This window comes from Odontesthes bonariensis, chromosome 7, assembly GCF_027942865.1.
Source record: "Odontesthes bonariensis isolate fOdoBon6 chromosome 7, fOdoBon6.hap1, whole genome shotgun sequence".
NCBI classification, from domain to species: domain Eukaryota; kingdom Metazoa; phylum Chordata; class Actinopteri; order Atheriniformes; family Atherinopsidae; genus Odontesthes; species Odontesthes bonariensis.
The window spans coordinates 24,397,155-24,541,333 of NC_134512.1; the positions used below are offsets into that span (position 1 = coordinate 24,397,155).

The window sequence follows — 144,179 nt, forward strand, 5'->3', positions numbered from 1 at the left end:
CTACTACACACACGACATTCTCATAACATTTAGTATTACAGCATTACATGGTGCAAGACGCTACCGCAGGCTGTGCCAGCCCTGCCCAATGTGAAACACCGCTCTAAAATATTGTATTCCAAAATCTAGCGACCGGATAAAGAAAGACCCTGGTGCAATACGCTACCTAAGGCATTACCAGTCCAGCTAGACTCCAGTTACCTCCTTAAGTTTAAAAGAACAAAATCTAGCGACCGGATAAAGAAAGACCCTGGTGCAATACGCTACCTAAGGCATTATCAGTCCAGCTAGACTCCAGTTACTTCCTAAAGTTTAAAAGAACAAAATCTAGCGACCGGATAAAGAAAGACCCTGGTGCAAGACGCTACCTAAGGCATTACCAGTCCAGCTAGACTCCAGTTACCTCCTAAAGTTTAAAAGAACAAAATCTAGCGACCGGATAAAGAAAGACCCTGGTGCAAGACGCTACCTAAGGCATTACCAGTCCAGCTAGACTCCAGTTACCTCCTAAAGTTTAAAAGAACAAAATCTAGCGACCGGATAAAGAAAGACCCTGGTGCAAGACGCTACCTAAGGCATTACCAGTCCAGCTAGACTCAAATATTACCTCCTAAAGTTTAAGAAAACAAAATGTAGCGACCGGGTAAAGAAAGAATGACAACTTTAGTCTTAGTCGCTGCTCTCATCCCATCTCGCCCTCTTAACATCCCAGCCTTGACTCTGTGGGAAGCTGAGGCCAGAGGTTGAGGGAGGTGGCTTTGGAGAGAACTGCTCCTCTCCAAAGCTCTACTCACAACTCTTCCTCGGCCTCTTGGCATCGGGCTGCGATTCTTCGCTTTCCTCCCTGCTCCTCTTTCTGGAGGTGCCAGGGCGAGAAGCGGAACAATCGGAGTCCTCTGCATCGCTTTCATCCAGATCAGACCAACAAACTTCTCCCTCAGAGGGCGAGTACACTGAGCCCTCACTAGAACAGCTATCTGTAACAGAGTCCTCTGTAGCGCTTTCCTCTAGATCAGACCAACAAACTTCTCCCTCAGAGGGCGAGTATACTGAGCCCTCACTAGAACAGCTATCTGTAACAGAGTCCTCTACATCGCTTTCCTCTAGATCAGACCAACAAACTTCTCCCTCAGAGGGCGAGTACACTGACCCCTCACTAGAACAGCTATCTGTAACAGAGTCCTCTACATCGCTTTCCTCTAGATCAGACCAACAAACTTCTCCCTCAGAGGGCGAGTACACTGACCCCTCACTAGAACAGCTATCTGTAACAGAGTCCTCTGTAGCGCCTTCCTCTAGATCAGACCAACAAACTTCTCCCTCAGAGGGCGAGTACACTGAGCCCTCACTAGAACAGCTATCTGTAACAGAGTCCTCTACATCGCTTTCCTCTAGATCAGACCAACAAACTTCTCCCTCAGAGGGCGAGTACACTGACCCCTCACTAGAACAGCTATCTGTAACAGAGTCCTCTACATCGCTTTCCTCTAGATCAGACCAACAAACTTCTCCCTCAGAGGGCGAGTACACTGACCCCTCACTAGAACAGCTATCTGTAACAGAGTCCTCTACATCGCTTTCCTCTAGATCAGACCAACAAACTTCTCCCTCAGAGGGCGAGTACACTGACCCCTCACTAGAACAGCTATCTGTAACAGAGTCCTCTACATCGCTTTCCTCCAGACCACACCTACAAACTTCTCCCTCAGAGGACGAGTACACTGAGCCCTCACTAGAACAGCTATCTGTAACAGAGTCCTCTACATCGCTTTCCTCCAGATCACACCTACAAACTTCTCCCTCAGAGGACGAGTACACTGAGCCCTCACTAGAACAGCTATCTGTAACAGAGTCCTCTACATCGCTTTCCTCCAGATCACACCTACAAACTTCTCCCTCAGAGGACGAGTACACTGAGCCCTCACTAGAACAGCTATCTGTAACAGAGTCCTCTACATCATGAACAATACCCCAAGTCTCAAAGTAATCGGCTACCAACCAAGAAGGGACGTCAGGGAAGTCATCATCATGATAAACTACACCAACAGGACCTCTCAGCACATTCTCATCATCTGAGGAGAAATAGATAGCGATACTGTTACCGTCATCTTCATCGATGATGCGGGGCAGCTCGGGGAATCCCTCAGCTGCAGGACGCTCTCCGATGTCGCCAAGACCTGCGAGAAAGAAAGTTGAATTGCAAACATTTTAGTACTTCTCTTTAAAGGATGTGCTGACACACCACATGTAAATAGTGGTTTATCAGAAGTGTGTGTGTGCGTATGTTTATGTGGTTGAAGCAGATTAAATTGAGAACTGCATCTCTAGGATATATACGCTTAAAGGGGAACTTCGGGGCATTTGAAGCGTGTTTCCATTGCTAGAGGTTGTCAAATAATGATAGTATGACACAGAGAGGTGCGTATCTGCGCTCCCTGTGTGAAGATCGCTCTGTCCGCACAGCATGTCATGCGAGGCTAATACGTGGTGGCTAAGGGGCAAGCGCTAACCCTTCCACGTAAAACAACAACTTGCACACTGCAGAAACGTCACACCACTTTATAACCCATCCGACAATAAAGTCACAAGCCTTACCATCAAAACCATATGCATGGTTCTCACATTACTGGCATGGGGACGTTACAAAACAACTTTATAAACAGCATGTCACTCACCGGCTGGTTGTAGGCTCGCGCATGTGAAAGCCCAAAAGAGTCGATGGACGATAATCCCATATACAAAACAATTATCTTCTCTAGAAAAACTGCGTTCAAGTATTTAAAACATTACAAGAATATTACTGGGCAAGTATTGTTGTAATGTTTTAAATACTTGAACGCAGTTTTTCTAGAGAAGATAATTGTTTTGTATATGGGATTATCGTCCATCGACTCTTTTGGGCTTTCACATGCGCGAGCCTACAACCAGCCGGTGAGTTACATGCTGTTTATAAAGTTGTTTTGTAACGTCCCCATGCCAGTAATGTGAGAACCATGCATATGGTTTTGATGGTAAGGCTTGTGACTTTATTGTCGGATGGGTTATAAAGTGGTGTGACGTTTCTGCAGTGTGCAAGTTGTTGTTTTACGTGGAAGGGTTAGCGCTTGCCCCTTAGCCACCACGTATTAGCCTCGCATGACATGCTGTGCGGACAGAGCGATCTCCACACAGGGAGCGCAGATACGCACCTCTCTGTGTCATACTATCATTATTTGACAACCTCTAGCAATGGAAACACGCTTCAAATGCCCCGGAGTTCCCCTTTAAACAAAACAAAACAAAACAAACAAAAAAAAAAAAACCCCAACAACGCAGATTCTTAGGATTTGAAACGTTTTTCTAGCACAAACACGAAACATGGATTCAGCGAAGAAAAAAACCCCACACATAAACAAGTACACCAGCCAGTGACCTTCACATTCTGACAGGCAACAATTCATGCAGGAACCTCACATAAGACTCGACTTTGCAACCGGTTTGATAAACACCACCCACACACACACACCCCCACACACACACACACAGCTTGCACCATCACCTCAGAGTTAAAACACTTAAATTTGCCTTACCATAGAAGTAAAACTAATTTGGGTCAACACAAACAGTATACATAGTGCATAAATATAGGGGACTTCATTTTGAACAACCCAAAGCATTTTTTTTTTTTAAAAACAACACAACGCCCAGGTGAAACAAGTTCAAAGGAAGGCAGAATTAAAAAAAAAAAAAAAAAAAAAAAAAAAACACACGGCAACGGGTGAATGTACAAAAATAAAATGACTTTCATCAGTACAAAAATGAGTAGAGGAGGCACAAAAAGCTGTTTGCTCACTTATAACAGATCCAATTATTGTGTATTTTGATAAAAAACAGACCACAAAGTGAAATTTCATATATCACGTAAACTCAGCTGGTTGACGCCGGGACGTTCTGACGTCTGTTCAGAAAGCTTCTTTTAATAGTTCCATAGTTTCCATAGTGACCAACGACAACAAAAAAATGCATTCAGAGCATTTTACAAAAAAAACCTAAGTCGCCATTTTGTTTTCTAAACTTTCGAGACAAAATTGGACAAAACAGATGCTTTCGACCAAAAAATAACATTCTTTTTAAATCACTAAACCGCCATTAGACTATAACATTCTTCACTTTTCCCGGGAATTCAAATAAACGCGGACCAACTTTATGCTACATCCAGAAACTTTACAGTGTAAACCCATGATGTTGCCAAACTCTGTCGAATTTCTGTCTCGTCAACCTTTATATCCACCAAAGTGATGGCTCCTATAAGTGCCATAACAGACAATATTCCTATTTTGGGGGAATTAGTTATTTCTAATGAAATAAATCATTCATATGAAGGAAAAACATTCATTTTATTTTGCTTACCAGTTGGACTTCCGACCAAGTGTTCCTCTCCGTGTGCTGGCATCATTTCTGGTTGAGTTTTTCTTCTTCCTTCGGTGATTCTCTACTTTTGCAGCAATAAAAGGCTGAGCAGGTTTTTTACCAAAGCTTTGTGGATGTTCAGTCCAAGTTCAGGTAAAAAGGAAGGAAGGAAAGAACGCAGCGGCCTTTTATAGGGGATCGAACGCATTTCGTTCTGTTTCCATGACTTTTCCTGACGAAGGCACGCAAGTAGGCTAGTGTGCGTGAGACACGTTTTCATGATAACTTGCCAATTTATTTGCGCTTAAAAAGTGATATCAAAATCGTTCAGGAAATATTAACTTGCAGCAGCTGATGTCTCCACACATAGAGAGACGCCATGACATGCCATGCCACATCATGTTGGGCCAAAGAACAGCCGATATAAGTATCATAACTATAAACCATAACCTGATAAACTCAACTAACAAGCTCTCGATGTTTCAGTCGTCTAAAAGCCTGACATCTGGCAGCAAACAGCGCATCTCTCTGCAGGGCTGGACTGACAGTCTGGCATACCGGGCCTCGAGGGCCGGTGATGTCGTTTTTTTTACATTTTTTTTTTTATTAATGTAAATAAAAAAGTGACCGGCGGGCGGCCCACGATTTCATGTTGACGGGGCTAGTCCAATGAAATCTCTCAGCACCTCTTTGGCCCGCCCCTCGCCTCCCCTCACCCTTGACACAGGTCATCAATCCTACCATTTGATCTGAACGGACTAGGAGAGAACAGTCAAAAACCCAAATGGAGAAACAACAGAAACGAAAGGGTGGTGCACAGAAGCTGCGAGATAAAAGGCTAAAAAGCCTACAAGCAGCAAAATGTGCGAAGCTTATGCTTGGTCGTCTTACAGCAGCGATCCATGCTAGTCGACGACGCTTTGTTATCTCGGACACTTGGTCTCCGTTGGTGTGCCACCAAGCAGGAAACCGGTAAAAAGATAAACCATTTACGATTTCCCCCCCATTCCTGTCACGGCTTACGCTATTGCACCCCACGACACAGCAACGTGCGACCATAGTGGCAAAGACAATAAGTAAAATAGATAAACCAACGAAGAAAGTTCCGAGACCAGGGGGGAGTACGTCTGCGCGCAGTGGAAAACAATGTAAACAAAACAGTTCTGAGCCTCCAGTATGGCCGCCGCTCACGTAGTGACGTCACGTGCCCGAGCCCTATTGCAGCTATGACCAAACGCATTTTACGCACAGGAGAAGCGGTGGGTCGGGTCTGTGTTTACTTCCGGACTCCGATTTAGACTTCGCTCAGAAAGGAGACCCTGAGTAGGGGGCTGAATATTGGTAGGGACGTGACCCTAGCGTCCCTACCCAAAATTATGCCCTTGAACACCAGTTAGATGAGATTCTTAATTTCACATCTCATTCTCATTTCCTGGTCTTTTATTGAACATTACAGCACATTATAAAAAAAGTCACGGAAAAGCATCAGATAACAACGTCTGCTGCACAACCAACAGGGTTTTTGGATTTAAACTCCTGACAACATTTCCTTGTTTGTTAAAAACAAAAAGCAGCAAAAACCACATTTTAATGTTCTCTGTGCTGTGTCTCTCATCTTACAGGCTGTTATATGCTTACACTGTCAGAGTTAAATTGATTTTCAATACTGAACTTTTATAAGATGTATTTATATATACATGACTGGATCATTTATGTGGTGTGTAGGTTTATTATTAATCACAATCATGTAGATTTATTAAAGACATATTTGTAACTGCTCAGGTTTTGTTCTTTAACAATGAAACTTTTAGAAACTACTGATAGTTATGATGTGGTTGTTACACTGTGATGTAAGTTGTAGTGAACCAGTGTGTGGGTGACTCTCATTATTTCTTGTTTCTATGAAGTGTGTGTTTAATTGTCTGCGTGTGAGTGTCACTGTAAACACCAACTGAAGCAGGAGTGACCACAGAGATTATATGCTCATAAAGCTATGTGTCTCACAGGCTTGTTTGATAAAATAACTGATCTACTGCAGTCATTACTGTTCTAAAGTCTGCTGGGAGGCAGAAGGTTATGTATCACTCTCCATATGACAGCAGGGTGAACAGGCTGTGCCTCAGGTGGGCTTTGTCTCTGAGTATGTTTGGGCTGTGAGCAGACACACCACCTCACCAACTCCACTGGTGCTGAACCAGCTTGTGCTCTAAAAACATTCATGCAGAGCTGCTGCAGCTTCATCCGTCCACACTTCAACAGTTTTTACTGATGGTTTGATCCTGAAAACAAAACAGCAGGAAAATCAGGGAGTTGCTATCTGATAGATCAAAATAAGGATGTACCATCTCACTGATTTGTCATGTGACTGCTGCAACGTCAGCAGTGTCTGGAACATCAAAACTGCTCAAGTTACAGTTTTAAAGCTTTACAGGTGTGAAGTGGAATTAACCAGTTGGACTGACTTTGAAGATGGGTATCTTAACACTATTGTGTTAACAATATCACCCTTACTGTCACAGCTGTAACAAATTCAGTATTCTGTTGGAAGTTTCAGATGTGTCTGCAGTGGTAGCAGAAATGATGTGTAAATGATGAGTAACTTTAACTAAAAGCTCACGGCAGCGTCGGCAGTGATGAGAAGCGCATTTTTCAGCCCATATCTCTAACTTCCAGAGACCCATTGTGTTTTAGAGGGGACCACTATTATTCAGTTGCTTCTGCACTGGGACAATGAGCATAAACATCCAGGTAAATCAGGAGAACCTTTAAAACCCTTTCAGATATTTTTTCTCTCTTTTTTAAATGTTTTTTTTTATTATTATTACTATTATAACAAATATTCAGAAATGAAGATGGGTGGTTTAAGGAGTTTTAAACAACATCCTCCTCAGTACTTTGCATTTTTGCAGATAAATTCATTAGACTGAGCCAGCCCTCTGGCAAAAAAACCTGAAATATTTCCACATGATGCAGCTGAAAGAGCTGTGATGTCATGTCATTGTTAAGGAAACCTGAAGAAAAACCTGTTAAATTACAGGCTCTTGGATGACACAATTTAATTTGGTGCACTTTAGTAGAAAAAAAAGCTTCTTCTGAGTTTTAAAGGCATTCTACCAACAGGATGATATCTGCTGTAAACTGCCTCCCATGTTTGTTCTGTCATATTTGTGGAATGAGGCTATTAGTCAAAGAAAGACTAAACCAAATGTTATAGCTGATCATTTAGAATTCAGATTAGTAAAATATTCCTTATGTGTCTGACACAGACTGCAGAAAGCTTTGTAGGGTCTGCTTTTAAGAGTGTTGCATCAGAAGACGGTCGTTCTCTAAGGCAAAGTTATTGTTTGGTGTTTCATTCAACAGAGGAGAGGGTAAGTGTAAAAACAGTTCATCTTTACTGATTCCAGCACCAAAGCAGCATGTAAAATGTAAATGCCAACATTTTTTTAAACACATAATTTACGAATAATGTCTTTAAAGAACAACACTGTCCCACTGGTTGTCTTTCAGTCCCAATTGTCTGCGTCTGGACTGTGTTATTTCTGCAGGTGTAGGTGAGCAGATCTTCTTCTCTGTGTGTCTGTGAGGAGCTTCACACACGGAGACGGCTTCATCTGTACGGCTCGGTGTGGGATGCTTTTCATCGTTTCAGCTGGGGCCGATCCATAGTCCGGTGTCTGGGAGCAGATTTGGTGCTGGAGTGTGTTCAGGGAACGGCTGTGCTGCTGGAGCTTCCTGGGAATGGTCCGTGTCCACTGTCAGGTGCTACAAGGGAGACAGAAAGAAAGTCCTGATTTAAGCTTAAGCATAACTTTGTGACAATTTGTCATCTTTTGTTTTTAAAATAGCAGCTTGTTTCTTTTCTTTTTTCTATAATATCAGCTAATATCCTCTAACTGCAGTATATAATGTGCCTTTTAACTGATCACAACTTTGTGACACTAAAAAGGACCTACCCCAAGTCCTCCTTTATTGCTTTTTTTAAACATCAGCTTCTCTCATCCGGCTGGGAGCTCCTCGTCGTCACGGAAACCCTGGGTGCATAACGGCAATGTCGGGTCCACGGTCTCTCTCCTTCGGACCTGCGCTGGAGTCTTCTCTCATCCATGATCACCTCGGTAAAACACAGCAGGAAAAGGAAGGAGAAACTGCACAAGTACGCAACATGTGTGAGCTAGCACACAGTGATTTCTGTAGATTTTGTTCATTAGTCAGACGGAATCATGCACTCACCTGTTTTGCACAATATGTTACCTGCGGTAGCTCAGGTGTTCCAGTTTGTCCTCCGTTGGTGTCAGAGTTGTTGTTTCTTTGCCATCCGCTGGTCCTTCCATCAGCAGGAAGCCCACAGAGGCTCAGGCCAGCGTGACATGTGTTCACACAAAAGAGGAACATCAGAGGTGGACGCTTTATTAATCCTGCGAGGGGGAATCCTTTAACTTCCCCTCGCAGGATTAATAAAGTACTTTGATTTGAATCAGGCCTGGATCAGAAGGAGGGACCCCCTCCTGAAACGTAGCCTGTGAAGACAGTTCCACCTTCCTGTACTTATATGACTGTGACATGACAGAGGTAGCAGTGAAGAGAATGCTTACTATTATATCTAGTTTGCAAATGAATTACAAAGCCGAGTCCTGCAGATAAACCGGTTTGTAACACTCCACAACACACTCGCTCACAGTCCTATCTTTTGCCTGAAAAAATTCCAAAGGTGAGTTCAGTGCGTCCCCCTCTTTCTCTCTGACATGCAGCAACCACTCAGTCAAAGCGAAAACTACCAGGTGAGCACGACACCGTTACGCACTATGATGATTCCACCTTATAACAGAACACAAGTTTTATAAACCATACGTAATCTTTTACCTCCGTCAATATTTCCACTCGGCCCCCGAAGCGTTGTCTGACTCTAACCCAACATCAACACCAGAGTTTGGGTGCCTTGCCCAAGGACACTTCGACATCTGAACTTGAGGATGTGGGGATCAAACTACCAACCCTTCGATTAGTGGATGACCCGCTCTTTCTCCTGACACACTGCCACCCCGTCTCTCACTCTCTCGCTAGCTGTCATTTATCTCTTTGAGGTCTCACCCGACAGGTGAACGTAACATTTGATAACCGATCCACGGGTCAAATAAATCTAAAGCTATCAGTAAATGGTCAATATGTATCAGAAATTCTACATTTTTGAATAAATACACATTAGGTTAGCCCCCGAATAACAACCTACACATGATATTTCTTATCAGTTTTGGGTCTTCTTCTTTTGTCTGCACCTGTCCTTTTGTGCTTTGCTACTCTGTCCATTCATCTTCCTGCCATGTTACTTATTTGGAACGCCACTCTTTGACTCTCTCCTGTGGTTTTTATATATTCCTGGACGTCTTCATTAGCTCAGACCAGTTATAGTTAAAGCTCACTTTGTTTGCCATGCCTGCCTTCTGTGCCCTGCATTTGAGTCCTCTTCCTACTACACACACGACATTCTCATAACATTTAGTATTACAGCATTACATGGTGCAAGACGCTACCGCAGGCTGTGCCAGCCCTGCCCAATGTGAAACACCGCTCTAAAATATTGTATTCCAAAATCTAGCGACCGGATAAAGAAAGACCCTGGTGCAATACGCTACCTAAGGCATTACCAGTCCAGCTAGACTCCAGTTACCTCCTAAAGTTTAAAAGAACAAAATCTAGCGACCGGATAAAGAAAGACCCTGGTGCAATACGCTACCTAAGGCATTACCAGTCCAGCTAGACTCAAATATTACCTCCTAAAGTTTAAGAAAACAAAATGTAGCGACCGGGTAAAGAAAGAATGACAACTTTAGTCTTAGTCGCTGCTCTCATCCCATCTCGCCCTCTTAACATCCCAGCCTTGACTCTGTGGGAAGCTGAGGCCAGAGGTTGAGGGAGGTGGCTTTGGAGAGAACTGCTCCTCTCCAAAGCTCTACTCACAACTCTTCCTCGGCCTCTTGGCATCGGGCTGCGATTCTTCGCTTTCCTCCCTGCTCCTCTTTCTGGAGGTGCCAGGGCGAGAAGCGGAACAATCGGAGTCCTCTGCATCGCTTTCATCCAGATCAGACCAACAAACTTCTCCCTCAGAGGGTGAGTACACTGAGCCCTCACTAGAACAGCTATCTGTAACAGAGTCCTCTGTAGCGCTTCCATCCAGATCAGACCAACAAACTTCTCCCTCAGAGGGCGAGTACACTGAGCCCTCACTAGAACAGCTATCTGTAACAGAGTCCTCTACATCGCTTTCCTCTAGATCAGACCAACAAACTTCTCCCTCAGAGGGCGAGTACACTGACCCCTCACTAGAACAGCTATCTGTAACAGAGTCCTCTGTAACGCTTTCCTCTAGATCAGACCAACAAACTTCTCCCTCAGAGGGCGAGTACACTGAGCCCTCACTAGAACAGCTATCTGTAACAGAGTCCTCTACATCGCTTTCCTCTAGATCAGACCAACAAACTTCTCCCTCAGAGGGCGAGTACACTGAGCCCTCACTAGAACAGCTATCTGTAACAGAGTCCTCTACATCGCTTTCCTCTAGATCAGACCAACAAACTTCTCCCTCAGAGGGCGAGTACACTGACCCCTCACTAGAACAGCTATCTGTAACAGAGTCCTCTGTAGCGCTTTCCTCTAGATCAGACCAACAAACTTCTCCCTCAGAGGGCGAGTACACTGAGCCCTCACTAGAACAGCTATCTGTAACAGAGTCCTCTACATCGCTTTCCTCCAGATCACACCTACAAACTTCTCCCTCAGAGGACGAGTACACTGAGCCCTCACTAGAACAGCTATCTTTAACAGAGTCCTCTACATCGCTTTCCTCCAGACCACACCTACAAACTTCTCCCTCACTAGAACAGCTATCTGTAACAGAGTCCTCTACATCATGAACAATACCCCAAGTCTCAAAGTAATCGGCTACCAACCAAGAAGGGACGTCAGGGAAGTCATCATCATGATAAACTACACCAACAGGACCTCTCAGCACATTCTCATCATCTGAGGAGAAATAGATAGCGATACTGTTACCGTCATCCTCATCGATGATGCGGGGCAGCTCGGGGAATCCCTCAGCTGCAGGACGCTCTCCGATGTCGCCAAGACCTGCGAGAAAGAAAGTTGAATTGCAAACATTTTAGTACTTCTCTTTAAAGGATGTGCTGACACACCACATGTAAATAGTGGTTTATCAGAAGTGTGCGTGTGCGTATGTTTATGTGGTTGAAGCAGATTAAATTGAGAACTGCATCTCTAGGATATATACGCTTAAAGGGGAACTTCGGGGCATTTGAAGCGTGTTTCCATTGCTAGAGGTTGTCAAATAATGATAGTATGACACAGAGAGGTGCGTATCTGCGCTCCCTGTGTGAAGATCGCTCTGTCCGCACAGCATGTCATGCGAGGCTAATACGTGGTGGCTAAGGGGCAAGCGCTAACCCTTCCACGTAAAACAACAACTTGCACACTGCAGAAACGTCACACCACTTTATAACCCATCCGACAATAAAGTCACAAGCCTTACCATCAAAACCATATGCATGGTTCTCACATTACTGGCATGGGGACGTTACAAAACAACTTTATAAACAGCATGGAACTCACCGGCTGGTTGTAGGCTCGCGCATGTGAAAGCCCAAAAGAGTCGATGGACGATAATCCCATATACAAAACAATTATCTTCTCTAGAAAAACTGCGTTCAAGTATTTAAAACATTACAAGAATATTACTGGGCAAGTATTGTTGTAATGTTTTAAATACTTGAACGCAGTTTTTCTAGAGAATATAATTGTTTTGTATATGGGATTATCGTCCATCGACTCTTTTGGGCTTTCACATGCGCGAGCCTACAACTACCCGGTGAGTTACATGCTGTTTATAAAGTTGTTTTGTAACGTCCCCATGCCAGTAATGTGAGAACCATGCATATGGTTTTGATGGTAAGGCTTGTGACTTTATTGTCGGATGGGTTATAAAGTGGTGTGACGTTTCTGCAGTGTGCAAGTTGTTGTTTTACGTGGAAGGGTTAGCGCTTGCCCCTTAGCCACCACGTATTAGCCTCGCATGACATGCTGTGCGGACAGAGCGATCTCCACACAGGGAGCGCAGATACGCACCTCTCTGTGTCATACTATCATTATTTGACAACCTCTAGCAATGAAAACACGCTTCAAATGCCCCGGAGTTCCCCTTTAAACAAAACAAAACAAAAAAAAACAAAAAAAAACAAAAAAAACCCAACAACGCAGATTCTTAGGATTTGAAACGTTTTTCTAGCACAAACACGAAACATGGATTCAGCGAAGAAAAAAACCCCACACATAAACAAGTACATTCTGACAGGCAACAATTCATGCAGGAACCTCACATAAGACTCGACTTTGCAACCGGTTTGATAAACACCACACACACACACACACACACACACACACACACACACACACACACACACACACACACACACACACACAGCTTGCACCATCACCTCAGAGTTAAAACACTTAAATTTGCCTTACCATAGAAGTAAAACTAATTTGGGTCAACACAAACAGTATACATAGTTCATAAATATAGGGGACTTCATTTTGAACAACCCAAAGCATTTTTTTTTTAAAAAAACAACACAACGCCCAGGTGAAACAAGTTCAAAGGAAGGCAGAATTAAAAAAAAAAAAAAAAAAAAAAAAAAAACACGGCAACGGGTGAATGTACAAAAATAAAATGACTTTCATCAGTACAAAAATGAGTAGAGGAGGCACAAAAAGCTGTTTGCTCACTTATAACAGATCCAATTATTGTGTATTTTGATAAAAAACAGACCACAAAGTGAAATTTCATATATCACGTAAACTCAGCTGGTTGACGCCGGGACGTTCTGACCTCTGTTCAGAAAGCTTATTTTAATAGTTCCATAGTTTCCATAGTGACCAACGACAACAAAAAAATGCATTCAGAGCATTTTACAAAAAAAACCTAAGTCGCCATTTTGTTTTCTAAACTTTCGAGACAAAATTGGACAAAACAGATACTTTCGACCAAAAAATAACATTCTTTTTAAATCACTAAACCGCCATTAGACTATAACATTCTTCACTTTTCCCGGGAATTCAAATAAACGCGGACCAACTTTATGCTACATCCAGAAACTTTACAGTGTAAACCCATGATGTTGCCAAACTCTGTCGAATTTCTGTCTCGTCAACCTTTATATCCACCAAAGTGATGGCTCCTATAAGTGCCATAACAGACAATATTCCTATTTTGGGGGAATTAGTTATTTCTAATGAAATAAATCATTCATATGAAGGAAAAACATTCATTTTATTTTGCTTACCAGTTGGACTTCCGACCAAGTGTTCCTCTCCGTGTGCTGGCATCATTTCTGGTTGAGTTTTTCTTCTTCCTTCGGTGATTCTCTACTTTTGCAGCAATAAAAGGCTGAGCAGGTTTTTTACCAAAGCTTTGTGGATGTTCAGTCCAAGTTCAGGTAAAAAGGAAGGAAGGAAAGAACGCAGCGGCCTTTTATAGGGGATCGAACGCATTTCGTTCTGTTTCCATGACTTTTCCTGACGAAGGCACGCAAGTAGGCTAGTGTGCGTGAGACACGTTTTCATGATAACTTGCCAATTTATTTGCGCTTAAAAAGTGATATCAAAATCGTTCAGGAGATATTAACTTGCAGCAGCTGATGTCTCCACACATAGAGAGACGCCATGACATGCCATGCCACATCATGTTGGGCCAAAGAACAGCCGATATAAGTATCATAACTATAAACCATAACCTGATAAACTCAACTAACAAGCTCTCAATGTTTCAGTCGTCTAAAAGCCTGACATCTGGCAGCAAACAGCAAACAGCGCATCTCTCTGCAGGGCTGGACTGACAGTCTGGCATACCGGGCCTCGAGGGCCGGTGATGTCGTTTTTTTACATTTTTTTTTTATTAATGTAAATAAAAAAAGTGACCGGCGGGCGGCCCACGATTTCATGTTGACGGGGCTAGTCCAATGAAATCTCTCAGCACCTCTTTGGCCCGCCCCTCGCCTCCCCTCACCCTTGACACAGGTCATCAATCCTACCATTTGATCTGAACGGACTAGGAGAGAACAGTCAAAAACCCAAATGGAGAAACAACAGAAACGAAAGGGTGGTGCACAGAAGCTGCGAGATAAAAGGCTAAAAAGCCTACAAGCAGCAAAATGTGCGAAGCTTACTGACATGTTTGCAAGTGCTTCCACCACGACCACAGCACCGGGTGCAGGGCCATCCAGTGCAGGGCCAGGGCCGTCAACCTCAGCAGCAGCCCCCAGTGCACGAGTGTAGGACTGTAGGCCAAACACAGAGGAAGAAGCTGCGGAGGAGGTGGAGGAGACAGACGTGAACCAGGGACAGATTGAGGAGGTCAGAATAGCCAGTCCGGTAAGCAGTAGGCTAATGTTAGGCGAAATGTTAGCAGAATGACGACATGTTTTTTTAATGGGAGGACTGAGGGCTCTCCGTGTGCGTGGAGACTTAAATGAGATATTTATAGATAAAGGACAGGTAGGCTACATCTTCACTACATCAGTATGGGGGGAATTGATCATGCTGAAATTATTACTTATTTTATCCAGTCAGGCTGAAACACGAATAAATTGCCTGTTTTTTTGCACAACCTTGTTGGTTAGGAGGTGGTCACCGACTGTGGTGTGTGTGTGTGTGCGCGCGCGCGTGTGTCTGCGCGTGCTTGTTTCTGTCACAGAGATCATTCAGTCTTTATTTTCAACTAAAGCTATGAGTAGATTTATTTTATTTGAAGGTGTAAAAGTGACATGCGCCTGTCATTAGCATTACAGTACTTAAACCATCATTAATGTAGGCAAGGCTATAACGTATCTAGTGCCCTTCCATTTTGTAGGCTTATGTAAAGTTGACTGGTGTGCAGATATTGCAAATACCCAATGACATCAGTCATAGATATCAAGTGTGTCATTAATGTTTATGACACTCTCATGTAGACACCAAAGTGTTCAGTGTTATTTTAGCTTGTGATAACTATATTGTTTGCAGGTGTTACAGGTTACAGTTGCCCATGTAATATTAGTGAAACATTGCTTTGCTGAAATGGATTGGTAGGTAACCGGAGAAATACGAAATTAATATTCCTGCCTCGGTCATTTTCGGTCATTTTCAACCCTCCGCTACATCAAACACAGACTGAGGAGTTGCCTTTCTGCCAGCAAACTGGAAGTCTTTATGTTGATGGCCACCGAGAAAGATGTTCTTGTGTCCCTTGATACTGACACAGTGATTGACAGAGTGGCAGAGAAGAGCGATTTAATGAAAAAACTGCTTTTGTAAGGTGAGGAGATTTATTTAAATGAATACATTTGTGTTAGGATTTAATTGCATTTTTCACAGAAAGTGATGAGATTTCTTGTGTGATCGTATAAATATTCATGGTGGGCCGCCATGGCCAAAAAGTGCCCGGGCCATTTTTCGGTCCCAGTCCAGCCCTGACCAAAGTGATGGCTATAGCAGCTTGAAGTCTGAATTTAGCACAATGGACTGAGTGCTAGCTGTCAGCTGTTCCCTCATTATATAAATTAATCCCTCAATATAAAATTAGTCAAAGTCAAAGTGAACTTCATTGTCAATCCAACTATGCAATCAGTGCAAGTAATTACATAGAGGATCGAAATTGTGTTTCCCCATACTCCAATGTGCAGCAACATTATAACACACACAAAATACGCAACATACAATACAAGACTGTGACGATACAGACAACATATTTAACAAAAACGCACATCGCTATCGGGAGCTGGAGTAGCCGCTGCCTTACGTGGCGCCGCTAAGCTAAGAAGAAAGTTTTAAAGCTAGGAAGAAAGTGTTAAACTGTTTAAGCTAAGCACCTCTTTAGTCATTTATGGTAACCATCGAACAAAAAAAATGCTGCCTTCACGATTGCTACAATATGTACAGAAGTGGTTCCTTGGGCCCTCGATCTATGTTCCACATGTCATTCTATTTAATCTGTCTGTTTACACATCTCCAGTTTAAGCCCTCATCGAGACATGAATCTAATCCCTTGTGAAGCACATCCATAGTTGAAATGATTGTTTTAGAGACTTTTCTTGTCTTAAGAGGACACATTTGTCATCGTCTAAACATGAAAATCTTGGATTAGTTTAAGTGTTGCTTTTCACCACTTTTCAGATGATGCAATTGTCAGTGATTTGCAGAAAGATAACTGTGAACTAAGAACTGTTTAGAAAAACACACCAATGGATTAACCATATGCTAACTGATCTTTTTTGCTGTGTCACTGAGGGGCAAAGAAGCTGTCTATTCCTCAGATGGAGTTTTTGCATCCATGTATTGCCAAGTAAGCCATCACAATCACATCTTGAGGCAGTTATTAGATTCCATATTACCCTTGCAGCATGTCTTTGGACTGTGGAAGGAAAAAGCCAGATCACAAACTCTTTAAGCTTGTGTAAAAAGTGTAAAATGCACCTCTGAGTTGTCTTCTCAAGCCAGTTGAATCCAGACTTTAGTAGCCCTCAATTAACTCTCCTGTATTAATTAGTCTCTTTGTTCCCCTCCTCTTGCACAGAAGTGTGCACACTGATAGGACTGCTGTCGACATCCTTCAAAATAATGAGTGCATTTAAATAAAGATTCTCCATAAGAAAAATATGGCAATCATCAGCATGGCAAGTGGAGGCTGGAGAGTTTAAAAGCCTGTCATTGGCCATTGTATTGCTCTACTGAAGTGGCTTTGTCTGTGTTTGAGTGGCCCCATCACGAGACAGACTACTGTGAGTGTCCCTCTTGTCACGCTGATAGGAGTTGGACAAATGTGTGTCTGATTACGCATGTCTGTGTGTGAGAGAAAGAGACAGACTGCGGGCATATCTGAGTGTGTTTCAAGCGCATTCACACATACGCAAAAACTCATATATGGTCTGTAATCCAGACGAGTAGACATGTTCAACACAATGGAAGGTAGATGGAGGGCTAGACGGAGCTTTCATGGGGACTAGGACAACTTTCTTGCGGCCCGAACATGATCACACCCCTATGCAAAGACAGAATGATTAATAATCACAGGAGAAGTCTCACTGATAGAGTGTGAAACCAAATATTTAAGAGTCTAGGAATTTCCCACCTCTCTCTTGTCCAGAGATTGTATCTTGTTTGATAGAGGAGGGCTAGTCTGCACGTCTCTTGAGTACAAGAAACCAGAACCTATTATTTTGTCAGAGAAAAGTAGATTCTGAGTGCAGAGGAGCTTTAGAGGAGTGATTGATGAGAGTTAACCCTGTCAATGCAGGGTTATGGATCAGTGCAAAACAGCACATAAATGACTTCCAAATGGTTTCAGCTACCACTGTTAGATCAGACTGATACACTGTTTCTTTCTGATCTTTTGGCATGAATGTGAGGATCAATCACTTTAATTTTTTTCTATTTCCATTGCAACAGGGCCATCATGATCTAATAGTAAGAGAAGTCACTTAATTATTTCAGTGTGACCCCAAAGGAGCTTTTGTTTTCTCTCGTTGATAAATGTAAAGTTTCAAAGGTGATAAAACTATGTCAACTTGTTTTTTTTTTAGCTTTTAAGCACACAAAACATGAATGTTATAGTGTAATTCTACTTTGTAAAGTTCCGGCTTTGAAGAGTGGTCTTGTGAGACTGATCCGGATGTTTCTGTGGGGGAGATCTTTTTATCTGGCTTCTTTTTTTTTTTTGCGTCTTCAAACTACTCTGATGCTCTGGTTCGAACTGAAACAAGCTGCAGCTGGAAAACAATTGGGTTTGGAAAAATTAATATCATCTGTCTGAGCTACCTTGACAAGAAATCCCCTCATGACCGCAAACATCTTTTTCATTAGCTTTTGGAAAGTTTTCCGCAGAACACATCCAGAATGTCCCATCTTTTTCACACAGCATTAAACATCCAAACATGCTGCAACCACAAGAATTTGGAATTTGCCTACATGGCCTGATGTCTGCTGTATGTCATCACATGATACTTACTGTATATACAGTACCCCCTTTTAAGCATGAAATGCAAAAACAAAAGAGACTTTATATTGGTTTAGTACTCTGTCCCGTTGAGCCACAACAGTGTGTAAAAATATCCCGAAAGCTCACTTGGTTGAAGCGTTAAGCTGTTAGAAATAATTAGCCCCCTCCCCGCCCTTCTTTCTTGTTATGGAGAGACCTGCCTGCTTGTTTCTCACACAATAGACCAGCCACAGCTCAACTATAGCTGTGTCTGGCCTTTGCCTCAATCAGTCTAACTATGCTGACATGGGGTAACATTTTCCAGGCAGCTTAACAGCCAAAAGTTTTACAATGGGAAAGTATTTTCTACAACGAAAACACTGCCACCGGTCATAACATGCGCATTTCCTAAATGACTGTCAGCAGGCATTTATGACCACTTCACTGTGAGTAAAGCTTTGTTATTCCACCAGACATAGAGCTTGAGCCACAATAAGGGCTTTAAATTATGGCGAATGAAAATAAAAAAAAAATAGAAAAATAAAAAAACCCTGGTCGCACTGCTTTAATAAAGACGCCTGAGCCGATCTCCTTCAGTAAGTGTGTTCTGTTCTCTGTGAGCCTCAAAGTGGGGTTCACAGCAGAGTCTCACATTCATGGATCAAACAGTGTTAGTCCATTTTTCACCACACCACATGTGCACATGGGCTATTGGCACATACTTGCAGACCCCAGGGGTCTAACACTAACCACCCACCCCTCCTTCATACCATCTCCAGTTGGACCGTGCCCGTATCTGACAGCATACCACCCGGCTCTGTGCAGTGAATAGGTGGTCAGCTTTGGACCGAGGCTGCAGTCCCCCACACATCGCATGCAGCTGTTATAAAATGGACACAGTAGATGTGTAACACAATACCTAAAAATGACCTCATTCAGTCTGAGCCAGTTAAAGTCAAAGCTGACACTATTTCCTTCAAAGGTTCTAGCTGCCAGGCAGACAGTGCAGTCTATAATGCCCAATAAGGCAAAGTGCCAACAGTTTCTATACCCAGAGTACTGAAATCCAGTTGGCAGCAGAGAGGGATGCTAAATCATGTGTGGTTTCAATAGATTTGATGCAGACATTGTACATCAAAAGATGAAACTGATACGCTTCAAGGCCAGCTGTTCCACTATAGGATATGTGTGTGCGTGTGTGTGAACGTGCATGCGAGGTCTGGTAGGGAGTTATGTGTGTATGTGGGAGGTATACAAGAATTTAAGCATGTTTAAACAACCTCCTCCTACTAAAACAGCTTTCACTGGGAAAGTCTCTTCAAGGACAAGCTGAGTGTGGAAACTGGATTTCTGTGCTCACTACTGTTTTCAGAGAAGTATCACGATGCACAGATGCACACACATAAGGACACACAAGTTTGCAGTTGATACAGGCACAAAATGGCACGTATGAAGTGTTTGTAGAGTAAATCAGGCATTCCTGATTCTGAAAAACGTCCTTATTGATCCCTGCCTTTGCTCCTTTGCTTACAATTAACTTTGCAAGAGTTGGCAGAGACTAAACGAAGATGCTTTATGCTTTAGCACCATCTACAGGACAAGTGTTTTACAGAAAGTTTACCATATTTCCACGACAGTCCAGATCCACTGAAAGAGGGGCAAATGCTAAAGTGTAATATTGTGAAATTGAAATACAATTACAATTAAAAAAACAATATTTCTTCAATGATATATGCTCTTTTTTACAAAAGACGTTTGCAGTGCCCATGCAGCACAAGCATAAGCGTAAATACTAAATCTACAACTGAAGTTAAATAAGTAAAATAAATACACAAATAGAATAAAAAGGAAACTTGGGGTCCCCTTGATCTGAAAATATGTAATTCAAAAAACATTCTTCACAACTCTCAGCTCAGAATATTGTTTCCCAGCTTCGTCATCCTTAAGATTAAGATCTGATTTATTGGTCATGCATACATGCATACACGTGAAATTTGTCCTCTGCTTTTAACCCATCCAGGTTGGCACCTGTTGACACACACATGTAGGGATGGGAATCGAGAACCGGTTCTTTATGAGAACCGGTTCCCAGTGTTTCAATTCCTTGGAATCGTTTGGCAATTTTGCAAACGATTCCTTTATCGATTCCAGTGGGCGCGAATGACGTCACCACGCAACGTTGTGTGGCGAGTCCAGCGCAGCCAGCAGTCAACAGTAAACATGTCGCCCAAGTGGTACAAACGCTCGAAAGTTTGATTACACATCCCTAAAATAGACGACAACAGGGCAACTTGCAAAGTGAATATTTCACCAAAGGGAGGAAATACTACCAACATGCAAAACTATGAGAGAGACAAATAAATAAATAAATAATGAGAGACAGAGCCTGACTGGCTCAAAGCCAGAGGCTGGTGGTACTACCCTCAGTTTACGTCTACGTCTACGTGGACCTCTCCGTTGTTGGGTTTGTAAGGTCATGACTCGTGTTACTTCTAAACTAAACAAAGTTGATGCTAATCGACCGGTTTGTTGTCCTTTTTCTCCAAATGAGAATCGATAAGGTAACCGATAAAGAACCGAATCGTAAAAAGCTTATCAATTCCCATCCCTACACACATGCACAGGGTCACACACTCAGAGACAGATGCCAACCTGGAGCAGTGGGCAGCCATTCAGCGCCCAGGGAGCATGGTGCCTTGCTCAAAGGCACCTCAGCCGTGACAAGGAGGTAGAACTGACAACCCTCCAGCTGTCAGTTCCACCAATTTTTTTTTGAGGGGTGAGAGTGGGAATTGAACCTGCCAACCTTCCAGTTATTGGATGACTGACTCTAACCACTGAGCCACGGCCGCCCAAAACCTCCCAACTTCAAGTTCAAATCATGTTGTATTCTGTACCGTGGTAGTTCATCAGAAATATGGAAGGAAACAGCTAATAATGCTATACCAGTAGTTTCTTTGATGTTTTATATCAAGACTAGGACATCCATCATTATTTACATTTTTTTACGCCCAGTTTGAAGTTGGAAATTCAGATTTTCCAATTGGCCATCATTAGAAACAAACAAACTTGCATGCAAACCAGAAAACACACACACACACACACACACATGAATGGAGCGACGGTGAATGTAATGGAGGAATTGCTACGTCGGTTTTGAATTGATTATCAAGCTGACTGCCAGCTTACATGCTAGTTCATATAAATGTTCTTAGTTGTAGTTCTGGTTTTACAGCTTTACGGCTCAAAACTTAAACTCTAAAGTCCAGTGTAGATGTAGGCTTGAAATATAGAACTTCCTAACAACTTAATATCAAAATTCAATCAAATGCCACACCTAACCAAAATTCACAATAATCCTATCAACAATAACAAACAAATGTATTCAGCTAGTATATTAAAGGATAAGACCGTTTTTTTGACATTGGGCCCTTGATTTCACATTATAACATGATGTTCTACTCACCCCTGCTTGTTGTTGGTCATTTGGAGCTGTTCCGAAGATATTCGAGAGGCGTCTGGCTGCTCTCTTGAGATATTCGGCCATGAAACGGTTTCCTATGGGCAAGCTTATACAGGCACAAACTATGCTGTTTATAATTTATTAATTACTCTACACTAGCACTAATAACGTGGAGGTGCGTCGCTTACTTAAAAAAATCCGGGTTACTAATTTTGAATTTTAGCCGAATGAATAAATAGGCAGCAGGTCTGTGGGCTGTGTGTGGCAGTAGCACCATGATGACGTCAGTAACACCCACTTTACGACAAAAAAATCAAAATGACAGTAACCCGGATTTTTTTAAGTAAGCGACGCACCTCCACGTTATCAGTGCTAATGTACAGTAATTAATAAATTATAAACAGCATAGTTTGTGCCTGTATAAGCTTGCCCATAGGAAACCGTTTCATGGCCGAATATCTCAAGAGAGCAGCCAGACGCCTCTCGAATATCTTCGGAACAGCTCCAAATGTTCAACAACAAGCAGGGGTGAGTAGAACATCATGCTATAATGTGAAATCAAGGGCCCAATGTCAAAAAACCGGTCTTATCCTTTAAGCACTGATTTAGGTGTCTGATACCAGATGTCACTTCGTGTATTAGGCAGTAGAGGGCACTGTTCACTTGTAATGTGGGACAATAACTATTCAGTAGGTCACTGGGTGAAAGCTGTTGAGCCTTTAAAACGTGTTTTACTGATTCACTGAAGTTTAATTGTGTTATGAAAGGTTTCACTAACTGTTTTTTTGAATATCCTTCAGTGGCAGATAATGTGACATTTAGAATGGCTGTTCCAATGCGTCCCTACACACATGATTTTTTCCTGGATGCGTGCCCTTTGGACCAGGTTGCAGCTGCAGACTGCACTGGAATGTCTGCGCTCTTACCTCAAAGCAGACTGTGCTTCATGGTAAAACATCAATCATTAGTGTCTTTTATGAGGACGCTCGGCGCAGGTTTGTGTTTTTCGACGAGGTCATTAAAGTCGCCTGGTTTCTGCTCACAACAAGCTGTTTTCTAACTTGTTCCAAGCTTGCAGAGACGAGAGGGATCTCACCACAGCTTCTTTTTTTTTCCTCACTGGAGAAGTGCTTTGGAGGGGCGTTGTTGTGCTTCGGGACTCGTTCAAATCCTTAAGATTAGATTTTAGGAACCAAAGTGGCTTTTTTTTTTTTTGGCAAGAAATGAAAGCATCTCTTGAGGGACCACAGTATCTGTTTTCATTTAATGTCCGAGCTATCTCTCCGCAATGAGCCCCGGAGAATTAAGTGGTTTGTATATAAACAATTTTCCTTTCTCTCAAGTACCTGTTCTTTGAATGCCAAGCAGGTCTGGTGACATTATAATTCCACTCTCCTTCTCTTTGTCAGGTTTGCAGAGCTTCCAGGGTGCTTACCTCTCTCTGATTTGACGCTGCTACGGTTTGATGAGTCACCGGGTACTTGACAGCCTCAGCTGTTTTCAGAACTAAATAACTCAAGTGCATTAGTGAGAAATGGTTTTAAAGGGTATTTGCCATGTTTATGTGACTTTTAAGTGGAACTGAACTCTTGAAAGTCATGTTGTGGAAATCAGGTCTGCGCCACTAAGTGAATCCACATGGAGAGCACCCAGCCAGCGCTGAGCTGCTGACCTTGTCAGTAAAACTGGCCCAGTGATGGAGGGAACCTCTGCTATGGGAACGAGAAAGTCTTTTTTTTTTTTTTGTCCACAATCTGCAGTCCTTCAAAAAAAAATGGGCCTGTTGCGCCTTCGCTTGAGTCTCAGGCCTTCAGCGCAGAGAATGCATGTTTAGTTTGACACCAGATATTCTGCTGAGCTTCGGTCTGACACCCACTTCTGATTATGATTTGGTGACATCATCATTACTTTGAAAGCCGACCGCGGCCCATAACGCGCGCGTTCCACATCTGGGAGGTGAAGCTCCGCCGACTCCCGGGCACACGTGCTGTCGGTGTTACGGCTGAACACATCTTGCGTCCAGCTGTGCGAGTCATGAAATGGGCAATATTTGCGTGTTTTTTCCTTCTATTTATTCCAACCTTGTCATTTTATTTTTTTGGTGGAAAAACTGCATTTTCCCCTACATCCTGGAGCGTTTCTAAGAAGCAGGCCCAATTGCAGAAAGTGTCAGCATTCATGGAAAAAAGCTAAATGTGTCGTTGAAATAACAAAAAAATCTGCTTATGATTTTGCTGAAAAGCACGTTTTATTCTTACTTTACTTTACAGCATTAGTATAATAACAAGACATACAGTGACTGTACGATTAGTAACCATAGCACCAGAACTGTTCATTCCTTACAGGCTGCATACATACACACTGCACATACATATATATATATTGTAATGACTGTATGCACACAAGTCTTTAAAACCTCTTTGGATAAAGCATGGCAAACAAGCACACTCTTTCTCTACTCAGTACCAAAGTCCATTCAATATTTAGCAGGTAACAATTCAAGTATGAATATTAAAAATACACGTCATAAGTTACAAATCTTTACGGTTATTTTTTAAAAAGAAATGAAAAAGAAGACAGGATTACATTTCTACACAATTAATGGCACATAGTGCATCAAGTATTCTTTAAATTTCTGATACAGACCTCATAGCACAAACTGGCCATCGTAAAAAAAAAAAGAAGAAAGATAGCCAAATAATTTTCTAGCTGCTCATCGACTCTTATCAGTTTCAGCTTTTTGTTTTTTTAAATCAAAAGAAGCTGCATTGTACGAGAAGGGGGGGTGGGGGGTACAAGAAAACAATCTGCATCTATTTCCTAACTTTGGTTAAAGCTTAACCAGCATGTTATGATGCTCGATGGTTGTGGTAGTGGTCATGGTGAGAGTGGATGAGTAACTGCTCGAGGAAGAGAATTCCTCACGTCGCGGTTTATCTGACATATCTGCCCGTCGTGCCGTGACGTTTTCAGCTACTTTCATTAAAGGGCTGTGGCCTTCCTCACATGCAGGTCGCACATCCTCTTAGGAAACATTTAAGCTCAACTGTGTCAGACGGATGCGGCGCTCCTCCACTGTCACTCTTACTCCAGAAAGCAGTGTTTTTCCTTCTTCAGATTAGAGGTAATTCATAGTAGCTCAAAAGCACCATTCACAAGACCCACGCTTAAGGTTAGTGGTTATCCAACACAAATAGTAGACGACTACCTTTTTTTTCTTGTTTTTCTCCTTTTCCTTTTTTTTTTTCCATTAAAGCAAGCAGACACCGGACAAAACGATAGCTCTCCTGCTGGTAGTAGTCATTGCATCATTATAAACACAACATATCTAGAAGTAAAGAATAAATATGGTAGAACATAAATATATTACAACCCATATCTCAACAGAGTATATGGGTGTTTGTGAGAGGTAGGGGTTGCAGGTACCTACAGCAGGCCCGGTGGAGGGCGCGAGGCGAGACCTCACGCCTGATACTGCGCAGCGGTGTAACAGATGAGAACTTAACTGTGTGTGGTGATTAAAGAGAAAATCAAAAAAGAAAGAAAATCATAATACTTTTGACAGCGCAGTCCCACACTGGGAAACGTGCAGCTGCTTCCTCACAGCACAAGTGTTTATCCAGACAGTCGGGGTGTCAGTGTCACTGTCTATGTGGGGTTCAGTAGTTTGTTATTCTGGAGAGCTCTAACACCTGACGGGCGGGCGGGCTGTTGGAATGGACAAGCAAAACAAAAAATTGTCTCTAGCAGTTTAAAAAGCTCCACATGTCCTCCTAAAGTGTGACCTCTGACCCGAGGCGAGCCTGGAAGGATGTCAGTACTTAATTGCGTACCATTTGGACATCTTAAAAGCCAAACAAATAGTCTGGCATCTTGAGAAATGCACTTCCTCTCCAGTCAGAGAGTTAGATGAGGATATCGGTTCTACTGAAAGCAACGAGTGGGCCGTTGTTAGAAGATCTTTTGCAAGTGTAACGCAACAAAACAACGACCCCCCGCAGACTGTTTCAGTGTAGGAGGTAATTGTTTCATGCCTGCACTTTTTTTTACTTATTTACCTTTTAACTGTATCGCTGATTGCAGCTGAATGAGTGGCAAACTAAAATTGTGAAATTGTTGTAACCAGACAGATGTCACAGTTTAAGTTGTTTTTAAGATGAGAATATGTCATGCTTTCCCTCTTGGCTATTACTGAAAAGAACAAAGAAAAAAACATTTTGAGTTCCAAACTACAAAGTCACTGCGAAAGATGTTGACAAGCAAATACAGCCGGCTCCTCTTCAGGGTTAGCGGTGTGACGGTGGCCCTGTAGTGCTGCACCGTGTGTGGTGCTCTGTCTGCTTTAGCTGCCATTTGGGAACCGGTGACGTCACTGTGGGGTGTTAGATGCTCCACCGCCGCACTCACAGCAAGATCTAACAAATCACTCTTATTGCGTGTTACTAGGCTACTGTCCTCAAGATAGATTCGGGGGGTTTGGTCTCGGCTTGGCTCTCAGTGCACTTGAAGGAGTAGGCCGTTGTGAGCCTGGGGAATGCACTTCCCACAGAAACCGCCACAGCGACCGTAGATTCTTGTTCCGTCCTACAGATAGAGACAAATGAGACGGGGGGGGGGGGGGAAAGTGGGCAAAGGGCAGCTTTCTTGTGCAGAGAATGAAACGCTTCATAAATGTCAGCGGGGATTCCTCTTCAGTGAATCAGACAAGGAGCACAACATAGCAATTCAGACGACATATTGGAATCTCGTTCCAACACTCCGAGATTCAACATTAGCCATAATTACACAGCAGTGAAAAAAGGCAACAGCGAAACCCATTTAGAGCCACATAGCGTGAGCTCAGCCAAGGCGATCGTGATATGAATCTTACCTCAGATCTGTGGACTTTAACGGAAACATAGTTGCCCTGAGATGTCCATTTGGTGGTCTGAGCCACTTTGAGACCAGTGCCAATCAGATTGATGCTGAACTGGCCCTGAAAACACGTGTGGGGTTATTAAAAAAAAAAAGAAAATCTAGAACTTTGCCATAATTGCAGAGATATACAACACACACACACACACACATACATACAGATGACATTAAAAGGCTGTACTTGACCAACCTGTGGACACTTGGCTGCACTATAACAATCTCCTGCCGTAGCAAAGGGGACAGGCCGGCCAAGAAGAGTCTGGGAAAACTGGAGGTCTGTGACTGGTAAACAGCAAAGATACAAATCTGGAGTCACACTGTGCAATGACAGAAGTAAACAGAATGGAAGCATCTGCTCAAAGTAACCACTTAGATAGCTGATGTCACTTTTCCAGATGTATTTGCTCCTTTTGTGAGGATGATTCCACTGAACGGTTCTCGCAGTAAAACTGGAGTGTTAAAATCTAACACCAGCAGCATTATTCAAATATAATTCTTTGACTCTATTAGGGTTTGCTTTTCAAATGCCCAGCTATTATTGGTTTCTTTTTTTTTAATTCATCTTTTAGGGTGCATGTCAAAGGTCTCCTCAGTGACAAAGTCCACACCGAAGGGAGTTTCTGTCCTGCAGAAAACGCTGCTCCTGAACTGCACAAAGCATTTCATTCGTTGTCCTGGACTACATCAGCATATAAAACATAATCATGATGTCCACTTGTCGCTACCTGCAACTTCCTGGCACTCACCCTACAATGTTTTTTTTTTTTTTAAACCATTTAGCTGTCCAATCACGACAGATTTTGCCTTGAAGAGACGGCAGCTTAAACAGGAAGTGACGCAGCATTGCACAGTTTTTTCAATGTTGACGCGTGTAAACCTACTCCAGTAAACCCTAGAAATGAAATGATGACATTGTAAGTTAGTATCACAGACTGAATGTTTTGAGAATCGCAGGAGATTTACAGTATAATACTTACACTCCCTCTGAACCCCAGTTTTGTACTGGCAGGTAAAAAAATCCAGAGTAACACAAATATGCAAATCAAGCATGTGTCCCACATTTTCATCTCCATCTGAAACTATTTGCCCTCAATCTTTTAGTCTCATTTGTTATTTTGTGATTTTACTGTGACCGGTGCTTTTTCCTGACATCCATTTATACCGCCCGTATGAGGACAAAGTTGCAAAGATGTGCAAGGCGCTCTGGATTAGCGCTTCTTCATAACTTTCCCTTCATCTTGAACTCATTAGCCTCTCTCAGATCTATTTGAGCCACCTGAAAGCCAAATGAGTGCCGTGCAGCGGGAGTGTGGGAACCTGTGCTATCAGGACCCAGACGAGAGGAAGGGATGGGACAGTGTGTGCACTGATCCGACCGCTCTAATCAAAGCCACAACGGGGCAGGTGGAGCTGACTTTGATAATCAGCAGACAAATATGGCCTGAAGATCCTGGCGTGTCAACGTTGTGAGTGTGTGATTGCTTGCATGCAAGTATGAGTGAGCGTTTCATATTGATGCAATTGGATGCAAGGGTGTGAGTGTTCACATACTGCCTGACTGTGCTTTTGAGTACACATGTGCAGGCATGCATTCCTTTATCCTCCTGCTCACATGTTTCTATGGAGAGGCCTGGTTTCAAGTCCTCGCCTGGTGATGTGAGCACAGAGAGCCGAAAGGTCATTATTTTGACTTCAGTGCTGAGAGTGTGTGAGAAAAGCTCTGTTTACTGCGATTAAACAGGCCAAGGCTTTTTGGAAGAGACGTTATTAGCACAAGGGGATGAGGCACGCTAGGGTTTAAAACAACACCGATGTGTGGTCTCATTACAGTAGACAGTGTAAGGCAATCATACAGTAATTACGCACTCATTATCCTCAGCGAGCTCAGGTCCAGGCGAACTTTGTGGAACAGCGTGTATCCTGCCGCAGAGTAGTCGTTCCTGCAGTTGCAGTCCTGCCTACGGCTGCCGTTATATGGGCATTCGAAGGGGTTCAGCAGCCTGTGTGTTCAGAACATTCAGTGTTTAGATTTACTGAGGACAACCACAGCGATCTGAACACCGTAATTTCATACCGCTGCTGTTACAAACTGCAGGATGATCCTAGATCGGATGTTCCGTAATCTCATACAAAGCTACAAAGAATCACAGCTGCATCCGATGCACCTTTGCCCGTACACCTCCGAGTAGTTGTCTGTCTGACCGCTGCGCAGGGTCACATACTCCTTGGGGAAATCAGTCTGCATCTCAGCACAGTAAATCTAAGGCCCAACACATTGAAACAACAGATGAGATCCCATGGGAATGCTGCTGGTTGACTCATGATGTGTTGAAGGAGGGATTCGGACAAAGATGACACACCTGTAGGATCCGAGACTTGACTTTAAGGTAATATTCCCCATCCATCCTCACCCCCTGCCTCATCTGGACGTCTCGGCAGGAAGTGAACAGCTGGCCTAGGAGAGGAATTAGGAACAGCAGAGTTTAGTGAGAAGCCTTTTTTAAAGTGCCAAAAAGTTGCCAGATAAGTCTTTTGTCCACAGATTACCAGGAGATTGCAAAAGCGAAAAAAAAAATTGTGCCCTGAGTCTTTTCTCCTTCAGAAAGAGCTGTTGTTGCTTCCCCCGTATTCCCAGAGTTCTGTCGGGCTCATATCAGGCTGATTAGCTGATTAAAACGAATACTTGACCACACTACTGGCTGTCACCCGAGCATATCATTTTAATTTCGCCAGTGCCTGACTTGGCAGAAGCCAAGTCGGGAATGATTAGTCCAGAGTGCCAGCGTAGAAATATTTGAAACGTGTGGGAGTGAACCTCCAAACTTTGGCCTGCGCAATTAAAGCTGCCTCGGACCCCCGAGACATTCTGACAGAATGTCCGTATCACAAAACTGCTGACTTTTTGTTTATGGTTCCACTAAATTATCACTCCGAGAGGATTTAAATGGAGCTCACCGTTCTGCCTAATGTGTTTAAGCAAAGCAAGAAGTTGGGTTTCTGTAAACACAATCAGATACGGCTTTGGCTGCAACGCACATCACACTCAATTTGATGCCATCGTGGTCAGCATTCCGTGTTGGCAGAAAGTACAGGGATCAGACAAGTTGAACAGCATGGTCGAATCTGAGTTATACCCCAAGAGCGAGGAGGCAGGGGGGGACACTTACATTGTCTGTCTTGACATGCAGCCCGAGACTCGGGTCTGTCTGACGGACGGCAGTGTTTAGATGGTTGGCCTTTGGAGGTCACACACTCCACGCTGCGCTCCATCACCCCTGCCCCACAGGTCTGTGAGCACTGGTGACCAGCAAGAAAACAATTAAAGTCACAGAAAAACAGAAGGTCCACAAACACAGTTTACATATCAGGGCATCAGAACAGTCATCCGGTCCTTTCCAAGTCTTAAAAGGAGGTAAATATAAACTCAAAACAACAACAACACAACACACAAGTCAAAAATGGAAAAAGCACTGTGTGGAAAACCTAGTTCATCCCATGATTCATTAACGGGCCGAACCTCCCTTAGCAGAGAAGTCAAATCACGGCATTGTGGAGTTGTGTTTTCACTCTTCTTTACAGTGTTGCTTCAGTTCATGGAGGTTTGTGCACATTTGCTTATTCCGTCTTGTTTTCCAGCCTTTTGCTTGCACTTTTCTCGGTGTGCTTGAGTTCATAGTTCTGTTGCGTGAACTAAGTTTGGCCAAGCTTTAGCTGTCAGACAGATGGCCTCACATTTGACTCTAGAATACTTTGGCACACAGAGTTCACAGTCAACTCAGTGACTGCAAGGTGCCCAGGTTCCTGTGGCTGCGACACAAGCTTAAATCGTCATCGCTTCAATCAGTTTCTCAGATCGATGGGCAGCAACAATGTTTTTTTTCTTTCAGTGCATTGCAGATGTTTTTCCTCCCTGGTATTGAGTTAAGACACACCCAACTACTCCAGACACAACTTCTGCTTCAACAAAGGCGCTAATAATTACTGACGATCAGTTATATCAATACATTTAATCTGCAGCACTAGCTTTAATCTGTTAATAGCTTTAATTGAAATTTAACTTTGTTTTCCAAACACTGTCTCTGCGTTTTGGCTCAATTTTTGTTGAACAGGATAGTGACTCAGTATATACGTAACGTTTGTGAGAACTGGGAAGGATCAAACACTTTGGCGTGACTATAAAGAATTACGTCCGAAAGCAAAAAAACGTTTAGCCAAAACACCAATTAGCTGGAGAAGGTTTCTCACAACCCAATGACTGTGTTTTGTGCCTTACCTTGCCCCACGGCCCGACTTTCCAGTAGCTGGTGTGTGGGCACTCCCTAAGGAGGCATGGCTGGGTGCCAGGAGGGTGGGGCTGAGGGCAGTTTTTGCTGGCAAATGAAGACTGGGCATACAAGAGCTGAGAGTGAGAGGAGGGCGTCAAGGAGCAGGAGACGATTCGCTGCTGGTAGCCAACACCGCAGCTGGCAGAGCACTGAGAAACACATACAGACTGTGAAAGACACTCTAAAATGCTCCTTTTCTTTGGATATCAGTTTAAAATGTATAATCTGGGGGGAAAAACCTAAATCTCAATGGGGCCGAAGAGAAACAATACAAGAGAAAGGCAATGGACTGAATTGGCTTTCAGTGTCTGGTTGTCCGTGGAAAGAATTACACAAATGCATTAAGCTTCAGGGCCAACTGGAGCAGTGGCCTCGACAGAGGCCTCTTGAGTTAGTATCATTCCAACCTGTGACCATTCCCCTGTTATCCACATGTAGTGGCAGGACGCCTCTTTACAGGACTGGAGTGATGAAGGTCTGGATGCTGGCTCGCAGTAATCGTCCTGGGCGGGAGTCGTCCCTGGACCCAAGCACCCCACCGTCCTGCTTCTCGTGCCTTCTCCACATGTTGTGTTACACTGCGAATCAAAAAGGGTGGAGCGGCGTTTTACATCCAGCAGATAATCATCGACTGCTTACACGTCTTAGTCCTCCATTCGATAACAAAGGAACACTGATTTTAATTCATTGTTAGAGTAATCTCGGGGAAATTGAAGAACACTGAGCTGTACGTGACAACTGCAAAATGAACCAAAATCCTTAGCATGCCCTCTGCTTGACGGAGTTATGATTGATGAAAGTTTTTTCTTTCAGCGTTGCTTCATAGGACCATTTAAAAAGCAACGGCGTGGCTTTTAGATTCCTAAAAGACTTTGAATAAAGGGAGACTGTAAGTTATCGAGGCAACACAGACAGGAATCTGCTGCAAGCATTCCAGCAGGAAGACCCGGTGCTACGTCCCTACATGGTGCCCTTTTATATCCCTGCTTTGGAGGACAAAGCGCAGAACATTAAAGACCAATGAAAAACCAAAACAAACAAAACAACCTACTTGCGTGACACAGAACGGTAACATTCAGCGGGACAAAAGGAACGAGGTCCATCAGTGTTTTGAGCTTTTACACTATGGGACATGCTGACTGATAGTTATCACTAAAGCCCTCATGACTGAGAAAAGAGACTAGAGGCTCCTGCAGGTTGCCTACTTAATGGTGTATAGAAAAAGATAGCACGGGTCTCGACCAATTAAAACGTTGATTCGGTGGTTAAACATCTGTACATCTGCGTCACACTGTGAGACTGAGCAAAGGAAATGACAAAGAAAGACAGTGAGGAAGAGATTGAACTTACTGCTTCCCATTCACCAGCAAACCAGGTGTAATGTGTGCATTCGGCTGTGTGGCACGGTCGGACAGCAGAGAGACGTGTGCGGGGATCACATAGATCCTCTCTGACTCGCCCCGTTCCCTTCAGCCTGCAGTAAACATCTCGGCTCTGGACTCCAGACCCACAGGTGACCAAACACTAGCAAAAGAGAGAACCAAGGCAACAACACAGAATGAGCACATTACACATTTTCACGGCATTCTATCTTCAGAATTGTTGCAGAGATGACCGCGAATGATGCACTCAATTCTGAAATTCAGTTCATTTGTCTGGCGCTCCACTTGAGCCAGGCAACCAGTATTATGTTTCCTTTACCTCGGAGGCTTCCTTTGTCGCTTCGGTGGGGTTTAATATCAGTTGGCATTTAAAAGCAGCAAGCAAGCAATGAAAGATACAACTGAGTTGCATGAGAAGTTAAGAAAGCTATTCTAATGCAGTCCTGGTCAGAATTACTAATAATTGCAGATAGATAATACATGGAACTGCCAATACATGGAACCCATTTAGCATAATCTGAATATTCGAGCAAGAAATTACCAAATTCATTGAAACATTCTAGATTTGTGAAATAAATGAACAGCCTTGGTTCTTTGCTCGGCCTCTAAGTTGCCTCAGAAATTGTTTGGTGTTATCCTTCCTTTCATATGTCCCTTCAGTATCTTTAGTACCTTCAGGAGCAAAGCAGCCCCAGAGCATGAAAGTACCGCTATCATGTTTTACTGTGTATGGCCTTTTTCTCATGGGCTTCGTTTTAACGTGAGCGTGAACGTCTCACGGGGCCCCGTGAGCAAGGGGCCATGCTCGATGTTTTCTCCACAATTCTCATCAACCATCGCAGTTTCTTTTGTTTTGTTTTGCCCCCCCGCCTGGCCAAAATCTACATCCTGAAAGAATCTGAACAATGCCCCAGGGATTTCAAAATGTTTGGAACGTTTTCTTAAACCATTTGGGTGACAAAAAAATCGGTTTATTTGAACTAATTCCTGCTGGTTGTTGCTTCTGTGCTGACGAACCAGGAGTGCCATAAATTATGACCAGCGTGTGACGTCATCGAGTCGTCAGTATCCATCTTTGTTTGAACATTAGCCAATGTCAGCTATTAAGTCACATAACACGCGTTGACTAAAGGTGGATTTAACTGCGCATCAATCCAAGTTTTAGCAACCAAGTGTGCTGTTTTTGTTGTTTCTTTTTTCACTTCTTGTTGTTTCACTGACTTGTTCTGCTGTCTCACCATCTGCCCTGTTCAATGTCCTTGCTCAATGCACTTATCTGGGATCACGCTAGCGTCTATCTCAGACATCTCTTTGATGTCCTTTGAGAGGCAGACCTGCATACTGACGAAGCACTCGTTAAGAGTCGAGCTGATCAGGCTGATTTCTCTGTAAGCCCCACTCTTAAGCTCACAGGGTAGTCCCAGGCCTCGGCTACTTTACGCCATCAGAAAATCTGCCCAACATACAGCCGGGTGGAATTTCCCGGAACTTGCAGATCCGTTAGTGTCGATGTGTTCACACTGCAGTTGCGAGCTATCGTTGCACAATGTGTGGTTGGATATGACCCCTCTATATCCAACCACACATTCTGCAATGATGCGTTTGGATAGAGAACAAAAGACGTCGTAAGGAATCTGACTTTCAAATCAAAGAAATTCCTTGTGTTAAAACCATACGTAGCGTGAAAATAGAACCTGCTGTTAAAATGACTCCGGCCACTGTTGACTGCTACGATTCTGACCGATTCTGTATTCCTGCAAAGGCAGTGGAGGTGCTTGTAATTTCGCAACAGTATTGAGTCAACAGACCCGGACTTTAAAGGGCCAGTTGACCCAAATTAAAATCAGGTTTTCTTATTAACCTTTTGGGATGTCTTGCCTCGTAGAAAGAAAGTTGTGGGTTTGAACCCAGCTGGCTGGCGGGGGCCTTTCAGTGCAAAGCCGTGCAGTTAGGTTAATTGTTGAGTCTAAGTAGGGCATGAGTGAGAGTGTGCACAGACGTCTGTCTCTTTGATGGATTGTTAACCCGTAGAGGATATATCTGCCTTCAGCCCCATGCATATCAGGAAAAAGTGGCTATAGCTAATCAATGGATGCATGTGAGTTAATGGAGCTTCGTGAAAAAAAAGAAATTGTTTGCCACTTCTGTTGGGGGTTGATTCAGATATCCGAAAAACAAGCAATTAAAGAAACATTTGAAATTATAGTTATGAACTTGTCTTTTAAGTGCCTTTTGAATTCTTATTCTGAATGGGCGGGTAGAGCCCTACAAACAGCAACCGCAGGAAAATGGTTTTGTCTTTGGAGACAAGAATAATGATCAGTGCCCAGCCGCCTCTTACCAGCAGCTCATTTAAAGTGCTACCCATTATAAATCCAAGATGGATAAGAGGACAGCAGAATAACACAGAAACTGGGTGCTAAGGTTTCAAAGTTGTCATATGCATGCATATAAAGATATAAAACATGTCTTTATGCCCTAGCTGAGGATTTCATGGTCGCTGGTGGTATGTGGGGGTAAGATGATTGTTTCCAGACGTGAGTGAGAGAAAAAGGAAAAGAGGAGGAGGACACCCTTAAAGAGTGGAAACACCGGGGAGTGGCAGGAGTTCTGTGGAGGGGGGCAGATAGATGTGTGGGTCGTCATGGACCTTTTGTCCCCACACATCTTCAGAGAGATCTCAACAGAGGCCGAATGCATTTTCTTTTCCTAGTTTTGTCATGTTTTGGCATCCTCGATATTCCCTAGTGTCGACATCGAGATACCACCCTTTTTATATAAAAACTTCTGGTTCACGTTCCGTCAATAAAAAGATTCACGGGAAGTTACTTTTGTCACTTCCTGGTTAGGTTTAGGCAATAAAATTATTTGGTTTAGGGATAGAAATCCAAACTTCTCCATTGGGTTATGATCTTTAAAGAAAGAAAAAAATTCCCCCCACACCACCGTCACCTTAATTGACACCAGTATAGATCATTTGCATGCAGCTGCTTACAGGATCACAAGAGTTAGCATATTCTGTGAGTATAATTATAATCATTCCCGCATGAACAAACGAGGAAGATGACAGTCTTGTTGTATTGTGTCATTCTTAACAACCAGTGTGAGTCTATATGGCTACACCTGCTGCACCTCTGGATCTCCGTGTTTATCATATTTAATTAGGATAGCTTGTATGATATGTATGACTGTGATCAGTGTGTGGTCTGACAAGAAAAAAGTTTTCAAAGAGACCTGCTTCCCATGAAACTGTCGATTATTCTACAGAGGGATTCGTGACATTCTGCCTTAATATTATAAACCTGAAATACAAATGTCAAGAACACTGTATAAACAGATTTGCAAACCATGCCTGCAGTGTTTAGCTTACACTTGAGGATATGGCATTACGCTTGAATGGGAATAAACTGAGTAGTGATTGGACAGGTGCTCTGTATATGTCCTACATCTGCAACCCCCCCCCCCCCCGGGTTCCTGCTGTGTTTGTGCTTGAGTCTCTGCAGCGAGGCTGCAGTTTGCGGCTCGGGCTGTTACCAGAGCCAAAGGAGACAGCGAGAAAAACAAACGTACCTCCCGCCACCTGTTGGCTTTCCAAGTGGGACATCCTCGAGCCCGACAGGCCTTCTGTGTCCGCGGCTGAGGCAGATGACTGCAGTGAATCTCCTCCACTTTGGTTTGGTTCTGGTAAACACAGGCTATCTCCCGCTGCTTGATGCCGCGACCACAGCTCACTGAACACTGGAAAGGGAAGCAGAGAGGAGGGGAGCGGTTGTTGGGGACAAAATAAAAGACGTTTTTTAGCAAAGTCCAGTTCATGGCTCCGTGTCGATACTGACAGCACTTACTGTTACAGAAACTACATTTCTATCAAATCCGAGAACCAAGAGGTAACATTTCCCAATCTTTTTGCCTGAATCTTCTGCTGTTTCATTTTTTTTGTTCACATTCCTGTACAGAAATGATTGTTGATTAAGTTTTTTCATCACATTCAATGCAACAAAACTCCATTAATCAGAAATCCCATTGACAGTTTCCATATTGCCGAACATGGCCAACTGACCACACTGCAAATACAAATAACTAAATGACCGAAATGGATTTCACCAAAAGCTTTTGTCAAACATTACACATGCGGATGGAATGCAGCCAACTATTTAAGCCGTAAACAACGGTGGGACAATCATCTGGTATTAATAAGTAACCTAGACATACTCCAGGAGGGCTCGACAGCAAAGAAGAAAACATAATGAATAAAAACCAGACACCCTGATGACAGCTCCGAAAAAGGCCCGAGATGCTTGATGAAATTATTCTAGAGACTTCGGTCCCTGTGAGGCCAGACAGCAATTAGGGTGCCTATTTCTGCTTGATGAGTGAGCGCCCCGATACAAAGCCACTCCAAAAAGGGGGTGCTGGAATAAAATACACAAGATGAGGAGAGTTACAGTTTTTGTCTTTGCGTATTTTCCAGTCCAAATAATAAACATAATGTCGCATTGTGCTCTAATTATGATCTCAGAATATTGCATAACCCCATGAGCGTTTCTGTATGCTCACGGTGATGACCTTATCACAGACGATGACCTATAGAATTTGGAAATGAGAAACCAGCCTCTTCTTTTTTTTCAGTTTAGAGAAGCCAAGAGAGGGGAATCTACCGAACAAGGTTTGAGTACCCTTTTAAACAAAGCCACCTCCTGCCTTTTTCCTGTCAGCAGTGGTTAACACCGCACACACATGCATCATACACATTGTAATTACTAAGGCATTTTAAACACAGGGCTGGCTCAGCTGACGGAGCACATCAAAGACGAGGCCAGGGCTGAAGTGACTAGCCAAGAGCATGGCAGATTCACACACTAGCTGCACATTCACTCAGAAATGATAACAGAACTCCCTCTACCTCAGACAAGAGAGGAGACAGGCAAACATGTTGGAGGTGGGAGGGCATGAAGAGGAGGGGGGGGGGGGTAGCCCCTCCTCACTGCTGTAAAAGCAGGAGGCAAAAAAAAGGGAGAAAAAAAAAAGAGAGAAGGAAAGAAAATCACAGCCATACGGGCTACACTCCCCCCAGCTGAACTATATCTACAGTTTAACGGTGGGAGAAAAGACGTTATATGGAGTTGTGCTCCTCCCGCTAACCTGCCAACCTCATCTGTCAGCCATTAGTTAATCAGGGCTGGTAACACAGAGGAAAGAGAGCTGGCAGAGCGCGTGGGACCCGAGGACGACTTCATCTCTGAGCGCAAGACGAGGGCAAGGACTCGGGGACCTCAGCTCAGCCGATCTACGGCTGTGGGGCTTTACAGGTAAGACAGTTCGACTCAACACTCAGCCTCTACAGGAGGGGCAACCTACTGTAATTCTACTGTCTTTTACTTAAAGAAAAATGTGGTCTCAGAAGTTTAAGATATTCACAACGGATGTTTGTTTGTCTTGAGAGAAAGTTGATGCCTGATTCTAAAGTGGAAAGCTGTATTATAATAGAATTTGATTCCTGGTGCTGTTACTGGTATGAAATACTACTTAATCTAAGCTCTATGTATGGTATACTGGCTATATATAGGTGAGGTGGTGTATTCAAAAGGACAGTTGGGAATACGAGGGAGTCACACGGGAAAATAAGCTCTTGAGATAGATTTGCCCTCCCACTTTGTCCCAGCAATTAATTTCACATGATTAGGTGGTTTAAACCTAATATAATGCGGCGAGCTTCATCTTGGTATAAAGTGGATTACCATAAAATGGAATGACTCAGACGCTTAAGGTTGGGCAGCTGAAAACCAGCCAAGAAAAACAGCTTATGTGAAACTGTTTCTTTTCTTTTTTATCCCTTGCAGAAAGGTGTGGTTGATATATTTTAATACATACAAAGAGGCAGCTCGTAATTATTCGACTTAGTGGCTCCAGACCAGCCCTTTTGATGTGAAGGAGTTTCGCAGTTCGGAAAGCAAATTACATAATTAAGAGCTAAACCAAACCTGACTAATTCATGCCTCGTCTGCGCTACGAAAGCATGAAACGGCCTGAGGAGTTTTTGAAAGATTTCCCCTGAATAAAATCTTACTGACTAATTACATAGATATGAGATACTGTTTTTGTGCATCGATGTCTTTGTCTAGGACCAGGCGGAAGATAGCGCAGGATGACTCCACCCACTGGGACGCTCAGTACAGGTAAGCCAAGAAGACAAAATGGAACCTGTTAAGCGTCTAAGAAAAAACTTGACTGTTGTTTGAATCTACATTAAGTCAATGTGGAAATCAAATGAGTTTAAACTATGTAATGCCTCACAGAGAGAAAGTTTATTCCAAATCATAACTAGACACCTAGCTCAGGTCAACTGTTTCAGCCCAGCCTCACCAGAGAACGTGTCATAAATCCATTTACCCCACTGCTCAAAGGATATTAGCTTCACAATCCATTGTTTTCAATTGTGAGATAACGTAATAACTAGCCTTCACGGGCTATAACAGGAAAAGAACAAATGAACAAAAATTTGTATGCCTTCACAATTTAGATTTTTGTAATTGTCTCGCCATGTGTTTTGAAACAAGGGAACCAAACCATGGACAAAAAATTCCCGAACCCTAACCAATCAACGGTGAGAGCGCAGTGGAAAGTAAGGGAGTATTAAAGAAAAGTACAATTATTGTTGACCACATTGTGCAGGATGAATCTCACACCAGCAGTCCTCTGCACTAAAGTGTCACAAAGGCCTGTAGTTTCTGTTTGATCCTTACAAGTATTTACAAGTTTTGAGAGTTGTGGACCATTCTCGCTATTTTGCATTCTTTCACGACATCAAGTTGACTGTTTGGATAACTAATTCCTAAACTTGCATTCTTCTGATAAGTGTAGGTTCATTTCTCCATTTTTCCATTGATTTTCTGACATAAACTGTGATATGAAACTAAATCTGCTCTTAGCATGGCAGGCAAGTCTTCCTAAAATCTTTCATCTCTGTGATTTTTTCTTTTTTCGTCTCAAGTACTAAGTAAGTAAGACTACCTGTTAAAATATGAGGTCAAGGTCGAATTCCAATCACATTGCAACATGCTTACAATGCAAGAGGATGGTAATACTGAGCATATGGTAACTGTAGTTACATAGAGTCTTTAAGGGAGTTGAGTGCTGACTCAGAGCAAGAACAAACTTGCAAGTGCAGACTGGGGAGGGGAGTGTAGAATTATATCCTGAGTTGCGTGTTATCAAAGCTGTGAGATGTAGTATCTTTTAGCAAATGTGTCTAAATGGCAACTCATGTTCATGACAAAAAAACAAAACAAGAAATACTGTCAAGCAAAGGTCGTGATTATGATAGTAAGGAACTGAATGTACTTAAAGAGAGTGTCCTGTGTTGTGTGTGTGCTTTCAGCATGCTCTCTGGTGTGAGGATTTAAGTTTGTGATGAGAAGAAGAGGGATCAAGATGACACAGAACATCTAGACTCTTCTGTTCATGGTCTTGTTTTGCAGGGAGGTTTCAAAGGACAGAAGTCAACACGACACATGCTATCAGCATGGGAACAGCTGGTAAGAGCGGCGTCATGGGGCAGAGGAATGTCAGGAGTCGGACATCTTTTATCCATCGGGCCAAACAGATACCCAGACACACACTGCACAGCAAACACACTAAAATCCAAGCCTTTCTGTATCATATTTCAACAAATGTTTATGCAAATGCATCTAACCGCAATATATACACTGAAGTTAATTTTCCCATCTTATTAATCCTGGGATTCATGTGTTTGTATGATTTGGAAATAATTTCCTGTTTCTATATTTGCAGTATTTGACAGACTGTCAGCCGCAAGAGCTGTAGCAAAGTTCTTCCTGATGACAACTACACAGCATGTTCCGCACGTCCTGCCTAAGTGTCTGCCAACTGTGAACCTTTAAACAAACAGCTGGCTGACGAGGCATTTACTTAGTCTTCAACACCATTTCCTTGGCAAATGGCAATCATAAGTAAAAATGAAATGACAAAACGTGTGTGTAAACTTTCCACTGCGCCTTTTTCCATGACTGTGTTACACTCAGAAATCCAGCAAATCACCACTGCTTAAAATATTGGGGGAAATGAAAGAACCATCCGAGAAAAAACACAAATTCTTGATGACAAAACTTTAAAACACAAACTGCAGAACAGTTGTGAAGTTGTAAAGTAGTGGCCTTTGACTCTGAGCATCCAAGTCTAATCCGCTCTTCCTGCTGAATGTTACACAGCTGCTTTTCTAATCTGTCATAGCAGCCAAGCCAGAAGTGGAGGACCTTGACCTTGCATTTATAGGGAAAAAAAAGATGAAAAACACAAGCAACTGATGTAAGAGACAGATTATCCCATTGTTACTTTTTTTTCGAACCTTTTTGGTATTCATGAGCAGATCGCACTGTGGACCAACGATGTTTCTACATTTCCCACCCACATTTTCTTCGACAGTATGTTTTTCTTTGTCCTTTTTTCTGTTTTCCTTTCTTTTTTGAGCTCTGGTAATCTTGAGCCTATGATCAGACAAGTCCACTCATGGTTCCATGGTACTCTAGATATAGGAAAATGCTTCCATCAGAGGAAAACACCACCACAAACAAGAGTAAGGAAGGGAGTAAGCCATGGCAAATAACAAAGACTAAGAGGAGGCACATAAAGTTCACATGCATAACGCAGGGGTCAACTATGTAACATCCAACAGTTTTTATGTGGTCATTTTAAAGGTATAGTCTCCACTGTTTTTTTTTGTCTTCTTTTAAGTAGGATGTGCAAAGTACTTCAGATGAGTCAGTGATCATACGTGTAGAAGAAAGCAGTCAGAGCACTCTCGGTTTGGTGAAACGGCCAGGGCAGCAGATCGATGAGCAAAGCTAGCGGCTGCTCAAAATGAGAAAAGAAGAGTTGCTGATTTTTCGCCATCGAAAAAAACAACAACTTAAACACAGTCAACCTTTTGGTTTTTTAGCAAATGCCATAGTTCGCATTTGCATGCTGCTTCACTTTGGGCTTAAACGGGTATTTACTTTGGCACTATATGTCCACAATCGAAAAATGTGCTTGTTGTGTTGCTACTTGGCCGCTAAAATATAGTACAAAAAGAACAAATAACTGATGTACAAGTTGTTCAGTGTAAAAATTCATAATATGGTTTTCGCTCAAAGTGCTATAAGTTTATGGTGACTGAGTTGTTTTAAATAGGGGAAAATTCTGTCCCCAGTCTTCGTAGCGGCTAGCTTGACATCCCGTCAACTCTCGCAGCTTCTCCAAACGGAGAGCGATCTGACTGCTGTCTGCTGGACACATTTTATTTGCCTCTGAAATTGGATCTGAAAATCATGTCACACCCTAGTGTGTGACAGCTAATAGTTGGAAAACCAGTAAGATTTCCTCACTATTGTGCTAACTGACCAAGCTAGCAGTTATTAACAATACAAGCTGATAACACAGCATTCCATTCTATTTTGAACATTATAACATCTTAGTGATGTATATACCAACAAAACCTTGGACTGTGCTATGTGTGCCACTGATTTAACAAGACTCACGACAGGAGTGCTAACAAATATTTATTACTACAGCTATCACAACTTTTCTATGCAAGAGGCAGCCATATTGGGCCTTAAAGTAGGGACAGGTGTGATTCTTTAACTAAAAAACAAGCTTAGGCAGTTGATTTTCTTACTGAGAACTGACAGCACATAAGTACGTCACACAACCTCAATTTAAAAAAAACAACCTTTAAACTGCTGAATGATTTAGCTGTATTTGAACACCTTTTGTTACTGTCTTTATGTCGAAACATGAAAGCTATAGTTTTGATACACCCGATGAAATGTTGAATTCTTTGTTAAAAAAACACCTGCGGCTGTCTTTTAGGGCCTGACACACTAACTTTGATAAATAGTTCATCTGACAGCCTTCGACACACTGGAATTTTATCGCATCTGTGAGCCAGTGGCCCTGCTGACTTTGACGATAAACAAGCAGAAACAGACCTGACAGGTAGCTAAGTCACAAGGGAAGTGCAACACATTCATTCAAACAGTACGGTTTGAGTACAGTGAAACCTGTGATGGAAAAAACGCTGACATCTAGAGAAGATGAGACGCCACACATCAACAGCTGTCCCTGTTAGTGAACTCAAGCTTTAACACCAGTCTATCAATGTCTTTCTCATTAAGAGTGGGAAAAGCTGCCTCATATTCATATCACTCCATCAACTTAATAGCGTCGACAGGCCCCGACAGGACCAGGCCCTGCCAAGACTGAGGTAGTTTCCTTGTAGCCTCATATGAGAGTATTATACATTTAATGGAGGCTATGAAGTGATTCCTCGAGGCTTAAAATTACTTTTCAATAGTAGATCAATGGGTTGGGGTAAAGCAGACACTTCTACCTGTGTCGAAACAAGGCCATGCCCTCTGTCATTCACTTGGCCTGGGATAGCCCAGACTAAATGTTTCCAGACTTTGGTGTTACGTCTTCTCTCATTCTGTCACACTGCATCTGCTCCCGATCACCATCAAAACAACATCTACCCTCACTACAGTACAGACTGCTCTCTTCATTTCTGTCACTGTTTCGGAAAAAAGACTGCCCAAACAAAGTTATTATCAATAGCACTGGTTAACTGAGCCTCAAACAATATATTAAAAGAATGTTTACCCAAGTGCTATGTAAGGAAAATCTACTTAATGGTGTGCAATATGTTTAACGGGTGTCTGTGTTTACCAGCTGATTGTCCTAAAACGACTTCCATCCCTGATGTGAAAGCCATGCTGTCATCCAAATATTTGGAATCTTCAGATAACATCCAATAGCATCTGGTTTTCTACTTCCCAATTTTTTCAAGGTTTGCCAAAATCTGTTGGCCACAGAATCATTTAGCTTTCACCCAAAGGCCAAAATGAAACATTATCTACCAACGTAGAATTGAATTAAGGCAAGAACCTCACTTGTGAACACAGATGAAGCGAGGGACCTTCCATCCACTAATTCAATTGCTCACATATGACAGACATATGGGCAGGATCACGAAACACAAGCCCAACGATGTCACAAGCAAGTGACCTCGAGGTGACAGGTTTAGAGAATATTCCTGCCCGGTGCCTTGAGGTCAAAGTCAAGTATGTCAATGGTGTGCATGTGGATTGCATTTGAAGCGCCATGATTAGCTTGCAGACACTCTACTAACACCCCCCTCCATGGGAAAGTCACACTGGACAGGAAACGGTATGTTTTTGTTAGCAACAAATAGGCATACATTACTAAAATGTTACCTTATTTGACCATGTATAAAACACAGCTGCATTGTTGGTCGATATCAGCGCTGCTTCTAAGGTAATTAGTTAATAACACATTCATTATTCCTGATAGTTTACCTGAACTGTGTGTCAATAATCCTTCATTTGTGCAATAAAAATGGTAATTTTTTGTGTCTTCCCATTATTCTTTATTTGTGACAAGTATGTTTTGATTACAGCAATTTGGAAAATGTATCTAATTTTGACAATTATTCTTTTTTTTTCCTGTCAATGCAAGATAAAAAAAGGAAACTCAAACATAACTCTGCAGACTGTAAAGATATTGAAAAAAGACACGAAAAGCCTTCATTTGTAGATTTGTAAGACTGTCCTGTTAATAAATGCCCATTACTCTCCATTGCATTGATCAGAAAATCAATTTGTGACCATTTTTAGGATTGTAGTAGGTGTGGTAGTCACTATTAGCAGGTTCATTTCCACGACCTTAGCCAAAGCTTAGATAAGACAAATAAATTGAACAGGTACGGTGTACCAGATAATGAGTTTTGTACAATGATGAATTAACCATACAAAAAGAAGGAATTGAACTATAATATGAGATCTTCTGTGAGACTATAATGTATGTAAGAACAAATTTGATATTCGATGTAACTTTATAACAAAAGTTTAATTTAAATGACCAAATATATATATAAAAAATTCTATTCAGCTATTCATTTGTTAGATACCACAGAGGCAAAATATATTTTCACCAGACCAATATATAAGTTTTGGTTTATGAACTGACTTAAAACAATTTGATGTAAAAGACAAGTTTATGACTTGTGGCGTAAGCTGCTTTTTACAGATTATTACAGTTATTTAAAGTGAGTTAGTCACTGCTGTTGATAAATTATAGGTTTCCTTTGTTTCGTATCCAGCAGTACAATCCTGTATGAGTAGTTTGAAGCCTGCAGTTGAGTTCTCCACTATTTGAATATACTGTTTGACTTCACCGATCATAACTCCATATCCCGTTAAATAGTGGGGTCTTCCAAGTCTTGTCTTTGGATTTCTTCAGGATAACAACAAGTGCCAGCATGAATTAATACCAATTATTGCTGTAGTAAATAAAGCAAGACTCTGTCGGTCTCCTGCCAAACGCATTACAGAGAACTCCATTAATGCAATGGTAAACAGATGTGCCACCCAGCGCCAGTGTTTGATTTGGACTGTCTGTTTTCTCCGGGGAAATTACAAAATTAAACGTTAGAAAACGTAACAGGGAAAAAGTCCCGTGGTGTTTTCACACTACGAGACTCCGAGGTATGCGAGGCACTACGTACCCTATAGAAGCTGATTTTAAGTATGTCCCCAAAGAATGAATTATTCGAAGAATTAAGGAAAGGGACGAGTGAAGTCAATTGAGGGCAAAGTACCAAAACAACCATAATGACCTACAAGTCAGGCCTTTTCCGTGAGGTGTTCGCAGCACGCCTCACCCACACACGTGTCTGCCATGCACATGGTTTATTGTACTACAAATTCAGCGTGTATGAAAGAATAATTGCCGCAGTGAAACAAAATATGTCCCCATGTCAAAGAAATAAATGATATATTCGATGTTTTATCATTTTGCTGTGTACTGTGTCATCATATCCCAGCTTGTACCGCCACACACAGTGAAAACAATGCTTTACATGTGTTCCTAGCCTTCTGAAGCACAAAGCAATGAGCAAGGTTTTGTCGTGGCAGAGCCTTGTATTTTGTTTCAGTATGGTATTGCACTGAGAAACAACACAAATGTCACAGTTAAGATTCTTTAATAGTTTTTACAATTGAAAAAAAAAAGCTAATTTAACATATTTAGGTATTATTGCATGTGAGTGAAATAAATAGCAAAATGAACAACAACGAACCAAAATGTGAAAAAAACAACGCAGAGTTGCCTCCTTGAGTTTGTGCAACTTTGCACCACGGGGGTGAGCAGAAAAGGGGGGGGGGGGGGAGTGAAACTGCCATGGCTGAGGAGTCTTGGTTGTAGTGGAAGTCTTCACAGACACAGGGAGAGAAGCAAAAACACAAAGAGGGAGACTGCACACATCCTAACTGGGGAGAATACCAACATAAACACAGAGCTCGATGCAACACTTCACTTGAAATATGCGTCTTGATCGTTTACTTGGTAATCCGGATGTATTTTACTGAGCTCACATGTGACATTCTAAAGTGGACTATTAATTGTTTGCAAGAGTTGTGCACATAATTAGACTTTATACGACATAATAGTTCTCCGTTCAGCTGGATAAGTCTGTACAGTTGCCGCAGTTTTAAAGCAGCCTCGCGCTGGCTTCCGTAGCCAAACAACTGCAACTGTCTTTTTCATGTCTTTGCGGTGAGCGCGGTCAAAGAGTTTTGAGCATCGTGCAGACTAGCCATGGAGGACACCTCCACGTCACTGCAGAAAAAGTTAAGAGCGAAAGCTCAAAGCTAACAGGAAAAGAATTTACCACCGTACTCCCAAAAAAGTTCGGATGGTGTTTCTTTTTTAATAAAAAACAGGATGCAGGGATTTGGAAATCTCCTGAGCCTACGTTTCATTATTCACAGTAGAACATATCAAACGTGAAATGTCGAAAATGAGACATGTTTCTATTTCATGAAAAAACAATACAGGCTCATCTGGAATACAATTTCAGCAGCGAGTCGTATATCTTTGTATATCTTTTTTCACTCCCGTCAGTTTGTGGACTTGTTTTTTGCTATTTCATGTAGTCAGTAAAAAAAAAAAAACAGCTTTTTTATTTGAGTTCAGTTGCCCCCAAGGTGCAGTATCGCTGCCAGGGTCACGTGACAGTACAGACCGAGGGCACAAGCCAGACAAATGATTCAAGTAAAGTGTTGCATAAGCTGGAACAAAAATATTAAAGCTGCAACAATTAATAACCTATTGTAAACAAATAAATAAGATTAATCTGAAAAACAAATAAAAATAAAAAAATCCTTCAGAAACAGAAAAACAAAAACTGCCCAAACGAGGAAAGAGAAAGAGAACAATTACCGATGATTTTATGAAACGGAGGTATCTGTGTGCTTAGGTTTGTCTTACGGCCAATGATGGAAGATGGAAAAAAAAGAACCTGTCAGTGGTTTTGATTTACTGCTCCGACACGTTCATGTGCAACAAGCTGCTTAACATCGAACTGCGCTATACTCAACAGAATAAATAGATTCATTCTAAGCCTTGAAATGTGACAAAACGTTATCTTCCCACTACGGGTAACTCATCGGTCGTGTTAGGAGTTAGTAGCACCTTATCAGAGTGACAAAATATCACTGCGTGACTAGAAATGGTCTCTTAAAGCTGTTGTAGTCATTCATGTGAATGCATGTTCGCATCAAATCACAGATGCGCTCTCGTACAGAAATGTGATGGCAGGATCGAGTCGATCTATAACACTAACATACGACATCGAGGGACAAATAACATTAAAAATGGCTCGTGCCCAATGGCTTGACTGTGTATAAAGTAGCACAAATATGTCAACTATATATGGAAAGGTGTCGGACAATAATCGTGCCTGCCATCCTTCTCCTATGGGATATTACATCGTACAGATAGTTTCTTGAATATCAAAGAAAGAACCTCTTCTATAATTCTATAATTGACAGTTCAACATACATAACTTTAATTAGCTCTTGGATATAATTTTCAGGATACATTTTTTATTTTTTAGTCCTCGGTTGCTTCGTATTCGTTTTAAATGTGACGAAGTAGATATTTTCCAGGTGGTGACAGCGTGACGGAGATGAAGCCGTTCGACGTTCAACTTGAGCGCAAACAAGCCAACAAGGCCAAAAAAAAAAAAAAAAAAAAAAGGGGGAATGAAAGATGTTTTGATGTGTTCAGGGAAATACGAAACGCCTGACCAAGAGCACCGGTGAAATATTAAATATTCAGTAACAAAAACTATCTACTTGAAAAATAAAGTCATACTGTACAAAAGATACATATACAAAATACATTGACAGGCTTTTCGTTGCTGTTCAATAAAAGTCGTAATTCTAACTCTTATACACAAATATACACTTGTGTACTGCAGATACAGGGTGAAGACAGCAATAACAGAAAAGATCATTCACTTCACGCCTCATGTATGAAATAAATATTTTCCAGAGATGTGCCTCCATTAATATGAGGCGCTGTTGGACAACACTGCCCTGGCTTATAAGTTGTTATTTTTTTTGACTCAAAATAGGATCCATGTGTTTTTAATGATCCCCTAGGCAGAGCAGCATTGTTTTTGTCTGTTTTTTTTTTTTGTTTGTTTCTTTTTGTAATCAGCACCATGCCTTTACAGGGCCCGTGTGGGTGGGCTGGAGTAGGCGAACCCAGCACTCACTTTAGAAATATCTACAGTTTCAGGCGTAAAATAAAAGTCGTGTTGTCACTACACCATGTCTACTCACAGTGATCCACCCTTTGCGGGAAAGATAAGCGTTGGAGGAAAATTTGTTAGTACTATCGTACCGGCTTCCATGGTCGGCGATGCCAGGAGGCAGAGCCTGGGCAGGGCTGCAGGTTGCACTGCTCCATGTCAGGCGGCTTTTCCAGGATGTCACAGTTGTAGTCATTAAGCCTCTGTCCGTTAGGTCGTTGACATACCACCAAGCGAGTCCTCCTTCCTCCCCCACAGGTCTGGGTACACTAACAAAGGGAAAAAAGAAAAAAAAAATTGGGTTCGGGATTCTTTTACTGGCCCTTCGTTATTTCTGACTTGATTCTACACTGGCTTTAAAAGCTCTGTGAGCTTTATCTGCAATATGACTGCCAGTTTTTTGGATGGAGCTTGAAATAGAAGCCTGGTCCTCTTTTGTCTTTACCAGGTCTTAAGATGAACAATAACGCATCATGTACTACTCTGGGACTCTTATCTATTTAAAGGGATAGTTCGCCTCTTTTGACATGAAGCTGTATGACATCATATTAGCAATATCATTTATGAACATTGACTTATCCCCTGCTGCGTCCTGTGAGCCGAGTTCCGGCCGAGTTTTGGCGTCCACGAAGGTAGTCCGGCTAGTTTGTTAGGGTCCCGAAAATAAAGCGTCTTGCTTCTCAAAACAACATGCGTTCAAAAGAGTAATAATTTGCATCACAAAATCCTCCCTCCAGAAAAAGTCAGACCTCACATCGCTTGGCGCTATTTTTGCCTCCCTTCATATCAATGCGTGCAGCCAAAATAGCGATAGCCGCACCTGTTACGATGTTTACTGCTCGGAAGCAGGGGACTGCTCGGTCTGCACTTCGGTCTGCATAGTTTACACAGCCCGTAGTGATATGAAGGAAGAGAGAAATAGCACCAAGCGATTGTGAGGACTTTTTCTGGAGGGACGATTTTGTGATGCAAATGTATTACTCTTTTGAACGCATATTGTTTTGAGAAGCAAGACGCTTTATTTTCAGAACCCTAGCAAACTAGCCGGACTACCTTCGTCAACGCCAAAACGAGGCTGGAACTCGGCTCACAGGACGCAGCGGGGGGTAAGTCAATGTTCATAAATGATATGGCTAATATGGGATGTCATACAGCTTCATGTCAAAAGAGGCGAACTATCCCCTTAAGAAAAAACAGTGAAGTTGAGTGTTTCTTGTCCTGATACATAAAAGCTTTTTTTACATGACATAAGTGAAAGAAAAGACACTTAAAAAAAAAGTAAAACACAAGAGGTGTGCGTGTAACCCTCCATATGACCTCACCTCTCCCCAGACACCGTAGTTCCACAGAGGACAGGGGCCAGAGTCGCAGCTCTTGGACTCGGCAGGTTTAACCCTCTCATCACAGTAGCTGTTGCTGCGCCCTTCGGCGTCCTGGCAGACCACCACTCGCCTCTGAAAGCCTCCCGCACAGGTGCTGGAACACTGGGGAACACGCACGAAATGTAGTTTTATTTACCCAATCCATCTTATTTCTCAAAATTGATTTTAGTTGCTCGAATATGAATCTATCTAGCGTTTCGCTGACACATAAAGAAAGTGTATATTTCTTTGAGAAAGCTCAGGTTGATGAGTTTGCGTCTAATACTCGTGTTTTATGCCTCACTGCAGGTTCATTTTGTCATAAAAAACTTTTTTTTAAGGATCTTCTTCCTTATAAACCTTCCTTTTATGGCTTTCCTTTTCTGGACGACCAAAAGAATACACATTCAGCACAGCACACAATCGTTGCGTCGAATAAATGAGTCTAAACGCTATGTTCACAATTATCTTCAGAGGATGCGAGACCAAACAGGGAATATCAAACAAATTTCGGAACCACACAGCCTTGACCAACGCAGTCGGTACACTCTGCATCCAATTAGAATGACACAACCCCTCTGTTAATGGGAGTGGGAACATTTAGTGCTGCGTGTCCTCCCACATGGTGCTCTCCCACTATGTGTGAGTGGTGGGAGGACGCAGAGTGAGCCGGAAAAGCAATATTTTAGAACGAGCACTGCTTTCCTGAGCTAATGCAACTAGCTTTCCGACCTGGGTGCAATTCTGTACAGGTGAAAGGCTGCAAATCAACTAATCAACCTTTTCACATCACCTTTTTTAATTCACCTTCCTTCTTTCTCGCTGGAACGTCTCTGGCAGCGTTGTTTTGTGTCAGAGAAAATGTGCAACATACCAAATACCTGCCGGCTGATCAATATGGGTACCAACATGGCAGCTGTAAACGCCCACCTGGGATTCTGTCACACTTTGATACTCGATGGACAACTTCACAGCACTGCAACTTGTTAGCAAACACTTGTTTCTCACAAAGATGCCGACTTAGTTCTCAAGCGGGTTTAGATCACATTAGAAATATTCATCCAATGCGCATAGTTGCTCGTCGGTTGCTGGTCTCACTAAAGAGCAATGCGACAGTGCAGGAAAAGGCGATCCTTCCTAAATAACTTTTCTCATCAAACTAGGTTAAAAGAGAACAAAATATCAACCTGGGCCCACACACAAGTCGTTGAGAGCCTTGTTCTTATTTTAGCCAAAGAATTAAGGCTGTACCCCTGCGATAACCTCGATTTTTTTTTTACACGCAGCAGCAGTGTGCTGAATGTTAGTACACACAGCGCACCGTACTGTACATTCCGCATACACTCGTCTGTTACCATGTATGGCCCTCTGCCCTGGAAAATGAAAACATCTGCTGCCTCTGCTGCTGAGTTAATGCGTTCACAAGAATGTGTTTACAGACACACACACACACACACACACAGATGCTCCTCAACAACACATTATACATGCATAGCCTGTATGATAGATGCAGGATGCCACATACCATGCTGCTCCTACGTTAAAATATGTCAACATTTTTGCGTGCCAGTTAATAATATCACTCTAAAATGAATCACATATTTTGGGGGACTTCTTCCCACTCCCTAGACAGCATTTTCCTGGGAACAGCGTTTTCTTAAAACATGCTCTATATGCTGAACATACTGCGCCCCAGGGTCCGGTCCTCCACTGGTTGTCTGCCGAGGGGACATTCCAGCTACTGTGCCCCGGATGACGTCTCGGATCCTGAGGATATCCATATGGCTGGTCGTAAATGGGCTGACGGTTGTAGACGGAGGGGCAGGGAGAAGCAGCACACTCCTGCTCTGTTACAGGCCTCTCATCTGGGTCACAGAAGGACTGGTCCACTGGCTGGTGGTAGTTGGAACAGACCACCTGTCTGCTGGCTCTTCCAACACCACATGTCACAGAACACTAAGGGGAGCAAAGAGGCATACTAAGTGTTATAAACGGAGGGGACATTTCCACAAGCAAACAATATGTCATTTATAAGACTGCGGTGCTTGAACCTTTATTAGACTTTAGGAATTTTCTTAATTTGACATAAATATGAAGTAATCTGAAAAAAATACACTTCATTTTTAGATAATTCTTCCACTGAGGCAGATGATGTACTATCGCTTATCTGTGAGCGGCACAGGTACATGAAACCTTTGCTTTTACTATGTGCTGTGACCCCCTCATTCAGCTATAAATTCGATGAACCTTTTCCAGTAAATGTCGATCAGCCCTGCACATGAGCTCAGAGGAATTTGTACTACCTATGTACAGAAAAGCTTCAACTCTGGGATGTATGTCAGTTTTTGCGCAGAAAACGCTCTTTCGTAGAATAACCTCGGTTTTTTTAGGATTGTTTCTTATTGCACGGGCCGTTGTCTCTTCTCTTTGGAAATCTCTGGACTCATTCAGAATTCATAAACTAGCAGTGACGGCAATACACCCTCGCCCAGATGCAGCACAACAGCTATGCATTTTCCATGTATAGGATAAGGTATTTGTTACTCTAAAATAAAGTGAGTGCCTTTCACTAAACACAACACTAATCAAATAAACCAAAAGACTCTATTTTGCTGTCTACACTCCAAAAGACATTCTTCCGACGGCTTCTTGGCTTGTCAAAGGGAACTTTAGCAAACTGCTTATGGTTGGCAATGTTCTTTTTGGATGATTGTGGCATTCCTGCCATGCACATCATTGCTGTTCGCTGTAGGAATATCACCGCTGTGGGAAAGGCTTTCAGTTGATTAGAGGCTACAAAAGCCTGTGTCCCTTTATAACCTTGGTGACAATTACGAACCTGGCTTCCAGAGTGGTCTTTGTTCATCAATCTCTTCTGCAGATGGCAACAAAGTCATTGAACCTCCATTGTTTGTTCTCCTTTGGTTCTCCATTGTGTTTAATAGGTGCTCTTTATCTACTAAACAGTTCCATTTCTGAGGGGTTCACGCATTTTCAAGCACCATCCCACGTCATAAATCACTTAATGTGCACTCAAAAGTGGAATTAAAAGCATTGTGTTAGATGCTCTGCGTCGCTTTATGAACCACGAGGTAAAACAAAAACATCTTGCAGATCGGGTGCCTTGAGGCACGAAATCATTCAATACTACACGCTGTCGATCTCACCTTGACATGTCGTCTGTGTTTTTTTAGTTTGAATTCCTAATGCTGCTTGGATTATTTAACTTGGACACCTTTCCTTGAGATTGTTTCCATGTCTTTCTGCAACAGGTTTTCCATGATGAAAATGTGTTGTTTTCACTGATTGTTTCCATGGATTACTTCACGATGTTTAAAATGCCTCAATATGCGAAGCCTCTTGAGTCTAAAACTTGTACTGCAAAGGGCGTTGAAATCTAACCAATGTGCCATCAATTTAATGGGCAGGGAATTTCTCCTCAAGGAAATTCATTTGGGCGTTTTTATGCTATTACAAAAGGCATTGATTTCAGTCATATCGTCATCAATGCGGAATGAGTAACAAAGATCAAGACGTACAGTGATAGATCAAAGCAGTCACAGAGTGTCAGAGGGATTTTCACATTGCTGGCAGGATGGTGAGCAGCGTAACTGTTGCTAACTAAGTCAGAAAACATCTGTACTGATTGGAACCGCTTGGATGTTTTACTCACAACAGACCACTCTCTGGCGTGCCATTGGCCACAAGGGCTGAAGCAGGTGGAGAACTCTGGAGGGCGGGGCAGGTGGGCGCAGTTGGATTCTTCAGCCACTCCTCCCTGGGCATCTCGACAGCTGACGTAACGCGCCCGCTTCCCCTTGCCACAGGTCACCGAACACTGATGGACATGCAGAAAAGAACTCGTCTTACATGGGAGCTTAAAAAGGTTTTCGTATCATTTTTTAAATTATTTTCAGGCTTTAAAAGTGATGTTACTGACGGCATTACACACATCGTCATATGCGGTGTGGCTGTCTAAGAAATGCACCGTGACAGCAATAACGTGCAGTTACGTTCAAGCCGAAGCTCCCCACTGGCTACTTGTTCCTTATAAAATGGTACAAAAGTGAATTTTTTTTTTACAATATGACGTTCTTATTCACCAATCCCCGTGTGGTAAGAAAATGGCTTATCTTTTTCCTGTGGAGTTTGGATTTCCTTCAAATACTCAGCAAAAATAACCTTTCAGCACCTTGGGATCCATGTGGTCTGTGAGGAAAATAGCACTTCATCTTGGCTTTGTTTTGACTATCGACTTCGGCCACGGGTTTTCGTCAAGACGCGGCGTTTCTATTGGCCTGATTCAGTGACACAGATTCCTACAGGAGACATTTACAAACACGCAAGGCGGGACTGGGAAACGCAGTTGGAAATAAACTACGACATGGTCACGCAGGATGCTTTAACATATTACACTCGTTTTGGTCTTGGATCTTTCTTCTCTTTTTTTTCATGCTGCATTTTCTCTGCCAGCCCTCTCACAAATGAACTTGTTTAGAATACTGTCTACTGTGCAGTCGCCGGTGTCCTGAAATCACTCCATGGTCCGCTTTCACTTGCCTAGACGCTGGCTGTTTTCCTACCATCTCAAGAGGACAGCACAGTAAACATTTCTGAAGGATGAATAGCAAATGCAATCAAATGACTCCAGCTCAAACAGACACGTTAATATCCCTCTCATATCGATGACACTTTTGGGAGGATGGCAGTTCCGCTCCAACAGGAGGTATGCATGACTGTGTGCGCATTCGCTGTGTATGTGGGTGTCTGCAAGACCACACTGGCGCTGGCCTCTTTGACATGTGAACCGACTTTCAGATTGACAGACGAGGTTTAACTTGAGTAACCGTACACTCGTGTTTAGATGGAATCTGGTTTTCATTTGCCACGAGTAACAATGCAAACTATCAGAGAGACGGAGGGGCCTCTCGGCCCAGACGCTGGAGCCTGCGTGTGTCTGCATACGCATGTGTGTGTGTGTGTGTCGAGTGTGAAGATGCAATAGGGAGCTACAAAAGACAATGCCGAGGAGGATCCCAGCTGTGTAGAGCATGTACAATCCAAAGGAATGTTGGGCTATACAATGAAGCTGAATGAAGTGGTCAATGCTGAGGTGTGTTTTGCTTCTGTTAAATATGCCAAAAAAACAAAGACATGCTCACATCTAAACCACCCCATCAATATTCTTACTTTGATTTCGGAGCACAGAAGAGAGCTCACCCTCGAGCTAGACATGAGCGCGCGCACACCATGATGAATGGCGACGTCCGCTGATTTGTTTTTCATTTAACACAAAACACATTTCTTTTTGTCTAATCTACAGGTTGAGAATGAGGTCTAATGGACCCATCGAACCCAATTTGTAAGCTCACCGCTGTCCAGGAGCCATATCTCCACTGAGGCAGCAGCTGTGCAGAGTTCTCAGGACGAGGCGTGCTTTGTGCTGGGGAGGCCCACGGACATGCTGGCATCTCACAGTCCTGCAAAACATGGCCACCTGCAGATTAGTTCTCGGCGTTCGTGAGTATCAGAAGAGCAGATTGAAATGGTGGAAGACAATGTGGCAGCATTCCCTTTTCGATTAAAAGATTCAGCGAAAGCAAGATTGTATAGAATTAGCTGAAAAAAAAAGATTTTCACACCGACTCTCTCCCTTTCCCCTTCCAGACCTACAAGCTACATTAACGTAGCATCTTCAGACCTTCTGCATTACATTAACGCATGGACTCTATTTGTATATATATCCAGCGTTTTGCGAAATTCCACTAAAGCAAAGTTTGTATTTTAAGGAAGCTTGACTAAAAAACTTTTCGAAGATTGCCGTTCATTGAAAGAAGAAGAAGGTGTAGACTTATCATGGCAAAAAAACCCTTAAAGTTACAATTTTAAGGAAGATAGATGAGTTTTTATGGGATTGACTGCTGGAGTTTCTAAATTAGTTTTTACCTTTTTAAAGCTTTGGCAAAATTAAAACACATAATACAATGGGTTGAGAATCAAACCTGCAAATTTCTGAAAGAAAAGGTGCTGCACCTGTTAAAATAAAATTGGGAATAGGGGTCTGTTTACCACAATCTTTGAGCATTGGAGAGCTGAAGGGGCCAAGTGCTACAGTTCTGAAGGTAGAATGTTGCATGGCCAGATGCTACCTCTCTTCCTTTAGCCTGCACAATGTAGTGTCCATGATTTTTCCCCACTTATACTCAGTCCATATCACATAAATTAGGATCCAGAAAAGGCGTTTGCATTTCAGGATTTTGGCCCAAACACTGATGGATTTTAACTTTGGTTAAAGTGGACGCTCTGGAACGATTCGAGCAAGCATGGAAAAGAGAGAGACACACATGTGTTAACGCAAGTTGTGTCTTCTTATTGGGTTCTGTTGAAAATAGGGTTTAAATGATTGGAAAAATCATTTTTCATGGACTTTCTAACGAGTGTCCCAATGTTCTTTTGTAAATGCAACTGCACGCTGTGGAACTTTCTGAAGGTCTTTGCTTATTGCAACAAATGAGCTGAAAGCAGTCTGCTGCTTTTAAAACACATGAGCATTTTAGTGAGAAAACTATTTTATTGAGCCCTAATCACGCCTCTTAGTGTCTTTATATGAAGAATAGAACATCTGCATGCAATATTGCATTTCACACCGTCAGTCTTTAATGACTTGCTGTTTATGTTTGGGGTGTAAAAGTGTTTCTTTTACCTGACTGTCTCTGGGCCTCGATGCCGCATTACATTCTCTGTCATCCACAGTGTCGGCATAGTCCCCTGACACACACCTCACAGCTCTCATCTGGTAGCCATGACCACAGGTCACCGCACACTGAAAGACAAAATTGCACACATACATAAACACATGGAAAGAGAGTCGACCGCAGAACATTTCAAACTCTATCTGTCTGTCAAAGGTGGTATCTTAGAAGGGGCCTCAGTCAAGGTCCAGCTAAACAGAGAATGGTTAAGACCCTGACGTGCGCACGCACACATACACACACATGCGTCATTTGCGTTCAACCGCAGCCTCTACTTGACCTTAACCCAGTTCTTGACACACACACACAAGGCCATCAGATCACGATTAGGCACAAGACGAGAGCGGAGGAAGAGCCAAGATCCGTTTATTTGAGCAGCAAATTATAATTACACAAGCAATAATGAGCCCATATATTCCAGCTCTGTAAATATCCCTATCTGACTTCATACAAACATGTGTGGGAGAGAATTAGCCCTGCATTTATCAGCTGCACCATGAATGGCCAAAGACACCCATTCATTTGCGTCTCTCTCTTTTTGTGCTAAATCTATCGGGGAACAGTTGGAAAATTTGAGACTTGAATGCAGTGGAGTAATGCCTGCCCGAGTGTGTTTGTGTGCGCAAGTGTGTGTGTCTGAGTGCACTGGGGGTCAGGTTTAGTCTGACAGGATATGAGGGCAAAGTGAGAGTTGCATGGAGGAAATGGCAGCTGGAGTCAGAAAGAGCACTCTTCCCCGTCACCCGCCAGTATATCAGGTTACACACACACACACACGCACATGCGCGCGCGCGCACGCATGCACACACCTCTAACACTCCATATTTTCCCTATTTGACCACACACTCACACACAGTCGAAGTCCGAGACAGCCCCGAATGAAACCCATTTCCTTTGTGCAGGCACACTATTGCTGGTCTGTACGTGTGTCTGCAGGACTCACCGCTCCCCAGACGCCAACTTGCCAGGATGCGCACTCAGGCAGCTCGCAGCTCCCCACAGCAGGGGGTTTAGCGGACGAGTCGCAAAAATGCTCACTCAGCTTTTCCTCCCCGGCTCCCACACCGCAGGACACTTGTCGGTGTCTCATCCCTTTCCCACAAGTCACCAGGCACTGGTTATGGGAGATCGGTTTGGGATTACAGTGAAAGAGGAGAAAAAAAGATTTTTTTTTCTTTTTAATGAAATCCAAAAGAAACCGGACACTCACATTTCCACCTTAATTGGCCTCTCGTGTTTATTTCAGAGGGTGTGAACAGAATTTGGGAAATACCTTTCAGTAAAGCCTGTAAATAGGTCGTAAGACATGCATCACATCCTCTGACACCGTGTTGTAAACTTGAAAATCAAGAAAGAATTCTATGCAGGACTGCTGGTGCTGTCTGTCAGGCAGCAACACTGCTCATTTCTAAGAGCGTTTGGCTGTTTTGAGGGCAGGTTTGATTTTAAAGTTGCTGGATGAAGGCTGTATGTGTGTGTAGAGGCCCACCTCGCTCCACTCGCTGACAGTCCACTCGGGACACGGCTGGTCGTTGCACATCTCAGTAACCACCCTCTCATATTCGCCGCATTCTCTGTCCACCAGGCGCCTTCCCAGATTGTTCATACAGTAAGACTCTCTGCTGCGACTCCCACGTCCACATGTCTTAGAGCACTGTTCACAAAAACACACAATGATGTCTTTGTAGATTTTGAACACCCTGTGTAAGAAGACCCTGTTGGCAGCATAATTTCAAAACTGTCGCTGTGTAGTAAGTGCAGCAGTAGCTGCAAGCGAGGTGCAGTAACGAAGGCCTATTTGAGCACAAAGAAGACCTAAAAAGTGTTCCTGCCAACTGTACCTGTGACCAGGCGCTGTACTGCCAGCTCTTGAGCAGACAGTCCCCGTGGCAGGTCTCTCTGGTCTGAGGTTTGGCGATGTCGGCGCAGGAGCTGGCCTCCGTCCTCTCGCTCTGTCTCTTCGTCGCGCTGTACTTCATACACTGAACATCCAGGCTGCGGTAGCCGGGGCCGCATTTAGCCGAACACTCGCTCTTTCCAGCCACGTGCCACCTGTGACAGAGGAGATGCGTAAAGGTATTGGGAGAGGGGGCGCTGCTGAAGCTAGGTTCATGGGTATATGAGTACGTCTTTGTGCGTTAATGCGCACCTGACTTCGCAGTCAGTGTTGCAGGGCTCGGTAACGGCAACGGGACGAGGTAAATGTTCACAGCGTTGGTCCGACACTTCAAGGTGGTCGCTCTTGCGCACGCACACTGCTTTCCGCCTGCGCTCACCTGCACACGATGAAAACCGGGGTTCGTGTCAGATGACTTTTTCAAGAGACTTGTCACAATGTCACATGCCCACCCAGCCTCAGAGATCCATGTTGGTCCCAGAACCCACAAACATATCTCTGTACTCAAAGCCACTTGGAGTCTGACTCGGAATTTCAGGGACTCACTTTGGGTTAAAAACAATGAAAAACTGAAAAGAAAAGGCAACTGGCTGGAATCAGAATGTAATGTGGTGTTTTTATGGGCACAGTGAAATGATAATCCTGGTAATATTCCATTAATAATGAGCCAAAAGGCCACTGTGGTTTCTTACATTTCATATTTTCACATATTTTGTGGTCGTGAATTTTAAACTTTGCCTCCCGAGCTTACCCTGACAGATGCGGTTGCACTCCAGCCAGGAGCCTGAGGGATCCCACAAAAACTGCTCCCTGTGTTCCTCGATGGGTATGTTGAAGGAGTAGCGCACATCTGGGTTGTACAGGTTTCCAACACACAAGACCTGTGGGAACAATGCAGTCCACACAAGCATCGCCTTTTTTACAGAGGGATTAAGCTCAGGATGCCACAGGGAAACAGGGAAACTCTTTCAGAAAAGGTTAACATGAAGACAAAAGCAGGCGAGACTGATTAAATAAACGCAAATAATTAAAGAAACTTATAATACTAATAATTTAAAAAAAACTTCTCCTTGATACCTGTAGAACAAGCTCTTCTTCAATGCGCTCAGTGCAATTGATGCGCTCCACTTTTGTGTCCGAGCCGCTGTAGTCAATGACAGTTCCCTTGAAGGTGATTTCCCTTTTGAACATGGCCACCACAAAGTTCCCATTTAGTAGGGAGTTGGACTGGCCATCAGATAATGCTGAGGTTAAAAACAGACAAGAGGCAAGAGCAACTCACTTTACTACAAATTTAAGAAAATTAATCAGCTCACATGGAGGATCACAGTTTAGGTCCCTGAATTGGCTTGTCTGTCAGACAATTTTGAATGAATCCTCAAAAATGTATAGTGGATAACTTTAGGTGAGCCCTGAATTCTTTAACACACACAGTGGGTATAGGTTTGTGTGTTGAAAAATAACAAAAAAACGTGTGACCCTCCCGTATCTCATGCATCTTTTTAAAATGTGGCCTCAGAATAACATTTATTTCTGTCTGCTTCGGCTTGGGGCTCCATACATATTAATGAAATAAACAGCCTTCGAGTGGCAAACCCATTGTTTTGCACAGCCGTCGCTGCAGGGCAGGGTATGACGGAACACTGGTGGCACTTAATTGCAGTTATTTGCAGTTAAACTGCGTGACTCTCCTCGATGGCTGACACTGAAATGCAAACAACGGCTCAACGCTGACAGCAAATGCAAACAAATACATAGGCCTAAGCATAAAACCAAAACGGACACCAACCACCTCCCTGACTATGAGAAACGGTGCTTGCCAAAACAACGTATGTGATAATGTCTCCAGATAGAACTTTGTTTACACTTCACTCTGCATATAGCTGGATACCAGCTAGCCGAGTAAAAATGGCAGCGATCTCTCGTTGTCGTTGGCATGAATGCCAAAGATGCCTTAAGAAAATATGCACATGTAGAGAGCAGCTGAAGTCATTCTCAGGCCTGATGGAGAGGAGAAAATGCCTTTTCTAACACCTGCGCCTTCCTTGATGCGTGAACTATTGACTAAAAGAACTGATGTGACGTTGAAGCATCTTAAAAGATGAAGTTAAAAGTAAGGAAAGGTCACCTTTTCTAACAAGAAAGCAAAGAGAGAAAGAATAATAGCATGCATGTGCACACGGGAGAGAGGCCAAATGAGGGAGCGATGGTGTTTATTGACTGAATCAGAAATAGTTTCCGAGCACAGTCAGAGTAGTACAGGTTAAATGCACTTCTGAAATGTCTTGCAGCTGAGCTGCGGCATTTTTTCCGTTTTTTCCGTGTAAAGAAAGCATGAGGGAAGCTGCTCTCAGTAGTAATTTGCTAGCCATCCCGTTGATCTCACATCAGGGACATCGCACCTTTCGCTGTAGTTTCAGTGTGTAGGCAATACGTCAGTGACATTGAAAGTATAGGCATACAGTAAGTTCTGATCATTTTCTTTTCTTTTCACGAACTGCATGTTTCAAAAGGTTGTGCGGGCAGAAGCTGCAGTGGCAACAGAACGGTTAGCGGTGGGAATAACCGCCGCGCAGGCCCGATGCAAGAGCTGCCAGGTGAGAGTAGGGCGGGCCTTTAGATTTCTAAACTGTCCGTTGTTTCCAATAGGAGCCGCAACTTCAAAGGTACGTTCCCATTTTTTTTTTTGTCACGAGCGTGTTGGTGGACTCGAGAAAAACCCTCGACACGCCATATCTGCTCGGGTGACAAAGCCAGCAGGGCGCTGCAAAAATCCACCATATTTAATGCAGACTCCACTCACTCAAAGTGAAGTCGCGGCACTCAGGAACAGCAGGCGTTGACCCTTCTCACTGCGGCATGCATTTGACTATCTGCCAGATGTGTTTTCTGACATGAATGTTTCACCTAAAGCATTCCACACTTGACTAGAACAAACTGAAAATAATTGCCCGCTCTTACAAGACAGCCAAAACTCCGTTCCTCTGCTGCTTTTTTCTTTCTCTCTCCTCTCACTCAAGCACACACATAGGCACACACAGAGCTGAGCCCAGTGGGTCCACCTCACCTTATACCCCTATATCTACTTTTTTGTTTCCTGGCCGGCACATGCCTCTAATTAGCACTTATTGCTGCCTCATTTATCTTTCTTAGTGGCTGACACTCCATTTGCTTTCCTAGCCAACCTTCAACCAACCCAGAGAGACCAACAACCCCCCCGCCCTGTTTCCTCCTTGTACTATAACCTCAGTACAAATGACAGTTTCCATCCATTTCTGAAAATGATTTAACATCAGCTTCTCCAAACACTCTTTTATTAATGTCAACCTCTACACCAGGTCACCAAGTAATATATGGTTTATGGTGCTGTAAAGGATAATCGCGCTGACCTTTGTGATTCAGAGCAGAGAGAATGTAATGCACATGTCTTATTAGGTTGAATTACATATACTTCAGACTAATTCCCCAGAGAAACAGTGAAATCTTATCCAGGGCTGCTTCGAGCCACATCCCTGTGCTCGCATGCACAAAAGCACACGTACCGAGGTAGTTGTCGTCTTCTGGTTTTCCAGAGTAGCTGACCTGTTTGATATCAATGTTGGTGGCGCCAGCTGGGATCCGCACCACTGTGTTGTAACCTAAAGAGGAAAAAAAAAAAGAACACAGAGCGAGAGAGTGGGACACGGAAAGTGGCAGCAGCGAACGATCCGGCCTTGATTTTCATAATAGCTTCACTATGCTACTCAGAACCCCGGACAGGGAAGTCCGGTCCCGTCCGCGAGGGATTTAAATGTCACTCTTGGAAAAAAATGTGAAAAAAAGCTTGAGTCATCTCAAATAACCTCCAGGAGGCCTTGTTTTCTGCCTCAGAGGCCTGACCGTGAAATGATATGTAATTATTCCTCTGGACCTTCCTTTTGGCCTGTAATTACCACACCGGGCCATAATGAACTAACACAGAAAAATGAGTGAGTGCGAGAGAGAGAGAGAGAGAGAGAGAGAAGGGGGGGGCGGGAGGTCCTGAGAGAGAAGAGAGATGTGGTGACAACTAAACTGGAGATACGACGACCTGACAGGGGGAAATATGAGTAAAAAAAAACAAAACATAAAGTCGGTGTGGAGACTTAAAGGAGGGAAGAAAATGAAAGCTGGCTTCTCTGTAACTTTCCCGAAGGAGTTACTACAAGTGAAATGCTTCCTTCGTTGCGGCAGTTCGGATTCGAACCTCCTGCGCGGAAGGAGGAAAAAGAAGAGCTATTAGGTGATCTAAGTCTTAGTCTGACACCTTGAGCCACTCGGGGGCAGCACTCGGTTTACATATCTACTTCTGATCGGCCGTCTAGATTTTTTCAAACACACGCACACACATAGACGGCTGTAACATCTACACAAAAAACATTTCCAAGAGAAGCCACGCTGTGAAGGAATCCTAGAGTACCCTTTATGTCTTAGTGAGCCAAATCAAATAGATTTCTGGGAGCATTTGAAACTTTTCATCCATAAACACCGGTGGGAAATGAAAGCCTTCTGCATATTCCATGATCATGTTGACTGTTGTTGAATGTCAAGTCAAATGTACCCCCGGGTGAAGGATGAGCTCATAAAAAAAAAAAACAAGAGCGTTACAACTTAAGAAATCACCGGCGCTGTCCTCTTCTGAGGCAACACGGCACCCAGAAATCTGTAGTGGCCCTTGAGATTCTAAAGCTTGGCAACTACACCACACATACAATCCTCCGCCACCACAGAGGGACCTGGGAATGAACAGCAGTAAAGACTGACAGCACTGAGAAAGTAAAGAAAAAACAGCACTGCTCTCAAGGAAAGGTCTCCCTGACAAGCCAGGTGGCTTATTACACAGAACCGAATCATTCAGCTGAGTTGCCATTGGGTGTTTGAAACCTTTAACCTTTTAATATTTTTAAATTCTAACTGAAAACCTCAGATTAAGTCAATCGACGCTCCTAAACTATACGTCTGATTTGAAAAGCCTGTGGGGTTCTATCGATCAGAGGCAGTGTCCTTTGTCCCTTTTACCCGGGGGCCCAACGATATCTGGAAAACTACAGCAAAAGAGACATTTCACTTCAACCTGCGAACAAAGCTTTCCAACTCTGGTGAAAAAGGTGATGGAGACAGCTAAATAAAGACAAAGACACGTCAAACAAAAAGAACAAAAGGGTGCGCGACAGAAAGACAAGCCCAGACCCAGGAACAGAGGGATATCCTGCCTGGGCTGCGCTCCCATTTGTTTTCCCCATCTTAAGGTTGAGCCAGACTTCCAGGACTGACGTCAGCGACTGATTCGGTTCAATACAGTCCTCAAACTCTTTGCCCCAACCCCCCAACAGCTAAAAGATGGATGGAGATGCGAAAGCTCCGAGACAACCTAACGCAGAGCAAAGTCACACCCAGAGCTCTTTATGCTAACGCTTCAGCTGCTTTCGCTGCCCAGACTTAAAAAGGGTTGGACGCAATCAACAGTTGGCTCTGCACCAAAGCACTGCACTAAGCAGGATAGTTCAAAGGGATGATGTCAGGTTTGTGTTTGTTATTCAAATAACTGCCGGAGTGACATGGCTGTGGTAACCCATGTCTGCAACTTAAGAACAGATTTGGTTTCTTACTTTAATCCAATTTTGGCAAAAGGCTAAATATCGTCGCTAAATATCAAGCTCGACGTGTTTAAACATAACCAGACATGACATCAGTGTCTAATATGATCAAGCAGCATGTTTGCATCGCGGCCGCATGGAACTCAAAGTCTGTCTTGGCTCCTCTTGTGTTTACCGTGCATCACATTTATCCGCGGAAGCCGCTGACATAATTGCATGTTTAATAGCAACACAGCCAGCTATTCATGGACGTGTCATACGAGCAGTGGGACCTACCATACTGAGCGTCGTTGAAGGTCCCTGCCAGAGTTTTACATGACGAGTTGTCCCCGCCGCACACTCCGCACTTGTCATTCCTCGCCTTCGAGTTAAGAACGTGGTCGCAGCCCGCTTGCTGGAGAGGAGACAGAAGTCAGTGGTTCTCAAGTACTCTCGTATGACATCCTGCACTTAAAAAAAAAATACGAGTTGGGAGTGTTTGTTGTGAATGTTTGAAGCACCAGACACAAACTTTGCAGGTGAGGGTATTAGACTGCAAACTGTACTTCCGACACACTTCACGTCGTAATAGCATAAGAGAAAATTAAGGTTGACCAGTGCTGTGGCCGGCAGGCACGTTTGGTGTTTTATCTTTGCACAATTATGTAACAGACAAAGGACAAACATGCAGACATACCCTGCAGAGGCCTTGGACACAGATGTCATAAGTGTCTGGACCACAAGGGGTGCCGTCGGTGACGCGGTCCTTCAGCTGATAGTACGCCATAGTGCCAGCGACCCGGCAAAAGAGCTTACAGCGATCCTTCATTAGTACTGAACAGAGAATGGAAAGAAAAATGGAAAAAGTTGAACTATGGCTGATTAAGCTAATTAGCTTAAACAAAGAGAAACCCTGAGCAATAACACAAGGAAAGGCCTGGAGAAGGTTTATTGGGCTGAAGCTTGGCTTGTGTTTTTTAAACTTATTGACTCTTTAGTCTTGCTTGGTGACTCAAGCAAAAAAAAACAAAAAAAAACCTTTGTATCTGACAGGGTCCTGGCTTTAGGGCTTGGCTTGTAAGTATCACATCGATTAAATCAGTCACTGGCAGCAAAATTGCCAGATGGTAATGTTGTGTGGCTGATTCCAGCCACATAACAGCTTTAACATGAACTGCTTTACATTCAAGCTTTTTTCACTTTACTGGAGTCAGTTAAGTAGGAGCAGATTTCAGCCCTCCACAGCTTGTCACTGTTTAAGGGTTTAAAACATAGTCACTTCTCTCCTTTCCAGCCATTTTTCTGTGCTGTTGAATGTGGTCTTGTTTTCTGACACCCATTGATAAATGTTGCTCCAACGTGCCTTGGCAATCATATGACATGCTTGAGTGTACTCACTGCCGCTGTATTTGGGGACCCAGCGGACAGAGGGAGGTAGACCGTTGATGTTGAAGTGCTTGCCGTCAAACTGAGAGCATTGCTCCTCACGGAAATCTCTGCGCCCTCGCGGGCATGGCTCAGTGTTGCAAGAGCGGAACTTCATCCGGCGGCCCACACAGAATTTACCGCCATTCCTGGGCCTAGGGAAAGAGCAGAAGTACGATACACACATTCCTGGACTTTTTAAATCTGAAATAGTCTTTTTCGGACCCAAAAACTTGTCTGCAATCAACAGTTGCTTTGCTTTCCCTGAATGTCTGATTCTTTCTTACTCGGGCTTGTTGCAGTCTCTCATTGTGCTCCTTGTTCCTCCTCCACAGGACCTGGAACAAACACTGTAGGGCCCCCACGGACCCCACTCTCCATGGACTGGTTGCAGGTCCAACTCCTTGTTTACGCACATCCCATGTCTGCAGTACTGCACGTGAAAACACAAACATGCAGATTATGCTAAAATCCACGACTGCAACTCTAAGAGTACTGAAGGTGAGCAGAAACTGGGTGGGGCACAGCTGGGAGTGGCGTTCCTGCCTGTCTTCTAAACAATCCATTTAGGCCACAAGCGATACTTTACATCAAATCCTAATTTAACTAAATGCATCCAAGTCCTCCAGCTGTCCAAAGAGAAACGGGAAACACATTCAGATGCAGTCAGAAATTGAGAAATAGGGAGACAGCAAAGGACAAGTTTCCATTAAAGAAGCCTGAAACAGCTACATGTGCAATGTGCTACCATGGTTTGTTAAAGTTGGCCAAGTTTTTTTTTTTTTTGTTTGTTTTTGGAGGTTTGGAGTTCTGATCTGTTCATGACACATGTCCCTATCTTTTTAGACTCCACAACTCTAGTGATAATATATGGGAATTTGAAAAGTAGTAGAAGTAAATGAATGAAAACAACGGTAGTTTTGTAAGTCACAGGACAAACGATTTCATCTGATTCAACAGTCATTTTTCTGTTTTTCTCACAAAAGTTACAAAAGACGAAAGAGTAATCAAAATAAAGTCTGTTTGACATCCAACTCTAAAATAAGCTAGCAAAAGAAGAAGACAAATACACTGCTTTGCTCTGCCACAGACACCGAAGCATCCAGACTACTTTTCTTCTTGATCCATCTTTGGCTTGCATCTCAAACACACAATTACATAAGACAGAGCTTTAATGCACAAGACCCAATGTGACATACAAAAATGAGGCGCCTGGTGTCAAACAGTGCGCACCCGCTGAGCACCTTTTGCCAAGAAGTGCTAACACCGCTCCCACAAGCAAAGCACGGCAGGCACGTTTCCCTATGCGTGTAACCAAATCCCCTTCTCAGTGACTAAGATATCGGAGGGTCCTGTTCACTGAAAGAATGCAGGACAAGACACCGTCTGTCTGGGTTCGTAGCCCGCCGTCCAGGCACAGGCACAGGGAGCAGCGGCACCATGATAATGAAACTCTAGAGTCGTGATAACAAGAGGAACACAGTTCATTACTTGGTTGACATAAGGAACTCGCTTCTCCTGCTCAGCGTCTTCGGTACACAGCCATACAAATGTAACCAGAGATGGAGGACGCTCTTGGTGGACATCTCAGTGTGTTCATCTCGCTGCATTTCTGTCTGGTTCAGTTTTTTTTTCAGACATGCTATCTTTCCACTATGAGATATTTAATCCCTCTAATAATGAAAGTCTTTCAGGCGACTTAAGGTTTCATGTGAGATCCGCTTCAGTGGATTAAACGGTGAACCAGAGAGCATATCAATCAAAGTCATCTCCTGCACATACGTGGAATCTTTTGACTCCAAATAAATGAATTCAGCACATGCAGTCATTACCTTAAGAGAAAACCTGCAGAAGTGCAAAGTCATGCACAAAAACACATGAACACATAAGAGCTTTGGCACCAGTCCTAATGGTGTTTAGTCAGTGCACAATGACAGGCAGGTGTAAAGGGCTTCAGGGTATGGACTTCACAAGCCATAGACATTCCTATAACCCAGGTTTCGTTTAAAAAAAAAAAATATGGATTGGCCCATTCTTCTCGTCAGACTGCAGAGTAAATGCAAACTGCAGACACTGATAATTTTGTTGGAGCACTAACAACGCATTCATGGAAGAAATCATATGAAAAGCACGGACAAGAATGTGATAAAACATGCACATGAGTGGAAATGGCTCCCACACCACGAAAAGGCAAACAGGTGCTGGTATTTGTTGGTTGAGCAACCTCCCCAAGAAAAATAGAGCTAAACATTTGGAGCCTGTGGAACGGTCGAAGAAATGCATTCAAGAAGTCCAAAAGCTTTCCTTTGTCAGAGCAAAGACTTTCCCTCCCCTTACAGCTCTCACTTCCCCTTCCCCCACATCAACTTAAAGACTGTCAACCCAAACCTGAGCATCCTTTCTGTTTAGCCACCCATCCCCCTTACCCACTAATGGGAAATTGCAAAAGCCATGCAGAGACCACCACATTGCAACCAGGCAGGGAGACCCAAGGAGCTGTCAAACACAAGGGGGACTGTCTGTCACGGCGGACCAAAGACTGTGTAAGCCTCTGAGGCATTCCACTCTCCCCGCTGGCAGCCTGTGTTTACAACCGTTTTGTGTGGCTTGAAAAGGTGATGTGGGAGAAAAAAAAAGAAAAGAGGAAGGGGGCAGTGCAAGGGGAAAAACATCTGTGTGAGGTGATGTATGCATGTGTGAATGTGAGCATGCCCACGAGTGTGAGCGTGCAGCATGTGTGAATGTGTGGGAGTGAGAGCTGAGGCTCCGGAGGCATCTGGGGGCCACGCTCACTTCCAATTAGCCTCTTTCCAGAGTGCACAAACACACTTGGAAAACACTGAGGTGAAAGACGCTCAAAGAACCCTTGCAGACACCGGCAAAGTTTTTCCTAGAAAGATTGTCAAATTTTGCCCTCATTTGGGAGGGTGGTGAGACATTTCAAGGTCTTGTGAGAGCAACCTGTCCAGCTGTGACAAGCATGTGTTTCAAATTAGGAATTTCACACAAAAAGTCACACACTGACCCCTCAACTCATATCAACATGTGCATATGTGCATGTATCATATGCACGCATCTTGCACACACTGTACTGCAGTAGATGCATAAATGATGCACACTGAAAAACACACGCATCGTTTTCACCACTTGGGTCCCCAATCACGCAAAGACACACAGAATAAAATTTACCCAATAAAACCAGAGAGAGTGGTCATCAACGAGCTAACTGCAGCATCTGCTCTGAGCTCCTCCGCTGGCTGGTTTGGAGGAGAGCACCCTGTAATTGCCAGGAAACTGTTGCAGAGAGCGCCTCATTTCTGAACCCAAGCCATACATCACTGCAGGAATGAGAAGGCAGAGGACTGATTCAAAAAGCACCCCGCTCTTTCATTTTAACACGGATGTTTCCAAAAGGCATCACCTTTCATGTTGTGGTGTTTTTCTCATGGCTCTGGACTGGGAGTGTGTGCTAAATTTGGCCTGTCGCCGGTGGGGAGGGGGTATTTGACTCCTGGCAGCAAACCCCCATGTCCTCTCAACAGTGCACAATTAGAACAAACCGTTATCTGACGAAAACTCAAAACATCTGCAACCACCTGTCAAAAGAGGTCAGTACAGTCCATCGCTGCTGATTTTCACTCATGTATCCTTCACTTCTACATCTGCTGGAACTTGACCTGGAGGTGAGGGGTGATATAAAGCCCCTGAGACCCGTGAGAGCAGCAAGGGATTCTCTGAAGAATTCCCTTTGGATGGATGGGGGATTGAAAATAAGTCAAATGACAGTTGTTATTCTAGAGTGGATTTACACTTTTTCCCCTTGTCCCATATGTTTTCTTTCCATTGTGTTAAAACAGTGTGAAGAGAGGAGGCGAGAGGAGTGACAAACGCAGTGGAGGAGAACAGGAGACACAGCATGATGCAACTGTAACCCCACGCAAACTCTTCTTTTATCTCCTTACCTTGTTTCCTATCCTCTAGCTACTTCTCTGTAATCTCTCCTGGCTGCACATCTTTCAAAGAAGCGTAAGGGTTGTCATTAGACAGAATGAGTGGTTTGGCTCCATCAGCTGTTCCATTCACGTGCACTTCAGAGGCTTTACTTTTACTGCTGTTTTTTCTTGCACATCATCGTCACTGTAGAACCAAAGAGATACCATACGGAACCTCCAATGTTTTTGAACGCTGCTTGTCTTTGAAAAAGATGTTGAAAATGTTTTTTTATCATATTGTGAGGCAAAATGGGAGGCGACACACCAATCCATTAAAACAACATAGACATGTTGTATCTATAATACTAGAGAAAATGAACCAATTTATCACTTAATTCATTACCTCAATAAATATTTCCTAATGACTTGGTCTCAGTCAACAGCCACAAACCACCAGATCCTCTCAGGATTCTCCTTTTATTTGTCATCTGGCTTTGTACAGCATATCTAAGTCTCATAAATCCTCCAACTCTTAAACTCCCTCTCTGCTAAAGTTTTTTACCATTTTCAAGTGGAATCTGTATACTTGATAGGAGTGACCTCTTCTGGGAGGTCAATTTTTCTGTCCACAGGCAGGGCCGCCGATAGGGGGGGACAAACGGGTATTTTGTCCCGGGCGCAGGAATGGGGGGGGGGGCCCAAAAAAATAAAATAAAATAAAGGAATATGCGCATTAATACGCAAATATGTCCAAATGTTTCAGGCACGCACGCCAATCAGGCTGAATTGATTTGAGAATCATCCCCGGTCAGCTGAATGACAGCCAGTGTAACGCGGCTCTGGTTTAACCTTATTTTGTTTAAAATAAGCAAGTATAGACATGGCAACGTGTGAAATTGCCATTTTGATAGAGTTGAATGTAACAAATTCGTTTAGACTGATTTAACTTTACACTCGCCAGATGAATGGGCTCCGCCTTGTTCCCCGAACATTCTCAGAAAGTTCAGCGGACATACACGCGGGTCTGGCGATAAATAAAAGTACCCTTAACATGATTCCCTTGGTCAAGTGGAAAATGGTTGATGAAATGTGCAGTTTATGAGCTCTAAATGAATAAAATAGCGTTTTGAAAGCCATAACTCCACTCAGTCCATATCCATATCCAGGCAAAGTGGTAAATAATCCTTTTGGTTTATCCGCAATAAATGAGAGACTGGGAAAGTAGAGGTGGGTGTGGGTGGGTTGCTACGGGGGGGTCATTCAGAGAATTTTGTCCCGGGCCCAGCCAAACCTGTCAGCGGCCCTGTCCACAGGCCATGAAGGGAATGGTTCGATAAGAATAAAAACATCAGGTATGATATGCAGAGGCATTTACAGTCACAGATCTCAGTTTAACTGAACAGTAATGGAAGATAAAGGACCAGTTATAGAGATTCTCGCAGCTTTGGGTGACCATGCATCACTGATGTTTCTCTCTGTCTGATGGGTGTGCGAAAAGACAACAATTTGCTACCATGTTGCTTTATGAGGAATACATGTGCATGTGCAGCCTGTCATATACTGTGCTTTCAGCTTCTTGTGATTTTCCTTTCATTTTGTGGCTCTTTCAAAGTCAATGTATCCCCTTTCAGGTAGAGACTGTAGCATCAGTAGAATCACACTACACTGTAATCATGCAAACGCATATCTCTGCCTCCACACAGCCAGCCATTAAGCTGCGCTCAGAGGCTACCGGACACAGTAATTCCACCAGCAAACTATGTGACTGCTGAAACAACAATCCTGTTGTTATCCCAAATCCACCGATATGTCTGTGATGATGGCAAATCAAAGTGGCAACATCCTCCAAATATCCCGAGATTAGCTGAGAGTGACACTGATACCACTCTCACAATCCCACGCTCCCAGAGTGGCGCACACGCACACCAGCACACACGAAAATACACACACAAGCGGGCACACACCCCATCACAGCATCGTACGACAAGCCTGTCAGGCTGCCAGCGGAGTTCCAGCCAACACTCACCGCCTTCGCCAAAAGACTCCATTCTGCTAAAGCCTCACTTTTCAAGACCCAACTATTTCACTCCAATTGGCTGAAAGCAAAGCGGGGCGGGTCGTCTTTCTTTTCCAAGGAATGTTCGGGAAATCAAAAAGCAACTTCCCGTTTATTCGCTTCCACTAAACGCTCAATTAAAAGTATCTGGGAGCCTTGTAAATTTTTACACACACTCAAAGAATAACCGAGCAAGCAGTTGTTGTGCAGGACATACAAAACACGCTGCCTCAAATTTCACACGAGATATATGTTGGGGGAGCTCACAAAACAAAGAAGTCAGAAAACAGAATAGATTAAAAAAAAAAAAAAAAAAAAAAACACAGTTTATTCAAGCTCAGTATCTACTTATTCTCTCTGTGACCCGCTGAGTGACGATGTGATGAGAAGCAGTGGAGGGATCTTCAAACGGCGCGGACATGGATACAAGGCCAAGTAGTCCCGTTGGGTTGACAAGCCGGCTGGCCCCTCATCTACTTACACGTACAAACATGGGGTTACACCTTAAAGTAGGCACCCCTGCGATGCATTCTTCTACCTGTATTTGTACACAGACCTGCACACACAGAAACACGCGCACAAACACAAGCTGAATCTATTTGATGAGCAGGGAGGAGTGCAAAGGAAACGGTGAAAGGAGGAAAAGCACAGAAAAAGAGTAAGGGTGGAATGGAGGGGGGTTTACTGTATTTATAGACAACAAGTGATGGGATGCTCTCGTTAGAGCGCGGCCCACTGAGCCAGATGACAGGCGCGCCGCCAAAAGGTCATGTGATCGCATCATTCACTCCAGCGCCCCGTGGACGCAAGAGACAAGGAGTGAGGGTGGGAGGAAGAGAAAAAGGCAAGAGCGGAGAAGCAGAGAGAGTCAGAGGAGAAGGGAACAGGCGGAGAGGGAAACCACCCATGAACCCTGCTGAGCTCACTGCTCTATTGTGATCAAGCAGTATACAAACAAACTTTTTCTTTCCCTCCTTCATTGAGCGGACGTGCCACTCTCCCACTATTTGGGCAGCGACCTCATTTACCCAATGTGGTCACTACTTTGTTTCATAACCCAGCAGAACAAAAACTGTCCGCAGACAAACTAGTCACACGAGGTGACGGCCATTCAGAAAATTTGCAACGTGTAGTCACAGTGAATGACACGGAGCCTTTAATCTGACATAAGCTACAAAACAGATCTCTGATGAAGATGCTAACACAATAACACGATCCTCGCTGCTACTGTATCCCCACCCCCCACCCCCTCCCACCATAGAGGCCACAGTTGTAATCCTCCAGACCTGACACCTAAGAGGCAGGAGCCTGACCCAAAACCCCATAAATGCCTCGGACTTGAACCTCGTGACTTCCTTTGTAGAAAAAAAAATTAAACCGGGGTCAGGAGATGAAGTGAGATGGTGTGACAGATTACAAACACATTATGTCTAGGAAAAGAGAGAAAGACACAGTGGACAAACACGAAGAGGCACCAAGAGATGTAAGGAATGAACAATGCAAAACTGATACAAAAGAATTAAGAAGAATCATCTGGGCGTGCAGATTATCTGACTTTGCAGGCCGAAAGATGAGCACAAACATACTCCCAGACACACAAAACACACCACACTGAAATACCACATAAAAGAGCACTTGTATGGGCAGGTGAGTGCTGGAGCAGGGTCCCCATCTCTTTCAACTCGTGCTACTTCAAACAGCACCCTGCATGAAGATGAAACTGGGGCCTCGGCACTGCAAACAAAGGTGGTGCCACCACTGACGAGCACGCCAAGAAAAGATAGAAGTTCTCTGTTCCACTCTCATATTTGCTCAGATGTAAAAACTGCCACCTGTTATAGATCTGGTGTCAAGGTTCCTACACTTTTCCTGTTCTGAACTTACATTTTCAGGATATGAGTAGCTACATGTTCACTACAGATTAAACAGCGAATGTTCCATTCTGACTTGGAATTATCTTGTGTTGCCACGTGTGTCTTCTTTACATGGAAGCATAACTTAAAAATCAGACATTATTTGGCACTCTAGATAAGTCATCTTAAGAGGGGTTAAGAGGTTGTTCTTTAACAAAGTAAACCATGAGTTGCAATTACACTCCATGTTTGTCCCACATACAGCATGAGAGTGGAATAGGAGTCCCAGTCCCAGGCACATTACTGTTTAGTCTGGTTGTTTTAGTTGGATTAAGATGTTAGTTATCTCCCGTTAATCTCTCCTCGCTAGACTGGGCTGATCCGGGACCTAACATGGCAAAATGGAAGATGGAGCCACATGAAAGGATATGAGACATTACATGGACCCATGGTGCAAGACTCTGTCAGGGCACGAGGTTAAGGAGAGGAGTGAGCCCTCCTTCTCGAACCACCCCCTCCACCATGAATTGTTTCAAATGCTAAAACACCAGCTCACCATCTCCTCTTTCCCCTGTACCTCCGGCTCCCTCCTCTCCTCCTCCTTTCTCCGGCTCTGCAGAATCACTGATGTGAGGTCTTTTGTGAGACAGCTAGCTGGCCTCAGCCTCGGCTCTGTTACGGCCTGACCACTGACCCACTCACCCGCCTTTTAAAGAGGTTTTAGGGTCACGGGTTCACAACAAGGTGACTCAACTGTGAACAACGGGCGGCATCCTCTTTCAAAGGGCCCATGTCCTCACCTTTCCTTCTCAGGACCCTCTCTTCCTCTTTCTTCTCCCCTTCTGTCTATATTTTCTTTCCTTTTTTCACCCGTGTTTCTCTTTTGTCCCTCCTCCCTCCCTCCGCTGCCACCCTTCCATCCATGCATCCTCAGTGACTGACCCGACATCTCAGCCCTAATTAGCATAGTATCCCAGAGCGAGGAGAACATGAAGGCTAATGGGGGGTTGGGGGCCCCATAACAACACCAAGGGTAAAGCTTCAAGTTTCTAATAAGGGCCATCACCTGACTACATTTACATGGGTTTTTCTACAGGCAGAATGCAGGCAGCAGAGTAATGCATGATAAATCAGTCCTTTTTCTATGCAGGGAAAGCGAGCGCGAAGCGAAAGTCATCAGGATTCAAAGCAGCGCTACATGGGAGGGGCGGGGGATTCTGGCTTGTGCAATGAGGCCACATTTGACAACAATGATGATTGAAGAGTGAAGAAATACATTCAGGTTTGCAAAATGGTGTTCGGAAAAACCAACATTTAAATCAAACCCACATTTTGGGCACGCGCCAACACATTCTGGCTTCAGGAAAGATGAAAACGGGCCAAGCTTTGCTGCATTTGCAATGTTCCCAACGTGAGATAGAGATGCTGCCCTGCCCTGCCCTTTTTGCATGTGCAGTAAAGATCTGAAACACTTGTTTGCAACTGTATGAAGACATCTGCGAGTCAGTTAAAGTCGTGTGCCGTTTTGGTACAGGCTGCACAAAATTATTTGTCAATTAAAAAAAAAACACAGATCTTACACATGGTCCGACTTACCATTCCATGACCACAGTCGGTCCCATCAGCCAGCGGCATGTGCTGGGTGCGACAGCCCTTGTTATCCCCCTCTGCACTCGTACACCACAACCTCTTGCACTGTTTCTGTGGGTAAAAGAGTGAGCAGTAGTAGCCAGCAGCAGAATGTAATGGACGCTTTCTGCCGTGCTGCCTTACTTCTTGTGGGGGTTTAAACCTACATCATATCGTACGTTCCACATGGGAATTTATGAATCGACACGTACTCCACGGTGTACCAAAAATGAAAAAGAAAAACAAGACACACTCTCGATTGACAACCATTTAGTATCCGTGGGCATGAAAGAATATAAAGTTTAAAAAAATAGATAATTAAGTAGAAAAAGAAAAACAAAGAAGGCGCTTAACATGATGGAGGAAGGGAACGTTCCACCTCTACCTAAAGTCTTCCTCGCTTTCTACACCGGGGTATTGCTTGCTTTGACTGGACGTAAAAACTTACCATGTAGGGGCAGATTTGAGAACCGGGACCAAACATGAGTTCACACTGTCTGTTGGCATTGTAGATCTGACCGGGGAGAAGGCTGGGAAGTTCGTATGTTCTGCCCACGGGCTCATCCAGGAGGCACTCCCCATAGCCGGTGCTGAAAGAGAGGGACAGTATACGTCGGGTGGATGAAAAAGAGACCTTACAACTGTGAGCGCTACATGCATACACATTCACATGGCAAAGCTCAATTGGTATTTTGTGGCCTAAAAATGTAACAACATGCGTCATCTCCTACATGAAAGCAAAGCAAACAGTTCCTTGTCATTGTCTGTGATCATCCTCTGGTGTGTTTTCCCCTGTGGGTGGTCTGTATAGTTACCTAAAAAAACTTCCCTTTTCAAGTCTGTTGGTAAATACCGTCTCTATAGAACTCCAGTGAGGCTCCAAAGACTGAGTAAGAACAGCATCTTGACACAGGCTGGAAAGGATCTTCATGCTGACCAAATCTCTATGTAAGGTGTATTTTTTCAGGGCAAACCACAAACAAGAGACTTCAGAAGCCCAAAGCACCTTGACTGAGTTACATAAATGAGTGTCAGCTCCGACATTGCAGTGTAATAATAGATTGGGCCGTAAATCAGCCACACCCTCAATAAGCAATAACCGAGACAACAAAAGCATAGCTGGACTGAACATATATGCGCCAGCAGCCTGCATATAAAATCATCAGCCATTACGGTCGTGAAAAGGCACCAGTCAAGCATGTTGGCAGAGCGAGTGGAGCAACAAAGGCTCTCTTCTTTTTTTTCCTTTTTTTTAAGTTAACTTTGGAAAAAAGGAAACTTTTAAGGCGAGTCTTGCAAAGATGTGTAATTACTCAACATGTTTGCACCGCTCTGACAAATTTCATCCTGGGCTGAGCTGCGAAGAAACACCTGCGCGAAAAGAAAAAAAAAAAAGCACCAGCTGACTTGACAGGCCAATAATTACACGGGATTATCCTGGGTTACCATCACTTTGTTTCTTTACCCTTTCATTTCCAGCCGTAAGAAACTGCAGCGCATGCTGGCTGGTGGCGGGGGCGGGGCCGAACGAGACGAGTACGGCAGCGGCGGAATGGTGCTGTGAATGGAAGCTAAGAAGCAGCCTGTCAAAGAATCATACAGACACTCCCGTATTACAGTGTCTTTCAGCAGTTGGTCATCTGTCTAGTCAGACTCCTGGAACCTAATGGTAGGATTATTAAGACCAAGACAGAGAGAAAAGAGGTCATTGGGGTCGTTGTTTTTTCAAATGAAACATCCACTTTTTCCAGATAGGAATATGCACAGTCTGAGTCTGAGACAGTGGGGCGATTCCTTCCATGCACCAGATGAGATCCCACACCTGGCAGCCATTAGAGGACATAAAAGTGTGTTTATTTACAAAATGACTTTTGAGTGCGCCATTGTGGGCTTGTCATGTGAGGCTAAACAATAATAGTTTCCATGTACAGGACACAGTGTAAGAAGTTTGACAGATTTATCTTTTGTGCAGAGGACCGGATGACACGGAGCATCACGGCACAGTCTTTGATCACAAAAAGTCAAGTAAACTGCAGCGATCCTGTCACGACAACGATCCTGTCACAGACAGGATGCATCGATTACTGCAGAGAGGATTTACCACCAGACACTGACAGATATTCAGTTGAATTTGCAACAACTGCAGTAGTTAGGCAGCGGTTAGAATTTGATTCCCCCCCCCCCTGCTTAAACGAAGCAAACACAGTGACAAAGATGGAATGAACAGCTTCGTTACACGCCCGTTAACGCGTAATAGAACTACGCTGCGTCAGGACGCTTTTCATCAGCTTTCAGGTGCGGGAGCTTATTAGAGCAACGGTGAGATAAAAGGGTGATCCTTCACCTTTCGAAAAGAGATGCTCGAGTGGAGGCGCAGCCCTTTGCTTCTTAAAATAGCGGGAGAGCGCTGCTTATTGAATTTGCTCTTCAGAGAGAATGGGCAGTCAAAACACTGACGTACTTGACCAGGTCAGTCCACTGAGCAGGAGCGGGACCGCAGAAATGCTCGTTTGAATCAATGCTCCTCATTGTTGTGCTGGAAACAGACTTCAAAAGCACTCGGACTGCACTCTCACGGACCTTTCCCACCGCTGCAGCGCCCACACGGAACCAAGTGCAGCTTTGGTCTCCCCACACCTGCATGGTATTTTTATACTGTATATTCAATGCGGCCAAAACATCTGACATCGAAGTCATCCTGGTTTATCCTAACACAGCTGAAACAGACCTATCAAGATAATCAAGAGATTGATAGAGATTCTCCTCATGTTTGGCTGATTGTTCCCACCACTCCATGTTGAGGTCATTGCTGAGTGGAAACTATGCAAAGTGCAACATTAAAACTCCATGTGAGGCATCGCCTAACACTGTACTCTCTCGATGCATCTGGTCAACAAGGCCGTTCTTTGTGAAGCCCTCCACAATTAAGAGTGGAAAGGAGGGAAAGATTAAAGGGTCAGGTCCAGGGAGGATCTAATTATAACTGGCATTTCCCATTTTAAAGGGAAGTCCTTCACCGGGATCACTGACCACGCTGGGGGTTAGGAGTGACTGAATGAAGCGTTGCTGGTTTTGGTGTGGACAGGAAGCTAGCGACTAGATTACTGTCTGTGTGTGTGGGGAGGCAGCCGAAAGACTGCAAGATCCATCACTCAGGTCAGCTGAGGAAGACCTCCGGATTCAAACAGGAAGTATTCTTTCAACACCACGCAATAACAACTCCACCACAGTTTACATTGCACCGACCTGTCAACAGAGCTCTGAAGGAGGCATGGAAGCCATTTATTTTGCTAAGTACGGCACATCAAAACCTATCGCAGAGTGGAAAACTGCGTCTTTGTACTCCATGAGAAAAACCCACAGCCACACGTTTGTTTCTGAACATGAATCAGTTTAGAAATGAGAGCTGGATGGACATACTCTAGAAACTCTGTGATGTACTTGCGACTGCACTTGGACCACGACCACGGACTGGTGTCATAGTTGAGGGTAGGAGCCATGACGTGATACTGGTGCTTCATGCCCGCCTCCCGGCACTTGGGGTTGTCATCGTGCGGCATGTTGAACCTGGCGTAGAATGGGACGGAAAAAAGGAGGGTTAGAGATGGCGAGAGGCGTATATAGGGAACACACAGAGTGATTATCAGCCGCTTAACGGCTGTGTTGAAGTAAGAAGGATAAATGTCACAGGATTTACTTTCAGCTGTTTTGAACAGGGTCTCACCCCACACCGTCCCCATGGGCCGCCACACACAGACGCAGCCGTGCTGCACCCTTTGCACCCTTCCCCTCACTTGTCTATGTCTTCTGCACTTCTAAATACATGCCACATCTCACTTGTGCCATCTTTCAAACATTCCACGAGTAAAGTCTTGAAAAGGCTTCAATAAACCGGATCAGCCAGTAGTGGGGGCAACATTTTATGCAAAACTTCCCTCTCCATCTATCAGCATCTGTTACCCTGGTGGTCTGTTAACGTGCTGGTGAGAACCACCTCCAGCTCACCCCTTGGAGGTCAAAGCCCACCATCTCACATTCTCAAAGGGCTTACTGCAGAGAAAAGGTAGGGATAGCAACACAACGGACATCAGCATACACATATATGGTGCACCAGTGTTAATATTCAAGTCTAACAGCCTCATAATTAGAGCTACAATTTATTTATTGCAGAATCTGTAGACCTTTTACAGAAGAATTTGCAAATAAACTGATTCATCCATGCTATCTATAGTTAGCAGTCAAATAAAGCAACTTTTCTTGATCATGACCAGAACAGTGTGGTCCAAGACGAATGTTCCCTTTTGTCCTGCAGTTTGGTGCACAACTCCTAAATACATGAAGTGGATGCACACATGTGTGCACAGATTTATACACACAGGAACCCATGCAGCTGTATGATGTCTAAGATGTTTACAACAGGATGTGGGCCAGCGCTGGACTCCGGGCTGAGGGTCAAATCCATACCGCCACACATACAAGATCTAGCACGGCTGGCACAAAGCCCACTCTGCAGGGTCCAAGGGCCTGAGGGCAAACACCCAAGAAATAATTAAGCCTCTGGCACAGTAATAATCTCTGCACACACAAAACCAGGCTGCTGGACAACACTCCCAACTGCGAATGTGACTCGAACAGGATTTGCAGTTTATACAAGCGAACCTGGTGATGCAGAAAAACTTTGCAACTGGATATGTTGCTGCATCCAAGTAGATTTAGTCATTATCAAGATGGGTGATCAATGGATTTCTGAGTGTTAGGATCATTTATACGATTCAGATCTGAATGAAACAAATTAGCATGCGAGCCTAAAATCCTGACACGAGAGCCTTTTAGTGTAATTAGGCAGTAAATCAGGACATTTTATGGCTAGATCAATGGTGGACTTAATTCAATAATTTCAAAGGATGCTTTTTATTCAGTGAAAGGTTTCTGTATAGCCTTTTGTTCCAGGCTATCCCAATCCCATGCTGCCAGATGGATTTTCAGCATGAGAAAAAAAACACATTTCTCAGATGAATTGTTTTTGGACCACACTGCGTCAGAGACAGAGCTCCATGACATGAGAGGGAAAATGATTTGCTGCACGGTCTGTGAGTTACTCATTTGAACTATTTCAAAGGTTCAAGGAAGACCATCACTGACGATCTCAATCATTTCATCCAGTGAGGTTGCCTGGGTGAGGACGCAAGTAAAGTTTCACAGTGCAGCCTTTCATAGGCCTGACAAACTTGATAAGTCCTCATCCGAATCACTTTTGAAATGCTATCAAATGACGCCACCCTGCCGGTAAAATCCCCATGATAGCTATCAGTGACCACATGTCCTCACAGCCGTCTGAGAAAGGCCTCTCATCTCATCTTTTTTCTAAATCTGTAGTGCTCTTGAGTGGCTCCCACTACCTGACACTTGCTTCCCCAAAAGCGCTAAACACTCTCAGGAGCTCACGCCCGCGAACGCAGCAATCAACCACGGCAAGAGTCAGAGCCAACGAGGCCTCCAACTGCTTGGACTGCAATAAACAGATTCACATGAGATGTGAGGGGATGGGGGTGGGTGCAAGAACCGTTCATCTGCTGCTGCTCTGGTTCCATCTCTCCACTGGAAGAATGTGTGAGCGTGACAGAGGAGGTAGAAGAAATTATTTCATTCTTAAGCAGTGGCTCACAGGCACACGCTGACACTTGTCCTTTTCACGATTCTCAGATAAGAAAGCTTCAATGACATTCACGATTACACTCTACAAAGATGATTGGGAGGAAGAAAGGGGGGCAATTTGTCCAATAGTGAGCTTGATGAGGGGGTAAATTACCTATAGATCAAAGTCTGTCATCTAAAAATGATGCTTGTCAAACTGCACCTTATATGAATCACAAGACTGAAGAGGTAATGAGTCATTTACAGTGATTTTGACTCCGAGACAAGTCTCGAATAAACAGTACTTCACAAGAGAAATAAAGTAATCTGTTTTGACTTGGTCATTTTGAGACAGATGATACATATGCAGGTCTCCTTTTTTGGTTAACTTGACACATAAGGCACTATTTGGTTGTTGTGAAAGCATCTCAGGCAGACAGGCGGGTGACGATCACCCAGACGTTACCCGGAATAAGACAACTTACACATGGCGGCACTGTGACATCCTCAGGTTGTCTTTGGGGAAGATCAGTGGTAAAGAGCTGGAAATATGAGTTGTGTAAAACGAGAGCCCAAATACTAAGGACTCTGACAAACCTCCTTTAAAGTTCCATTTTCTGGAAATCTTGTATTTACTATATTGTAATTATCCGTGTTTGTTTAACTCTATTCAAAAAAGATTTTCCACTACATCCATACTAGCTTTCACCTGAGCTTGTCGTTGTCAAGGTAAAGCTTAAACACACAGAGGACTAACTATAGTTAGGACTGGAATGTTATTAAAAGTTTTTTTTTTTACCTTATTATGTTTTGCACCTGTGTCTGCTGCACCCCACGTCTCTTTATAAGAGGGCTTTTGTTGTCAAGGCCGGCTTTGGGAGGTGAGACAGGTTGTGTGTGTACAGTATGAGTTTGCGTTCAGGGGTGAGAGGGGCTGCTGCAGGCTCTGAGCAGCAACTTACACGTGGCCCAGCTCATGGGCGATGGTGAAGGAGGCACTAATTCCGTTTTCCTCACTGATGGAGCAGCTGCGGTACGGGTCACACATGGTCCCCAGCTCTGCAAGCCCTACACACACACACACACACACATATACATATATATATATATATATATATATATATATATATATATATATATATATAGATATACAGCTATTTAAAGAAAAGTTGCTTAAGTGTTAAAGGTGATTAAACCATTATAACCTGTGTTTTTTTCAACAGCCAGGGTCTCCACCACTCCTCCCCTTTCTACCACTCCATCACGATAATATTATTAGCTAGCAGCTTGCCATAAACTCATTACCGAAAAGTTTATGAGCTGAGGCCAGCCGAGTGCAAACTTCATTGAAAGGGACTTACAGGCAGAGCTTTATTTTCAAAGAAAAAGACAGAGGCTTACCTAAAGTGTCACATTTATTTTTTGCACGGCAAATATCTTCCCTGGAAAAAGAGAAAAGAAAAGAAAAAACATAAAATGCTGTCACCTTTCGGTTTATTTGAAAATCTTGGGTTTGATTTTCGAAGAGGGGGTGGCAGATAAGTACGTACCTGGTGATGAGGAGTGCGGTGTCATGGTGAGAGGGATGGCTGTCGTCTTGGACATTTTGACTCTGCTGCCAGACACAAAAGTTGTGTAGAGTTGTTGCAGCATTGAAGCTCACGGTGGGCCCTTCCTGTTTCGTGTGAAATTGGAATTGTAACCAAGAAAGTTGTGTGTTCTATTCATTAATACCTTTACAATTGCAGTATACGTCATCAAATCTTAAGTTAAAATTGTATTTAACATTTGAGCCTGTATTATGACAACCTTTTACTTAGTGTAGTCTTTAGCAAAACTGACAGGCTGGGGTGAAAACTGGAAGCTTCCTGCAGCTTTCCAAACATCCCATCAAACACAGAAAATAGTCCCAAAGAAATTGGAGAAAAAATCACAGCATCCCTCTTCCACCTGCAGCCCTGTTTCCAGGAGCAGATAAAGATTCACAACATTTTTTGACGACCATTTTTGATTCCAATCAAGACATTTATGAACCATTTTCCACCAACATAATAGGCTATTGCCTAATGGGCTGCACGAGGTGTGGTGGTTAGTACTGTTGCCTCACAGCAAGAAGGTTCCTGGTTCAACTCCCAGCTGGGGCCTTTCTGTGTGGAGTTTGCATGTTCTCCCCGTGTATAAGTGGGTTCTCTCCGGGTACTCTGGCTTCCTCCCACTGTCCAAAAAGTGGTTTGACAGCGCCCTGCTAGCTTGTGCACTGCAAGTAGCCAACCAGCAGCTAAGCAGCCTGACCTAGCTACAGATGCTAGCTGTCATCTTGTGGCCGTGTCACCGACCTTGCCTTTTACAAGCTGTAGGTGGTGTCTTTGCTAATTAAAAGCAGAGGTCCACACCTCCTGGCAAAGATGGATGAATTTGTCCGTGACATGCCCTGTAACACCTCATTGACATGTTAGTAAGGTTCATAATTTGGCTGTTATTGCAGAGGGACAAGAGACAAAGCTGTTTGCAGGTCATTTCCTTCTGTTTATTTAAATAGTACATTTTAAATAATGGCCAACATTTATTATCTCCTTGTGCCCGCTGCCTACACCGTTTCACTGTTAAAAGTTGCCAGTATTAAATAACTATATCTATTTCTAATATAGAACCTGAAAAGCATAGACATGTTGAGCTTTGCGTCCGGTTGTCTTTGCGTATGAATTCTAGAGTTACCCTGTCTGGTTGAAAAATTCAAGGAGGACAGTATTTAAACTAAATCAGGCAGGGTGATTTACTAAGCTTTCCATTTTGCAATTCACTGCCAACTGCACCCTTATGTACCACCGTCGTAAAAAAGCATGTCTAAACTTTATTGCCTAAACCTTTAACCCTCATCTAAAAGGAGTAATACCACAATTGAAACTTTTAGCAGCCCCTTATTTGTTTGTCTATGCCTTTCTATAAGCAAAGTTGTGAACACAGTTTCCTCCGATGATCAAAAACATGTAAATTTAAAGGACCATTCACAGCGACCAAAAAAACTACCGTGCTCTTCTGCAGCAACATCTCATTTGCAGGTGCCTCACAACTGTTTCGTTTGTTCTCCAAGGAGATCTCTCGTGAGACTTGAGAATCACAAGAAAGTCAGTGTCCTTTCAAACAGGCCCCACAGACAAAAAGCTAAGTCAGAGACACCTGGCGATGACATCAGCCATATTGAAGATCTGCGTACGCAAAGCTTTCAAGACCCCATACTCACCTGTTCATTGTGGACAATGACTAGCTTGACAATCATGATGTTGATGAGGTTTCCTACGCTGGGGTCTCTGTACACCGCTGCTACCTGTAACAAAGATAAAACACACAGACAAGAAATGCAAACCTCCACTAACCTGAGCCAGAGCGCAGATAAGGTCAGTCTAAAAGCTAGTCTTCTTCTTAAAACTTTGTACTTATAGTCAGAAAATGCTTATTTTTGGTTAACCTTTATTTGATTCAGGGTTAGGGTTAAGTTTAATTAACAGGGTATCAAAACCAATTCAATTCCTCAAAAGAGATTACTTTTATTGACCCGGCAATAAACATGAAACGTCAGCAAAGGTAGAACCTGAAGAAAGTAAGAATCCCTCTCTTTCCCCCTCTGCTTTTCTCCTGCACCCATGTCATAGTTGGCCAGCAGTCTCCTGAGGCTTTGTCCGGCCTCATGACAGGAACTCATTAGTTCTCTATAAACATTTAGCTAGTCTTTGCCTAGGGGAGGTAAACGTGGCCTCGGCCTGCTCATAGGGAGCATTTCTTTGCAAGGTCTCAGTCTAACCGTGGCATTCAGGACGTTGGTCCTTACACTCTCTCCCCAGTATGTTATTAGATAATAACCAGAGGTGAAAGGAACTAAAGCCAAGAATATCTCAAACAGCCAAATACAAACGTGGAGGAAACATATTTCAGCAAGTTTGTAGCTGCATGTCATGTATCAGTAATATTTTTGGTAATGATAAGAAACTCTTTTTCACATCTTAATACATTTATTTGGAGCAGCAGAAAGAAATCGAGTTACATACTAGCTACTTTCCAGTCCTAGAAACCAAAAGCAACAAACACACTCTGATCTGATCTGTAAACTCTACCCAGTGTGACTCTAACCTGAAGCATCCAGTCATTTTCACACTTCTGATGGTTAAGTTGTGGAAAAAGTGAATCGGCATCGGCCAAATGTAACCAATGACATTTGCCTTAGTTCTGTGCTTCAGTAAAGCACAAGTTGTGTTCTTACATGTGAGGTAGTGGTACTTTACGTGCGTCTTTTCTTCTACCTCGTAGGGGAGTATTGTGCATTTTACCTCTCTAGATTTAGCTTTAGCCACAAATTAGTTTACTAAACATTTTTTGACATAAAACATATGGCTATCTTTTAAAAATCTATGTCCTGTGATTACTCAAAATGCCCAACATTTTACCAGTTAAAGATAAAATGATTACTCGATCCATTAGTTTGATAAAAGAAGGAATCTCTGCACTTCTCTTTGGCAGAGAGTAAGCATCATCTGCTACTTATAAAGCTTAAGGGCCATTTGGTCATGACTGTAATCCACATAATGCCCCTCATGAGTACCCGAGCAGTTTGCACTCACTGGCCCTCATTTATCAAGCCGTCGTAGAAAGCATCGTAGATATGAGCGGAGAACTCGTCGTACGCAGAAGCTCAAGTGAGATTTACAAAACATGCGTACCACACCAATCCCATCGTAAAACAGAGCGGCTGTTGATAAATCTGGCGGGTGAAATCCATCGTAATGATCCTAACCACGCCTTCTATAAAAGGGCCGCACCTCTAGATTTGCGACATGGATAGACAAAAGACGGCAAAGAAACGCTGTCAACGCTGTTGACAGCTGGGACGGCTGTCAACAGCGTTGGCGATGTAAATCGCAGACCGGACGAGTTATGTATTTTCCCCTACTGTGATGGTCAATAAAATGTGATAAACTCCAGATTAAATTAAATCTAAAATTGAACGATGTTTTACTTTTTCTCCAATAAGATCAGGAAGAAGTGGTCCGATATGAAATTGGCCACAAAAAAGGTCGCAGCTCTCGGACGCAGCATGTCACAAACAGGGGGGGGGGGGTGGCTCTGATCCAGGTTTGGATTTGAGTGCCTTGGAGGAGAGGGTGGCTGGCCTGATCGGAGCTACGTCTTTTTTCCTTGAATAACAGAATGTGCAGGCTGGTGGGATCTCTGGGTACGGGGTCCTCTGGATGTACATCTGGAAATGGCACTCCATTTTTTTGGGCAATGTATGGAGAACCCCGCATGCAATAATAATATTGCATACCTTTTCGGGCGTATGTAGAAGGGTTCCCCCGCAGCCGAGAGACAGATCCACCTGCCCTTTAGGTGCCCTAACCTCTCCACAGTGCGCAGTGTTAAAGCGCCTCTCCTGTTCGGTGTGAGGGTGCGCGGTTGAATAATGAGCCATCACCCTTCCAATTACGGAGTTGTACTTGTTTAATTTATTTAATTTGCGTTTATGTTTATATTTATGTTGAAGTCAAATAAAACATGGGCCTTCTTTGAAGTGATAAGTCTGTAATTTTAACCAAGGGATTTGTTGCGACTCATAAGGCACGCACTAGTGACGCTGCTGTTTATGTATGCTATTGCAGTCACCGCAAGTCAAAATGGAAAAGTGCGTACACGGCCTCAGACCTGTCGTGGCGATTTCATCTTTCCTGCGCTCACGATGGATTTGATAAATGCCAACCTTTGCGCAGAAAAGAACGTACACACGACCTACGCACGTTTTTCGTCTTACGCAAGTTTGATAAATGAGGGCCATTGTGTATTAGACTTCTCTTAGATAGTTTGTGGTTTTGAAACTATTAAACTGACAGGCTTTAATGTTGAAAAAACTGATTGTTTTGGCGGGAGGTATCGTGGTCATCCTTACGTGAAAAGGTTGTTGGTTTAACATCCAGCGTTAATAACCTCCTCTACATGTCATCGTGTTCGCAGTGTCTCACAGAATTAAATCATTTGTAAATCTCATAAACAAATACCTTATTCACAATAGAACTTAGAAATCTTAGGGGTGTTTTTCGTTATGTCTTGAAAAATGTTGGCTCATCTTGAATTTGATGGCGGCAACACGTCTCAAAAAATTGAGATGGGGGCAACAAAAGGCTGGAAGAGTAAGTGATTCTGAAAGAGAAACCGGTGGAGAAACCTGTTGCCGCTAATTACATTAGATGGCAACAGGTCAGCAGCGCGGTTGAGTTTACAAAGAGCACCTTAGAGAAATAGAGTCTCTTAGAAGTAAAGGCAGGCAGAGGCAAAAAAGACAACAAAAAATACAGTGTTGACAAATTGTGGAGGAATTTCAGAACAAAGTACCTCAATGTGAAGTTGTTCAAACTTTGAGTATTTCATCGTGTACAGTACATATATCATAAAAAGAATCTGGAGACATTTCTGTGTGTAAGGAGCATGGCCGAAAATCAATATTGACCTGGCTTTGTAGTAGAAGAATTCAGGTGCTGGACTTCTCTCCCTGCAGACCAGAAAACATTTGTTTTCCGATGGTGAACCAACTAGGAACTATTGTCTGAAGTTTCCAGATGTTTGAAAGCTTTCCTTAAAAGAAAAGATGGAGCTACTACGCAGTGGCAAACAGGGCCTGTCCCAACTTTTTCGAGACTTGTTGCTGCTGTGAAATTCAATTTAAATAGAAGCTAATATTTTTCATGAAATCGTGAAATGGCTCACTATTAATGTTTGATATGTTTTCTATGCTCTATTGTGAATAGAATATTGGTTTGGGAAATAGGTGAGGAATCTAAATACTTCAGCTACCGATGGACACATGCATGGCAGGACTTGTGCTTTGACCTCAAACCTAAAAATTACAAACTGGCACATTTAAAACATTGACTGCAATCTTTTTCAAGGATAACACTCTATTGGCAATCATATCTTCCATCCGTCATAGGTTAATACTGTCATACTGGTGAGAGATAGCAGATGAAAAACACTGTTCAGTTCAAGTGATAATCCTATCCTGCCTTGACGCACTTATGCTAAACAGTCAATCACACTGTCAGTGAACTGATTAGCAGCCTGCTCTCCCTGTCTGATTTAGGAGTCGTAAAGGGGGTCAAGACACTAAGTCAGAAAGGAACCAATTAACAAGGTTGACTGTGGCTGATGCAGCAGCATGCTGAGGTCACACCGGGGTTTACAACCAAAATGTCAAACAGTAAAATCTGAGGCAGGAAGCACTTAAACACCAGGCGAAAATGTATATATTTACACTTTTGCCTCCCTTTAATAGTGTCTCGCTATGGAGAGATCTTTGTTCTATTCACAGCAGGATGTGGTGTTCAGTCCCATGTCACATAGAGAACTGATGTGAATTAAATTTTGTTTAAGGCGGTAAACATTTAACAGCATTTGGATAAGAAAGGTGTTACTCTGCAAATCCTTTTCTCACCAAGTTTCAATTTTATCAGGCTCCTGACTCTGACAGTGCTGCCGGAGAACCGGGCCACAGGAGGCTTTTCAGCAGAGGTTCATTGAATTCATCCGTGAAAAAGAAGACGAGCAGCCACTCCCTACTCCGAGTGAATGACATGGGGGATGAATACTGTTACTCGGTCAAAACAAGCGCTGCCTTCAGATGAAGCTTGTGGGCAACTAATGACATTGTGAAAACTACACAAAAAAAAAAAAGGCACGCTCATGAACTTGACAAACATAACCACTTTCGTAGGAGATGTGGTCTTCACCATTTGCTGAGAAAGCTCTGACTGTACACTTTATTCACCCTCCACAAAGCAACGCCATAAATATGCTGCACATACCTGTTCAAAACACTGACAAAACAACACACAAATCTGCAAATTGTAAAGGTGACTGCGGATCTGTGCCACCGAGCCTCAACGCTGACGGCTATCTCAAAATTATCATTGGGAAAAACTTGATTTGTAACAATATGAAATAGTAGGCAACGAGAAATCAGAGAAACTACAAAAAATAAACTTTAGCAGTAAAAAAAAAGAAGAGAATTTTTAAGAAACATTATTTTACTTACTACTGACATGATTGTTAGGATGTAGTGCTCCAGGTTGCCCCCATGGTGACGCACCATTTTGGCGTCCGCCGTCACCATTAGCTCAACGTAGCGAGGATAGGAGAGGAAGCGCTTGCGCCTGCGTGCAGATCTGGCATGCATGCTGGTTGAGTTGTTTTCTGAGTAAGGTGGCTGGTCTACTGTCGCTCGAAGAGAGTCCAGTTCCTCTCCCATATCGCCTCTGCTCTCAAAGACAGAGACGGGCCTCTCGGAGTTCCCTGTTTTAAAAGAAAGGAGTCATTAAAATACTTTTGACTTAAAGTGCGCAGGTAGGAATCAACCAAGAACTCACTGACAGCTTTATGCTACAAAGGCATCTACTGAGAGAGCATTATAGTTAACGGAAGCAGAGTGAACTGCTATGTCAGGATTCAGCCGTAAATTATTGTGTCATTAGGGTGCTTAGAAAAACGGTTGTACCAAGGGAGTCAAGCCACTAGAGAGCTTTAAGACTGAGACTTTTAAGGTCAGGCAATCTGCACTCCCGCTGCCTCAGTGTTCGCTGTTCAAACAGAGAAAATCCGTTGATGACAATTTACTGACTTTCAGATGGACTTCAGTAAGCGCTCCAAAGGGGGATATAAAACTTGGGCCCCATACATAGGATACGAAAATGATGGCGACAATCATGCTGAAAGCAACAAGTCGTGCATATCAAGCGCCAGACGGAAACAATTTCATTTACAGGCCGGAGATGAATGCCTTCAACAGCCAGTCTCAGAACCAGAATGACAGCCGTGTACGGTGCATATTCAGCTGGTTCAGTTCTGTCAGCTGAACTGCACGTGTGAGCTGGCTACGGGCGATAGATTCCTTCACCATGACAGAGTGAAGTTGAAAGAGGTAGACAGAGAAAGGCTATAAGTGTGAGCAGGTTTTTTTCATTGGAGCAAAGGATAAGAAAAACGCGAGATGCTTGAAGCAGATTTATCAACACAATAACACAGGAAAATAAGAGATAAGCCTTCGACGGCTCTTCAGCCCTCCACCCCAAAAAATCAGAACCTAGCAGTTTGATTTCATCTGCTATATCGAGCACAGATGCTCATCAGCGCTGGACAGCTATCCATTGCATCGTTAGGGTTATACAAGCTGATTGACTACTAAGCATATAGGCCATTGCGCCGTCCAGATTCGCTGCGAGTCTTTCCAACATGACGCTGTGCGAGAAATTGCTAACAGTAGTTTCACCGTCTCTCAGTTAGAGGAAGACTGATTTAAATATCCTCCAGACAAGAAATGCAGCCTGAGGAACTGGTAAATTATTCAAACCGACAAATGCAACGTCTATGTAGGTAAAGGGGAAATTCCTTTTTTTTTCTTTTTTTTTTGGACAACTTCCTTCTGCATTTAAGATCAAACTGCCCCGGCCTCAACCAATAAACTGACCTTAACTAAGACTGCCTATGTTTCAGAGCCAAGCATAGTTTGGAGTCCGTCTTCCTAAACAGCCTCCTCAACTCTGGACCAAATGATAATAGTGAACAGTTCCATTGTGTGCAGGAAACTCAATCTTTCCAGACGTTCACACAAAGAGAGATTGTGTGTATCTGCTTGGCCAAAAGCCAAAAGAAGAAACACGGAAAGACAACTCATTGAGTGCTCTGTGAGTGTTCAGGCGATGCCCCCAGTGGGCACGCGAGGCAGAGCGTGACTTCCTGGCGAACAGCTCTTGCCACCGTGAGGCCCAGCTCCATGCCAGCCCCAGCGTCCAAGTCCAGTCCGTGCGCACAGCAAGGCCAGCTGAGCCAGAACACAGCTTTGTATTTTCCTGGAAAAATCTCTCTGAGGCCAAACCGACGACACTAAACCCCTTAAACAGACTCATCAATGCAGACAGACTGACATCAAAGGGATTACCGAAGCACAGAGGAGTGTCCGCGTCTTCACATGTTGGTTTGAGATTCAGAGTAATAGAATGTGAGACGAGAAAAAAAAAATAAAAAAATGAAGAGGACGTGGTGAAATCACCGTACGGTCTCTCTCATAATAGCCTTTGCAACGGTGCAGATTAGCCACGCACAAACTTTCCCAAATCGTCTTAAACTGAAATCCCACTATCACAGGGTAGTGAGCTGCTACTTACACTGTAAGAGGACAGGGGTGACTGCCCCGATGTGCTGGACACAGAAAAACGATATCCCCCAGTGGGCACTGGGCACCTATGCAGTATCACATATACCTCCATGTTTATGGACTTCAGGAATTAACTGATTAAACAGGTGTGTGAGCATTTGTGAATGTAATAATTGGTTGATGTAACAATGTGCACAAACTCTCAGTAACGCACTCACTGCACCCCGTACACATCGACAGCGAACAGCTCCGCAGACATTTGTAATTTCAATTGGGTTTGAGCCGCTTACACGTGTTTACAATAAAGCATTTAATTACTTTCATTTGCAAACATTAAAGTTTGGAAGTATTTTTGCTGATGTGCATGCATGCTCTGTTTGAGCGTGTTTATGCACACCACCCTGTTCAAAGGGATTCTGAGATTACAAACTAGATCAAAGAACTACTCTTAGGCTCTCCTTCGCCTCTTTGTCATAAGTATCAATGCCAGGAGCCCAACAAAGGAGAACCCACATTTCATTGTTAAACTAATTAAGATTCTTCCACAATGGCCTGCTGTGAATTTGAGCGCCCTATTCCCCAGGTACCAATTGAATAAACGGTATACCTTACACTTAATACACAGTGCCTTGCCTCTATGTGACTCTTGTGTGCTGGAATTTAACTGACGGTACAACTAAAGAGGGGGAAAAAATGTTCAAACTCCCGCAGACAGAAGCACAATTAAGTGCAATTCTGTGGCTAGACAGCGAGCAGCAGAGGTGGCTAATTGCTGCTGCTGAAGAAGCCTATTAGAAGTGAAGCGGCGTGCCTTCTGACCCCACAGGGTGACATGGGGTTTGTGCACTTACAGTGCTCTCAGTTGTCATTTTCAGCTCAGAGACATGCCAAAAGAGAACATGGTGGTCAGCTGAAGAATGTGTTTGTAGTCACAGACTTCCTGAGAAGAAGCATAACACTGCTGATAGGCACTGAAAACTTTTTTTATAAGACATTTGGAAGAAATCCCCACCAATATTCAGTTAAATGGCAGATGGGTAATTCATCAAAGCTAAAACTAAGTGCCTCCAGCCTTCCTAAATGCCACGACTGATTAATTGTCCTCATTAGCAGATGACAGCTGAAGAATACTGACTGTCAACAGACAAACTATCTTCAATTTTGACAGGAATCTGGCTCCATCTGGAGCTTTCATCTGTGCTTCGGGGGCCGAAGAGGCAGGAGATAAGAACATATACAAATTAGATTACAATCACAGTATCAAAAAAGCAAAAGCATCATGGGCTGAAAACCAAAATGTTGTGAAGGCAATGACGGTTTATAGAGTGGTATTGAAAACATCAGCAGGAAATCTCTGGTGCCTTTAGAGCACACAAATAATTCAGTTTATTTTTTTGGTCCATGAAACCTCTTTTCATGCATTTTTGTGCCAATAATATAACCATTTTTTAAGGTGTGACAAACCTAAAAGCAGGGCCAAAAGATCCCTTCTTGATGGAGATAACAATAATAAATTGCACATACAGACTTACAAATGTCCATAAATCTTTCCTAAATTGATTGCAATAATCTGGGGACGCATTATATCATCAAGTCTCTGGATTCTATGGAATTTCAGTCTGCGACATCTCGTCTATAACTCAGTTTTGTTTCACAGCTACAAAGCCTTCTTCTGGGGGTGTGTTGCAGAACTCCCAAAGCTTAAGCAACTGAATTCCACTGCTTGTCTTTTCTCACACTGTCCTTGATAAATACCATCTAACGCTATCTATCAGCATTTCTGATACTCTTTCAGGTGTCAGAAAGGCGTCTTTATTACTGAAGACTGCCAGCGTTCTCTTTGCCGTTTCTTTGTCTAACTAAGCTTATCGACTCTCACTCGAGCAGCCAGGGAAGCAAGTTGATATAATTATTTTTTCTCCCCACTGTCAGTAAGACAACCCCTAAGCCCGCCCCCCCCCCAAAAAAAACCTACTTTAGATCCTGAGCCATCTTTTTTGGCCCTGACATTTACAAAGCAGGTCTGTGGTTTTGAGTGATGTGTCGCTTCTCAGATGATAAACGGCCAGAGCTGCAAGCAACAGCAACAAGGTTTCTCTGGCTGGCTCTTTGAGATGCCTTCCCCAAGTCCGCCTCAGTGGGAAGCTGTCGCTCACACGTCACCCAGTCTCACCTCTGACTGTCACCCATGCCGTCATGTAGTCAGTCACCATCAGACAAGTTGTTATAACCATTCCGTTCACCCAGCATTTGTGAAGAATGTCCAGACAGTAGACAGAAGCAGAGAATAGCCTCAGCTGGAATCTGTCACGGGAACTCATGAGACAACACGACACACATCGGGTTCAATCTGGCCAGTGCCTCAGGACATGCAGACACATGGCGGCTATTAAAGTTACTGACTGCATGTACTGTAGCTCTGTTGTGCCCTGTTCAGAGATGGTTTTTATCTGAACATCAGATGACAACGAGTGCAATTATTAGCAGCTTACGCTATCTGTCATGCAATGTTATGAAAGCTGAGGCAGTAATGGGACTGGGCATCACTCCTGCAAGGAAAATCTGTGCATGACTCAAAACTAACATACACGACTACTTACACTCACACACGTGCGCATGGTAAAATTTTTATTCATTTATTTTTCTGATATATTTCACAGTTGAAACTCAAATGATCATCTTGGCCATCCGAATAAATACTATTCATTTGAAAGCCAAAGAAAAATTCAGATGCTCCTACAACAACAACATAGTGGATAAAAAAATTTACCTATCAGAAGCAGGTGTATAAGAAGAAGGGGAAGTAGAAGGAGCTTAGGAGAAGGCAGGAGACATCTGAGGAGAGAAGTCTCCACTGCAATGCTCACTTAGCAAATCCCAGCACTCAGTGGGACCATTCACCCCCAAACAGCCCGAAGAGATTCACGTGCATAAGCAAACCCCATCTATGGACACACACAAATGTCCAAAAAGAACCTTTTTGCGTGGCCAACAATAGACGCAATAGGCACATGGCAAACCTAAGCCTTTTGGAGCCATGGGACATTCAGAAGCTTCACACCATCCAAAGCCAGACCCTAAAGGTGTTGTCTAAGTGATCATTGCTCACCCATCATGGCTTAATTTTCCTTATCCCAGTCAATAGTCACAGTTAACAGGAAGACTAAGACCTTAATGCGCACATAGTTGCCACTGAGACCCAGTAAACAAATATGGCAACCGTAGAAACTGTATCCCCCTGTACACAGCCTTATAGTTTAGTTGAACGAGGGAGGAATTCTGATGTTCTAGTCCTAAGCAACTTTTAGCTTAGCTCCGCTGTCAAAATTCCTCCCCGCTTCTCCAAAGTGAGGGCGGTCCGACCGCTGTAGGACGCTGACATCTCTTAACACGACCCTTTTTCAAAAGAAAATGACTCCAAACAAAGAGGGAAGTGAGGTCACAATCAACAAGTGATTCCATTCACATACATGAGAGCGCAAAGGGAGATCGGGCAGCGATTCAAGTCGGCTAGTTCAAAGCGCAGTCGGGGGAGGACATTTTTCTAAGTAAATAAACCCATTGACATAACAACCTGAAGCTAGCACTTGAACTACCATGTATACACAGTGGGCACCAGGGCCAGGGGCTCCTATATGCTGAGCTGGGGGTCAGGGGGCACCGATGCCATGTGTTCCAAGAATTGCTGCTATCAAAGCCACTCACTTCACCATCCCCACCGCCCTCAGTTGGCCGTCAAGAAATCTGGAGAAGTGTCTGAGAGCCAACACTGGAACACTAGGTGTTTGGATTTCAGTTAGCTCTCAAGCTGTCAGTATATTCAAGTGACTGTTTCTAATTCACACAAAATACGACACCCCGCGGCTTCGGACGCACAGCCAGAGACTGTGAGAAAGAGCTACTGCCCAGTTCCGCTTCCCTTCGCCTCTTGCTTGTCTTCACATGGATTTTAGCGAGCACAGAGAGGACAGCGAGAGAAGAATCTGCCCCTATCTGCAGCCGCCCTCATCTTTGTGGTTATCTCTGTGGAAAGGACGACGCAGGGATTTGCGTGCAGGCTCAGAGACAGATACGCTGCAGAATGTGTCATTAAAGGTTGAAGCTGTGTTGTGATTTGGGCCTGGTGAGCTTCTTGCCGAGATGCTTTTAAAATCCAGAACCAGGCACAACAAGGCGCTCGGTGACTTTAAAACATTAATCATCCACTCAACAGCTATCTACTTCAGAGGTATTCTAAACAGCAGGGAAGCCACCCAGGTTGGCTGCCAGAGGAAGAAAACTGATGCAACTGCTAAGTACGTCACTCAGTGAAGCCCTAGTTCGCGAGTCTGCTCGGATTTCTGATCCGCTCCCAAATGTTTTATTTGAAGTTTGAAGCCTAAAATGTGCATATATATTTTAAGTTCCCATCCGTTCAACAGCACACACAAAGAGACCGTGGTGCTTTTATCAACAGTGCATGAACACCCACAGTGGAGAAAAGCTCCTGAAGACAGGTATAAGGCCATGTCCTGGCTGCTGAAATAACAAAACAGGATTTCCCATCACTGTAACACTTTAAAAGCCCTTATCAGTCCACTTCTACCTCTGACACCTCACAGGCAGTGACGGCAAAATGCACGGCAAAGTCAAGTATTTGTGTGACAAACGCAAAGTTGAAAGCAAAACTTTGTGTTAAATTCGTCTATGTGGACGCACAGCCTTCCTTTTTTTCTTTTCAACACCTTTTGTCTCTTCTTGTGGAGACTGTACAAACACTGGAAAATCCTTCAGCTTCAACATACAGGATTCCCCGCTGTTGTTCCGGAAGAGCCTGAAGTGTTCTGAGGCACCACTCAGACATCATATCTGAAGGGAAATGTGAATCTTAGCAGATATATCTTTACAGCTGATACACCTTTTGTTTCCTGAAGTTGTGCTTGATAAATCGCAGCTCCTTTCATCTTTGACGTTTTTCAAGAGTGTTTTTCTTTCAGGGCACATGTAAAAAAAGTAAGGCTGGGCAACGATTAAAAATTTTAATCAAATTAATCACATGATTTCCCTGATTAATCACGATTAATCGCATTTGTACGTAAAATCCAAAAAAGAATTAAAAAGTAGTGTATAGCTTTTAGCATTTAGTTTTATTTTAAATGTGCTACCATATGAATGAAAGCGCCATAACATTTGTTGTGCAAACACACTTTTAACATCAGCATCTTTCTGTAGTTTTTATGTAGAAGCCTCGCTCCACTGTCTGTTTCCTTGAATGACTTGCTGCTATCAATTGTGTGTTTTGCCTTTAAGTGATATTTTAGACTGGAACTACTACAATGAGAAGACAATTCAACTTGGCCGTGTTTATAGATGACTTTGGTTCTGTCGACTTCGCCGTCTGGAAGAACTTTAAAATGAAAATAGCCGAGTAAAAGTTCCGTACCCCTCTCCATGTTTGGTGGATCCGCCGATTACTTCCTTTTCCGGTTCCGCAGCAGACAGCAACAGACTTTTTCAAAATAAAAGCCTGTGAGCAACAGACTTTTACAATAATAAAATTAATAATAAAACCTGCGTTAATGCGCGTTAAAATATTTGTCGGTGTTAAATAATTAACGCGTTAACGCGATAATAACGAGTTAACTCGCCCAGCCCTAAAAAAAAGAGAGGTATACGAAGAAAAACAAAGATCAGCTACGAGTAAAGGTGTTGTGTGAAAAAGCTGTCTTTACAGATGGGGAGAAGCTGCTTGATGGGTGGGCACACTTTGCCATTTGGCATTTAGAAGGGCTCCGAACCCTTTCGAAGTCACTTCAGTTCTGAGCTTCGGTTTAAGACGAGCGCGCTCTTCAGTGACACGTTAAGCGGAGGGAGAAGGAGAAAAAGAAGAGTCATAAGATGACTGACCCTGACAAAGAGTGCTTTTGTAGCGCTTCAAAAAGATACTAGAATCTGCCCCTAACCAACATCACGCACTGCTGGGCCATCTATGTGATGAGATAAATTATTCTTAACTTGTTATGGCTGGTTCTGGTGGGGTTTTACTAGCATGAACTGAAATGCACTCAACTCAGTGGTGATTTAGGAAGCTGTAGCCCACCGACTGTTGATATTTTCAGCAATCCAACGATAATAAAGCTCTTAAGGGCGTGACACACTGGCCAGTGGGTTAGGGTATAAATCAAAGGGGTAAAAATTGCGTGAGAAGAAAGTCTCTGGTTTGATTACCAGCAGGTAATCTACTTCTCACAAATATTCTGCATCCTGCGCATATCTTTCAGCTAACAGCTTGGCACTCCTGTTTCTTGACTCTTTCCAGTCATGTTCTTTTTTACGCGGATTTAGTTTAATAAGAACAAAAAGGAGGAGAAAGAGCCCGTAGAGACGGACAAAGGAAAAGAGAGGAGCCATGAGGGCAAGTCCAAAGCCCAGAGGAAAATGCCCCACATTCCAGGAGCAGGGGCAGCAACTACAAGTATTTAGCAAGCAGACCGGCACGTGCCAAGTCAGTGTTTATATCTAACCTGCTAGCAGCAGCGCGCACCGCTCTCCTTCCCATAAAGAGACAGGACAGGCCTGTTAGTCTTGGCTCAGTGTGGCCTTCAAAGAGCCCATTTATCGCCACATCTGGAGAGAGACCTATCTGATAAAGCTGAGGAGCCGCAGCCTGGGACACCTCGTAATCCTAACCCAGGACCGCTGGTTCTTTTAATCCTCCTGCTCGTTGTTTGCCTGTCTCCCCTTTGATGAAGCCCCACAGGTGTGTCGCACATTTTACACCACTCCCGGCCTGCTATTTCCTGCAGTATGTCGACTATAATTTCAACCCGAATTCAAACTTGTAGTCAAGGAGATTAGGATTCAGAATGTTGCGGATCTTCCTGAGACCTCTTGAGTCATTCACACAGATGTCACCCATTGGGTTCTTGAAGGAGAGTAAATTTAAACAAGTCTGAGAGGGGGGCAAGACCCTCTCTCTCTCAGTCTCCGTTTACCACACACAGACTGAAAGGATAAAAGGGCAAAGCATATTAAAGCAGCATTGGCCAGGCCCATCAGGTCAGCCCAAGTTTTTTTAAACCGCCGACACACTCAATGGCCACCATCAGACGACAATGGCTGGGTTCAGACAACAAGCAAATCAAGCAGTCGGCACATAAAAGATTTATTGCACAGCACAACAAAAGGCCGCCCTCGAAGCTGCCTCTGAGGACAACTTACGGGCCTTCCGTGGAGGTGAACTCTGCTCGGTCACTTTTTCTGGAGGGCCTCTGCGCCATCCAAAAAAGGCGTCAACCATAAAAATTCAAATAAAAACGGGGGGAACTTTCAAGCAGCCTACCAAGCGGAAAAAACTCTCCTGTTCTTTTCAGTCCAACCGCAAACTAAAAAGCAATTATTCCTATCCTTGTCTGAGCTCCTGCCACAGACCTGGGACTGAATGCTCCAGCAGAGGAGAAGTGAAAACAGCAGGCAGTGCTGGGGACATTTTTGCTCAATTAAGCTGAGGAGCAGCTTTCATTAACACCCCTTAATCAAGGTTGAACTCTTTTAGGTATCATGAAAAGCCAAGAATCGTGACTGAGTATAATTAAAAGTCTAGGGCAGTGTTTATTGCAATCAATCAGAAAGTGAATGCAGGTGATACAGAGGTACATGTTTGTGGGTTAAAGTCAGACAGACAGTGGTTACAGGTGGCGCAGTTAGGTAGTCTGTTACCTGAGGCAGCACAGGGCTCATCAGAATTCGAGATGTTCCTTTTCCTCTCATGTCGATAGACAAGATGGGGTTTGTTGTGTTCTTCGTCATATTCCTCCCCCACAGCAGTTAAAAGAGGCTCCAAGAAGTATTCACCGCGTTGTGTCGTAAAAGTTCCAATCTGGAGGAGAAACAAAAAAGGAAGGCGTCATGGATGGCTTTGGAATGAAGCGAGCGCTCGCATGTGCGCGTGCTGCGCTGTACGTGCGTCGGCTCAGTTTACAGAAATGTTTCATTCACAAAGGTTGTGGTCTCACTGCTGTTATTCTGTTCTCGCCAGGGGCACCACTTTGCACATAACTTCCACACTTTTGAGCAAGTTTTTTTTTTTTTTTTCCTTTAACAGGTACACATGGAAAGAACATGCTGATTCAGAAATGTCAGTCACTGCATAACCAAGGACAGTTGTGAAACAGTTCACGACTTTTACTTTTACAGGATCGTCAATGCATAAGCAAGTGATTGTCTTTCCGTCAACCATTGCATACATTTATACAGTGGCTTCTGAGTCCTTCCACTACTTTGAAAATCCATCTCCATTCACAACCTGACGGTGGGAGGAGTGACATCATCACACACAGACAGGGCTACTGACAGAGGAATGCTAATATTGATTTGACAGCTCAGTTGCTCACAAAGCTTCTTAGCTCACTCAGCCATGAGGCAAAGAGCTGTTTGCATGGCAATTTCATGCGCACACTTAAGCAGGATATTGGACACTGGAATGTTATCTTTAGGGCAGCATTACTCCATAACTGTCCCCACAAGTGATGGATATTTGACAATGCAAAACAGACAAATCGGATATGGAACACAAGTCCAAACTGTTTGTGTACTTTTCCTCTCCGCCTTTCATAAGACAAGTGAAGGAATTGTTCGGTGGCACGTATACACCGCGCCTCCTGAGAACCACTGCAGGCCTTGAGCTGTATTGTAATGACTAGCCTGTAAAAACAATGCCCAGCACAAAAGCATCTTCAGCTCTGGAAACAGCCCTCAGAGACGCACATTTTCCACGGCTGCCGATGCAGCCCTGCAATCACTCCAGCTCTTCAGCTCTGAGAAGCCATTGTGAAGAAGTCAAACTGCTGCTGCATGTCAAACCAGTCATCATAATGACAGAATCCAGTTGCACCGACTGATCATTTTGTACAAACCCATCAGTCTTTTCATTCGCTAAGGACGGTGTGATACGACGATATCAGACTGTGAGTTCAGATACCGAGCACACTGACTAAAAGCTCTCCCGGAGAGGCTGATAATGAACAGGAAGTGTTGACCCAATAGCATCTTGCAGTCAAAATAAAAATTCATCCAGCCATTTCTACACTGCTTTGTTTTCCGACTGAGAGCAAAGCTGACGGATTACAGCACGTAGGTTTAACTGAAATGTATCAGCAGTAACAAATCTGACCTCCATGGGAAAGCTTCAAATCCATGAAAGCATCTAAAATGATGCAATGTATGCATTTCTTAGCGTGCTCAGTGACGTGGAAAAATCGCATTATTTGCTCTCAGTGCGGAACATTTCGTTAGGTCTCATCATTTCTGCACACGAATGTTCTGTGGAGGTAAATACGGGTGAGCTGCAGCTTTTCTACAACCACAGCTGCGGCAATCTGAGCGTAATGAATGACTTATACATTGTTACAAGTAGTAGATGTTTACCTGCGTCTTGTAAATCACTATCTACAGTCAGTGAGCTTTAATCAAGATGATAATGGTTGAGTCCCTCTCCCTCTGGTTCTCATGGGGTGTTCACAGGAGCCTGAATAGATAAATGCTCTTTTTGGGGGGGGGGGGTTTCAGGCAGAGGTGGCAGAGTTTCAGGGTTTCCCAGCTTTAGCTCAGCGGCAGGTCTGGCAGAAGTTTGGAAAGGCACAAAAGTTGCTGTTCATCAGCGGGTGCTGAACTGGACCTTAAACTGTGAGGCTCCTATTTGAAGCGAGGTAACGCCGACTGTCGGCACACATCTGTTTTACCAAATCCCACAAAGACACAAAGAAAGCCTGTGGGCGCTGAGTCATCCAAAAGTGATGCACAACTGCGCACCAGCTCTGAAGTTAAACAGCACATAGAGGTGTCAGGAGTCTAGTCTTAAAACAGAGGTGCGTCATTCGGAGAAGACTTCTCAGCACAGGCTGTCCTACGACGCGCTTCTATTCTGTGGGTGAGCTGAGAGGGCCTGCCTCACCACAAGCTAACTTTTCCCACGGTGTGAGCAGTCCCTAAGATCCCCGCAAACCTTCATTGGCAGTTGTCTCCTCTTCAGGGCATTCTCCTCTTTTCTGCCCATCACGGCTCACTTTGAAAAGGCCAAAACCTCCTAAACCCTGACCCCCACCACCACCCCACCCCTTCTCAAACTGCCCCCTGGGGATAGCTTTGAGTAACTCTGGACCAAAAGGGGAACCTGCTTTTTCCTAGAATGACCCCTTTGTTTTAGGGCTGAATCATTCCTTAATGACCTCATCCTAGCACAATGTGGCCGGGCCGTTAAGCCCCAGTGATCAGAAACGGACACATTTATGACCCAATAGCCTCTGGTGCAGTAGCCATTGTCCTGTCATTCTCAGTGAGTGATAAGATTGTTTAAAAAAGGAAGCAAACACGTTTGGATGAGTGAGTCGTGCATCAAAGTAGGGCGGGGAGGGGGGGGGCGGGGGGGGGGGGGGGGGGCAACAGGCTTATTACCCTGATAATTGCAAGACCTCTCAAGTCTTAAATTGCTGTGTAAACATGAAAAAAAAAGGCTTTATTTGCTTGTTTCTGTTCCATAAAGCTCCACGAAATGCAAGTTGTCTCCTATACACAGCATTTCTGTAATCCAATGTCTCAGCAGGAGTACATTCACCACATCTACTGTGAATGTTGGAGCTCATAGAGGCACAAAGAGCAGCCGGTACCCTCTGCATACAGTGACTAGTCTGACACTGTACACGGTGCACCGATCTAAAATAAGGATTATGACGCTGACATGGGCTGTGCTGGGATGGGCACAGGGATTCTCCAAGGCTATGGTCACTCGGTCTGTGTTGCTGTGGCCAGCAAACATCCCCCTACACAGAATCTGGCTGGCGCGACTGAGGTCAACCCCCTGCTCCTGGATCAGTAACCTCATGTGACCCATGAAGTCATCCCCTTCAACAGTTATCAGATTCTCTCCCACTGCAGTCAGCAAATGAAATGACCGGGGCATTAGGATCCCCACTTGACACATATATAGATAAATGTATATATGGGGATAGGGATTATCTCTCTCTCATAATAAACTCGTAATTACCCAATAATTCCATTACAGCCATGTTAGATCTGGTAGATGTGACATGGGGCAATAAAAAGGAGAAGAAGAGAGGGTGGGGGGGGGGGGACGACCCATCATATACAAAACTAACCCTACATTGGCATCGTCAAAGGACAGATTAAAAGATCTTTTTTAAAGGTCCTCCTTTGGAATTTCAACAGCTTTTTAAGAAAAAAAGTTTTTCCAAGTTACAAACGTGGCCGCGGGACATTTCATGGGCAAAATCAGCCATCGATGCTATGGCTAAACCTGACTATTTGTGGGGTGGTAAGGCTGTTTTGCACATCCTGCAAGGAACCATTAAAATGAGAAGCAAACACAAGTGAGCAAGTGCAACGGGTGGGGGTGGGGGGGGGGGGCTTGTGTGTGCAGGTAGAGATCTGGGCAGGACTTTATGAGTACATTCAAAGATCAGACCCATATTCACTGACTGCAGGGTCATATCCCAAGTGATTTTGAGGCCGTGGAAGGTTTTTTTGGGGGTGCAAATGTGCAACTTTTTAGGGCAACTGACTGCTGGAGTGAGACTTTAAAGAGTCCCCGCGGCAACACAAATGCAGCTAATGAACAGAGTATCACAATCTTTTAATTTGCTCGCCCTCTCCTCACACAACAGCATAGCCAGTGCGAACTGGAGCAGATCAGGGCTACACTGCAGCCAAGCAGCCTCTGTCATTACACCTTGACGCGGTGTCCAACGGGAGCATCACCTCACGGGCTCCTCGGCGTCATTAGTCCAGCAGCACTTGCTCTCGTTACATTCCGACACACTTCACTCAACTTGCGGGTTATGGAGAACGTGCATGGCTGTGATCCGTTGAAATGGGAGAAAGCATGTCAGCATCGCTTGATTAAAGAGAGGGGGGGGGGGGTGTTGAAGGTCGAGAGACCCCAGTACTCACCAGGCCGGTGCACAGGCTGAACGCCGCAGCGTGCGCGCTCTTCGCGTTGACGTGTCCGCGGAAAAAGCAGTGCCGCATTTCTCCCCGGTCGTGGAAGTGAGAGTCCGTGTCGTTGCTCTGCTCGGCTCCCAAGTGTGTCACTGTGTATGAGGGGGATATGAAACTGGAATCCGCGGTGAGGTTGAGATGAAAGCGCTCCCCGAACGCGTCAATCCTGTAGTGAACCCGCACGCCCGACAGCTCATCATTCAGACTTCTCCGTCTTCTTCTGTAGTGCAATTTGTGGGGGAATGATTCTCCAAAGTCATTCACTCGGAGCGGAGTGACGATTTCATACGATGACAGCTGCTTGATGAAGCTTTCTGGAAGACAAAAAAAAAAAAAAAAAAAAAAAAAAGTCAAAGAAAGATGGGATTCGGAGACAGAGTAGCGACATTAATGAATGCAGATGCAGGCTTTTCATCAGTCTCAAACACGCTCCTGCTGACATACATACATGGCATGCTTTAGTGCAGGGAACGAAGCAAAACTACCTTGTTTGGGATGCAATCGGTGCTGCTGAGTCTCGCGGACAAGTGCTGACAGATGACACGTTAGTCCAACCAGACAGATTGCAAACTGCATGATTTCCTCCGCGAAAGAAAGCCAGCGCTGTCCTCTCCAAGGAAGTAACCCTCCGTCTCAGCCGAGCGGCTCCCCCTCTCCCTCTCCTTTCCCCCGGCTTCTCAGCAACAGGTCGTGGGATCCGCGGACGTTCTCTGCAGCGCAAGTCTTGCAAAGTGCATTGGCCTCATCGCATTGCTAAACATGCGTCCACTGGCCTCTATAAAGCCTCGCTCTTTATCACGCGCTCATCCCCACCTGACGGGAATAGAAAATAATGCTGCCTAATGTAAACTGCAGTCTATACAGAAAGGGGGGGATCGGTGCCAAGTAGGCTTTCTTTCCTCTCAGCCATCCCTAGAGCACCCGAAGCCGTCGACAGCTGCGAAGCAACGCCCCTACAGTCTGTGGAGCCAATGGCGAGCGCGTCTACTCCGCCAAGCATGGGAGCTGGGTCGCTGCAGTGTTAAAAAAATAAATAAATAACACCGGGCATTGTGAGAAAATGAGACTAAACAAAAGATTAGTTTTGAAAACATCTTATTTTTTCTCTGCACAGACTACTGCAGTGAGAAACGAAGAAGAAGAGCGAACACTCAACCTGGAAGCAGTGCAAGGTCAACAGAATATTGCTCTATAGTTGGGATGCAACTTATCTGAGATGGTGAATGGTGAGCTCGCATGTAGTTGACGGAGAAGGTAAACAGGCTTCATTGGTGTATAATTGGCCACACCACATGGTGTGCGCTGGCTTAACAGGCCTAATATGCGAATAAACAGGCTAAGGCAACAGGTGTCATCCATCGTGGCCCTTAGGGGCCACAATACACCACTGGACAAAACATAGAGCACAGATTCTGAACAAAATTTTAAAAGTCTGTTGCATTCCATGACACGTACCTCGAAACAGAGCAGAGGTTTAATGAAACAGAAAGAAATAAGATTACGATTTCAGAAATGGCAGCATTTTTCTTAACGTGTCTGTGCTTCTTTATGATTTGAAGGCCTTGCAGCTCAGTGCTGAAGGTGGTCGGTTTCATTGGAGCACCAGTTACAGGTGCGTGCTTTGAAATGAACATGATGACGTATGATTGACAGTAAGAGGAACGTAATTGTGAAATATCATTATGTCCTGAGTTGTTTTTTTTCAATAGTATATGCATGGGATATCTACACGGAGAAAAAAAAAACAAGCTAATACGTCTTGTGTTATAATATCTTCATTTTTTTATTTTTTTTTTATCTTTATCAGCAGCTGATTCTAACCCAACAGCAGCAGTATGGCAGGGGCATAAACCAAAGAATGCAACATGCAGCAGGCATTATTGAAACAAACAAGTAGTAACGAGTAGGAAAATTTGAGGTCCAGTTTTATTTTACCGGCATTTCCATCCCAGTAACCATCCACCTGGAAGTCAGTTTGTTTACTGTCTTAATGAAAGATGATTAGGAGATGGCTTCAGCACGGCCTGTGGATGCTAACCTGGCTCGTGGGCTCCAAGCAGTGGGATGTGACTTGCCTCTAACCAAAGAGAAGAACTGCAACGTCTGGTAACCACAAACAAAGCTGGAAAATGCAAATATTGTTTTTTCTTTGTTGTTCCACAGTTTGACAATATGAGCTTTTGATTATCTAAATGACGTTTTGGGTTGTAAACACTTTTCCAAAACTTTTGATGTCTTGGCTTCTGTTTCCGCACGTTGCTGAACAGACCTATGAGTAACTTAGAGTAATAAAGTCACAATGGCAAAATTGAGAGATGGACTACTGTTTTAACCCACAAGACAGGTTTGTTTACAAAAAATGTTTTTTTTTTCTTTTTTTATTGGAACTGAATATAATGACACGCCAGTTACGAATGTAAGTAACTCATTATCATCATCAACAGTAACGGTTTTGTCTCAATTGAATGTGGGACAGCTTTCTTTCGGGCTAACACATTTAATGCTATCAGCATTTGTTGAAGCTACCAGAGACTTATTTATTCAAGGGAGAGTCCTTTTATCCACTGGTGGGTCAAAATATTAGAAACAGAAACATCCCCACCCAGGGTGGATGAATATAGATACACAAAGTCTGCCTTTCATGTTTTGAGTCAAGTATTGTGTGAGGGTAATGACGAGGATTTAAACTGTTGCCTGCCGAAATTAACTTTGTGAAGGGACGTTTTATTGGATGACTGATATCTTAAGCTGCACATTCAGAGCTAACAACATGGGAATGCAGTGTGTAGCTGCCTAACATCCACATCTTCAGTCGTATCCACAATAGCCTCAATACTCCCTATATCAATGAAGAATGATGATGCCATGACTTGAGTGTGGTTTGTTCTGTAGTGTGTGGGCATTCTGCTGTGGCAGTCACCAGTCTCTAGTTTAATTTAGGTGAAGCCCTTCCTTGCACATTAGCAGTTTGAAACAGTAATCCACGCCTTCATTACATCTCGGCTGGATTACTGCAATGCACTTTATCTTGGAGTCAGCCAGTCCTACGTCGCACGTCTCCAGTTAGTCCAAAATGCTGCCGCTCGCCTCCTAACTGGAACACGTAAGAGGGGGCACATTACTCCCATTTTGGCCTCCCCCCACTGGCTGCCTGTGCATTTTAGAGTCCATTTTAAGATTCTTTTATTTGTTTTTAAATCTTTAAATGGACTCGCCCCGCCTTACCTCTGTGAGCTGCTCCATCCTTATGCTCCTGCCCGGTGCCTCAGGTCAGCTGACCAGCTGCTCCTGGAGGTACCGAGGGCTAAACGGAAGCTCAGAGGAGACAGAGTCTTTTCCGCTGCTGGTCCTAAACTGTGGAACGATCTCCCATTATACATCAGACAAGCCCCTTCACTGTCCATTTTTAAAACTCGTCTTAAAACCCATTTTTATTCCCTGACTTTTAACCCAGCATGAGACTCTGTTTCTGTTATTGTTTATTATTGTTTTTACATTGTTCTTATGTTTTATGCCTTATACTTCATGTTGTTATTCATGTACAGCACTTTGTTTCAGCCACGGCTGTTTTAAAGGGCTTTATAAATAAAGTTGAGTTGAGTTAATTTGATACGGTTTATACAGTGTAATATTCCATGTAAAAAGAATTATCTTCATCTGGCTTTTGCTGACTGCATTGTACGCTGTGTTAGTTTGGCTGCTGATGCGTCCAAAGTAGTACTGAGGTATAACTTGTGGGAAGATTTTAAGCCCTCAAAGGAATAATCAATTAGCGCAGAGAGCACTGTGAGCCATTCCTCACTGTCATCGACTGGAGCAAGTAGACTTCCTTGGCTATGACGCGCTCAGCTTCTCCTTAATCATTTAGGCATGTAAAGTCTTTCTCAAAGTTGATGGACGTTTGAAAGGAATCTCGTTTTTCATGTCCGCTGAAGACTAATGTCAAAGCATTGTGTGTAATTGGAACTCAGTGCGCTCACAGGAAACACTTTTGGATCGTCTAAGCTTGTGCTTTGACACAAAACGCTTAGTCTCCCAGTCGTGGCGATTACTATTTTTAAAGTGTCTTTTCTCACAAGTCAGTCTGAACTTTTATTTCATGTACTCATTTCAGCTTGAAGTACACCGTGGCTGTGTGGTCGGGTAGACTAATACACACGGTTTGTCTCATTTTTATTGAGCTTTTACTGCTATGGACCTATCACTGCTGCCAATTTGCTGAATTTCATTGCTTCTGTATATGAAGGAATCTCTTAAGTCTTGCCATGATTTCATCACATAATGTAAAGCTGATGTGCAGGTGTTCTTCAGCACTTCCAGGGAATTCAGGATTTTCTAGGTCCACAAACCTTTGCTACAGTTAACTCTTCTGAAGACAAGAAAAGAAAGAAAGAAAGAAAGGGAAACAGACACAATGGAACCGGTTTAACTTCCTGATGAAACAAAAACGTTCTCCATGCCGCATTCTCTTACTGATGAAAACATATTTCATGATGTGTAAGTCAGGGCTGTCTGGGCTGCAACTGAATCTCAGGGCTCCTGAGATGAACTTATTGCTGTTTCAAGTGAACTCTCTCCACTGTTACTCTGATGCCTCCCCGATGTGTTATTCATTCTGTCTCCAGGCCTCCTGTGAGGCTTTTCATACCAGTAAACCAGTGTCACTGTTCTGTCACTGTTCTTTCACTATCTGGAGCTGTGTTAGAATGGGCAAAAAAAACCGCCTGTTCAAAACACAAATGCAAGAAAATGTAAGAATCCTAGACAGGTGTTAGTTTTGAAATTCTATTATTATTATATTATCCAATAAATATCAATACTACTTAAAATGCAAAATATATATATATATATATATAGCCCTCTGCGCTATAGATGAACAGATCTCCAAACTGTATAATGGTCACGATTAATATATACGGTATATACAGTATATATATATATATATATACATGCTCAATTGAAAAATAAAGCCATTTTAGCCATGGGTCCCCAAATTTTGGATGCCACCGTGAGGCCGTTTCAATAACGCTGATCTTAAAGTGTGCTTTTCTCCCTTTCTTGTGTGTGTGTGTGTGTGTGCGTGTGTGTGTGTGTGTGTGTGTGTGTCAGTCAGTGCAAAAGGACTATGACATTATTAGGCCAATTTTTGGATGAAGATAACAATGAGTCCCAGATGTACAGCGTTCTCACACCGTAACAACCACGGCAGGAGGTAAATGGGACCTATACTTCATGACACACATGTGCCAACGCCTCCAGCTATTATTTTAACATCTCTTTACCCACCCATCCACTAAGTATAGCCTTTATCATCTATAGTACATCTTAAAGTTAGCCGTATGACTTCTCTGGATACCTCATTTGGCTACTTGCGCTTCTCATTATTTCTTCACAGATGTCACGGTTAATGGCAAAGACATTCCCATTCTCTGCCAGATGTGCAGAGTCAGCTCTCAGCACATGAGTCAGATTCTGTTGTGGGCATCTATACATCATGGAAACATCAGGTCTGTTGTGTGTCCCAACTGTGAAAGGTTCATTTAATCTTGTTTATACTTGTGTTCTAATGATACCTCCATAAACAAAAAGTCAGATCTTGGTGGTCCCTGACTGTTCACATTATTCGCCCATTGCTTGTCGTGTGCCGGTTAAAAGTTTGCTATTAACCATCGTACTGTTAGTAGTCTGACTCAAATTATATGATCTTCTACCTGCACGGCCTTTAGCCAAAGCTAACCTTGCAGAGTTTGGTGGAAGATTCCTCTTAGATAATTCAAGTTTAATCAAAGCAAAGTAACACATTGTGGTGAACCACACATTAGCAGATATACATTACATTACATTTAATCTATTATTTCCAGCGCTTCTGTGTTTTCCAAAACATTGTGGGTACGCTGATCCTCTGTCCTCTGATCCTTTTTTTTTTAAAGATCTTATAATTAAATTCTCTGTATTTGACAGTTTTCAGCTGTCTTTTTGTATAGTAAAGCGGATGATTTTGTTAATTTCCTCTCTAACTTTCCCCGTTTCGTGTTTCCTCTCCTGGTCAATCATTTACTCTACTCAGTGCTTAGTTCTGTGAGTGATTTATCACATAACAGCAATGCTGTACTATCACCAAAGATTTCTTGAAAAAAAATCATCTAACTTCTGCCATTTTGAGTCACTTTGCGCCCCAAACTTGAGCAAAGCTGAGGCCAGAAAGCTGAAACAGCTCCAGAGCCTCTCAGCCTCTCATGGTTCACTGGTTTTGAGCTTCCTAGTCATAACAGGGATCTATACCTTCTGGTTTACATCTGAGCCTTGCCGTCATGCCACTCCTTTCAATGTTACAACTTGCGACCTCATTGGACACTATAACTGTCTAAGAGACAGTTATTAAAGAGTTATTATTATTATTAAAGAGAGTTATTAAATATGTGTTTTTATATAGTTGTCAGTGATTGTGTATTTAAGGTCATTAAAATTGTAATAAATAAGATGGTTAAAAAAAACTGATAGAATAGATTGAAATGAACAGTACTGGTAAGTTAAAACTACCATCTAAGATCTACCATTGTAAAACAATTGTTGTCAGCATGCACCCATAAAGCTTAATTTTGTTTGGATTGTAATGACTCACATGACCAGAGTTTAGGTAAAAACCTCAACCTGTGGCATTGTGGGTAAGATCCAACATAGACGCAGAGGAATCACACGCATGTCATGCAATGTTATTCTGCATGTGGTCCAAAATTGTCCGTTATTGTTTTATGTTTAAAGGCTAATGACATGTATTTCTTGGACAATTCAACAAATTTTGTGATTTCTTTAATTCATTCATCCATGTTTTGAATCATTTCAGAGATGAAACCTAGCCTGAGGCTAAAACAGAATGGAAAGATCCATTATTTACCCTTTAAAAGACATCAGTAGGAAGCGTGGTCATCTTTTCGTTAGACCCGTGCAGCTACAGACACACATTTGCACGTGTTCATATTTTGATAGCAGAGCCTGTAACATGACCACAGAGAATGGTGTCACCAATAACACATCTCAACATGTTGTCATCGCTTGCAATGCCAGTGCTATTACATGTGCTGCTTTGCTTTGTGCGCTTGTATTGAGCTCTTCTTGTTTTTAATACTGGTGTGCTGCAATGACGTTGAACCATCCGAGTGTAAAACTGAGTAAAAAAAGTCAGCGATGCGTAGAAAGCAGGTTACTGTGTCACAGGAGGAGTTACCATAACATACTGGTCACACCCCTTGTCCTGTCTCTGCTCCCATCCTCCCCCATCGCTGACCGCTCAGGTGGTTCTCATGGTGCGGTGATCAAAAAGCTCGGCCACCTGAAACCTGTGTTGGCTTGCACTGCAGATTAAGCCCCCCCCCCCCCCCCCCCCCCTCTCCAAAAGACACTTCCGTCACCCCCCGTTGCCAGAATGAAGCTTCATAAGCGGCTGAATTCCGAGTGCCCTTTAAACACAGTCAGATTCTTTCCTCCTCCCATCGAGTGAGGCATTGTATCCCTTAGCCCTACAGACAGCTTTAAAACAATGTCAAAGCGGCACTCTTTCACCATTCTCCTGACTACTGTCTCATTGATGAAACATCACATTATGAAAAAGATTCCTGTTTGCTGAATAAAATCAGTTCAGTTCAATTCAGTTGTACTTATGTAGCGCCAAATTACAACAAATGCCATCTCAGGGCACTTCAGAGATACAGCCAATCAAATAATAGTGTTTTAAATCGTGTACAATGGTGACTTTGTAAAAGAGAGTTGTGTAAATAATTAAAGATAATGAGTTTGAGGCGGTTTTCACAAGTACAGATTCTGCATTTTTGCATCCTTTTGTCATGGCTGCTTCAGGTGTGTGTGTAGAACACAGTATTTTGAGTTCTTACCAAGAATTAAATGTGATTTTCAGTATTGTTCAGCAAGCAAGTTTCACTCAATAACTCAGTTTTAAAACTGATTTGGAGTCTGTCGAATGTTTGGTGCTTAAAAAGCGTACACAGAGAAACAGCGGCATTATTTCTGCATCCAATAATAGGTTCCCTATAAGGTACAGAAATGACCCTTAAGGTTAAAATATTGATAATCTTTGAATTTGAACAGTTTTATTTTTTAATTTATAAAATAATCGCTGAAAAATAAGGGCATATAAATGTACCTTTACTCACCTTGGTACATGCAAACAGTTATGCTTAACACATATTAGCTCATTCAGAGCTTTTGTTAATCTGAATGTTAAGATAAATGGAGGGACATACTTTGTTATAGAGTGAGTTTTATCTAATCAGTGTAACATTTAAATGCTTACACTTACCATAAATTTCATGGATCTAATGCATTATTTCTGTTTCTTTGTGACGGTTTTTCCTGTGCCCATGTGGTTTTTATCTGGGTAATCCAGCTTCCTTTCACAGTCCAAAAATGTGCATGTTTTATTAACTGGTGATTCTGGATTGACCATAGCTGATGAGCTCGTATGCTAACTTGTTTCCGTAACCTGTGAGGAACTGGTGGCGTGTTCAGCTCCCTCCTCTTGCCTGATGACAGCAAGAATGGGCCACGTATGGCCACTAATATAGAAAGGTTTAGGTTTGAAGTGTTAATCATGCACCATTTTCCTCAAGACGACACTGCTTTGTGTCCCTCAGCAGCAGTTCTGATGTCACAATTATGTATTATCTAGTACTTAAGTCAGATCTCCTCAAGAATTAGAGATGAATTAATAATCATTGAGTTGCTGTTGGTTACAACTGAGCATTGTTTATATTCCACAGTGATCTTAAACACCATAGAGGTGTTAAAATGGCACAACTGCTGTCTTTGGTTTGGTTAGTTTTCAGCCCTGAATTAGGAACTGAAAACATTTCCGCTGCTGATACAGGACTGTTGAGGAAACGCCTCGCTCCTTCTTAACGTTTATTCGGGGAAGAGGTCTTGTGTTTTAAAGGAGGGGTGTCATAAAAAAGTATATTTAATGCCTCACATGACTGTATCAGTTACACTAAAATAAGGAGACAAATCATACAGCCAAGCAAAATGAGATCATGTTTATTGCTAAAACTGACTTTAAAAAGACCAGACACCAAGAGGGTAGTCATAAACTGCAATGACACATCGCACTCGTCAACGTTAACAGAGTGGACGATGATCCAAACAGACGGTACGCTAGCTTTTCACACACGATATATCTGCCGTGGCTCCACTCACAGCACGCTGGCTGCTAACCAAGTCATGTGACTGTCTCAAAGTTATTAGGTTTCACTGACAAATGTATGGCCTTTGTGCAGTTGTCTGAAAGCAATCATGCATCCTTCTTCACAATAGAATTAGTAAGCGCTGATTACTTATGATGTATGTCCTCCCTGGAGTCAATGTTTTTCCCTTTAAGCTTCACTGAGTGGAAATAGTAGGAGAGATAAATATGCAAAGAAGTTCTCATTTAGAAAAAGTCGATGAAACTAGTAAATCAGCTGTTCAGTTTGCTCAGGCCTTAATATTTGGCCAGTTGACAAGAGGAAACATTTAGATATCTAATGTTTCCACTACCTCCATGACAGACAATCCGCCACCTGATATGTGTCCATATCATGACTGACTGCTATACAACTCACAAGCAATCATCACGTCTCACCAGATGTACAGAAGGCCAAACGCGAATGACCATATCTGCAGAGCTCTGGATTTTTTCCTGGCACAGAGTAGACAAACCCTGTTGTGATAAGTGGTAAAGGAGATGCCAGAGACAGCTGCCTGGTATTTGAGATATTAACAGCTGTGAAACTTAAGTGGGCAGTGACTCTTGAGATTTGCTAACAGTCCAATACGGAGTACCGATATTGGCCCACATATTGGAAACAGTCAGCATCCTAGAGATGATCGTTTCTATTGAACATGGGTAGGGTAGAAAGCCCTGATCTGAGTTCTATTTCTTTTTTCTCTTATGGTTTTCATTGTTATCACTGACTGCGCTCCAATACATCAACATCCCTCATGCCATGCCACGACCCCACGTCCAAGTTAAGTGCTTTTTCCATGTTATGTCAAGTCTTTTGTTTTGTTTTGTTTTGTATTTATTCCACAGTTTAGGTTTTTGATATCCAGCTCATCCGCGCTTTGCTTTGTCCTTTGTTTTTGTGAATAAATCAAGTTTTCTTTTTGAAAAGTCCGCATCCGTGTCCTACCTCACACCCCCCCCCCCCCGAACCTGACAATAAATTGCTCAGATAACTTCGTTAGAGACAACCTATCACTAATACATTGTACATTTTATGTTCTATGCCACTGTCACTTTAACGGATTTCGACACTTCACGTGCAGTTGCTCTTCAGAGTACAAATTATTTTAATAATATATTTCTAGTTTGTTATTGCCTGCATGAACAAACTACCCATGGGATTGTTTTTCAGGCAGAGGATAGTCTTGACAAAAAAAATCCCCAAAAAACAACATATGTAGGGATGGGAGGGTGTGGTGGAGTTAATTCATCTCCTGTCCAATCCAGCATTTTTACTTTTGTTTTTAAGACCCACCTTTGTTTCCACACAATGTTTGTTTACTTTTAGTTTAACTTGTTTGGTTAGGTTTAGGCACCTAAATCAACTGATGAGGTTTAGGCTTATGTGGTTAGACAGGTATCCTGTCACATCAGTATGTCAACATCAGCTTTAAAATGAACCATCAAGTTCAGTACGTTCTCTCAAGTTTTTAGAACACTGGATGTCAATTTTAACCCCATCTGCAGTAGACACATACTGCAGAGACAAAAGAAACCTCTGACTGAGATCTGTACTTTGAAAGTTGTGCCGGATGTCATAAATGAGTTAAAGAAACAAGTGTCCATTAGAAAGAATACACCGATTTTTGTTCAGTACGTATTTTATATAGTTTACTTTAATGTGCGGCTGCTTAATTGAATCATTTCTTCATGAGCAACAGAATATCCATCCAACACTTTCCAGCATTCAGAAACTTTACCAGGCTATTGCTGGGAAAGACACAGTATGTTAGCAAGTGAGGTCCTTTGTAGGTGGGTTTTATAACTATGGGGAGAACAAGGCAAACTTTTCCCTGTGATTTCAAGATAAACTCGGTAATTGCCCCCAGCCTCTAAGTCTGTACTTAACACTAAAAACAAAACCACAATCAACCATCTCATCTTCATCTCAGAGAGACAACAAGTGTGTTTCCTGAAATGTAAGGCCTTGCCCTTCCTCATTTCACTCTCTTTTTGTCTGTTATGTACATGCTCTTTCCCTTCCTTATTTCTAACAGCCTCTTAGTTTAGGTCAGAGTTAAGACGTGAGATGCCAGATATGCCAGAGCTCAGGGGCAAACTTACTCCATTTGCTCTCTACCTAATGACTCTGTGCCTCGAGGTGACATCTGTTCTGTTTATATCCACAAAACACACACACACTTGCACAGATCCTGATATTTCCTGCCCCATTAGCACTCACACATGGTTTGAAATAAGCAAGGATCAGTTTTCACATAAGCGCTTTGGAGATAAACTTTTCATATCTTTCATTGCTTTTGGAGTTTTCATATCTGACCACACTTTTTTACATATAACCACGCTACAGATGTGTCCAAGTCAAGACATGTCACATAAATTTCAGTCAAGTTATTTTTGTAGGTTTGAAAAGAAAAGGGGGGAATTACAAGACAAGGTAATAGGTCCCCAAGAGCCACAGGCAGGACAGCTGCTGCACTATTTGTGACCAGCAACCAAAATAACAGTGAGGTGGAAATAGATAACACCAAGCTATGGGAGTCTGCTTAGAGGACTCAGTTATTTTATTATGGATGTCCAGAAGATGAGCATCTTTGCGTGCTCTCGGGTTAACCTGAGAGTAATAGTACACACAGTGTTTAAATATAAATTAATGAATACCTCACTCTGGTTACTCAGTACAACTTTGTGCGTGACTGTAAAGTACATGTAATACATGTTTTACAATTGTTCTAACTTAACCTAAGAAAATATTTGTTGACAACTGTGAAATATAACTGTACATAATGTATGTACATTATGGTTACCTTGAGAGAGTCCATTACTTATCAGAAAGGTAGGCTAAAACTAAATACTATTAGCTAGCTAGCCGCTGACCTATTCTATTTTAATGAGCTAATTCCATTGTAGTTAGCTCACTATTGTAATTAGCTTAGCTCACTACTTGGCTAAATAGTTAGCTAAGTTGTTAGCAAAGATATCTTAGCCAAATCACCAAAATAAAACTGTATGTATGTGTATGTATATTGAAATACATCTGTGCTTTTGATTTTCTTTATTCAGAGTATGGCTGTTAGCATGGTTTGATGCTGAGATGGTTGTCCAGATGCTGCAGGAAGAACCAGATAAATATGAGTCCAAAATTACTGATAATGATGATGATGACCCAGAATATTTGCCAGAGTTAAGCTGGAGTTGTGGGTGTGTCTGTGAATCCAGCTCTCCTACATGAAGAAGGCTCCACTGATGACATACTGTCGAGAACTTATCTGATGAGACTTCTGAAGAAGAAACTCAGACCCAGTCCAATGGACCGAGTGAAATCTGATCTTACTGGAATCCTCCCACTCATGGCATAACACCTACACCTGGATCAACAGCTGTTTCACCAAAAGATGCTCACAAATGTTTGAGTGCCAACATCGTTGAGGAGGTACTAAAATGCACCAATTTAGAGGGACGAAGAGCAGCCACAGCAAAAGGAAAAGAGTGGAGAAGCATTGAGAAAGAAGAATTCATGGCTTTTTTTGGTTTGACTTGCTGGGGAGGAGAAGAGCTGGGATGTGGCCTTGCAGAAGATGTTTGTGGATCCGCTGCAAAATCCAATCTACAAGGCCACCTTGGGGCTCAGAAGTTGTTTTTTAAATATTTTTATGCCTTTAATGATAGGACAGTTGGAGAGAAACAGGGGGCAGAGAGAGGGGGGAGAAATGCAGCAAAGGGCTGCTTGGTGTGGGACTTGAACCGGGGCCAGCTGCAGCGAGGACTATAGCCTCTGTACATGGGGCGGCTGCTTAACCCACTACGCCACCAACTGCCCTGGGGCTCAGAAGTTTTAAGGATATTTACCACATCATATACGGTTTGACAACAAGAGGACCAGGGCTCTGCGACTGGGAAAAGACCACATGCCCACCACATGTACCTAAATGTGGGACTGTTTCCTGGACAAATGCAAAAAATGGTTCATCCCCACTGACTGTGTCACCATAGATGAGCAGCTTGTGCCATTCCAAGGAAGGTGCAAGTTGCGATGCAAGGGTACCTCATGCAATAAGTGGAATTGTCTGTACAGGGAGAATGTATAATGTATAAACTCCAGTAGCATGTCATCGAGGCAACGAGCTGCCCAATTTTCAAAGACAGAAAAGTCAGCAGCTCGTGTTCCCAGTGCACCAGGCCTGTGTGCAAGGAGCACAAAGATGAAGTGGACATTTGTGAGGCATGTAAAAATTAAGATGGAAATTTGTACTCTAGTAATGTGATCAGTTGTATTTCTTTTGTTTGGTCACATTTTACCAATTTAGACGAGTTACAATACTGACACAATGCAGGTCAATAGCCGTGTTATCTGTCCTCAGAGGTATGCGTGTCAAAATGACAAATAAACATGTTGCCCTTGTGCTAAAGTAATTATTTGAAATAAATAATTCACATATTATTAAGTCAATTAATTTTAAATTACACTTGGATGAATGGGTCAAATGTGATCCATTCACCCAAGCACTCCCAACGGCTTTGAAATGAAGTTGCTGCAAAAGTGACATGAAAATCTTACAAATTGAACTTTCAGGGCTGTTATTGACAAGTTTTTCCATATCTACCATGTTAATGCTGCAGCACGCCCATTAATTTTGAGTGCAAGCGAGATCTCTGGTGAATCACAACAGTGCTACATTAGTGACATGATTATCATCAGAGGTAAAGAAAAACTGTTTCAATTTTTTCACAACAGGATTAACATTATGCTTGTCATTTCTGTTGTGGACATGCAATAGTCACTTCCTTTTTTTTTTTTTTTTTAAAGCAAACATTGCGTCATTTCATGTCATTTCCTGTACAATATCACTTCATTATAACGGTTTCAGAAGACAGAAACACACACAAAGCTTCGGACTGGGAGGTACGTGAGTATTTTACAGCACATTTGATCTAAATTTCAGCTTTTCTGTTAAAGATACGAGACAAAAAAAATCAGCAGGGGGTTCTCTTGAGGCTATAAATCTTACCTACTTTTGATTGTTTTAATACGGTTTTACCAACACGAAGGGAAGATGACTTCAATCTACTCAGTGATCATTTTAATTTTTCTGAGGGCTAGCAGCTGCCAGCGTCCGTGTGTCAAAGGTTTGATACTACGTTATAAATGCCTGTCACAAAAAATAAGAATAACCCCCATTAATAGACCGTAAGAAAGTGACCTCTTTTTTTGTTTTGTTTTGTCTCTGGTAGAAAGTCTTGATGATAGAGAGTTTTCAATCAACGTGACGGGACTCTTAAAAGTGGAATCTAGCACCTGCTTTTATATCCCTCATGAACTGACTTTTCCAAAACACAAAGTCACAGTCCCATACAAAAAGATGCTGTTTGAAAGAGATCCATCAACAATCATATCTTCAAAAACAGTCAACAAGGTGGATTCTGAAACAAGAGACAGTTTCTGGATAGATGGCCTGCCACGTGGAGAGTACGAGTATGGCTTCAAATTGGAATGGGGATGTAATCAGACTTACATTTTCCCAAAGAAAGTTCACATATCAGTTTCTGGTGAGTAACAAGTATTTTGGTTGTTGCATGTGATTAGCTCATATTGCCTCGAGGCTCAAGACTTAATGCTCTGATGAAAACTTATTTAAAAAAGTGATTTAATAGTAATGTTCAAAATCACTGTTCAAAAGAAAAAGATTTGTTGCAATACACGTAAACCAATACACAACGTAAAACATACCTTAATTCTAACATGTGATTTCTGTTTATTTTCAGCATTAACTAAAAGACCTACAGTTTCGGTTCCTCCTCTGGGAATGACGGAGGGACAGCGTGTCACATTCAAATGTAGGGCTTATGAATCATGCTCTCAAAGAGTACGCATTTACTGGAAATGGACAAAAGCTGATGGACAATCCACAGTTCTTAGGGATAAATATTTCCATCGTGATAATAGGTTAATGATGCTCCATCTTACTGAAGATCATCACAACACCAACATCTCGTGTGTGGCAGAGCACAAGTATGATGTTGTTGAAACGACTGTTCCCTTGACTGTAAAATGTAAGTAGAATGTTTGTATTATTTACTCTTCAGTGGTTGGGGTTATGATGGCTGAGCAGTATTATTATTACTATTACTATGTTCCTTTGCTGTGTCACACATTTCTGTGAGCTGGAATGAGGCAAACCAAGTTTGGCCAACCTTTCAAGAAATGCGAGCAGATTTGGCCACATGGAGGCGCTAAATAGGACATAAAAATATGATTTTCCAAAGGCTTCACCCTACATACAGCAAGTCCGATTGACATGTCTGGCTTAATGTGCTCTACAGCAAATCTTCATGGACCTCTAACGTCAGCCATATTGTATTGGCTATAACTCATTGACCTTGTGTCCAATCAACATACCTTTTAGTTGGCGGTGTCTAGAAACATTTCTCCAAATCCAGAGCACATGTTCTAGGGACATGTATGAGGGAAAATCGGAAATAACATTGTAATGATTGGTGCATAAGGGTGTTTTCTAATTATGATGTGAAATCATGACAGATCATAAAAACCATATGTTGATCCACCAAAAAAATACGTAGCGATCTCACCATTAAGGAAAAGAAAATAGGTGCATTTTTCCTCCTTAGTTCTCTACGTTTCTCCCACGAGCAACTGGTAACAGTGAGCAGTGCATGGTTAGGGTTGGAATTCATTTTAATATGTTCAGACATACATGTTTAGAGTTATTAACGTGTTTATTGTCACAACCCTACCCGGTTCAATATTATCTGGCCACAGTTTCCGTCATGTGACACAATTTTATTGTGAAAACGTAATGTCTTTTCACAATTTTCAAGCCTGGATTGGGAAACCACTATAAACTGAATGTTTGGACAAACTTTATACAATTGGTGAGACTGGGTTGCTAATTAGCATATCGTTGGGTGCATTGGGTCACTAGATTTTCAACACCAATTTAACATGAAAGCATTTAGCATTGTAACTGAAGCCAGCCTAGAGCCTTTTAGTTGAATTTAGGAATCCTGCAATATGTCCGGTATAGCTGAGACTTTTTTCAGTTTTCTCAAGGTTGACAAGAGCTCTTTGTGACCCACCCCTTTGATTTTGGCCGAATGAAATGCTTCCTCCCACAGATCTGATGAGGTTGCAAAAAGTTCCAAATAGCTTCTTGGTATATTATGTCATTATGATTATTGCATGACATGGTTCAGAGTCCCAGCTTTGAGTTCTTTCTTCTCTTTTTAGTCTCACCTAAAATCCAGAACAATTCCCACTGCACGGTTGAAGGAGAACTGCTGGTCTGTGTGTGTTTCAGTCGGGGGAATCCTCCGCCACCGATCACATGGCCTTTAAAAACGTTAACAGACTACTCGGTCAGCAGCTCCAGCAGCTTCCTAACAGTGAGCAGCACCATCACTGTGCCTGCCGCCAACTACCACAACGCCACCGTTAAATGCATAAGCAGCAATGAAATTGGACAGGCTGAGACTGAGACTGTAATTCAGAATTCCACCGCAAATTTCCAGCTGAACTGTGAGTATTTCATCAGGTCAAATTAATATTGTGCGTTCTATCGTGCTGATCTCCAAAGAAATGAAGAAATGTCATTCTTAGTAGCTTCCACTGGTTGAAAAATTCTGTCATAACCTGATGTAGTTTGTTTTTTTAGACGTGAATACTAGTTTTGATGCAGTCCTTCCCTGGATAACAGCAGTGTGTTTCAGTCTGAACTTGGTCTTGATCACTATCTTGGCTTTCTATATTTACAAGCGGTAAGGCTGTCAAAGTACCTTCAATACAAACTCTTAACGAGAAAAGAAATAGCTACATCAAATGATCAAAAACAGTTCCTGTTCTACCTGGCCAATATAAAGTCATTCAATATTTACAGAGGCAAAAGAAAGAAGAGGAAACTACAAGAAAACAGAACCTATGCATCCTTGAGAAGGGGAGATATTGAACAGGAGTACAGCGTTATTTCCCCATCACCCAGATGAAGAAATGTATACTTATGAAATGCTGCATGTGTTGAAACACATTGTGTTGTGACACATTACGTGATGTAAAATGCTTTTACTTGAATACAGATTTCAGTGATCTGCAGGCCAAAAAAACACTTCTTCGAATGCGACACATGTAGCCATGATATAGCACAGATATTCATTCACCTCTGGCTCTGTTCATTTTAAGGTTTAGGGAAGAATTTGGGATAGAACAGAGGATCTTCACTGTCATGGTTACAATGACAAGCACATGGTCAAGGTTACATCAATATCCTGGTTAAAAGAAATGTCGACTCTGAAACGAGGTATAACTGGCCCCCATAGATTGTTGAAACCCCCACTCACCCTGACTTACCTCTTGTACCCTGACCTTTGCTCCTGTCTGACAGTTACTGTTGCTATCTAAATGCACTTGCAGTGTGAAACTAACCATGGTTCAGAATAACTTGCTCACAAAACCAACCTATGAGCTTTTTTAAACAGCTTATGAAGACGGGTTCAGTCACTTTACATTGTGCATTTTCAGAAGAAAACAGTTCGATCTGTGCATTACTTCCCTGTAATATTCATGTAACTCTTATCCTTATTGTAAATTCCAGTTATGTATGATATGCTATTAAAATGATGAACTATTTCAAAGTTGTGCTGGTTATTCAGGTATCACTTAAGAAAAAGGAGACATATTGTGGCTTGTGATGAAGCGAACTGTTTGCAGTGCATCTCACTTTAAAGCTCTTTGCTATATTGAAGATCAGTCTTCCGGGGGTGAACTAAAGAAAGGCTTGCCAGCACATTACTTTGACTCTGGCTATTTACTGTCCAGTGACGACATCAGGGTGGGACCTATTATGGACTTCAGAGATTAGTTGCAACATTTAAATAGGAAGGTCTAAAAACAGGAAAATGATCAGCTGAAACAGCATATTACCGATGACACGAAAAGTTTGAACGGGAGTAGTTTAACTTACAGACCAGCAGCTGCCAAACCACAGTACCTCTCGAGGGTAAAGGAAAGAGATGAGAGCCTAGACTGGAATAAAGCGATTTTGTTGTTCAGGCGTAATCTCAAAAACATCCAGAGGAGCTTTTATTTTCTCAAACTCACTCATGTGTGGTCCAGTTTCATGACATTGCAGCTGTCCCACTGTCACGCGTGTAAGAAACTGAAATGACTTGTTTCTTTTCAAAAGAGAATTTTGTCGATAAGTGAACTTATCAATATCTTTTTAGTCAAATATCAAATCAGGATTAATGGAGGCTCCCTCTGTACACAAAGCCTGGCAGGTGATTTGTAAGCTTTGCCAGCCTGACTAAAACAGGGCTCATCCTTTTACACACCCACTGAGCTCACTGCTATTGTACTCTCGCACTAAGAATCACTCGAGTTTTCACCTCATTTCATTCCTTTATAGATGGATTAGGTTCTTGTAGCACAAAAGCGTGAGGCACAAACGCACACACAAACACTTGCAAACAAAAAAATCTGATTTAGAGTCATTTGCTGTTTCCTTAAACTGAATCCAGAGCAGTAGTCTGATGAGAAAAAAAAATGGAATGTGTAAAAGTAACCACATTCTGCAGAGATCTCATTTAGTTTTTTTTACACACATTTATACAGAAATATCCCATTCATTTCAAGCAATAAGTTGTAAAATTTATATACACACTATATAGTGCAAACTATATAGTGTCTCCAAAATTTGTTGTGAATATCTAGTCCTTGCAAAACACTGTTTGATGTCTGTTTGAGTCGGCTCCGTCAAAGAAGCTTTTCAGAGAGCCAGAGTGTCCCATGATGAAAGCCTCGTTCCCTCAGAGTGAAACAAGGCAGAGCCCCGCCGTCCAGGAACCTCCCATCCACAGATAACCTGGCTTCAGAGATACCAGCGTATCTAAAATTAGTATTGTCAGAATGTTTTGTGATAAGAACGCTTAAGATTTCACACTCCTCGCTGATTGTCACTTTGTTCCGGACCCGCTGCTGAGTACAGTCAGTGAGCAACAGAAAGGAACATAGCAGGAGTACAGTGACTGAAAGCAGAACAAGATTCTGTGTGCATCTTTTCGCAATAAGCCGTGACACACGAGTGTGTTTATCAGCAGACTTCCCTCTTCTGGAAAAGACATCACATAGTAACAAAGTTCATTCAAACTTCTAACATGATGACAATTCACACACAAACGTACTTTTTATATCTTTGTGGTAAATCACTATCCCTCATGTGCAAGCGGCTGTGTAAGAACACGACCTTTTGCCCTAACCATCACCTAATTCTAACTCTAACCATAAAATTAAGTTTTGACCCTTAAATATCCCTTTAAACATGTGGAATGCACACACACACGCTTCACCTGCACCTGTTAAATATTATGAGGTATTTAGTTTATTTTTCCACCTGTCTTTTTTTTTGTTTTTTTATGAAGCACCTTTTGCAATAAAAAGATTGCAACACAAATATGCTTTATTTCCGTACGTACTAACTTAAATCATGCCCGAATGTTACTGTCTTTGTGAATTTCTGTGCAAGTTTCCAGGCTCCTTAAACTGAGCTGATTAATTTAATGTAAGCCATCATTAATTTCAGTATTTTCTACTACAAAGTTGTTTTTTTTAGGCGTGTCTTTACAATTGTCCCGTTATAAATGACAAAATACATTAACTGGATTTACTTTTACTGATATGGGTTTTTTTTCGATTTGGACAATTTCATCAATTTTCAAAGCCCATTACAGAGGCCCATGACAACGACTGCTACGAGCTGTTGCATTATTAAACATTTTCAAGACTATACTTGTTTTATTATTTTGCTTCTACCTGCAGCACAAAAAAGAAAAGTAGAAAAATTAGAAATGGCTGCAACTCCTGCAAATTAGCTGTGCATCAGTGTCTTTTTAGATAGACAAATATAAACAATCTGTTAACCATTATAAATCTGTGACTCGTGTTTCAAAGTTTGTTTGCAGCTATTATTGCCTACAAAGCTCCAAAAGGTCCAAATCTAATCTTGATTGAATAAACTCCTGTACACTGCAGACACTGAGTCTCTATGATTTAATTTAGCAGAACAGTCCAATAGTGTCATACCTCGATTATAAATATGAGACAATACAGCCTCAGATAATGTAGATGAACAGTTCGGTAACAAGAACTATTTCTCTTCTTTGTTAAATAAAACATTCCAGATCACAAAAACATGTAATCAGAACAGATTGGCTGCAAACCCATCCCTCGTGACAACTTTTAACAGACTTCCAGAATGTGTGTGGTATGACCTTTGGCAGGTTCATGACAGCAGGAACACAAAAGAAAATGTTCTGTACATTCTCCAGCCACACTTCAATCAAAAAGCTGGGAACGAAAACTCATAGACCTGTTTCAAATCCTGTGGCGTGAGTCTATGAAGCAATATTCAGGAGCAGGATGGTGTTTGGGGGATTAGCCCCAGGCCAGGTGGTCTTAATTTATCCTTTCTACCCCCTACCCACATAGGGGACTGCGAGCTGTGTTAAGACCTCGGCACATCCAGATCTGATGTTCTTTACATGTGCCTCTACTTTTTTAAGTGCGTTTTTAAATGTTACAAGGAATCAGTGAAGGAGCAATAATGATAAAAGCAGTGCAAATGATGAACTAAAGACCCTGACATAAAACAAACCCAAATCAAACTTATCCAAATAAGTTCTCCTCTATACATCATCCCCAGCACTTTAAATAGATGACTCCGGTATCTTCCCTCTTCTTACTTGAGTCTGGAGTTGTGTAAACAAGTCTAAATGGCAGGGAAGCTGCTGAAGATCTAAGAGAAAATCTGATCAAAGGCACCTTTACGTGCAGCTTGTGTGTATGTGTCCCACAGTGAGATGACAGGCGTAAATCTGCTTGGTGTGGTTCCTTCAGAGACCCTGTTGCTTTTCGACAACCTGTGTTTGAAAAACACAAACCTCAGAAAACATACTCACCTGCACTAAAGCTCCTACGAACCACACGGGATCTCCTTCAGCTGGACTGATGCCACCTCAAGCTCAAGCAATGAGTGTAAAAGGGGATATCAGATGCCATTTTAAAGGAACAGTTGAGACACGTAGAGATTTTGACTAGAGAAATTTCACGGCTTCATATAGCTGGAAAAGAAACTTGCCGATGGAGAAATTCCCTGATAAAATCTTTGTGTTTTTAAGACACCTTTATACCAGTTAATTATCTCGCTTCAGCAAACAAAGTCAGAAAGAACCAAAAGAAGAACGGTGACAGAGATAAATGCTGACACGGTTGAGTTCAAGACAGCTTCCCTGAACAGCAAAGTTTGCCTTTGAAAATTGTCCTTAATGAAAAGAAATCGGGCAAAGCAATATCTATCTCAGGAAGTCCAACCTCTGGCGTGGTTTGCAGATTATTGTTCGAGGTGACATTGCATGCAGACTCTTTTGGCTGAGCAGCTTGCATGCAGTCCAAACCAGAGGTAAAGGGACCACCCATTATCCTCCCCTGAGGAAATGCCCATTCAGTCCCTGTCTCCTATTCACAGAGCTGCCTGTCTCTCTGGGCTTGCTCGTAGCCATGAATTGTGGCTGGGGAAAGGGGCGGGGGGTTCCTAAAGGCAGCAGTCTAGGGAATGAAGTCCGGTTGGTGTGGAGTTCAGTACAAGGCAGAGTCAAGGGGGTAGACTGCGGGAGAGCAGGCTTTGATTCGCCACTCAGCTCCACAGCCGTATCCCAGAACAATCAGCCAAAACTCCAGGGGCCAGGCTTGGTGAGAGGAAAGGTTAGCGGTAGGGTGGGCGCATGTTGTGCATGATGATGACAGTGACATTGACAATGATGGGGGGACAATGCGGCAGAAGGCAGCTGTGTGGGAGGTGACAGTGGGGTGAAGAGAGAGGTTGAATTTTTAAGGGTGCTGCTAAAAGAGTTCTTGGACTTAAAGTGTTGGAATGAAAGGGGTAGAATTTTTTTCATGCAATTGAAAACTTGGTTAACCGTGAAAGTTTGTATTAAAATTCTGGGGCATGTGTTGTGTTTGCGCTCCACCTCTAGTTGTACACACAGCAGCAATAACAAAATCTGTTATTTTCTTTTTCTTTCAGGCAAAACTCTAATTGTACACAAAATGAGAGTGTCATAAAAGTCCACCCTTATTGCTTTCATGTGAATCAAAAAGCTAAGTAGCAGCCAGGTGCTACAGGTCAAACGCACTTGATTAATTGACCATCAGCAAGCGTGAGCACCGTTATAAAGGCAGACGTTTTGGCAGTTTGCTGCTCTGGAGCATCCAGGTGCGTGTCAAGACAATGCCAAGACTACAGGAATGATTAGAGAGGGCCATTTCCAAACCATTTGGAGCCCATCATTCTGCTGCGAGAAAAATGATTGACAAGTGGAAAACAATCAAGACAGTTGCCAGACTTCCCAGGAATGGATGTCACAGCAAGTTCATCTCTCTGGCTCAGAGAATTTACAAAAAAAACAAGAGCTACATCTCTAAACTTGATATAGATATGTAGCTTTGGTTTGCAACTTGGTGTATCGATAAACTCCAGCATTTTTCGAAACATTTTCATTTGGACAGATGAGACCAAAGTGGAGATGTTAGGTCAAACCAAACACAGCATATTTGTATTGACTCATACCAACTGTAAAGCACAGTGGTGGAGGGCTGATGATTTGGGCTTGCTTTGCTGTCACAGGACCTGGACACCTTGCTGTCACTGAGTTGACCACAAACTCCTATGTATACCAAAGTATTGTGGATTCAAATGTGAGGCCATCGTGTCCGACAGCTAAAGTTTGGCTGATTTAGGTCATGCCACAGGGAAATTATCCTAAGCACAGCAGCAAATCTTCTCAGCTTTTCACATGTATTCCTGCATTTTGGCTGTGTTGTAATCAATCAATCAATCAATTCAATTATACTTTATTAATCCCCGAGGGGAAATTCCAAAACGTGTTGTTGGTCAATTGAGGTTGTATTTTCTTCATTCTAGGACTTTGAAATATAGTGTACTTTCACATACATGACTATGCCAGTACATTTTGGGAATTGTTCCTCAGAAGTGAATGTTCATGCCAGTTTGTCATTTGTCTCTCATGTTATTGATATGAGACTGAAGGGAAATTCTGAAAGAGCTCCAACGGATGCGATGGACGGACTGAGCCTCACGTGTCTGTTTTATGCTCTACTCCCTGCATCCAGAAATGTGGCTCACATTATGGGAAACTGCACAGCACTGCAGTTAGATTGAACATGTTTTCAAACACTGTGCATAGAAGGGAATGGCCTAATTAGTTGGCAATTCATCAGTTGCATCAACCGCTCTGAAAAGTGACTCTCGAATACACCTCACTGCCTCCACTGTTACTGGTACATTTTATTGGGGGTCCCCAAGAATTGAATTTCCTCTGACAGATTAACACGCTGTGTAAGATTTCCTTGCCTTCAACACCTGGCACGCAGCCAAATTACCCTGTGGGTTTGTGTTACAGCTCATGCAGCTGAGAGAGCAGCAGGCCAAACGGCTTGTCAATCTGAGCTCGCCTCCGTGATCAATACAGCAGCAGGAACTGGTGCCAAGGTGGGGAAGCAATGGCACCTCTTCCAAAGAGATGTGCAGTGGTAGAACATGGATTTAAAGCAAATTTCTCCAAGTGCAAGTAATCTAGCACAAATAGCTTTAAAAGACATGTTTTTTCCCCTTCCTATAGATTTTTACAATCTTTACTCAAGATTATGTACTGTGGATGTTTTAGACCATTGGAAAATCTGCCATGCAATGACTATAAACATGCAGATAGTTTATTGTTTCCAGGACTGCTATTGTTGCAAAAAAACTGCTGACATGTTTGAAAGTACTGCAGTAGAAGGAAAAGATTCTCTTTTCACAGGATTTAGACTCAATGTCACTAGGGAGGGTGACCGAGACTAGGGAGAAAGCCATCATGAACAGTCTGAAATCTGCTGTAGTTATAATGTACTCAATTGCACGTACATGCACAGGGTTTGCACAGAACACAGACAAAATGTACGTGTTCTTCTGCAGTAATAGCACAATGCCTGCACACTGCAGGAGAAAAGGTGCTGCACAGCAACATGACTTCACTAAGCCGCAGGGTCCCAAGTGCATGTGAAATAAGGTTCAGTGTGGCATCTTTAACACAACACTCCAACACAGCAGAGACCTTGTTTTAAAATAACTAGTCTCATCCCTGAAGAGACTCCCAACACAGAACACCTCCCTTTTCCTTGAGCTTGATGGGGCCCAATGAAGGAGCCTCCCAGAATGCTGATAACTCCCCCCACTATTCACTGCTCTCTGGTTCATATTTTTGTGGAGGTCCATTGACTTTCTCCTTTTCAGGCTCCCTTTAATCCCTGGGTCTGTGTCCTCAGTGGTTCTCTACAGAGGGGCCATTATTCAGGGCCTTATTACTGCGCCCCTCGCGGCTTATCTCCTTCCTGGTGACAGTCTTTTCAAGCCTCTCCCTAATGACCTGGGGAAGCTCACATGCTCAACTTCCCAGGGCTGCGGGGCTTCGCTGATGTCAGAGGGGTTGGCCCCCACGCAAGGACTCCTGGTCCTGTCAAAGAAAAAGAGACAGACAAGGTCCCACTTTCCTTGTGTTTCCTGCCTTCTTCTTCTTCTTCTTGAGCAGGTAACCAAGTCAAGCCTTGCATGCAGGACTGGGGCACAGAGGAGCTCCCTTCATTCACATTGAAATGAGTTCAGACACTCGGCTCCTTAAAGGAGTTCAGAGTCTAGGTTGATGTGGTACCATTTCTTGTGAAATTGCAGTTTATTTTCCAACATCGGGAAGATATCAGCTGTTTCTGTAAAGCAGAAAAGCTCTAAATGGGGGGAGATATGCAATGCTGTTATTTAAGAGATCCAAACCTCATGTTGATATTCGAAAGTGGTCTGCTGGCACACACTATGTTAAATTCTGCATTCTCAAGCCTTGATTAAAAGTCTGCTAAAGCCAACCATTCATCTTTGTCAAGTCTAGTGAGGGGGTTGAACGTTTTTCTTTCTGCGAACATTTTCTTTTCCCAGTAAATCAAAAGAATGGAACCCCAGCCGAGAACTCATGCTAGATTGCCTCAAACTCCATTCAGCGTGTCCACAACACCGCATTACAGTGTACAGCAATATCAAACATAGAGGCTATTGAAGAACAGAAAACTCCAGCTGTTTGCAGAGCAGCTTGCTCATTCACATGTAATTTTAATTTACATCAAAGCTATAGGAGTCACTTAAGAAGGAATGGACTCTCTTTTCGGGGACTGAGAGAACATGGTGTCCTACTGGTGCACCTTCTAATTATCATCCCCATCTCCCTGCAAAACCTTGTGACATATTTGGGGGGGGGGGGGGGGTAAAGAAAAGAACATGGCAGGACATCATGCTTTCATGTGAAACTTTCCCCCATAAAACAATAAGCTAACAACAATTCGGTCATCAGAGCAGACGGAGCACTCTCGCAAGGTGGTAAATGTGAAGACAGGTGTCTTCCTGCCTCCTCATATGGCATGCAGGCCCGTCACCCTCAGGCTAAGGGGGAAACAACAGTCTTTCGTGTTTGTCTCTGAATCATAAACTATTTAAGACTTTGGGAAACATGCTGAAGTGGTCCAATTAGGATAGTAATAGCTTTAGAGAAGCTATTTACAGGACGAAGAGCAGGAGCCATGCAGGGAAAGCCCTGGAGGAGGTAATGGAGTCTCATGGAGTCTTCTTTTTGCCTTTCACTGCACCTCCCACACCCCCACCCTTTAGTTCTTATTTCATACATCCCCTTCTGGGACATTTTTAGAGCTGTGAAAAAAAATCTCTCCAATAATAGTGCACCATTCACAGAGTATTCTTGTGAACATCTGAATGATAAAAAATAAAAGGAAAACCTAATTTCATAAACCTGGGCGGAGTTTTTGTGACCCGGACTCTTAATCGTAAACATCAATTACAGTAAAATGACCTAAAACTGCCACTATTTTTAATATCCCTTATAACACGTGCACTGCCGCCCTTCCAGGGGGCATGTGAGACAGAAGCATCTGCAACTTTTGCCCCTGACTTCCTGTGGAGATTACCCAGCCAGCTACTTAGTAAAAACAAATTGATAATAATTACAAGACTTCCAATCCTACAACACTTCAGGTTTGCCTGGGGACAGACGCATACAACTTTTTGTAGATTCAATATTCATTAGACATGACAATGAAAACAACGTAAAAGAAAAAGAACATTTTCACTCAACATTAAAGCGAGACCGTGATTGTGGGCAAATGAAAGTGATGTCTCCGTTATGGATTCACAATCAGAAGCACCAGTTAAGTCCATTCAGAGCAAAGGACCCTGGCAGAGTAAAAACAAAAACAAAAAACAACTTGTAAGGTATGTCTGTCCTCTTGTCCAATATGTAGTCGTGTCATAATGCACAGTATGCCTTATGTCCACTGTGGTAGCCCCAAAACTGCAGCTCATAGAAATTTATGAAGCTTGGCACACACATAGACCATGCTAAGCTTGACAAAAAAAATCCTATTGGAGTCCTGGGCTAACCCAATTTTGGTTCAAAGATAAAAAATTATTTGATTTAAATATATAACTTTCTTCGATTACTTTCTTCTGTGCTTGAGAGCACATATATGGGCATCTGAAGTCAGCACCAACTCGAAAACTCATTTTGTTTTGAGCCCTCTAGGTTTGGAAATTTCTCACTCAATGAGCTGTGAAAATGTTCCGTATAATAAACTTATGTCACTTGTCAAGTTCACTCCTCCACTGCTCAGCCTTGACCTCCAATGGTTAAACTGTTTTTGAGATAAGAGTTCGTAAAAGTGCATGTGCAGCAACCAGTTTTCATCGGACTTACTAACACTGGACTTGGAAAGAAACTGTGCCACAAAGAAGGATCAGTTCCAACTCTCAGTGCCTGGACTTCAGACAAGGGAAATGTCATTTTTTGAGAAATAATTAGTTTGGGTTTATTCATTTATCTATTCATTTAGAAGTAGTCAAGGCTCATTGCTCAGGCAATGAAGATGACATACACCAACTTCGAAGAGGTTATTGCTGTAACTCTCTGAAAGATTAACATTATTGTTATGCCTTCATTTCTGTTAATTGAATGCTTTCTGAATGATCAGAATGATTACTTTCTGTAATTTGTACAATCGTGCGGATAAGATGTGTTATTGGCACAGCACCAGTCTTCTCCTTACTCTCGCTACATTGAACGCCATTTTGCTGTTGGTACGTTAACATTGCATTGTTGGCCTTTTTCTAATGGAGATGTAGGGAGGCAGAGTATGCAGCTGCTCACTTTTCCAGGAAAGACGGAGGCCAGGGTGAGCAGTTGCTCACCTGCCCCAACCACCCCCTCTGTCTCTGCCCCCCCGAACGGCCTGGTCTCAGGAGAGGTGTTTCAGAAGAACGGCTATTGTGCTTCAGCGAAGTGAAATTTTGACCAAAGTCTGTCTCATACATTTTGAGTAAGAGCCCAGGGAATTGTGCCAACTTGTTAAAAAGTTCTATGAACTCCTCCTCCTCAAAATTGGTCAGTGTAGTCTCAGGCTACGTCTGAATAAAGGTTATTCAAATCTTGAGTTTCCATCAGTGGGCATGGAGACGACTCCCTCTCAAAGTTCAATTTTTGATGTTGAAACGAAAAATTATACCTGCCACATATTGCATGCACTGTCTGCACCAAAGTTCATACGTGGGATCTACATGTCAATATTTTTGTGTTTCACACACTTCTACACACATCAACATGTCAATATTCTGTCTTCGCCACAGCCTCTCCCTTTAAGTGCCATTCAAAGCCAATCCACCACAATAATTTCAACCTTTGGCAGTACTCCTTTAACATTTACAATATGCCTCTTTCTATACATCATCATTGATCCAATGGCATCCTCTTATACGTCAGTCCTTGCCATGAAACATGAAGTTCATGTTACTGACAGTCTCAGCCTAAAAAGGATGGCCAGTCGGGTATCAACTCATACTCACAGCACCACCTACTGGCTACTGGGAGTTAGCCCAATGCCACAAGTGCTGCCCCTTTTACATGAAAGTAACATGGTTTATTGGAAACATGATCAAAATCACCACAATGTTTCATGACTGGGTGTTAAATGCACCACACAATTTACAGAGTAAGGTTTCTATACATCTTGAAAGTAAGGTGTTGGTACCCAGGCTCCGCCCTCGCAGTGACGCAACACCTTCGGCTCTGCTACACTTACTCAGGCCAACTGCTCATTCAGGTGGATTCGAGTTCCCGAAAAAATGGGAACTCCACCCACTTTGTCGGGAAGCAATCAACTTTGAGCAGCGCCAACCAAGGCGGGTTCAAGGTAGTGACGTGGTTGAACTGCCACTCAACCCATGGATTGTACACGGAAGCGCTTCATTCAATATCAACATGGAGCAGCATCAAGCTTTTGACACTGCTGTAGATGCTGTAATGAAAGTGTTCGACGGGAGATTCTCGTTAAAAATCGAGCAAAGAACAGCCCTTGAATCGTTTCTTGACAGGAAAGACGTTTTCGCCTGGCTTGCTCCCTACTGGCTTTGGTAAGAGTTTAATCTACCAGTTAGCCCCGCTGGTAGCTAAATCATACGTCAGAGGAAAGAGTGGTGTGATTGGCTTAAGCTTAGGCACAGCCTTTTCTGGCCACAACCAGTAGCAACCCGAGGGAGGCGGGTTGACCAGGCCATTTCGAATCGTATTCGTTATGGTCTTGGTCAGACCAGAATCTCGAAGAGATTTGAAAGTCTATGTTAATCAGGCTAAGGTGTTGGAGATGCCCGGGCCCCTGCTAGCAGCTATGATTACTCTTGTTTTGGCTTAATCTTTTTCTTTTCTTTAATATTTTTGTTGCCGATAGGTGGTTTCTTTTTTGTGAACAGGAAGTGGTGAAGGGACTGTTGACTTGCCAGGAGCTTATATTGTAATAGCTGTGATTTCCACTAACTTCAAGCTGTCGCTGTCCTCTGTTAGCTAGCAGTTTGTTCGGTGACTAATTGCAACTTCTTGGTGTCAGCCACTGCTTTCTCGTTTTCTTCTCCTGTTGGCTCCAGGGCTAACTAAACACTGCGGTGACTCATATTCCATCTACTGGTGCAAAGTGGGAATACAGGAAAGCACAGTCCGCGTGTAAAGTTTCTCAGTTGTATATCTCAGCTGCATAAGGCATAGACATTTTTATATAAAGTTTAGGTATTGCTTTTCTGTTGATAACTGTAGTTGACTTTTTGATGTTTTAAACATTTTTTTTTTCTTGAAATCAGCACCTTTAAACGTTTGTCTTGGCTTCCGTCAATGAATGGAACGGGACCATAACACCATTTGTACACCAATGTACACAGCTACTCAGAATTACTATATGTATACAGCCACCAGACAAGACTGATAAAGGTGCAGGTATCTCATTAGAATGCAAATCCGTTTTCTTCCCATTGGGAGGAGAGCCTGGGACCATCCCAGAACTCACAGGGGGGGATTGTGGCTTTTCCCAAATCCTCACAATCCTTTAAAATCTTGTGCCTCTGTGTGATCGCATTTTTGCGATAGTCTTCCGTGCTTGTTTGAAGCAGCATCTGCAATCCTGAAATCCATCTCCTAGATGCAACCACACATGTCCATCGAGTCGCTGAAGTAAAAAAGTAAAGCGAGATTTACTGTGAGATCATGATTTTTCTCACAATTTCGCCAAGAACACTTAATTTCCAGTCTCTTATTTTCCTTCACTAAGCACATTTATTTCAGTTGTTACTTTTGTTCTCGCTCACTGGCTAAGTTCAAGCACTGAAACTACTTTTAAGGTGGAGAAAAAGATCATGGCTGGCATAAAATGAAGCCTTTCAAAAGATCGCCTGTTCTTTTAAAAAAGCAAAGAAGTTCTGCGTATCCGAAATATTTTACCTAAACTTTCACGGGCCAAAGCTTAATAGGGGTTGAGCGATGTACAATGGCCATTTTCTGCTTTTGAAATTTTCCCATTAATTTATTTTCAGATAGGTCTATGCCTTATGCTTTCTCTGTATTACTGACCTCTTTTAGTCTAAATAGAGTGAACCAAATAATTTCCATTTAGAAAAACTATTGTAGAATTTTCTGAGCTTAGCGTTTTTGTGTTTTTTACCCTGAGGGCGCTTAACTTAGCTTGGTTGCTGTGTTCCCAGATCACATCAAGTGCAAGAGCAAAATTCTAAAACAGAAACAGGTTCATTTCTATTTCTAATTCATTAAGATCCCAAATTGCATGGATACTTTTTTTTTTTTTGCCACTAAGGAAACCAAGTCCAAACTTCTTAACTTCCAAAAACTTAAACAGTCTTTTTTTCCCACAGAAATACGCAAAGGTTGTGGAATCTGAAAAGCCTTTCAGAGCAGCCCAGTTTAACCTTTAACCCTTTGCTTTAAGTTTTCATTGGGGCTTTTAGCCACACCTAAACCCACGGTTAATTACCCCAAAACACTCATCCCTCCCACCTCCATCAACAAGGTTACTGAGGTGAGAAAAGAATGTGCAGGTAGAGTGGTAAGGTGACCCGGCAAATGCACTAAGATTTGTTCAGAGAAAGTCCAGAAACAGAAATCAGCAGTAAGTCAAAGCTGTTACACTCTCACAGCTTTAGAGAAAGTATGTGCTTAGATTGAATAGTGAAACAGCTGTAGTCAGTTTGAAAAAAAAAGAAAAGAAATTCCATCGTGTGCAAATGGCCCAACTATAAGCCATGTTTTCGAAGTGTTGTGCATCACATACTTAATTTATGTGACACTGAGGAACAAGTACAAAGTTATCCATTTCCTTTCAAGATCCTATTTTTGAGCATTTGGACTGACATTTCTATGGTGACATCCAAAACTACTCAAAATTACTGAACAAAGAAAAAGTTCAAAACAACTACTTTGTATGAGCAAAACCAAATGTTGGGGACATATTAAGTGGCTTTTGGTTTCATCCTTCAGATTTATATTTTCTCTAAATAGTCTGTGGAAAGCTTTTAATTGCAATCATGACTTAGTTTGTCAATATGAAGAGCCAAATGAAGCACAAACGTTTGATCTATCTTCAGTAAATAGGGACAGCATCTTGAAACTGCAAATAATATGATGAAAACACTTTTCATACTTTATTGTTCTAACTTAATCCTGATAAGTCTGCGGTACATCCCGAGATCAGACACAAGTGTTCTGTCCCCTGGAACAGACTTTACTCTTGTGTTTATGGATCCTGACAACCCAGCTGAGCTAAAAAAAGACCCAGGGTTTTTGTTCCTCCAAGGTAACAACTGGCATCAAAGAAAACAGGGTAAAAGGGGGCTCTGATAATAATGGAAAGTGTTTTGACATCCAGGTTTAAGTAATTATTGGATTAAAATAAGAGGGGAATTCCATCCAATGTGAGGTAAAATAAACAAAACAAGAGATTGCAAATTATTCCACCAACATCAGAAGCTTCACTGTATCCTCAGGGCAGCTGTAGCAAACTCACATTACATCATGGAATCACATATGGAACAATGGAAAAAATGCATGTCGCTACAGTGCTGAAGAGCCCTGTAGCCTCCCTGCGGGGTCAGAATCAGGGCAAAGAAAGTTTACAGCAGCAAATAAAAAACTCTGTAAGAGAATGTGTTATAAGGGGATGAACTCTGACATCGAACCAACTGTGACTAAACTTGTTCCATATCCTCTTCATCTGCGTGTTCTCTAATTTGAAATGTTACAGCAAAGTGTAACATGTAATCATGGCCTGGGAGGCACTTGTCCATTTTTTTTCCAAATGCAAGTGGAGACAAATACAAACTATTTGAAGAAATGATCACATTATGGGCAGAGTATACATTCTGTTTGGACTGGAAAAAGCATGTTCTCTGCACAAAAATGAGGATGGGTAGTATAGGGGTGTGTAATATTGTTGTTGCATGCTTATTTTATTTTATTTTATCTTTATCTTATCTTTTATTATTATATATTTGGACATCCAGTCCGGGCAACAAAGCAAAGAATTTCACTGTACAGGGAAACACGTTTCTAACTGCACATATGACAATAAACCTTTGAATCTTGAATCTTGAATCTCAGTGTGTCTGATGCTGAGGACCAAAATCAAAGAATTACCAGTTTACATATACATTTTTGTTCTCTCCCTCCTCGTAAAAAGCTTGACAATGATTGATTTTAAATGTATACTGAGACCAGAAATACACGTCCAGTAATGATTCTCTCTTTGTATGTCTCCTGTGACCTCACCCACACATGTGCTCATTTGATCAATAGTTAATAAAAAGCTATTGATGAGATAATTAATGCTGTCTATGACTTTAACATTTGTATTTCCATGGACAGATATCTTACCAACAAAGTTTTCCTTGAACGCATTGTTTGGTCTGGCACTAAAGCTGCTCAGATACAAAGATGAGGAGCACACAATGTGCTTTTTTGGTTGAAGTCAGGATTACTAAATTACAAATGTCTTGTATGGATAACATGAAATCAGATGATGATTCTCAAACAACTCACAGCTTGCTCTCCTTCTCTGCATCTACCTTCCAACCAGTTTCTGTTTTTGTTTCCCCCCCCTTTCCAAGCCACTAGTCTATCTTCCTTGTCTTTGCAATAGAGCATCGTATATCACCAATCTGGTGCAGACGGATATGAAGCATAATCCTTTAACCCGAGTGTTTGGTGTCTGAAAAGATGACACCTTCTCGGGCATCACAATAAATCCCCGCACTGCTACCCACAGATCTTAGTTCCCATAGCAAGCTGCCCCCAAACTGATTTCAAGGATACATGCTAACCCACCACTTCCATCACACTTAAAATATATTACCCATAAAAGGCCTGGTCAGTATCTTTCTTTGCATCAGTTAACTCTGGCAGCTGTCTGAAACACCTCAATTTGTCTTCTTTATCCCCGAGGACCCCTGTTGTGCTTTATGGGAAGAATTCAGCTTTACAACTGCCATTACGCATTCCCGGGTTTAGTGATGCACAACAATCATTTTGCAAAATTTGTGGTGTGAGGCTGTTGTTGTCCTCTGACATAACTCCACATCCTGGATGAGATCCAGCCTTTCCATCTGAGCATTACTTATGTCCTCCTACACTTACCAAACCCGCTCTGATAATTAGCTGTCCAAGCATTGCATGGCTGTATTAACCGAGCAACTAGGTTTAGGATTTCTCCACGTGTTGAGAAACCAGTGCCTGCAGTTCTCATGCAAGTGAAAGAGGCATCTCAAGAATTTGGCTCGTCTCTTTTCTATCATGATCTCAGAACAAAACAGTGAAAAAAGGTAAGGCACACAATAAAAAGAGTAATTTCTCGACGCTAAAATCAGCTGCCACGTTTGCGTGCATAGCTAAGAAACAGCTACAGTAGAGAAGCCGCTGCTGTCCTGCTCCTATAACCAGGGAAGATGTCATTAAGTCACTTGCATCTCACTGCATCAGGCTGGAAAAGGTTGTAAAACAATTTCAAATAGTTCAAACTCTATCAATTCATTGTTAGGTTTTGTACAACTGCAGGAAATTAAAGATCATTGTTATCGTCACCAAAAGTAGTCGACCAATAAAGATCAGTGGAAGAATAAGATGTTAATAGTTTGAGAGGTCAGAAGGGAACTAAAGGTAACATCTAAGAGAAGGTTTCTTTCACATTGGCTAATGTTAATGTTGATGACTCCGCCTTTAAAAAAGCCGAATAACAACCGTGTGCAACAAGAAAGCCACTGTTCCCACTGATAAAGATCAGGAGGACAAGCTAGAGGGCTATTCTAAAAATGTGTAAAAATGTGTGACCACGGAACTTTTTGATTATCAGTGTTGTGCTTGGAGAAAGGAAAATATTGCATTCCAACATAAGAACTTTATTACGACTGTGAAACACGATTGTTATATCATGGCATGGGCCTGGGTCAAACAACAGAAATGGTGTGGACAGACTTGTAGAGAGCAGTTTGGTGCGAAACCCACCAACATCCCAGAGTTGGAGTTGTTCTTTATGGAGAAAGAGAAACGTGTAATTGGACCTCTTGTTGACTTTTGTCACTCAGAGATTTGCACTATTGTATCATTTTCCTTCATCAAGAAATCAACAGATGTAATATTTTTTTCTCGGTTGTTGAACTGGATTCAGTTTTATCTACTTTTAGGATTGTTGTGAATATTTCATATTTCAGACTACTTCTGAGTCGGATTATAAAAGAATTCTACATTTTGCACATTTTCAAACACCACCGGCTCTATCGTGCAATACCATGGTGCCTTACCTCTCCTGAAATGTGTCGCTTTATTCCCACTAACGGTTTGTAAATCCATCACTTGTGTGTTTAGAATATTTTTGTTCTTATTGGTTTCACTGGCTCACTTATTTACCATTGATATGCTAACCAGAGCGGATGCAATTTAACAGTTTAACCAGCCAACAAAGTGTATGTTTTTGTCCACCTCTGTTGACTATTTCAAGTGATAAATCTGGCACCAATTTATCTGAAGATACAAATGTACACAACAGGCCTGAAAGGCTTCACAAACAATCAATTGTGTTGATCTACTTGAAACATAGAATTTTCTTGAAACTGATCTTAGTCTCCCTTCCTCTCTTGCCTGTTTTCCAGCAGTTAAAGAAAAATCAAAGGAAAGTAGGTGACCAGTGTGTTAGAGAGAGCAAACAGTGTTATCCAGGCCCCCCCTCTGAACTGGCGGCATGTGTGTGATAGCATCTGTACTCTATCAATGACAGACGGGGAGTGGCTGGTTGATCCAAAGGTTAGGGATGTGTGTGAGTGTTTGTACACTGTGGGTGATGGGTGAGGGGCAGTTGGTGCTGAGACTCTAACCCTAACCCTGCTGGACAAACACTCAAGGTGATCTGTCAGGAGCAGAACTAAAACAAGTTGCTCTAACCTTGGTTTACCTACGCTGTGGACTTTTATGAATGAGACCAGTGACATTTCCTGACTTTCAAAGAACCGCAACACTACATAATATAACAATGCTCTGTAGAACATTAAGACACATGAAAGGGTTGACCGGAGACCAGTTTTACTAAATGTTGTTATTCTCTTGCACACAGTGGTACAGTGTGTAACATTAAGGGTGATCTATTAGGATATAATTGTGTTCAATTCATTACTTTGGAATGACCTATTTGTATCCAAAGACCTTGTGGGTACCCCTCCTTGCCCATTTGCCATGTTGCGCGGCCATGTTGCTGTGGCAAGACAAACTGAACACTGACCCTAGACGTGGAGTTTTGCTTCTTTTTTTTTTTTATTCCTGCACTTTTGGGTGGCTCTGTGAGATGAAGGGGCTGTCCAGATGGTTACAGTTTTATCTTTGTGTTGTTAGATGGGACAACATCCAGCACACTGGTAAAAATCTTCATGCATCTGCTGAAATTATTCACACCTCTGGATCTTTTTCTAATATACAGTGAATCATGTTGCAGCCTTCTAATTCATGCTAATCCAAAGAGGTACCTGTAACGTCAAACTGTGTCCGCATCTTGTTACCACACAGTTGATACTTCACGAACCTTAACTGTGTGCTTGCATTAAAGCTGCAGTCGGCAGGTTTTCAAAATTACGAGTCTAAAGTCGGAAAATTCGAACTGATACAACTTTCAGGTCCCTCCCCCAACCTCTAACAAGCTCCGAATCGCCCCCCAAACCCCTCCCCCTCTGTGGACGAGGTTGTGCACGTGAGTTCACACCAGTGTGAGCGCACACAAGCTGGGGCAGACTCATGCTCAGCAGCATGTGCACAAGCTGTGATTGACAGGTAGGATTCCTCCACCCTAACTTGATTGGTTAAAAACAGCCGGGAGCGCTCGGTTTTTGCAAGCATGATTACAGGCTTCAGAGGGAGCTACAGATTTCGTTATTTTTTCTAAACAGCCTATTTAATATTCTACTTCCAGAATTCCATGACAGTTCAAGCTAATATGACTAAAAAAAAGTTGCCGACCGCAGCTTTAATACCATAGAGAGATAGCTCTTCTCGGGATTCTTTAAGCGGCAATATAACAGTTCTCATATGATGATTTTTAACTCCACTTGATAATCGTGTGACATAAAATAAATGAATGGATGTATATGCATGGCTGGCCACAAATACACACACAGATTGTTACAAAAAATAACTAACTTTGAAATTTAGCTGCTAAAATATTATTAAGGAATCCCACCAGACATTTAATGCAGTCCAGCCTTTGAATATTGCTAAATATTTTCCAAAAAGAGTAAATTCCCTGAAGAAGAAAATGTTTCACTCTTATCCAACAACTCTCAAAATGATCTCAGGCCTGTAATCAATGGGACTCTGTTTCCTTACTGAGCTCCAGTGTGTATGGACTCAGCCTGACACTCGTCTTCAGCGACCACTTCTGCTTTGGCTTTTGATCTACTCTTCAATTACACCATGTAGCAATCATCCCCACATCCCAAAGATGGTGATTGAAGTTAAAAGGATCCACACTGATAGTTTACACTTGGCCACGTTAGACGGCCACATTGTGAAAAGACTAGTTTTAAGGGAGTTTGCTACTTTGTTATTTTTGGTCCTTAAAACTCAATTGTAGATATTTCTTTTTCCATCCTCCCACGGTAGTAACTTCACTGATCTACATAGGCAGAGATAAACAGAGGTGTGTATTTTGGTTTATGGTGACACGCTGAAATTTACATGACAACCAAGTACTCAAGAATGGGGCCCCAGTTTAGAACATCCACAAACCTTCCTTTATGTGTCGGTTTTTTCCAACAGTGCAAAGGTGATGCATGACTGACTTGGAATCTGTTGAAAAACTTAAACCTTTTCCTGAAGGAAACACAAGAGGGGTTTAACATACAAGACAGGATTACCACCTTTGGTTGTATTCCACGAGGATTATGAAACAAGTAGCCTGCAAATTGTTCCAGCATTAAGTTTTAATGGAGAGATTGGGGTTCGCTTTCAACAGGTAGCTTTCAGCGGGTAGCCTATTTTGAAGTTTGGTGGAACATATTTTATTTAGAAGGTCAATATTTGCAGTTTAATCAAACAACTACAGCGTTTACTCATGTTTCTGAGATGCTTGAACATCCAATTTTGGAAGAATGTACAATTTTTTCTTTTCGGTCGACTGGGTTCCTTTTGTCAGAGACATACTAACTTTTTAACTTTGCAATCATGTAGGAAAGTATGGCTCCTTTACCTGTGTAATTAGTCACATACTTGCCTGTGTACTTCTCCTGTAGGTTATTCCACTCAAAGGGCACACCAGAGAACCCCACGGAACTTCTGGATTTGCAGAATGCAAACAGTGAATATGGAGACATTGATGGAGTCTTTTATTTGGCTGATATTAAGATCACGGCAGAAAAAAGTGACAGTTGAGGTATCATAGATGGTATTTAAGGGGCCTTAATCAAGGACATTGGATATCCTGTCACCTTTGCCTCTACACTGCCTTTATCAGTCACCTCTATGTTGCATTTCGCAAATGCGTAGTTGTAATTATTGTGCACAACCAGCGGTCCAAACAAACGCAGGATACGCAAGTTATGGGACCACTACAATTCATTATATAAGCCTTGGAGAATGTGGATTTTGCCAGTCTCTTCCTATTCGACAACTTTCTTATGATAAAGGTTGCCAACCAATGTGAAAAGTTCAGCAGATCCAGCAGAGTAAAACATCATTATATTTTACTACAAACCATTCACACGTATAATCTCTGACGGAATGCTGGAAGTTCGGAAATCATGCTCACCAATCCTTTTGGATATCTATAACATATCTGAACAGGTGTTCCACTTATTCAAAGAATAGACTCCTGTGACCCACATGACCACTTTGGGACTCAACCGAACACCATTTATTGTAACGCCTCTTACACATGCAACTATCCTGTCCACCACCGTTGAGCTGCTTAATCTGCAAAGTCTGTTGTGGGTGTGTTCAGTCCTCCATATCATCCAAAGTCACCACTATTCTGAGCTGAGCTTATTTATAGTCCACTAAACATAGCCACCAACAGTTTTCACTGTGGATAAAGGATAAATCCTTGGGATTACGATGACTCAATTTTTCAGGTGTGAGTATAAGAGCTTGTCAGGCATGCAGTCAGTCCTGAAGACAAAAAGGCCTTGGTTTCGTAGAATGGCAGGGATCAGTTGCAAGCCCTGGCATAATGAACTGGACCTCTGAGATTTATAACTTGAACACATAAAGACTACAGTTCTTGGCCTGCAAGGGGGCGATACGTTGGATACTAATATCTTTGTGCATTATTTCATAATGAATGATCACACTTTTTTTACTCTGCATTTGTGTTAGCTAATATTCCAGCACACAGTGTGCCTTACAAGTAAATGTTTCAGTGTATGTCAAAGTTTCAGCCCCTTCATCTCTCTTCTTTACTCTTCCCCCAGTGTAGCCCTTCACCTCATTCATCAACATGTTCCAACAGGTTCCAAGTGAGGAACAAACAAAGTGGATCATTGTTTTATAGTTTAAAGAATAAACCACCTGTGGCAGTGTTTTGTCACATGTGAGCTGAGAATATTCTCAAGGCCTCAGAGCTGAGGTCTACACCTGCTTTGAAATTTCACTGAGGTTCATTGTGAGAGATCAGAGCAACCACTCCAGTTCGCCCTGGGTTATTTATCCTGCGAAAGGCCGGCATTTTCAAGAGTCTTACTGGATGACAATACAAGGGGAAACCCTAAGAAAAGAGAGCTTAGAGAGCCTTAAACAAATTAGGAACTTGTAACCCATTAAAAATTCAGTTTTTTTATGGTTAGACAAGAACAGATTAGCGAGCCAGCCCACCTGGAGCTCCTCTTCACAGCTTCAGACAGCTCAAAGCAAGTTCTCCTCAAGTGTTTTTCTGCTTCTCATGCAAACTTGCATGGCACCAGTAAGAATGAAAGGAGACGAACTCAGATGCCAGTGTTATGACACTTGACTCCTCACAGGTCACGAGCAGCCGATCAGTCTAACGTTGTCATTTTTATAAAAATATCTAAATAAGTTAGACTTGTGTGTCTGATATTTTTTAATCAATTCTTTTTCTTTTTTTTTTGCTCTTCTGTGAATTAAAAGCGTCTTCTTGAAAGTTAGCGTTTGTGAAAACTTGGTTGTTGCATCAAGTGTGTTGTTGGTCCCATTTTGTCTGCAAAACTATTGAGATTAACACTTGACATGTGTTAACAGGGTCCCTGTGCAGATGTCAAAGGGCCTCGCTGGCTCCTTTCATCTCCATTAGGAGCACAGCAAAGCATCAGGGATTGGCATTACCTTCCATCAATGATTTGCATCAAGGAGACCAGAACGTCTTTTCAGAAATTTGGGGTCACTATTGACCTGGAGCAGCCCCCATATCCATAAATTACACCCCAGTTATATTTTGACGAGCCCAAACAAAAGCGTCCCCCATAAACATTTTGATTCAAACAATAGAAGTCACAGACTCAATGAAAACCATCTAATACTCTCGGAAAGTGAGGTATTGTGTGCAAAGGGAGCCAATTTCAGAGATGGCCAGTTTTGAAATGAACATAAAAAAAAAAAGCAGAACATTCAGCTGAAAATACGTAACGAAGGCACTTGTAACATAGCCACTTTACCACATGCCCCTCATTGTGGGACCCATGTCAAGCATGAGTTATCTGCAGAACAGGAGCGAAAGTTTCCCAATCAAGCTGTGATTTCAGCTATAATCAAATGTACGATCATCACTCGTAGAGAGAGTTTGTCTGTTGCTCTACTTCCTCATTTCTGTCATCCCAGAGACACTGCAGCTGCGAGCGGGAACCTGCCAGCCATCTCTCACTCATGTGACTGCAAGGCACACATACAACAGAAATTTAGATCCTGTCCTGTTGGAGAACATTGGTGACTCTTTTGTAGTAAAATATATCTATAAGAGAGTAACTTGTATTGTCTTGAAGTAGTCAAGCTTTGTGCTAAAAGTCACTACATTTGTCATTAGTAGCTTTTTTGGTAAGAAAAAAAAAAAATCAAAAAGGGTAACTGGTTCAGCACCCATGAACTAGCGACTTGAGTTTGGCATCCAGTATTTTTATGATAACAGCATTTTTACTGCAGTCCCACGATGCAGAGTAGTGTTGACCAACCTCTTCAGAGTTTTGTCAGCCCCAGAAATACTCAGATGACTGCAGTTGTTGGGAGGATCAGTGATGGATAAGAGGTTGAGTACAGGAAACTGGTCAACCACTTTGTGGCATGGTGTGGGAACCTCATCTTGAACACGAACAAAACAAAAGGGACTCCTGTGGATTTTCGGGGGACCAGACATAAACCAAACACTGTCTCCATCTTGGGGGAAGAGGAGGAGATGGTTTAGGGATACGGATCCCCGGGAGTTTACCCAGACAAAAGACCAGATGGAAAATGCAACACTGAGGCCATCTGCAACAAGGGACAGGACAGACTCTTACTTCTTAATGAAACTTGGGTACCTCAATGTCTGCAACAAGATGTTGCGTATCTTCTGTAGGTCTGAACAGTGCAATCTGCTTTGCAGCCATCTGTTGGATTAGCAGCATCAGACGCAGCGACACAATGAAACTGAACAAACTGACAAAGAAAAAGTGGCTGTGTGCTCGGGACTGCTCGAGCCCCTAGAGCTGATTGTGCATAGAAGAATGCTTAACAAGTTGATGGACGCACCCTCTAAATAACGTAGTGTTGAAACAACAGAGTTTGTTCAGTAAGAGGCCTCTGTGCAGGAAGTCAGTCCTGCCAGCAGCAATTACCATGTTCAATGACAGCTTGTAATAGATGAAGGGGAAAAAAATGCTGCAACATTACAATTTCTCTCAGTGATAACAAAGTGTTTTTATTGAAGTATTTTTTTCATTTCTGACATTTATGTAACACGGATCCCAGTCTCGGCGCAATTGAGAACAAGACTTTAAGCAGATTTTACTCAGCCAGCTCTCAAGTACTACGTGTGGAAAAGAAATATAAGAATGAACCCACGTGTTAAGAAAACAGGCAACGCGTATGAGAATTTATGGTGAGCGGACAGCTCAGTAAATACACACTACTGGCGACCTGTCCAGAGTTTACCCAGCCCCGCGCCCACTGACAGCTGGGCTGGGCCCCAGCGTTTTGCATCCTGAATTTGATTAAGTGGCTGTGGAATGTATAGATGGGATCCTAATCCACCATTCTCAATGTGCTACACATAAAACTGCCGTTTCCACACTGTATCATATACTGTCTACTGGGTGCTCTACTGAGGCACTGCTCAAAAAGATTTTTAGTTATGTTCACTCATAGGACATAACTTAAAAGTCCAGACCAAATTCTGTCGAAATGATCCAGTGCTCATACGTGAAACCTATTCAATAATCAAATCTAAAACGCAATATGATCAAATTACATACAATTGTTCACTATTCGTAAAGAGTGCTGGCACAAGAAATTGAACTCTT

The 144,179-nt window shown here is 42.8% G+C and overlaps 2 protein-coding genes and 1 long non-coding RNA gene across 5 annotated transcripts; 2 read left to right on the top strand and 1 right to left on the bottom strand.

Moving 5' to 3' along the window:
- Positions 1–24,191: 24,191 nt before the first annotated feature.
- LOC142384204 (A disintegrin and metalloproteinase with thrombospondin motifs 20) lies at positions 24,192–103,118 on the bottom strand. The gene is made up of 39 exons (XM_075470262.1): positions 102,962–103,118; positions 102,429–102,790; positions 98,184–98,343; positions 88,371–88,627; positions 83,541–83,624; positions 81,850–81,974; positions 81,701–81,741; positions 81,262–81,367; positions 78,086–78,232; positions 75,114–75,255; positions 74,633–74,737; positions 65,483–65,628; positions 65,169–65,350; positions 64,468–64,604; positions 64,068–64,185; positions 61,719–61,814; positions 59,254–59,420; positions 58,928–59,057; positions 58,429–58,555; positions 58,121–58,331; positions 57,769–57,933; positions 57,223–57,393; positions 56,231–56,350; positions 54,900–55,007; positions 53,201–53,365; positions 51,214–51,483; positions 49,489–49,650; positions 48,259–48,435; positions 36,064–36,231; positions 32,462–32,635; positions 31,519–31,689; positions 31,060–31,260; positions 29,954–30,083; positions 29,147–29,241; positions 28,952–29,046; positions 28,653–28,786; positions 26,977–27,068; positions 26,743–26,847; positions 24,192–26,456 (listed from the first exon to the last, which is right to left on the bottom strand). The coding sequence occupies exons 1-39, from the start codon at positions 103,050–103,052 to the stop codon at positions 26,367–26,369; spliced, it is 5,727 nt and encodes a 1,908-aa protein (XP_075326377.1). The 5' UTR covers positions 103,053–103,118; the 3' UTR covers positions 24,192–26,366.
- LOC142384205 (uncharacterized) lies at positions 37,538–44,127 on the top strand. 3 transcript variants are annotated; one of them, XR_012770035.1, is made up of 4 exons: positions 37,538–37,802; positions 38,616–38,669; positions 39,972–40,028; positions 40,285–44,127. It is a non-coding gene; the product is annotated as an uncharacterized LOC142384205 (long non-coding RNA). The 3 variants fall into 3 exon arrangements; XR_012770034.1 differs by having other exon boundaries at positions 39,872–44,127; XR_012770033.1 differs by having other exon boundaries at positions 39,972–44,127.
- Positions 103,119–116,579: 13,461 nt separating the features above from the next.
- On the top strand, positions 116,580–120,334 carry LOC142384739 (sialic acid-binding Ig-like lectin 10). The gene is made up of 6 exons (XM_075471042.1): positions 116,580–116,611; positions 116,941–117,255; positions 117,472–117,759; positions 118,955–119,242; positions 119,379–119,481; positions 119,601–120,334. The coding sequence occupies exons 2-6, from the start codon at positions 117,069–117,071 to the stop codon at positions 119,704–119,706; spliced, it is 972 nt and encodes a 323-aa protein (XP_075327157.1). The 5' UTR covers positions 116,580–116,611; positions 116,941–117,068; the 3' UTR covers positions 119,707–120,334.
- The last annotated feature ends 23,845 nt before the right edge of the window (positions 120,335–144,179 follow it).

Excerpts from the sequence above, each read along its gene's own strand:
- LOC142384204 (XM_075470262.1), bottom strand. The coding sequence starts at position 103,052 with ATGCAGTTTGCAATCTGTCTGGTTGGACTAACGTGTCATCTGTCAGCA. Across the intron at positions 81,742-81,849 it reads ACCGCACTCCTCATCACCAG|GGAAGATATTTGCCGTGCAA; the intron begins GTACGTACTTAT and ends CTCTTTTTCCAG. Across the intron at positions 59,058-59,253 it reads AAGAAGAGCTTGTTCTACAG|GTCTTGTGTGTTGGAAACCT; the intron begins GTATCAAGGAGA and ends TTGTTCCCACAG.
- LOC142384739 (XM_075471042.1), top strand. The coding sequence starts at position 117,069 with ATGCTGTTTGAAAGAGATCCATCAACAATCATATCTTCAAAAACAGTC. Across the intron at positions 117,256-117,471 it reads AGTTCACATATCAGTTTCTG|CATTAACTAAAAGACCTACA; the intron begins GTGAGTAACAAG and ends GTTTATTTTCAG. Across the intron at positions 119,243-119,378 it reads CGCAAATTTCCAGCTGAACT|ACGTGAATACTAGTTTTGAT; the intron begins GTGAGTATTTCA and ends TTGTTTTTTTAG.